The sequence below is a fragment of the Alosa alosa genome, chromosome 12 (assembly GCF_017589495.1).
Source record: "Alosa alosa isolate M-15738 ecotype Scorff River chromosome 12, AALO_Geno_1.1, whole genome shotgun sequence".
Lineage (NCBI taxonomy): Eukaryota > Metazoa > Chordata > Actinopteri > Clupeiformes > Clupeidae > Alosa > Alosa alosa.
The window spans coordinates 22,287,926-22,431,804 of record NC_063200.1 but is presented as its reverse complement, the minus strand read 5'-3'; the positions used below and the strand labels follow the sequence as shown (position 1 = coordinate 22,431,804).

The following is a 143,879-nucleotide window of genomic DNA, read 5'->3' as shown; positions in this document are numbered from 1 at the left end:
AGTTGAAATATCATGATGATTTTAATCTTGACATTTCGTCTTAATTCTCAACATTCAAAACTGGTTAGTATAGACTAGTTGTTGTTGTATACCCAGTTCTGAAGTAGGCCGATGTCACCAAATCATCTAGGCTAGCCTACACAAGGCATTTTGTTGAGTCGTCGGTAAATTGATTGAGACTGACTGTCCGGATTCAGTGGCAGCTGGCTTATGGAGCGGTCGCTCTCTCTCCAAACTAGTTTTGATGGACATGTAGCAATGAGAGCTCTATTTTGCGAGTGGCACTGACTTGTCTATCTAAAGTGGATTTTACAGCACAAAGACAAAAAACTGGAATTTTATGGAAGTGTTAACCCACGCATCCTTTCATTTTACATGATTTGTAGATTCACAAACTGTGTATGTATGTATGTTTTTATAGCCTATTTTATGTGTTGGCATTGTAGCCTTGTCAGGCTACTTGGCCTTTTGCATAAGAGTGCTTGCTGTGCTTTGCATTCCTAGTGATTTTAATTTGAATTGATTTGTTTTTGTTTCAATATAGGCTCACAATTGTCACAATTATCATTAGGCTCACAATTACATGACACTATTCAATTTTGTTTTTCATTAACACAATCATATTATCTAGCCTATAGAGTCATACACATACGAGTGCCCGGGTGGCATTGGGCAAACCACTAGTGGTTCATTATGAGTGATTCCTGCTCTCCAGAGGTAGCGTAATGACTGGAGGAACATAGTCCCTCGGAGCTCAGGGGTACCCTGCATCCACAATATGTAATTAAGGAAGTACTGCTGAGTAAAAATTAGCTATTCTCAGCCGTACACTAAATTCCTTCGGGAGATACACTGTGTTCTTTCTCTGTGTGGAATCACATGATAAACAAGATGTAGGTTCCTAGACATTAGAAATGACAAGTGGGAGGTGCTATGTTCACATTGACCTGCTGCTGTTCATAATAAGGGCATCAACTGTAAAAAAATGATTACAAAAAAATAAAACATTATGCTCTCAGTTGGTAATAAATTACAAAAAAAAAAAAAATCAGCATTTCTGATTCCACATATGGCGGTCTACGTATGCTATAGTAGCCTAGGCTAAAAGCTTATTTTCAAGTGACCCTAAATTCATCCCTTAGCCTAAAAAGTGCTGTAGTTTTGTCCAAATAACCTTTTAACACATTGTTTCATGATGCATGACTTATCTGCCATTTAGTTAGACTAGGCCTATATAACAGAGGTGGACGAAGTACACAATTCCTTTACTTAAGTGAAAGTATAAATACACCTTGTCAAATATTACTCCAATACCAGTGAAAGTTGCTAAGTCAGATTTTTACTTAAGTTAAAGTACAGAAGTACTTGCTTTTAAAAATACTTGAGTATTCAGAAGTATTTTTTCCTTTTTAACTTACTGAAATGTAATGTTTATTTATTTGGTCGGTCATAGGACTTGAAGAGACCTTTAGTTCCTTACATCCAACAAAAACATTTACCTTTTATAACTTTGCAACTATTCAAATGGATGCAATAATATAATTTAAATCATTTTTCATTCTCTCACAAATCTAAAACATTTTCACTGCCGAATATAAAACCAGATAACTCAATTATGAGTAGATTATTATATGTTTAATAATGTAGCCTAAAGATCTAGCTATGTGGTGAATGTCAGGTGATTGTCTAATTTCATTCCAATTTCGCAATGATCATGGAGGATAGCCTGGTTAACACCAGACCACTTCTCAAATCTCAACTGCTAAGTTTGTCTGGGTTCTCCCAGGCTACATGAAGGATGTTCTGATGAAGAATTTTTTGTCACCATCAATACCACAACCAAATCAGCCAACTTCAAGATGGTCTATCACATTACTGCATTTAATAATCAAATGTGTCAAAAGTACAGTATTTGTCTTTCAAATGTAGTGGAGTAAAAGTCACAAGTTTCCAAAAATATTAATACTCAAGTAAAGTTCAGATACTCAAAAATCATACTTAAGTACATTAATCAAGTAATGTAGCCTAGGCTACTTAGTTAGCCTACGGTCCACCTCTGACAGTATAGAGTCTATGATTTAGATAGATAGAATAGAACAGAACACAATAACAGGGGACAGCCAGCCACTCAGTGCCATGGGCTAGGCCTACACAACTTTTAGCCTACATAAAGAATAGGCCTACATTTGAAGTAAAATGGCACAACTGTTAGTGTAACCTAACCATAATATAATAGATTGTTACATAACAGTTGGGGCATTTGCAAAGGAGGAAGAGAGGAAGAGTAGCCTAGCTATCAAGGAAAATGCAGGATTTATGTATAAACGCCGCAGACCAATTTATCTGGATTAGGCTACTGCTCCTGATGTTTTCAGTTTTACGCGAATGCTTAGGGAATTTAAAATAATCCCTAAATGTCCGATACTAATGTAAACCAAGTCGTTCCCACCCAAACTTCACAATAACCAGTAAGAAAAGTGTGGAGGCAATGTTTCGCAAAGATTGACACAAGGTTTATCCAAATATGTTGAGGAATTCACGAACAGCTTTGAATGATGTGGAATCTACCCAATAGTTTTCCAAGACAAAGGACCGCCCTCGCGTTGGTTCCACCAATAACAAAATAAAGTAACTTGGTAGTCAAATAAGCATCAGAATCAAGAGTGAATGCGCACATCTTTACGACATATTTGGAGTGGCGGACGGGGGCGGTTACAGGTTTGTAACACATTTTGGTGTTATTTTAAGCAATCTCACTGAGAAATAAACACACACAGTGTAATTTGGGAATGCTAGTTATAGTTGGGCATACAAGTTGGCTTCCAGCACTGCAAATGTATGATTTAACAACATATTCCGAGGGCGACATTGTCGCTGTAAAAGGTGTGTAATGTTAATAAGCTAACCGTAGGTAGCAGTCGAAGCTAGGTAGCAAGCGATTGCTAGTTAGCTTTCAAGCTAACCAGCTACCGAACTAGCAAGGTGAGTAAATAGGTTTGCTAATTTACAAGCTTGCTTGCTAACTAACCATTGCATATAGCAAATGTTGGAACACTTAGTGCCGACGCAGTGCCAAGTACCGTTAAATACATTATACTACCGCAAACGTGTGGAATGTAGTTCATTCCTCGTCTGGAGATGAATACTATCTTGCTAGCGAACTTTGCCCGGCCTTTTGCAAAAGCAAGGCAGCAGAATAACCGGAAAACCAAGATCAAGCATGCTAGTAAGCTAGCTAGTCGTATTTTGGCAGTCGATGTTGTCAATGAGTATCGCTAAACCACTAACTAACAAGTATCTATTTGTGGTTAGATTCTATCTATGAGGACATCATATCGATTGTTATTGTTAATTGGATGGCAACGAATTAATATCAGGTTTAGCAAAGGAGTATGTGGGATTTCATATGTCGGTCATTGAGCTGTTGTAGACGGTGTTTTACCAAGCATCAGAGCTAAATTTGGACATTGGCTGATGTTAGATGCGCGTTTCTCTGATAGAGAGACTGAGCTAGTTTGTGCAGCTTAGTTAAACAAATATTGATCAAATGTACTTAGATGTCTACATTAGGCGTAGTCGTAGACATCGTTATGTTTAACGTTAGCTGCGACTGCACTGCTGTTTGCAAGAACAAGCTTTCTGTTGCAACGTTATTCATTAATTGAATGACATTATCTCGTTTTGCATTAACTGAATTTTCTAGCATATTCTTCCGTCAGCGACGATCAGTTGTCTGGTTGTCAGAGAGTTCCCCGTTATTTTTACTTTTCCTGAAAATGGTTAATTTATTTGACCAAAAATTATGAATTAATGTAACGTACTGGGAATCTTTAAGGCCCTTGTTAGTTTAGCTTTGTGTCAGTTATACGATAGCTTAATTAGACAATTGAAGGCTGAAGCGGGGTGCTGTTTGTCATTATTTGGATGCTCTCTGGAGCAGATTCCCGGAGTGAGGAGCCCGTTCGCATTTCACCGGTGGTAGAAAACAATGGAGACAGAAATTGAACAGCAGGAGGGAGAGACTACGTTCAGCAACACTGACACTAACGGTAAGGGCATACACACTTCGTAATGTAGCAGTCCAAACATATGCTCACATGCATAAGCGGGCGAATATCGTAAAACCCAGAGAATTCGTGTTTATCTGCTAGACAAACGCGTCTGCCAAATCCCATAACCATAAGATTGGGGCTGATCAGTTGTCAGATGCTGTTTGCGCTAGCTGTCTGTTATCCTTGCGAATGGTTTTGTATAGTAGATAAGAATGGGCAAGTAGTCCTCACTACTATGTGGGATTCTACAATGTTGGGTGAGTTACTTGTTGCAGCTTTTTGATGGCTCAGTGTAGAGGGATTTTAGTCCGAGAGAAGAGATTTGCATGGTTGTTTTTTGTATGAAATTAATACTGAAGTGTCACTACATTGCCACTGCTAGGAAAACGCCCTGCTGAGGACATGGATGAGGAACAGGCCTTCAAGCGGTCTCGCAACACAGATGAAATGGTGGAGCTTCGTGTGCTACTGCAAAGCAAGGTTAGCATTCACATCTCTGACCAAATGATGAGGATGTACCTGCTTCCAGTCTCATCTTACTTGGTCCACCAAATCAAACAAAATGGCAACAATATCAATAAGTTTTGGGTGTAGGACCACATGTGTACACAATTCTACGTACTTACCCAGATAACTCCTCAGCCGTCATCACCTCTCAGTTTGGCTGAAGTCAATCTTAAACAATTTATCTTGACAGTTTTTTTTAAAATTTTCCAGTATGATTTAACAAGTTTTCCTCCTACTTCTCACCAGAATGCAGGAGCTGTAATCGGCAAAGGTGGCAAGAACATTAAAGCCTTGCGTACAGACGTGAGTATTCCCAGCTGGGGCCAGTGACAGGGTTTTTATTATTATTATTATTGTTATTGTTATTATTATTATTATTATTATTTGATTCTTATTTTTTTGGTTGTTTTTGATGTGGGATGTAGGAAGGAGTTCTTATTGTGAGCAATAACATTACATTACATTACATTACATTACATTTAGCAGACACTTCTTGACCAAAGTGACTTACATATGTCAGCTATATTACAAGGGATCACATTGTCCCCGGAGCAACTTGGGGTTAAGTGCCTTGCTCAAGGGCACAACGGTGGAAGCTGGGAATTGAACCGACAACTTTCAGGCTACTGCACGCTAGCCCAGCTCCTTAACCACTACACTACCACCGCCCCAATAACAGTAGCACTCTAGTGGGCTTGAACTGTTTTGGTCCCTGACAAGTCTCTGTATCCTCTTGTTTGTCCAACTATTTAACTGTAATGATTATAACACTGCCTCATGCTAATGAAACCTCCCATTGACTGCTGTTGTTGGAAAAAAAAAAACAACAACTACAAGTCCAAACCTGACATAGATCAAGTCTTTTAAAAAGTCCCTTAAATAAATAAATAGATAGTCAGTTTCACTTGGAGAAAGAAAGAAGAAAAGAAAGAAACTTGCTGCATGCCCGTCGAACTGTTGCCTGATAATTTGACCCAGAGTTTTGTTCGCTGTCTTGCTGAAACTCTGCACCTATGGGTTGGCTCATGAAGACAGACACAGTGGGTCCAGATTTTGGGGGGTGGGTGGGATGGGAGAGACACAGGTGTGTCCATGTGACAGCATCTTTTGGAAAGGGGGTGTAGAGGGGTAATCCACCTCAGGCCTCCAGTTGTTCTGAAGAAGGTCTTCATGCGCCAGCTGTTGCCCTGGTTAACAACCAAAACCCAAAAAGCAAACAAAACAAAACAACCCTTTTGACAGTTGTCTCGACTCTTGAGCTGACCCAATAGTTTCTGGGAGTAAGTAAAGAGACACAAGCACTTCTGTACCCTAGTAGTCATTTTGAAATGTTACCTTTTGCTTTGAGCTGGATGAGATCACTCGCTGTGTTCTTGTGCACTCACTTGCCAGACTTGCCAGTCTCATCTTTTTTTTTTTTTTTTTTTTTTACTTTAAATTTTTTCTTTTTGGTTTTATATTTTTCTTTTTAAGGACAGTAGAGTGATGAGTATAGCCTGTATTCAATTAAAAATGTATTCCTTCTCCCCCTTTTCCCTCTCCTTTTACTTTTTTATTTTTGGCCACCTTCCTCCGTTGCCCATGTTCTGGATCGACATGCCCCTCCTGCGTTGCCCACCTTGACGTTGGCCCAACCTCCGCCCTGAACGCCCGCCCGCCCGCCCATCTGACACCCCGGTTGGCCCCGCCCATAAACGTGCCCCTTCTGCCATAAACGGGCACCTTACTTGCCAACTTGTGATTGAATGCCCCTGCCCAATGCCAACCTCCACGGCCAATGCAGTACAATGCCAGTGTATCAGTCCCTGACAGCAGTGGCCCAGAGCGGTATGTCCCACCAAGTTGTTGCCTCACTGCCTGATTAGATCAGAGAACACATGTCTTTTGATAACCTGCCTTCTGTTTCATTTTAACATTTTTACACATGAAGTATACCCCCCTCCCCACCCCACCCTTTTAAGAAACGTGTATTGTTCCATTTATTTATTTAATTTTATGTCTTACTCCCCCTCCCCACCCCACCCCCTCCCCCATTCAGTATTTCATTTTAATATGGACCTTTTTCTTTGTCACTCCAGTGTTCTACACATACACACACACACACACACTCACACGTGAACCTGTTTATAGAGTTGTCCCACACATAGGAAGTGATTCCATTCTCTTTAGTTTATTTCAAATGGAAGGAGCACAGCTTCAAGATTTGGAACCTTTTTTTCTGTAATTTTCTTAAAGTTGTTCCCCTGCTTTAGAATGAGAGATTACCAATTATCTTTCATTTTTAAACTGTGAATTATGGAAATCCAAAAAGAAACTTTCTCGCTCTGTCCTTGTGGCCCACCTTGCTCCCCCCTTACCCCCTGCCCCCCCCCCCAAACCCCCACCTCACTGTTCTCAACATTGCTGTTCATGATTTGAGCGAGTGCTGTGCCTTCCAGAAAATTCACTCTGTCACTTCCATCACTGTTGTCTAGTTTTTAATTTCCTCCTGGTGCTGCATCTCTGTCCCCCCCCCCCGTTTTTTTTTTGTTTGTCTCTTTCTCTCTCTCTCTCTTTCTTTCTCTGTCTTTTTTTTCTCTCCGTTTCTGGCCCCTTACTCCCCTCCCATCAGTTCAGACTGTTAAGCTGCCAAACTTCTCATCTGCCCCCCCCTCGCTCCTGTTCGCCACCTACTGGCCACCACTCCCCATCTGCCCCCTTCCTTTGGTTTTGTTTGGTTTTGCTTGTAGTTCTCCCCCCCTCCTCAACCCCTCTCCCCCCGCCCCCCTCTCCTCCAATTCCTCTTTTGTCACTGTGAGAAGGTGTGCCAATGGCACGGTTTTGCGATGGCGAATCTTGCACTATAGCTGCTATAATATAAATATATAGAGAAATATTTGTTTTGACATGTTTCTTTAGAATCAAATTCCTTCCTCCAGATTTGTTTCGCTGGTGGTGGGTTTGAAAACCAAAAAAAAAAAACCTAAGCAACCATTTTCTCTCTGTGTCTGTGTCCCTCTCTGATTCTCATGCATTACTTTGTGGCCATTTTGTGCCCACCCTAATCTGAGCCCTTCCAAGAAAGTTGCCCATTCCTCCAGGTCTTGTCTCTTCTTCTTTGTTGAATGTTTGCGATCAGCGAGTGCATGTCAGCTGGCCGTTAATTCAGTCGAGTATTGGGGAAACTTGAAACATGTGTTCAGCAGTCCTGTTTTTGTTTGATTTTTTTTTTTTTTTTTTTTTTTTCCTTTTTTCTTTCTTTTCCTTTTCTTTCTCTCTTGAATCTGCACTCTCTTGTTATTCTTTTGCTCATGCTTCACCAGAATGTTTATTCTAAAAATGTTGTCCGCTTTCCTTCCCCCGTTTTTGCCGTTGTCCGCCATTATGCTTGATTACCCCTTTGGCTCTCCAGCATCTTGAGCGTTAGTGCAGATATCGAAACCATCGGTGAAATTCTCCTCAAGATCATCCCTACTTTGGAGGAGGTGAGTGCAGTCCTAGTACTCTTTAAAAAACCTGCATGCACCCTCAACATTCAGGAAGTGAAATATGACTTGAAGCTAACTCAGTGTGGACTAGAATGATCCTACTGTACCAGTGAATGCAAACAACTAGAAGGATTGTCAGATAATTAGAAGTGACAAGAGTTATTTTGAATCATTCGGCAGAAAATTGCCACGTAGTTCATCGATGGGAGAAGCCAGTCTGCGACCTCATATGGAAAAAATGAGCCTGCTAGCCGTCGCTAAACCACAACCTGTGGGATTTGTTCAGTGGCAGGAAGGCTGTGATATCATTACACTGAACTCTCTGTTCTTTTCCAGTACCAGCATTACAATGGCATCGACTTTGACTGTGAGCTTCGCCTACTTATCCACCAGAGTCTGGCGGGAGGTATCATTGGGGTCAAAGGTGCCAAAATTAAGGAGCTTAGGGAGGTAAGAACCCCTGTGAAGAAAAGAACAAAAAAACCTCCTTATTAGCTCACATCAGTGTTGGTATTAGGGACCAATCTGTCAGATACATCCTTCCCAGATTCATATTCCCAGATTTGTATGTGGTGCTATGTATATCGTTGTCGGGGATGATCCAGTTCTTAGACTTCTGTTATATTTACTTCTAGAACACCCAGACCACAATCAAGCTCTTTCAGGAATGTTGTCCTCATTCCACCGATCGTGTGGTTCTGGTGGGGGGGAAACCGGAGCGAGTGGTGGAGTGCATCAAAGTCATCCTGGAGCTGACTTCTGAGGTGAGAACCTTTTGAAAATACCTGGTATCCCTCGTTTCATCTCACGATATGCAGCAAGAACCTTTGACACTGGGCATTTTCTTTGAGTGGTCTTACGAGACACACAAAAAATATCAGACCTGTTTCTGTCAGACATTTGTAAATGAGTTGAGGAGGAAGACTTGTTGACACGTTTGTCTGTAAGGCTAAATTCTTCAGTCATTTTATTCTGGATACAAACATGGATACAAACTTGTTCCCCTTATGATCCTCTTGTGTTAAACCTAACCCATCACCTCTCTGCTGTTAGGCCCCGATTAAGGGTCGTGCCCAGCCCTACGACCCCAACTTCTATGACGAGACCTATGACTATGGTGGCTTCACTATGATGTTCGAGGAGCGTGGGCGCAGGCCCATGGGCGGGTTCCCCATGCGCGGCCGCGGAGGTTTCGAGCGGATGCCGCCAGGCGGCCGTGGAGGTCGCCCCATGCCCCCCTCCAGGAGGGACTATGACGACATGAGCCCCCGCCGCGGTCCACCACCTCCACCACCTGGCAGGGGAGGACGCGGGGGCAGCAGGGCACGCAACTTGCCCCTTCCCCCACCGCCGCCACCTAGAGGGGGGTAAGAGAACTACACACACCACTAGTGTTGCACGGTGTATCGATACTAAAAAGGTATCACGATGCCTTCACGCAAAAAACGATATACGATTTCCGACGTTTTTAGAATCGAGACTTTATTAAAATTAACGTTCTGTGTCTACGTGAACTGCTGCTCTCACTGCTCCTTGCACGCATCTAGGCAAGTGGGCGTGTCAAGCAGGCAGCTCTGAGTGAGTGAGTGCGCAGCCAACGTCAACATACAGTAGTTCTTTGCCGACCGTCCTCGGCCTTGTGGATAAAACAAAAGGTGAAGTGAAAGCTGCAACTATTTCGGATACATCGCGAATAGTGAAGGCAAGCCATCAGGTACACAGAGGCCCGTTTGTGAAATGTTTCAAAGTCATTTAAAAGCAGTAGGCTACGCATGGAACTTGGCTAAACACCTCGCAGACATATCCCAAAATTTTTGTTCAAAGAACGACAGGTTAACGAATATGCTATAGAAAACACGACTACATGGTTAGTGCCAAGTTCTTCTCTTCTGTTTTAGTCTAGCCTAAGTGAAACGAGTGGTTCGCTGGGATAAAGCGAACCTTCCTTCATCAATGAATTTTGACGAGCTGTAATCATTTTGACGAGACATAAGCAGATGGGCTCCCCCTATTAAGTCAGGTTCTGCTCAAGGTTTCTTCCTGGAATATGGGAGTTTTTCCTTGCCACAGTTGCCATATGGCGTGCTTGTGGGGGTAAGAGGGTTAAGGCTGCCAGTCTTATGGCGTCATTTTCTATATTTTTGATATGTTGCTGAGTAGATCATAAACAGCAAAGAAAAGTGATTGATAATGACTGACTGACTATTATTGTGTTACATGCTTCAAATGAAAAGCACTTTGAGCTGCTTTCTGTGTATGAAAGGTGCTATACAAATAAAGCTTTATTATTATTATTATTATTATTATTATTATTATTATTATTATAACGAGCTGTTATCATAGGGTGCTAATGTGATGAAAGCGCAATGTTCACGCCAGAATAACATTACCATAACTTCTAAACAATCTATTTCATGTTCGGTCAGTACTACTGGTAATATTTGTCATGGCATGTAGACTGCAATTTGTTCAATAAGTATTGCCCAGATGTAGGATAGGCTACCCGAAATGCGCTAATTAAAGCCCACAGCATATAATACCACCAAAGTGTGTTGTCCTAATAATAATGGCGGGTTATTGTTACGTGGTAGCAAATCATGTTATCAAAGAAATAGACGTAGGCTAATGTAGGAATGCACACAGACATATTGCAACAGGTAATGGTGTAGGCCTATCTGGCCGAAGACCTGAGTGGTTGGAACGTCGTGCTTGTACACTGGGCAAAGAAGACTATCCTCACATTTTTCCCTTTGCAACTGTCAAAGAAATCCCATGAACACGGAAGGCCCTAGGGAAGCCTTTACTGTACATCAGATGGCCTAAAGATTAGGCCCCTCTGCATAGCATTCAATGATTTGCATGCAGTAATTTCAACACTGACCTTGATCTAGCCTAGTTTGGCTATTTAAAGCTACTTTATTGGCAAAACACAACACAATGTAATGAACTATAACAAAAAATAAAGGACTTAATCACACAAAGTAGGCCTACTATTTTACTGACTATAAAAATAATAATTATGTAGGAAGTTTAGAACCCAGAATTGACCTGCACACTACAAAAGTGCACGAATTCAACACAAATGACTCAATACACTTGGAGGGAGGTATGAGTCCTTTCTTTTCCGGATATCTTAGGATTTCGCCGTAGTATCGTTTCAGTATCGAGCATCGTGATATTTATGGCAGGTATCGTATCGAAGTCATAATTTTGGTATCGTGACAACACTACACACCACCAATCCTAGCACCAGGGACCACTTCGATCAGTTTTCAAGAAAACACCATAAGGGTTTCAGTGGCAATTGCAACTCTTCTTGCCACTTTAAGAGATTTTATGCCTAATCTGTGTCTGCTGGAGTGCTTCACCTTTTGTAGTGTAGTCCTGGCTGCTGTCTTGAACTCTTGACCTTGGTAGCAGCACACATTTGCCCTAACAGGATTTTCCTTGTTCTTTAGAGGTGACCGGTTTTCACACCAGAGCTATCACGGCAATATGGATGACAGACCAAAGTGAGTACAGTCGTTTAGAGTGACTTCTCCGCCTCTCCTTTTTAAAAAGCTCCAACAGAATCCCTCCTATGCAAATTAAACGTACAGCCTGAGAATTAGATGTCCTGTGTCATTTCTAATTTCTACATGTGCCCATTATATTTATTGATTGGCCCTCAGCAATAAACTCAATTGCCTGTTGAGCAGCCATTTTGAAAGCCTATCTCCTGTGACGAGAACCAGACTTGGGTCTAGCTCAGGTTAAACGAGTTTAACAGCCCTGCGCTGAGGTGGAGCAGGTTATTAAGAGCCATTTTGGCGCTTTCCTCACCCACGGTCACCGCAGAAGCAAGGCCAAATATGTCAGCTGGTTTTGTTTTACAAGAAAAGTATCTTTGGTGTGGCTTTTTCACATTTCAAAACTGACAAAAAGAATCAAAATTACATAGCATGTTGCAAGTTTTGATATCCAAAATGTTATATGTAATATGTTCTGGTGATTCATTTTGACCTTGCTTGACTGGAGTGGCATTGTGCATGAGTACATTTGTTGAGATGAACAGGAAGGCTGAGGCTTTCAGATAGTAAACCACAGGAGTGAATTATTACTCGATTAAAAAAAAAAATTTTATCTAGCTTCCTGTTACATTTGTTGCACATCATATGCATTTACACAATCTATTTAGATTGTTGCATTAGTCCATTTGTTATGGTAAATGTTGCCATTTGTGGAGTCAAATAATGTTACATTTTCAGGTGTTACATTTCTCCCATTTCTAATCTTTTAATTTCTGCATGCAGCGACAGAAGAGGGCGGCCTGGAGATCGCTATGACAGCATGGTGAGCAAAAATAAAAAAAATCCCCAAATCTCTGGCTTCATCAAGAACTATTCTGTGCAAAATGGCAAATTATAGGTAGTCAATATTGCATTTAATTCGACAAAGAAAACCCCAATGGAAGAGCTAGTACTTGCTGGAAGACAGGAAAAGGAACTGCCTGTTCAGTGTGGATGAAATGGCAGTGTTATGGATGCATATGTGGAGCACTCATCCTGTGTGCACCGGTTTGGCCTGCTGTTGCTAAGCAACAGATTTTTGAATTACTTGTTGCCTAGGTTACCAAGGAGCAGTTAAATACGTAGGTGAAAGCCACCGCACTTGCCAGCGAACTCTCCAGGCAAATGCAGAGCGAGTGTCTGGATGGATCCAGAAGGCTTGTTGGCATCTGCCATTTAGGGCTACGGCGAATGCCGTCTTCCACTTCCCTTTCATACGAATGATGCTTCCAAACGTAATTGGTTGCTTAAGTCTAACTTCTTTTTTTGGGTGAATGTTTTTCTTGAAGCACTTTTACCAACCTGATGACTCTTTTTTTTTTTTTTTTTTTTCTCTCCCTCCTTCCTCTTTCTTTCATTTATTCCTCGCCTATAGAGTGGAGGCTATGGTAAGTAGTCATGCATGCCATTTCTGTTCGACTCCAACTCAGCCTTGTATGTGCTCGTTTGCCTTCATATCAGACACAAGCACTTCCTATTGTTAGTGCCACTCCTTCCTGCCTTTCCGAAGGCCCCAACTGCTGTTGAAACCTTCATGAATGTCCCCGCTCCCCCCCACTTACATTTCTCTTTCTCCGCTCTTTTAATTTGAAGACAATAATTCTTCTTGGGAGCCCTTCCAGTCAGGTGAGATTTCATGGTTTTTTTTTTTTTTTTTTTTTTTACTTAACCACGCCTGAAGGCAATATCTGTAGCTGTTTGTCTCAATGAAATGAAAGTAGTTTTGAATACATTGGAGTGAATCTAATGCGTTCTAGGTGGACGAGGATCATACAGTGACATTGGGGGACCAGTCATCACAACACAAGTCACCATCCCTAAAGATGTGAGTGGGACTCTGGTGACCACACCACCCACATGCATCGACACGCATCCAGTCAAACACATGGAACCATTCTTGCTAGATTATTCACTCAGGCATAAAATCCACATTGTTTCTTAGACACACGCATGCACGCACACACATATGCACACGCACACTAGTATCCAACCAAGTGTGTAACCAAACACAGGACCTCCCAGAAGAAAAGTTAACTCGATGGCATATACAGACATGCAACCAAAATCCTAACCTCACTCGTCACATAGACACAATTTTTGTCTTGCATATGATTTCTTCATTTCTCTGAAAGTAAAATCTGTGTGTGTGTGTAGTTGGCTGGCTCCATCATTGGCAAAGGTGGGCAGAGGATCAAGCAGATCCGCCATGAGTCTGGAGCCTCCATCAAGATTGACGAGCCTCTGGAGGGATCTGAGGACCGCATCATCACAATCACGGGCACACAGGATCAGATCCAGAATGCACAGTACCTGCTGCAGAACAGGTGAGTTTATTTATTTATTTGTGTGTGTGTGTGTGTGTGTGTGTGCGCGTGTGTGTGCGCGTGCGCATTCTCCTCCTACACACCCTCACCATCGCCGTGTTACTGTTTCCACTGTCTCCTTCCATTGGGTCTTTGGTTTTCTGTCTGTCTGGGCCTTTGTTTTTGTCTCTGTCTTCTGTTCTCTCTTCCTCTAGTGTTTCACATAGTAGTGCTGTACACTGCCCTACAAAGCCAAAGTGCAGTAACGTGAAATTCACTTTTTTACACCAATATAAAATGCCATATCCTCCGAACAATCTATAAAAATCTCATTAATCTACTGAAACATTTTCTGAAGATATAGGGATTTTCATTTTACAGTATCTGCTAAAATACAGTGTGAAAGACCAACACCAATGCTGTTTTTCTCCGTTTGGAATTTTCGTAGGTAATGCACTTTGGCTTTGCAGGGCAGTACAGCTCCATCTAGTTTGCAGTCCTAAGGGTTGTCTGTTTTGATTACACAATTACAGTATTTTGTAGATTGTTGCAAAAAGCACACAGAATAATTTTAGCAATCATTACAATTTTGTGTTGAAGTATTTTTTGTAACATAAATAATTATACTTCACTTTGTATAATGTGTATACTGAAAATGTCTTGCTTGTATTTGACATTTTTGAAGTGACCAACCCACTCTGAAATGTGTGACCCACATGACTCTTTCCCGTCTCCAGCCCTGCCCCCTTCTGACTAATCTCTAATCCCTTCCTAACATACTGTCCTGTGAAATTGCTGTTACGGCGAAATTGCTGCCATTTGACGGGAAGCTTGGCGGGAGAGAAAGAGGGAGAAAAAAGAAATCGATTGTGGGATGCCATTTTTTCTTTTTTGGTGACTTGGGGAAACGGGTGGACTGTTGTGTTTTTCTTTCTTTTTTTACTAAACAAAAAAAAACAAAACAACAAGCTGGCTTGCTTCTGTGTGGAAGACTTGTGATTTTGTTGTTTTTAGTTAGATGAAGTGACAACAAATCGCAGTCTACCCTACAGCACAGGCTCGGCCTCGTCTGGCTCCGCGCATGCTCTCAGCATTTCACATGCCTGTCCTCCTTGTCCTCCCTCTCTCCCTTACCCACTCACACTTGCACACAACCTCTGCTGCACAGTCCAGACATGTTACCCAAGCTCAACATGTGACTGTGCGCCGCACTCCTACTCGCTACACCCGCCCCCCCCCCCTTCCACCCTCCTATCCCTCCCCTCCCTTTCCTCTCCTCCTGGGTTCTCTTGATGAGGAGGCAACCGAACCCTGCTAACGTGACGCTCAGTCCTGATTGTGCCAAGCGGGAGTGATCTGCACAGGGCTAATTGACAAGCATGTGTTCTAATCTTTCTGCCTGATCGTAATTGTTTTGACCTGCTCCGTCCTCGGGTTTTTCACCCTATAAGGCTTGGTGTAACACGCACACAGACATACACCTACCTTGAATATGTTAACCTTGCATGCCTGTTTAAAACCAGATCTCTTCCTCACACATGCAACTTAACCCTTACCTATCCACATGTCCACACCACCCTACACATATACAAATCCTATACACACTCACATTCCTCCCTCTCCAACAAGGAGTGTGTCCTTATCAGGTCTTTTTGTCCAGAATCTTTTTTTCTCTCTCTCTCTCCGGGAGACGTTACCGGTCCTGTGACTGGCTCGCGTCTCTTTTTCCTGACATCATCTCATTCTGGTTCCTTCGTTTCCTATTTACAGCGTGAAGCAGTACTCCGGCCGCTTCTTCTAGACGACAACAGAAACCCCCAAGCCAAACTGCCATGAGCCCCCACACCCAAATCCCACCCCCACTCCGGTTTCAGACCCGCTTCTTTTCAAAGCCGACATTCCTCTCAGCCTCTCTGGGTAGATGTGCCCCCCCTCTTCATTTATTTACTCATTCAGTCATCTTATCGTTTTTATTAAACAAAAGAAGCGAAAAAGTAAAAAAAAAAAAAAATACTGCTATGTGTAAAATGTCTGGATATCTTTTAAAAGGCAGCAGAATGAGTTATTTTCTCTCTTTCTAGTATGACTATTTTGTTTTGGTTCCTCTTTGTCTTTCTGCTTGTAATGTTGGAGGGAGCTCACCAGTTTGTCCAAGTTTGTTTTGGCCTTACCTGAGCTGCATGCAGTGTTGGTTGCAACCATGCAGAATGTAATCTTGTTTTGTAACATTTTTATTTAAAAAGAAAAAAATAAATGAAATAGAAATTTCTTTTTGCCATTTTTTTTCCCCTTTCTTTTGGTTTTGAGTTGAAACAAAAGCGTTTCTTTTTTTTTTTTTTTTTTAAATGTAAATATACATGGATTGTTTTGGTAAGAGTTTAAATATCAGTACAGTTTTTTTATTTTGAAAAATTTCCATCTATTATTAATTGGCTAAAGAGGGTGCGAGGGTATAATGGGGTGTATTTTTCTGTCCTTTATCGTTTTTCTAAAAACAAAAAAGAAAACCCCACCTGATTCTCTATGCTGTGTGAAGCCACTCTGACGACAAGAGTATGTGGGGTGGGACAGACTGACCATTTCTACTTCACATCAATGTTTGGGATCCCTCTAGCTTTGATGACGCTTGTGTTTTTGTACGTCTTGTTCGTAAGCATTTTTAACATTTTAGATGGGGATCTTACCAGGCACTAGTCAAGATTGGGGGCGGAAACAAAAAGACGAAGCTTTTCTATGTAGCTGCGTAGCATGTCCCCCCCCACACCCCTCGTCCTCTTACTCATGTCCGTCTCGGTCTCTTAATCGCTCTCTTTGCCCCTCTGGTCTCTGTAGAATGTGCTGCAAGTGTTGAGTAATAAAGTCTGTGCCACCTTTTACTAATACTTGAAGTGTGTCTGTGTTTTTATACTAGTGTGTGTGTGTGCCCTGATGCAACCGTGTTTGGCATACTGAGAAATGCAATTGGTCTCAGAATTGATTGCATTTCACCAGGTCATGAGAGATTTTGGACGTCAAGCAGTCTTGGCTTACTATTAAAGACAGAAAGCCTGCTCACCTCAAGATCTTCCTGTGCTCTTATCACAGCTGTTGTTAGAAGGCCAGGGGGACCTAGATATGTTACAGTTTATGATGCATTTTAAAGAAGAATCCACTGTGCCTTGGCTGCAGACATCAACCTAGTCGTATAAATGTACATTGTGTATACCAATAATCTGTGTGTTCAAAGCATTGCATCAAAGCATCAAATTCATTGCAAAGGGAAAAAAAAAAGAACTGTTTGGGGTTAATTATGTAGCACTAAATTATTTGCCATTTGTTTTATTAATCGATTTAACTGCTATATTGTAAACCACAATCAGATAACTGTTTTTACAGATGAATTACTTGGTATCCTATTTTAGTTATCTGGTATCACATTCTGATTAAAATGACCGAATAGTTTTTACTAGCATGTGTATTTTCACTGCTGTCATTATTTCACAATGCTTCCTGAAACGGCTTGCTCTCCCGGATGTACGTTTTCCTGAATGAACAGTGCTGTTTGCAGCCTTCTCTAACTAAAGACAACAGATGGCAGCATTGTCACAGGAGTGGGTGTTGCTTGGATGGGCCTCAGTAGGTGGTCACAAAAACCTTTCTTCTATTATACAATCTAAGATTTAAATACACACAATGTAAATGGCCTATCTGAAAATGTACACAACATAGCATATAGCATTTGGTTTTATGGACCTCATTTTTGTTTCAGTTCAGTTCTCAGAGGCGCTGTGATTGGTCCCTGTCTAGCCTACCTGTAATGCGTTTAAATTCAAAGTGTTTTTGGAGTTTGACACTAAGTGGAAAGTTACTAGTCACATTGATCTTTATTGCCAAGGGATTTATGGCACATTACCCGGAGAGATGTCTCGTCTCTGTGGGCTGGTGCCCGTCAGCAGGGAGTTCCAGCGCCAACTGGACCATTAAATATGCAATGTGGCCTTAAGTCGGCGTATATGGTTTATCTAGAGTCTTGACCCAAGTATTTTCTCAAAATATCGAACTGTTTTACAATGCCTTTGACGATGGCCAGTTACTTCCTCCATTACACGGATAAATAGGTAAATGGAACAACCCAGGGTCAATCCGGTGCATGCCTAACCGATATAGTGTTAAGACATGCCGAGGACATTACAGTATGCTAGTCTGCTCTGCTCCATGGGCGTAGGAAGGCCCCTCCAAGCGTACACAATTTCAGTGCTTGAAACCTAAGTGGCTTGTACAAGGTGTGGAATGGTTGTCGATTACAACCAGGCTGTCATTACGCAGTCCATGCCAAATGCCAGTAGGTTAAAAATTACCTAAAACAACACCCTAAACATTAATGTCCGACCCGAAACGATACTTTGTTGCAGCCCCTCAGCAGCAACATTCCATTCATCAGTGTATCCATAGCCTCAGTTTATGCATTTGTTTTGTTTAGGGGGGCTACTAACCTACTGCTCGACAGAAAACGATTACAAAAAACATGCTGAACACATTAGGCTACCTTACCAATGTCTATAGTCAACATTTATATTATTAACATGGACCTCGGACATGCTGTTGGGTCGCATCGCTATATGTGAATGTTTGGGAAGTTGTTGATGTGTCGTATTTCCCACACATTGGGTCAAACTGCTTCCTCACAGAGCGTCGTCCTCCCAGCCAAACACACCCCTCAGTTCAAAACGTCACATGGCTGGGAGTGGATGGTGCCTTTAATGAAATTACATATGGAATAGCCAAAAGTGGGAATCGAAGGTACTTCAACAGGAATTAACCGGGTGCAAAATGCCACAGCATATTTTTCAGGTATGCGATCAAACTAACGTACAGTATGCTCAAAACTGTTAGGTTTCTAAAGCTTTAGTATTTTTTCCATTGGATTTTCCAGTAGATAACTGTACTCCAGTCTAGTGGTTCGAAGGGAATTGGAGTGAAAGTCCGCCATATTCAGCTTTACCACGCCCGGAGTCGAGCTATTGGGGAGAAAGACTTGAGTATAACAGATTATTTCGTGCGATTGTTTCTATCTTGACGAATTTCCAAACGCAAGATAAAGGATCGTCTCCTTTTTTCGTTAGAGAAAACAATCGATGAGGAAGAAAGACCTGACAAGATTGAAAGACCACAGCTAATAAGAACGGATGACTATGGGGACAGTATTCCAAAAGGATCTGTTGCTCAAGTAAGAATTAAAAGCAAATCAGACTGACTTGGATTGCACTCTTTGGTTGGGTGAGACTCTGGGCAGAAGAACCTGAAACAGTCGGGATGACCCACACTGAAACAATTGTAGGTTTTCTGTGATTTTCGTGGACAATTTCATGAATCGAATTTTTAAATCCATTTTCTTCAGGCTATAAAAACAATCTTACTGCGTGGCAATACACCCATGCACTGTTTTATTTTTCCTCAATGGATTTTTTGAAAAAGTCTTAAACAAGTAAAATAGTCACCCATAGCGTTTTCTTTCGGAGAATCATGACTCTGGACTCCATAATGGCGTGTTGCCTCAGCGAGGAGGCGAAAGAAGCCAGGCGGATCAACGACGAAATCGAGAGGCAGCTCCGCCGGGACAAGAAAGACGCCCGTCGAGAGCTAAAGCTACTGCTACTCGGTATGGAATGGTGAAACACCCCACATTTCTTTCCTCTTGTAAGACATGTTGTTTGCAGTGATTGCCGTAATTTATGCAAAACTTTTGTGCATGTAAATAAGGTGGTTAAAGGTCCTGCTAGATAAATGTAATTATGGCTATGGCTGTTGTGGTTTAAACAGCACGTTTCCGAGATGGACATGAATTTACAGCTGGGCCCGATAATCTTTTATCTTTTAACTTGGTGGGCTATTACATGAGTATTCACTCAGCTATTTGTAAACGTGTGGGTGTTCACAAACCTTTGGTGCTTTGCTGGATCCAGGTTTAGCCACACGCACAAGACAACGTTAATCACTGACATGGGCTACTGATATGTCGCGTGCACGGTTGGGTAGAATACATGTCGAATGTGTTTTTAAAAAAGGAGCCTGTTTACTACTTAACATCCATCAGGATAAGATGCTCACTGCTGCTTCCTCAAAACAAGCTATTCCCTTGAAGTAATGGGCGTAGTGCAATTAAACCCTATGCACGTACACGCACTTACCTACTCAACCTTCACCAACTTTTGTTTTTTTGTCACCAACGAAAACCTCTTATCTTATGTTATGTGATGTGACTGGCTGTAACCCATGTCATACCACATGTATATCCTGATCAGTATATGGTGCAGTAAACCAGGGGAGCGGGGCTACTGTAATTATTGACATGTGGGTATTTGTAGCCAATGGCACCTATATTGAAATTCTAAGAAACTATCGACTCTTCTCATAGATGCCATCAGTTTACAGCCAAACAGGAAAACACCAAAAGTGCTCTGGTATTCATAAATAATATACCTAAAGGCAGGTGGGACTTGTTTAGCAGTATGGCAAATATAGTGAAGGTCCTTCTTTGCCACTTCCCGACTAGCATGCTGCTGCTGTTGTTTTAGGGGGGATTGTGTGAAGTACATTTCATCATTTATGGTCTACAGTTTGTGCATTTCCTCTGACCTTTGCACTCTGCTCTAAGGGACTGGTGAGAGTGGGAAAAGCACCTTTATCAAGCAGATGAGGATCATCCACGGGTCGGGCTACTCCGAGGAGGACAAGAAAGGCTTCATCAAGCTGGTGTACCAGAACATCTTCACCTCTGTACAGTCCATGATCCGTGCCATGGAGACCCTGATGATCCCCTACAAGTATGAGCACAACAAGGTACATGATGCCTTCCTGGCTTTTAAGTACATGACATTCGGAAACCCTACACATACACGCACGCATGGCCTCGTGAGGGTAACCAGAGGTTGTGAGCGAGTGCTCTGAAGCATAAGGTCTGTGGTTTGAGAGAGAGAGAGAGAAAGAGAGAGTGTGTGTCTCACACACAGACACACTCACACCCTATGGAGATTCCACTTTAGACTAGAGACATTAGGCAGGCAGGACCAAGAGCTACAGGAGAGGCTGGTTCAGTGGGGCATATGGAGTCTGTAGCGACATGGGCCCGGCCTTTAACATTAGGGAGGGTGCGACGCGAGCTAGTTCTGACTCTGATTATGTTCTATGGATCCACCCAGTTTAATGGCCAGTCTATGTGCTATACACATTTTAATACTTGGGCAGTTGAGGTTTTACCTTTGCTGTCATTGCACACTATATGTCTCTTAAAAGTATTTGTTTTTGTTTATTGGATGTTTTATGTCTTTGGGGGTATTTTATTATTAAGTATTTGTTTAATTTTACTTGGAGTCATTTTATATTTTTAAAACTTTTTTCATTTTTGTTATTCTGATCCTGAATTGATTCTTAAAGCAACACCAAAGCACTTTTCTTCTGTCACACGCACGCTATTTTTCCTCTGTCGCACGCACGCTATATCCAGCACCAGCTTTGCAAATAACGATGTCCACAGACAAGGTAGAGTATGTTGTATGATTTTATAAAAGTATGATGTATTGCGACATCAGAAGCATGTCAAATTTGTAGTTTCTTATGTCTCATTCCATCGAACTAGAGATCCACTACCCGATCTGGCAAACTTGCATAGTAAAGGGCAGCGAAGCGAATGCAGAAGTGCAGTTCACCCTGTTACGAGTTGATGAACCACTGAAACGATTTTGGAAACATTATTTTAAGGTACAAAAAAACTCTTTGGTGTTGCTTTAAAGTAAATCTTTCTTTGTTTAATTCTTTCCTCATTTCACGGCATAGACTATATTTTTTTTATCACATTATGTCTGTATTTGGAGTCTTCATCTGGTTTTACTTCACTTCAGAGTCTGGAAAGCACCTTGGGCTCTCACCAGAGAGGCTATACAAATACAGTTATTACATGTCATTGTTGTTATGTAGGAGAGCTGCAGTCGCATAGGCACATAGTGCGATGTGCACAGCTGTGTCTCCGAACTGACATCCATATTGCCAGAAAACTCCCAGTGACTTCACCCTTGCCACGAAGTAGGCCAACTCATGAGACAAATGCCACGAGAGGGGGGGGCAGAATCACTTTGGTTAATCACGGCGCTCGTCTTAATGAGATTATCCCCCCCAAGCTATGAAATTAATTATACAAATTTACTGCCTTACAGAAATGTGCTGCCACCTCTTTTCCATTTCCAGATAGAGGGCGAAGGCAAGCCTATTTCTCCTTTTTTGTGTGTGTGTGCGTATGTCTGACGGAAGAAAGTGTTACGGTGTGTCGCAAAACTCTTGTCTGAAGTTTGTCGGTAGTGGGTCACCGCTAAGCAGTAGTGAGCGTGGGCTTTGGAGAACTGAAACAGAAACCTGGTTTCGTCTCAACTGCAAGACGTAACATAGCTTTTTGTAGTAAGACATTTTGCAGTAGGCCTTGTAGTAGATGATGGCTGTCAGCTTGGAAAGTGTTTTCATTAGGTGGATGTGAGCACAATGTTTTTTTTTTTTTCAATACGACTTAAAATGGCTGTCGTTTTTCCTGTGGGCCTTAACAGCAGTTTTCTGATGTCATGATTCCCACTGTGTTTAGCATGGAGTTAACACCCCCAACCCCCCTTCACTGTCCTTTCTTGTATAGGGCAACGCTAATGTTGTACGTGAAGTGGATGTAGAGAAGGTCTCATCATTTGTAAACCCTTATGTGGATGCCATTAAAAGTCTATGGAACGACCCAGGAATCCAGGAGTGCTATGACCGGCGAAGGGAATACCAGCTCTCCGACTCGACCAAATAGTGAGTGCTTCTCGTCCTCTTCCTGCACGGTGATTTAATTAAGTCATTTAGCTGGCCAATGCCTTTGAGTACTAATGGAATTTGGCAGCAAAAACTGCTTTATTAAATTTTAGTTCTTGTCTTGGGGTTGAACTCAAATGGAGGAATTACCTGTTAAGTAACATGTAAACTGGCCATTCAGAGCACAAGAAGAGTCTGAGATTTAATCTCAAGAAAAGTAGGGAAATTGAATGTTGGTTGTTTGTGTTTGTCTGATTTTTGTTTTTCAGTCATATGTAAATGTCCAAGTCCACATGTGTCTTTTTTTTTTTGGCTTAGTCTGCACCCTGTCAAAGGATATAATTAGGGGTCAAGAGGACTGTAAACTGTAAAAGGATCCCTGTATCACTTTGGACAAGAGTCTGCTGAGAACCATAAACTATAAACATAAATCATTTAGTCTAAACCTGGGATACTTTCAATTCAAAATCTGAAATGTTTTTATAGATATTTTAGTCTAAGACGTAGTCTAATTTTCACATGCCGTTGAAACACATTTGGTGTAAAGGACATTCTGGGATTCATTGTTAATGTCTTCACCCCCGACCTCTCTTCAGTTACCTGAATGCAGTGGATCGCATTGCTGAACTTGGCTACGTACCCACCCAACAAGATGTCCTCAGAGTGCGAGTACCCACCACAGGCATCATCGAGTATCCATTTGACCTTCAGAGTGTCATCTTTAGGTAACCCTTCACCACGTCGCTGCTCGAATGGGGTGGTGGATCTCTGCCTGTAATGTGGGGTGAAATGTTTCCTCCTCATACTCTCTCCATAGCCTACTGAAGTTCGCCTACAAAAAGGAACCAAAGCTGCCATCTTTGCCCTTTATAAGGAGATCCGAATGTTAATTGAAGCTAACTACCTATGGCAAGTTGCATTGCAAGTTAGCTCTAGGGTAGCAAAAAATCTAAGTGTGCCGCCTTCACGTACCGGAGATCACAGTATCCACTTGAAGGCAGAGGACAAAAGTGTGTTCAGGAAAACGTCTGCATTTCAGACTTTTTCATCCCCACTAGAGTTTAACAGGTGCGATAATTCAAAATCCCCGTTATTTTCCCATAGGACAAACTCAGAGGTCTATTCTTGGTCTTTCCCGTGAGGAAAGTGGAACCTCCATGTTACTCTGAGTTTAAAAAAAGGTTTATCTGCCAATTCTCTTATGGTTCTAAAGCCCTCTGCTCTAGTGAAACGTCATAAACGGCTACTTCCGACTGACCTTTGACCTGCTCGCTCTTTGCCGCCTTGCAGGATGGTGGACGTGGGTGGCCAGCGGTCAGAGAGACGGAAGTGGATCCACTGCTTCGAGAACGTCACCTCCATAATGTTTCTGGTGGCGCTAAGCGAGTACGACCAGGTCCTGGTCGAATCCGACAACGAGGTGAGGGCATTACCTGTTAGTGGCCAGCAGGGGGGAGATTAGAGGCCTGACACAGGACTCTCTCTTTCTCTCTCTTTCTCTCTCTCTCCAAATGAATTTGGGCACTGTAAGGCCAGATGGCTATGCTTTTGTCAGTGTAGTATTATGAACCAGATGGGAGCTCTTTTTAATTTTTGTTTATTTAGTTTTTTTGTCACATTTTCCCTTGGTATACAATCAACATTAACAGTGGAAGGAAATGGTGCTCCACATTTTCTTGTCTCTCTCTCTCTGTCTTTCACTATATCTCTCACTTTTTTTTCTCACTCACGCCCTCTCATTCTCTCTCAGTCTTTATCTGTATCTCTCTCTTTCTCGCGCATGCTCTGTTAGCTGCAAAACAGATTGTCTTGGGAGTGCTGCCCATGCCAGTGGGCGTTGCTTGCATTGTATTTTCTCTTTCTCAAGGATCAACAGGTGTTCCTGTTAAAGTCATTGTGTTTCCTTTTTCCTTTTATGACATTAGTCATCATGTGTTATTCTACAGCTGTAGTTGTGGAAGCTCCTGTTGGTATTGATACCATCTCTGTCAGGACTGTTTTTAATGTTGTTTCTCAGCAGTGTGACTGTAAAATAATTCATTTATCTAATCTGAAAACCAATTTATGCTTAAATAATTTAAATTCCAATAATGTCCATATAGGCTGTAAGATAAAGATCAGAATTTCTGTGCATAAATTGAGACTGAGCAGAATTGTAGGGGGTAAAATCTGCAATACAGATGGTAGCGGTGTATGTAGTGCTTGGGTTTTTTTAGGAGCTGTATCACTGAAATCGCGTCAGCCTACAAAACCATCGGTGACCAGTAGAGGGCAATGTGTGATCAGGACTTTTTGAACATATGAGGAGCAGGGTTTAAGCCATTATTTCAGCAGTTGCCTTCACAATTGCATAAACAGCTAATCTGTCAGAGCTACTGTTTGAAAGCCAGGTATTACCAGGCCAGGTCCACAGAGGCAGTGAAGCGCCCTCATGTGTCGTAGAGCAATACCTATAAAAGCATTTATCAGGTTGGACTTTACTTTTAACTTGAAGTACTAAAATGTCATACTTTTGTTTTGTTATTCCTGACAGAACCGGATGGAGGAGAGCAAAGCATTATTTAGGACGATAATAACGTATCCCTGGTTCCAGAACTCCTCTGTCATACTATTTCTGAATAAGAAAGATCTGCTGGAGGAGAAGATCAATTACTCTCATCTGGTGGATTACTTCCCAGAATATGATGGTTGGTCATTTGTCACCTGTATTTTACTATTCTTGGGATTACATCATCTATTAAATGCATAGATGTAAATTAAGATGCATCTTCAGAGCTATGTTGTAGGGTTTATGATGTCCTTACTAACTATTAGCTGAGGTGTATACATTGATTTTGCAAAATTTCTTCAGCTATGAAATTAATACATGAGGCAGTGAATATGGTATTAATATGGTTTTGTTTTTTAACTTGCATAAAACACTGTCCTGCGGTTTATACACAATGCAAAATTACTGTAGTTCGTTCTACATTTTTGTACATTTTGTTTATAAATCTTAATATGCAACGTTTTTAGTTAATTATTAAGGGATGCCTATGTCTACATACATATCTTTACCAATATCTTCATCTATTTCTTTCATAATTAATGGTAAAATGTAAAAGTCAAAGTAAACTTATCAGTTAACCAGTTCCAATCCCCATTTAGCCATCTGTAGGTCTTAGTGTTCCAGTTGTAATGAACCAGTTGCAATTCATATTTAGTTTTAATTCTTATCTAACGGTATGGATTTTGTCATTCAGACCAATTAATAATTAAGTAATAATAATTCTTAACTGGTTGCTTACAGGGCCCCAGCGAGATGCTCAGGCAGGTAGAGAGTTCATCCTGAAGATGTTCGTGGACCTCAACCCCGACAGTGATAAGATCATCTACTCGCACTTCACCTGCGCCACCGACACCGAGAACATCCGCTTTGTCTTTGCAGCCGTCAAAGACACCATCCTGCAGCTCAACCTCAAAGAGTATAATCTCGTGTAGACCCTACACACCCAACTTCACCCCTGAGAAGACACACACACACAAAGTCGTATTATATCCATATTCAAGGAATTAAAAAGAAGCTGGTCGCTGTATGAATTGGTTGGATGGATGCACACCCCCACCCCCAGCCTCACCCCCACCCTACCTTCGTCAGCTACAGCTAGATCACATCAGACCCCACCCCTGCTGGGGAAACGGCTCGCGCAACGTGAAGACATCCCACTTTTCTTGCATTTGGTTGCGTCACAGGTGTCATTGATTTGAAAAGCGAGAATCTATTGAATCGGGGCTGAGATATCAATAATTACAAAACACTACTGCGTCCTTATTTATTTGCACCTTGGAGCTTGTTCACAAGGTCCACCTTGAATTATTCTAATTATTATTATTATTGTTGTTATTATTATTATTATTATTATTCAATTTTAAAGAGAATCAATTTTCAGTGGACGTTTACTGTACGAAACGCTTGGAGAGATGCTTCTGAGGCGGTGCGCCAAGTTCCCTAATCTTCCGATTTTCTTTTCTGAGGAACCTGTGGTGTGTTCCATAAAGTTATCTTTCCTCCCTTAAATTATGCTCTCCTCTCCGGGCTGAAATTTGAAGAGTGTACATGTTCGACACAAACTGCAATTGATCCGTGCTTTGTTTCTGCACACAAATGTACAATTATTTTCCCGAAGGACAAACAAATGTGTGTTTGAAAACCAATTGTCTGTATACTTAAATACTGCGACTAATATGGCATTCCGTCCCAGGCTTGAAGCAGTTGAGAATGATCGATTGTATGCGAGAGGCAGGTCTTAGCACCGCATCCGTTGGTCTGTCTCTCTCTCTCTCTCTCTCTCTCTCTTTATTTTTCTTTTTGACATGGGAGTGAGTGTACATTGTATGGTTGACTGCGTTATTGTTTTGGTGTGAAGTTGAATTGAACTATGTGCCACATTTTTGCTTTTGATTGTTTTAATATATGTTTGTTTATATTTGCCAAATGCATATAGCAACACCACCTCCACCACTCTCTCTCACACACACACACACACACACACACACACACACACACACATACATACATACAAAAAAAATCACAATCACATTAAAGTTGTACCACATCCTAACTTCCACAGCATCACAAAAAACGTCTTCAGCACAGTATCAGACTTCTGGCTTCTTAGTCACGTGAGCCCATCCTAAAACCAGACGTGTCAGCCTTTCAGTATGTCTGTGTGTGAGCACTGCTTTTGCACAGGTATTTGCTCACCACTGCATTGGCTTAAGATATTAGATGTACAAATTCATAGTACCCTCATAGTCTGCAACACTTAATGCAATGCTTCTGTGATAACATGATACTCTGAACCATTCCGACTTTTTTATTTTGCCAAATGAATTTGGGCACTGTAAGGCCAGATGGCTATGCTTTTGTCAGTGTAGTATTATGAACCAGATGGGAGCTCTCTTTTTATTTTTGTTTATTTTGTTTTTTTGTCACATTTTCACTTGGTATACAATCAACATTAACAGTGGAAGGAAATGGTGTTCCTCATTTTCTTGTCTCTCTCTCTCGCACTCTCTTTCTTTTTCTCGCAAACTCTCTCTCTCAAATGATTTGTGATGAATGTTTGCCTCTGTCAATTAAAATGGGCGAAGACCACCGACCTGGTCGTTTGCTCAAACCCTTTTTTTTGCAGAGGTGAGGTTGTGGGACCTCGACAGTGCAAGCCCTTTGCCATGCTGACTGTTTCGTGTTCAGTTTGATTTGTCACATTTGAGCAAGTTGCTTTTATTTTCTAAAAAAAGAAAAGAAAAATTATTCCTTTTAAAAGGGCTTTTTTCCTCAAAAGTTGTTTTTTCTGGTATAGTTACTGTATGGTGTTTGCATTAAGACTATCTTGAAATATTAGTGGAAATTGTACCATTCTAAAAGGGCTTGTAGTACATGTATTGAGATCCTACATAAGCGATTACAAAACGAAAGAGATTGGGGAGAAAAATGTTCCTTTAGTCTCCCCAGTACTCTCACTCTTCAAGACCTCAGCCAAATCGTGCTTTCTGATTTGCTTTTGGAGACAAAAGAGTGTCCTTTGAAGTTTTGTATTGTTGAACTGTGTGCTAGGTTTTGTGTTGTTGAATCACGTGGGGTGAGACATTGAGGGATGGGGTGTATTGTAAGACAAACAAAGCTAGTTTTTAGAAAGACCAGATAATTAGATCGTCAAGTCAACCCAAGGTACTAGTGATATTGAATAGGGGAAGCTTGACCTGAAGTGTGGAAGCTTACTGACAGTCTAAGCTTTCTCTTCACACTTAATCAAAGCAGTGCATTGTGCATGTATGCAGCAAGGCAAGATACTTAAATTTCCACCTTACATTCCCAACCCAGTTGGTCTCTGTTCTGCTCCTGTCGGGGGACCCAAAATGCACCAATGTGCAATGGTTCAACTTGCTGAAACATTGGCCTTTGTTTAACGTTTACGGACCAGATGGAATGGCCTCGGTGGAAATGCCACTTTTTGAGTTCTGGAACACGAGTTTAACCTTTGTATTATCTGAATGTAAAGAAAATTTCTGCCCTGTACAGTTGTCTCTTGCTGGTCAGCAGTCACATCTGCTGTTCTCACTCCTCCTTCTCTCCCTCCCTTTCTCTCTCTTTCTCTCTACATCACGACCCCCTTCCCTTTCCCTCCCATACTCTGGACTACTGAAGAAGCAAGCATGTGACATTTCTGTGTTCGTTAATTCTGAAGCCTTTTTTTCTGTCGGGACTCCTGTGTACCTGTGAGATAACTGTTGGCCAGCTATGTCCATTGGGACCGTATTGGGACCACCCACGTCATGGCTCCCTCTTTATTTTGCGGTTGGTCACTGTGGACGAAATGGACTGCAACTTAACCTTTTTGGCACACACAAAGGCCAGAATGCGCATTTGCTGAGCAGTGGACTAGTGTATTTGTTCGTCGAGTAGGAGGAGGCTTGGCACATCTGGATTGCTCCGCCGCAGTGCGCTCAGTACTTTCCGTGGCATAGAACAACCTGCAGGGTTTTCAGAAGAGTTTAAAAAGAAGTGAATTTTGGATGCTAATTATTTGCGCTACCATTTCGTATACAGAAGAAATGGCACCCTAAACATCTCTTCTTCACAGCACAAGGCTTCACGGTCATAATGTGCTGCTTTTCACTCTCAAATGTCTTTGTATTCCTTAGATCTCTCTTTTTTTCTCAAAGCATTGTCATTAGAACAGTCTTCTAAAATGCTTTCTAATTAAATGTTATGGAATAAATTATTCCAGTTTATAAAAGCCAAGCCCCATTCTCCTTGTCTTATTTGTATGTCGGTGTGTCCAAGGTGTTTTCTAAAAATGTAAGCATAGATGGTAAAACAGTCATGCTTTACTGTATGTTGCCTACAGTATGTTGATACCCATAAATAATTTGTCTATAATAGGTAATAAATGTACACAGTTTAAACATTATTTACAAACAGGACACAATATTGTATAGCTGAATCTCTTGCACCATGTATGGATTGTGTTCTGTTGTACTGCCTTTCCCTACTTACACACACACGTTACATGCTCATATACTCACACATACACCTGTGTCAAAGAATTTAAATCAATATGAGGGCGAATATCATTGAGCAATGCCCTTAGCTGTCCTGGGGGATATCCCAAGTATGTTAGTGACAAACCTGGGTAAGTTAACTCAGAGTAAGTGGTAAACCTTCTACAACAAGAGCCCAATGGCATTGTTTTGTTAGGAGAATGAAGCCATACAGCATTTCTATTAGGAGGTTTACCACTTACCCAGGTTTGTCACTAAACCACGTACTTGGAATACCCCCCTGGACATGAATAACTCATTTGCCATGTCAATATAAATGACTATAAAAGAGTTTGTCACACACCTATTTAAATCTCTTCTGGCATATTTTGTCCCAAAAGGGTGGACATGCAAAGAAAGCAAGTAAGCATACTTAGGCCTATACAAAGAACATAAAGTAAGAAGGTCAATGGGGTCTTTTTTTGAAGGTCAATTTTTGCAGTTTTATATAAGAGTGCATGCTATTTTTCCATGTCCCCAGCACTATGCATTAACATTCAAAGTGAGTAAAATATAGTTGAATCCTAAAAATATGCTAAACAAGATATTACTCCACTTGAGCGCATTGATAATTTGGTGATAAGATATTTGCTTTTATTTACTAAAGGAGGTGTTTTTGTGAGGTGTTTACAGTCCACCCTGTCATATTGGGAAATTTGCCCCAAAAGGCCATCCTCTCAATAATATCAGAAAGTTTCTTTTCTCTCTTCAGTAGTGGAAAATTCACCTGCCGAAGTTAGTTGACCTTCAGACTGACAAATGTTCTTTATATAAGTATGCTTGCTTTGCCCAACATGTCCATCCTGTTGGGACAAAATATGCCAGAAGTGATTTGAATATTTGGTTACACTTTACTTGACAGTATAGACATAAGAGTGACATGACACTGTCATGAATGTGTCATAAATGTTTATGACATAACGCTTCTGTCATTAAAGCAACACCAAAGAGTTTTTTATCCCTTAAAATAATGTTTCCAAAATCATTTCAGTGGTTCATCAACTCGTAACAGGGTGAACGGCAATTCTGCATTCGCTTCGCGGCCCTCTATCGGCTATAACCGCACTATGTAAGTTTGCCAGATCGGCTAGCGGATGAGACATAAGAAACTACAAATTTGACTTGCATCTGATGTCGCAATACATCGTACTTTTATAAGTCGTGCAAAATATTATACCTTGTCTGTGGACATTGTTATTTGCAAAGCCGGTGCTGGATAAACAAATAGCGTGTGTGCGACAGAGGGAATGTTCTTTGGTGTTGCTTTAAGTGTCATTCGGTTTTTGCCATAACAAGTTAGGGTTAGGTTTAGGTTTAGGGTTAGGATTAGGGTAGGGTTAGAGGTTAGGATTAGGATTAGGGTTGATGTGTCATGACAGTGTCATGTCACTCTAATGTCGATACTGTCAAGTAAAGTGTTACCCAATATTTTCATAATATGCATACAGTTATGTGCAGAATAATAGCAGTGTGTTTTTAAATATTGAATAAAGCTCAAAATCCTTAGAATAGCTGTTAATTCCATAATATCAAAGCATTGGGAACACTGCACATTCAATTTCAAATCAAAACATGACCAAAATTGATCAAGTTTGTGTTATACCTTTACAAAAAGTGAAGAAAAAGTAATGTTAGGCTGTTCAAAAAAATAGCAGTTTTTGCATTTTTCTTTACTAACTCAAACATTTACTGTATAAACTGAAAAATGTCTCAAGATTGATTTTGCTTTACTTTGAATCACTGCACTAATATCTAGTTGCATTACCATTATTTCTGAGAATTGCTTCACATCTTTGTTGCATGGAGTCGACCAACTACTGGCACCTGTGAACAGGTATTCCAGCTCAGGACGATTGAATTACATTCCACAATTCCTCTGCATTTCTGGGTTTTGCCTCAGAAACAGCATTTTTTATGTCACCCCACAAGTTTTCTATAGCAGGGGTCCCCAACCTTTTATGTACCATGGACCGGTTTGATTCCCTTTTTTTTCACGGACCGGTGGGGGGTTTGGGGGTTCCATGTTCCGTGTTGTGCATGCATTATTTGAAAAGAACTAGCTCTAGTTATGTATGAACAGTGAAGGTAACGAACTCTTAAAAATGGGAAAAACGTGAACTTGAAGAAGTGAAAATTGAACAATATGAACTATGAAAATTGAAAATTGAAGCTACTATCATGTGTGAACATGCTTAACAAAATGTGGTAACAAAACAACGAAACGTGTATTACGAATATGATCAGTGGGAGCCCTGTGCTTGTTTCCCTGCAACAAGAAGGTTCCATCTGGGGGTGATGGAAGACAGTGACACCCTCAGTGTGTTTGAAATGTCCAGTCGATTGCGCAATTTGGTCTTAGTTGCAGGCATTGCCGAAAACCTGGCCTCGCATAGATACGTGGTGTGAAATGGTAGCAACGTTTTCGGCGCTTTTACGGCTATCTCGGGATATTCTGCTTTGGTTTTCATCCAAAAACCCACCAGAGAGGTTTCCTCATAGCCTACACACTCTTAAGACCACCGTCATTTGCAATTTCGATCAACTGCTCTTCCTCCTGCGCTGACAAGTTAGGACTATTCGGGATATTGACAAATGGGTTGCGGACCCACTCATTGGTTTGCCGTGGATCTTTGGAGGATAGGAAGTAACGCTCAAACTCATTTGAAAGCGCAACAAGGTGATCGCGCACCAGCTGCGAGAGAAAGAGTCCTGCCTCAGTCTCTCCCAAAACCCCCACTACTGTTTGGAACATATCAAATACACCCCGATCCACTCGTCGTATCCACAAACCAAGCTTAGCTTTAAATGCAGCGACTTGATCTGCCAGTTTAAAGACAGTCGTCATTCTCCCCTGCAGTGACAGGTTAAGGTCATTAAGCAACCCGAATATGTCACACAGGTAAGCGAGTTTTGACACCCAGCCCTCATCACTAAAATATGCAGCTAACGGTGACTTTTTTTCTGTAAGAGAAATCTCTGCAGCGGCTCTCGCAACTCAAACACTCTGGCCAGTGACCTGCAACCAACCAACTTGGATAGCACGGTGACCCATTCACCCAACAACTGTGCCTCAATATCCTCTGACATATCATCAATTCGCCTATGGACAGTGCTTGCAGAAAGCGGTAGGCCTACCTGAGCTATTTTTTTAGCTGCAGCCTCCCCAATGAGTTCATTGCACATGCTTTTACCAGCAGGCAGAATTAACTCTTCCCCAATAGTATAGGGCTTCTTAGATTTAGCATCCGACTAGCCAATATGAGTCTTTTAGCGCAGCCACGTTCACCGATGTGAAACTCAAAGAACTCAAGGGTTTTGTCTTTAAGTGTAGGATGCTTGGACTCTAGATGTCGAATTAGCTTTGATGGTTTCATTGCTTCGTTTGACAACTTCTCGCCAAATACCACACATAAAGGACTTGGTGCATGCGAGTCACCGGTCTCTGCGAAACCATATTTTAAATATGACTCGTCATATTTCGTATTGAATGACCCCTTCTTTTTCTTTGAGGTATCTGGCTCACCATCGTTAGTGGGTATTATTGCGAATGTGATATTTTTGCGAATTAAATTGAGTTTATTTAGTTTGCATGCATTTTTTTTCAACTCTTGGGGTTGGTTGGGGACTGCTGTTCTATAGGATTGAGGTCTTGGGATTGGGCTGGCAACTCCATAACATCAATCTTGTTAGTCTGGAACCAAGACTGGTGTGTTTTGGGTCATTGTCTTGTTGAAATACCCATTTCAAAGGCATTTCCTCTTCAGCATAAGACAACTTGACCTCAATAAATATTTTGAAGTATTGTCCATGATCTCTGGTGTGCGATGAATAGGTCCGATACTAGGGCTGGGCGATATATCGGTATGACTACGACCGATATATTTTTGAAAATGATATGTAGTTGAGACAATATCGTAATACCGGTATTATGTCAAATAATGGGCCATTTTATCAAAGCCACTTGCTCTTCTGTGTTTAGACCATTCAGATAGCTGCAGCTCTGCTAAACTGCGCCCCTTGCATGTGCACGTTCTCCCTCGCAGCACTACAAACTTTCAAACATGAAGGACACCGAGTCAGATTTTGTTTACCTTGATCAGAGGTTGGCACTGATGCCTATTCCATCGGCACATCAACGGCTAGACCAAGAATTGTCGTTGTAAAAAATCAAAATTCCACTGAAGCTCCAAGCGGTTTTGTACACGCAGATTTCAGTTACAACACTGTTTACAGCTCTTTGACTCACGGTAAAATGTCATTTTTGGTACATAGCCTAGCTAATTTAAATACACTGATGAATTGCGTTTAGCGATATACAGTAGCAGATCTAAAGTCCTCAGGGAGACAACCTACAAGCTGATTTTATTCAAATGATATGCACACGACTCGCGAGCAGTTAGGGCATCATTTTTTATGATTCCTGAAACCCCATTCAATCGTGCATAGGGATTTTTCTTACGAACTGGAACATGCAAAAATGAACGCATACAAAACGACGGTAGCGTCTATCACACTCTTGATGAGTGACTCAGTTACGTTGTTTAAGTAGCCTAATTGTTTAAAACTATTTTTGTTGTTGATAGCAACATGTCTAGGCCATCATAGTCTACATTTGCTTGTCATCTAGGCCCTATCAAACCCTTACAGGTAAAAAAACTGCATTGTGTGACAAAACTGCAGGTTTTTTCAATATTGTTGTGCCCAAAATAGCCTATTGCATTGTGCCTGCGTTGTCAGTCAGGGTCAACTTTTGGTCTTTTGTTATTTGCACAGCTTTATCAGAGCAACTGTAGCCTATGCATATTGTAGGCCTATGTTATTGTTTACACTTTTTTGCACAGCTCTGTTAGAGCAGTCTGAAATGAATATAATTAAAACTGCCTGTGTTGTCATAATTGTTGTGTTGAGTGAATATATGAAGCACTTCGCTCTTTCTGTTTGAAATATCGATATCGTATATCGCCAATCAGCCCCAAAATATCGGGATATCAGTTTTGGTCCATATCGCCCAGCCCTATCCGATACCACAGTATGAGAAACATCCCCATAACAGGAATTGTGCACCACCATGCTTTACTGTCTTCAGTGTGTGGCTTGAATTCGGTGCATGTGGGTCGTTGGACAAACTGTCTGCGGCCCCCATGCACTGAATTCAAGCCACAGTACACTGTGAAGACACGAAGGATCACGATAGTCGACATGAACGTCACAGTTAGTAGAACACCCAAAATGCAACCCACCCTGAAATTCCAGCCTTTCTCACCTAAGGACATAGAGCAATAGAACTCTGCAACTCGTGGAAACATTCTTCTACACTTTGTACATGTTTTTCATACTTCCATATTATAAGTAAGTATAAGTATAAGTATATATACTTTTTTGATCCCGTGAGGGAAATTTGGTCTCTGCATTTAACCCAATCGGTGAATTAGTGAAACACAAACAGCACACAGTGAACACACAGTGAGGTGAAGCACACACTAATCCCGGCGCAGTGAGCTGCCTGCTTTAACGGCGGCGCTCGGGGAGCAGTGAGGGGTTAGGTGCCTTGCTCAAGGGCACTTCAGCCACGGCCCACTGGTCGGGGCTCGAACTGGCAACCCGGTTACAAGTCCAGAGTGCTAACCAGTGGGCCACGGCCATGTTACTAGTTGGTGAGTCTTTGCTAACTTTGAGGTCAATTTTGTTTCTAGCTTTTCCTTTTACCATTAAAAGTTTACTTTAAACTTTAGAATTGTGAACAAACACTAGGGAAATATGCTCAAAATGGATGAGTGTTGTGTATTATCAGAGACCTGTTTGGAGACTGCTCGTTCAATGCCTTTGGATAGGAAAGGCAGTAGTGAGACAGGGCGGTAGTTCTCGACTTGAGCAGGGTTGAGAGAAGCTTTCTTAACGGTGTTACCGGGCCATTTTGAACGCTGTTGGAAATGTGCGGAGATTAGCAGGCATTGATCACATGTGTGATAGCTGGAGCGATGGTCGGGCTGATGGACTGAAGTAGGCTCAGAGGGTAGGGTCCAGCAAGCATGTGGTAGGGACGGCTGCATGTCAGGAGTCTGGACACTTCATTCGGAGAGAGGCGGAATGCTGAAAAAGATGTTCCAGCAGTCCCTAGAGGTTGTAGGGAGTCATTATCTGAGCCAGATCGTTGAGTGGGCATGTAGAGAATTTACTGCTGATTGCCGCCACTTTGTTTGTAAAAAAATGAGGCGAGGGTATCTGCAGTAAGGCTGGATGGAGGAGGAGGCAGCTGAGGGTTGAGTGCGATTTGAAGGTTGAGAAAGAGTGTCTGTAAGCTGTTGATTTTGTCATTGTAGAAAGCAGTCTTAGCAGCAGTGATGCTGGCTGAGAAGGAGGTCAGAAGTGTCTGGTAGTTTTTTGAGGTCGTCCAGCTAGTTTGGATTTATGCCATTTCCTCTCTCCGGCTCTGAGTTTGGTGCGCCAAGATCGGAGGGTATCATTTAGCCATGGATGAGAATGTTTGGATCGAGCTGGCCTTGTGGTAAGAGGGCACAGCCTCGCCTGAACCACGAAGGTCAGTGTGGAGCAGAAGCGCAGTCAGTGGCTTCATTAACCTCCAGAGAGGAGAAGGTGTTGAGTGGAGGTAGACCGGAGGCAACCACAGAGGAGAAGTGCGTTGGAGACAGGTTCCGGATGTTGCGGCCGAACGTGACCATCGGCTGAGGAGCCGAGGCTGTTCTGTCAGGCTGACGTTGAACTGGATGAAGAAGTGGTCAGAAAGATGGAAGCGTCACCATGATAATGGCCAAAATGGCCCGGTAACACCGTTATTTAAGAAAAGCTTCTCTCAACCCTGCTCAAGTCGAGAACTACCGCCCTGTCTCACTACTGCCTTTCCTATCCAAAGGCATTGAACGAAAGCAGTCTCCAAACAGGTCTCTGACTTCCTTTCACAGAACAACCTTCTGGATCCAAATCAGTCTGGGTTCAAAAAGCGGCCACTACCACCTTGGCTCTGCTGTCTGTAACAGAAGCCTTAAAGAAGCCAGGGCGACCTTTCGGTCATCAGTACTCATTCTGCTTGACTTATCGGCTGCCTTTGACACGGTTAATCACCGTATCCTTCTCTCTATACTAGCTGACATGGGAATCTCGGTTCTGCTCTCTCCTGGTTTGAATCCTACCTCACAGGGCGCTTTCGTTTAACGTATCATGGCTTGGTCAGCTATCCGCACCTCACCATCTAACCACAGGGGTCCCCAGGATCAGTGCTGGGCCCCTCCTCTTGCTATCTACACCCACCTCCTTGGGACAGATTATCCGTTCGACGCGGCTTCTCATACCACTGCTATGCAGGCGACACACAGCTCTATCTGTCCTTTCCACCTGGCGACCCCTGGTTTCAGCACGGATCTCGGATTGCCTTTCAGACATAGCTACATGGATGAAGGCACACCACCTCCAGCTGAACCTCTCAAAGACTGAACTGCTGGTCATCCCAGCTAAACCTACCATACACCACGACATCAACATCAATTTGACTCCCTGTCTGTTTCACCGACCAGGACTGCAAGAAATCTAGGAGTTGTTCTTGACAACCAACTAAACTTCTCGGATCATGTTGCCTCAGTCGCCGGGCATGCCGTTTTGCACTCTACAACATAATGGAAAATCAGGACTTACTTGACTCAAGATGCTACCCAACTTCTGGTTCAGGCAATTGTCATCTCACGACTTCGACTACTGCAATGCCCTCCTGACAGGTCTCCCAGCCTGCGCCAGTGAAACCACTTCAGATGATCCAGAGCGGCGGTCTGGTCTACAACCAACCCAAAAGGGCACATGTTACCCCGCTGCTCATCCAGCTACACTGGCTACCTATGGCGGCCGCATCAAATTCAAGTCTCTAGCGCTTGCCTACAAAGTAGTCTCGGTTCTGCTCCCACCTACTTGAATGCCCCTCATACAGACTTACACTACCTCCAGACGCTCGCGCTCCTCTGGACTACGGCCCTAGCTCTACCACCCAGTGCGCTCAAGCCAATCCAAACTTTTCTCATCTGTTGTTCCTCGTTGGTGGAACACACTGCCAGTTCCTACAAGGGGCAGGGACATCCTTTTCCACTTTCAAAAACTCCTGAAGACCCAGCTCTTTAGAGAACACCTACTCTCATAGCAACACTTAAAACAAGTCTTACTGATCCTAGCACTCACCAGCCGTTTTAAACTGACAAGTAACTGTTAAAAAACAGCACTCACCCGGCCTTATTCTTACTGTACTCTAATGTTTTTTGTTTTTTAAACTGTCCTAAAATTGTGAGAATTGTTCTAAAAACGTACTGTTTACCATGTTGTTAGTCGCTTTGGTTAAAAAGCGTCAGCCAAATGTAATGTAATGTAATGTGTATTATGCGACAATGAGAGTAGAGAAAGCCTCAGAATTCACAAAGAGATTGAGAGTCAACTGGAGCTCGACAAGAGTCTCCCGAAGGGAGATAAAAGTGTTGTTCCTTGGTGAGTATATTATGGCTAGTTTAACAATAATTGTTTATTTAATAATCTAATTTCAAGAAACAGGTAACAGAGTGTTATGTTTAGTGTTATGTTTACATTATCGCAGAGGGTACCTCAGCTCTTTACACATACAGTAATTGTTTGGTGTTTATATCATTGTGTAGTTTTGATTTATGAATAATTTGAAATGATACTTTGAATTCTAGCAGAGCTCTTTGACAATTACTTGTATACTTGAATATGGAGATTATGCACTACACGGCCACTGTATGTGTCTGCTTGCAGTGCCATGTTCACATTACCACTCCAAATCGGATTTGTAGCATATCCAGATTGTATCTAGCTTGGTTTTGTGGTAGTGAGGACAGTGAAAACCTAACCTGACCCTAGCCAGATGAATGTCGTTCCTCTTAGCTCCGCCTAGCTTCACTCACATCCATCTGGGACCTCTTCCATTGAGAGTGATTTCTCCAACCAACTTTATGGTTTAGCCAATCAGGACGCAGGGCGGGAGTTTCATAGATGTGACATAGCGTAGAAGCCGACTGTGAGTCTGTTATTAGCGCCACGGGTTGGCTTCGATGTGAGTGGTTGACGTAGCACGTCAATAGATGACGGACAAGTGGCTTATTCAATCATATGCAAGCATTTTTTGATTAGGCCCAGCCTTCTGAAGCAACACTTCAATGGATCGGTTCCAGATGGATGAGTGGAGCTAGGCGGAGCGAAATTCATCTGGCTATTGCCAGGTTAGTGAAAACCCACATGAGATCCGATTTTTCCAAATCTGATTCAAACCACATATGGAGGTGGTGGGCCAAAAATGCCAGGCTGATTTTGTTTTGTCCCTGTCCAGCTCTGAGTATATCTGATTTTCTCATCATCATAATCCTCAGTGTGGTTAACCTGATTCTTTGACACACAGTCAGACTCATTCAGGGATCACTGCATCTGATAGTACAGCACATATAGGCTACAGGTTGCAGAGGGGGATAAAACTTAATGAAGAATATGGGCCATTATCATCTTTAGCATAGTTGCACCAGTGTGGAAGGTAGTACATTTGCTGTCTTTAGCCGGTTTTTGTTTAGCCTTGCCTGGCCCGCCTGTATCTCTATGATTGCCCTGTTCATAAGAAACATATCACCAAACAACAATCGGATAGCCTACCCATGCAGAAAAAGGATGAGAATGACCATGACCAATGACCATGACAAAGGCTAACATTTGAAATTGAAAATACATAATATTCAATCAATCATCCAACCTCATCATTTTTTTTTAACCAGGAATGCCAATAAATGTGGAGGGCGCAAGTATTTTCCCTTTCTATGTCTCTTTCTGATTTTTTTTTTCTGTAGGAAAACAAGAAAGTGGGAAGAGAATTTTCATAAAACAGATGAAGATTCTCTATGGCGGTGGCTACTCTGACGATGAGAAGAAAAGCTTCACCAAGCTGATTTACCAGAACATCTTCCGGAACATTAAGGTCCTGATTCAGGCCATGGAGACCCTTAAAATCTCATTTGCAGATGAGCACAACATGGTTGGTTTTCCTGTGGCTTCTACCGTGCATGTTTTGCAACCCATTACTAGGAACTGCTTTGGTCCAAAGTTGCTTTCACTTCTTTGAAAAGTGAAGGGGCTGTGTTGGCATGACATGTTTTATCACTTGGCTGGTCACAAACATAAGAGCAGTAAGCCCCTAGAAACATTATAGTGTAAGTATAATATATATATATAAATATATATAACATATAAGTTTTTGATATCTATTGGGTTACACTTTACTTGACAGTATCGACATAAGAGTGACATGACACTGTCATGAACGTGACATAAACAAGTCATAAACGTTTATGACATAACGCTTCTGTCATTAAGTGTCATTCGGTGTTTGTCATAACAAGTTAGGGTTAGGATTAGGTTTAGGGTTAGAGTTAGGGTTAGGATTAGGGTTAGAGTTCATATCGACATAACAGTGACATGACACTGTCATGAACACATGACACTGTTATGTCACTGTTATGTCGATACTGTCGAGTAAAGTGTTACAGTCTATTGTTTATTGTTTTACTATTTACTAATTTATTGTACTATTAATACATAGATATATCTATCTATCTAATAATTATAGTAACATCCCAGAGTGTACATTTAGTTATTTATTTATCATACAGTGTGTCTTCAATTCTTGATCACTTCACACCATTAGTCATGGAATTCAAGAGATGTGTTTCTTTGCAGCAATTTGCTCAGATGATCAGTGGTGTTCAGGCTGAGTTGGTGACCAGTCTGGAGCCTCGGTATGCAGATACCATCAAGCGGGGGTGGGCAGATGACGGACTACAGGAGTGCTACGCCCGCCGTAGGGAATTCCAGCTCTCAGACTCGAACTGAATAGTGAGCTCTCTATGCTCATTTCTTATTTCTGTCTTTGGTGAAATGCAAAAAGGCACACTCAGACTACAAGTTGGAGAGTGTTTTTTCTTTGAACCTTGTAACTTCCCATCTTTCTCTCTGTTTCTCTCTCTCTTTTCTTCTTTCTCTCTCTCTGTGTGTGTGTGTGTGTGTGTGTGTGTGTGTGTGTGTGTGTGTGTGTGTGTGTGTGTGTGTGTGTGTGTGTGTGTGAATGTGTCTGTTAGTTACCTGAGTGCCATGGACAGGATATCTCCTATTAATTACTTTCCCATGCTACAGGACATTCTTAGGGTCAGGGTGCTAACCACTGGCATTATTGAGTACCCTGTTGATATCTATGGGAGCAGCTTCAGGTGAGGAACTCTAGTATGTAGTCTAAATCTATACAGGGAAATGTATATTAGAGTTGTATGAGTCTGAAGTCACTCCTGCAACTTATTTGGCGTAGTAAGTAGCTACCAACTTTATGGGAAAAGATTTGAGACCCATACAGTAGATCATTCTGATGGGGATGTTGATCTGTACTGTAAGTTGCTTGGGATAAAATTGCCGTTGTGATGTTGTGCGGAGTCTGAGAGGAAGCATCTGATTAGTCATCTATGACAGGATGTTGGATGTTGGTGGTCAGAGGTCAGAAAGGAGGAAGTGGATCCACTGCTTTGAGAATGTGACCTCCTTCTTCCTCCTTGTGGCACTGAGTGAATATGACCAGGTGTTATACGAAAGTGACCAAGAGATGAGGCACACACGCGCACACACACACACGCACGCACGCACGCACGCACGCACGCATGCACACACACACACACACACACACACACACACACACACACACACACACACACACACACACTATGCATGTAAATGCATACATTCATTGTAATGTGGTATAGAATTTGAATTTATGTCAAAACAGTCTTTGCAGAGTAATATTACATAATACACTTACACAAAATGTATACTGTTCATCATGTGGTCTTTATGCATTTTGTCAACATGATCTTAAAATTGACTACCATCATGTCATAACATTGATATTCCTCCTTTTTGCAAGAACTACATGGTGGAGAGCAAAGCACTATTCAAGACCATCATTTCCTCCAACTGGTTCACAGAATCTTACATTGTCCTTTTTCTCAACAAAATAGACATTTTAAAGGAGACCATTTTAAAGTCAAACTTGGCTGACTACTTCCCTGCATATACTGGTGAGTAGAACCTTTTTTTACAAGTTATGGCAATATTACTTTGAAAGTGAAGTTTTCTCTAGTTTGTTTCAGGTATTTTAATTTTCCATAATGTAATTCCCTGAAAGTGTAGGGAATAGGGATCAAGAGATACAGTGTAATGTTACAATGTCACATAATGTTTTGTTGTACAATTGTTAAAGGCATCCTATGCATTTTTTTTACATTAATGTAACAGCTTTGAAGCTACTTTCATGAAATTAACATGTAACAGGAAGAAGCATGCACGTAGCATAGCAGACAGGCCCCGCTGGTGGCAAACCAGCCTTGCAATTTGGCTGTCGGTACCTCCGTGACATCACACGAGAATCGTGAAACATTATCTTGTCAGTAGATAATATGGACCTTTGGAGATTGTCTTTGCTTGTTACTAGTCCTTTGGCATGTATGTGTCCAAGGGAAAGGGCTCAAGCCGTGGGAAGTATTTGCAATGCCAAGGTAAAATATAAATACTCTAGTCTAGAGGGAGCCATAGAATCCCGAAACTGCATTGGATGCCTTTAAGCATGATAAAGTATGAAGGCATATCACTGCTCCTATTATGTTAAGTTTCATATCTATAAATAGATGCTATTGCTTCATTGTAAAGAGAAAGGGAGACTATGAAAATGTTTGTGATCTCAACTACAGGCCATACTCAAATAGGATATTGATCTTACATTATTAATAACATGTGCAGGTCTTCTTCAATCTTGAACACTATGCACTGATATACTCCCGCCATGTAATTGTACATGTCCCAAGCATGATGCTGACAGTGCTCAGAAGTTAAATTTTGAAAATGTATGAGCAGCAGGACCCAGACCGTCAGAAGCCCCAGAAGCCCTTCTACTTCCATTTCACGTGTGCCACTGACACGGAAAGCATCCACTTTACCTTCAGAGCTGTCCAATACATGTCAAGCCTACAATAGAACAATCTGACATTCAACCTGCTATAGCCAACACCAAAAGAGCAGCCACTGATTTATGGACAGGGTGACATGCATCTCTTTCTGTGTGAGTGTGTTTGTGTGTGTGTCTGCGCAAGTGTGTTTGTGTGCTTGTGACTTGTGTAAGGGAGAATGTATGACATGGGTTCTTTACTGTACTCCTTCAGTCACAATAGCCAGACTGCACTGGGTCAAATGTCACTATGAAATGCGATTAATCAGCATTAAAGTTTTTAACGTGTTATTATTTCTGTAATTAATTATTCAAAAAATAACACATTATCAGCCCTACTTTTAACATAATTCTTTGCCTTTTTACCACTTTTAGTAAATTTTAAATGGTTTGTTTTAGTTTTTATTGTTTCTTAGTATTAACTTATTTTCAATGATGTTTTATCAGTTTTAATTCTAGTTATATTGCTTTAAACCTGAATTTAATTACACTCTTTCTTTTACCATTCTTTAATTTTGTTGTTTTACATTTTTTAATTGTATTGTAACTCTATTTTATTGTTTTAAAGCTGTTTTATTCCATTCTTGTTTACTTTTAACTTATTTTGTAAAAATCTTTGGTTACACTTTACTTGATAGTGTCGACATAAGAGTGACACAAGACGTTTATGACATAAAGCTTCTGCTTTTGTTCGGTTTTTGTGACAGTGTCATGTCACTCTTATGTCGATACTGTCAAGTAAAGTGTTACCAAATCTTTTAATTTTATACTGTAAAGCACATTGAGCTGCCCTGTGTATGAACTACGCTTTAGAAATAAAACTGCCTTGCCTTGCCTTGCCTTGTCTTGCCTTGCCTTACCATCAACAGTGATGATTTGCTGGGAGGTTGAAAACTTTGGCATTCCTTATATTTGGGCCTGTGTAGTTTCTTGACAAGAAAAAAGATAAAATCAAAACCCAAGATGGAGGAGCCGTTGACCGAAAGATCCGTTCCAGTCGGGAGAATTGCGTTCAGTGCTTGACAATATCGCCAAGTACTAAACGCATCTGAATTAAAGACCGTGGAAAATAAGAATGTATGTCGTGTGCAAGTTGTGTAAAAAGTAATCCTAATGTAATCAGATTATGTTGCATGTTTTGGGTAATCCTATTGATTATGTTACTGATTACAAAATTGCCATGTAATCTGTAGTCATAATGGATTACATTTCAAAGTATTCTGACCCAACCCTGCTCCTGTGTATGAAATGCGCTATATAAATAAACTTGACTTGACTTGACCATCAAAAACAGCATCCTGCATCCTACAACTCAACTTCAGAGTAGGCCTATAACTTTTACTGGACCAGTGGTTCTCAAAGTGTGGGGCGGGCCCCACTAGTGGGGAATAGGGACATGACAGGTGGGGCACGAGAAACAGGAGGGAATTTGTTTTTTGTGTCTATTTTTAATAATGCCTTTCTTTTTTGACATAAATTCAAAACAAAACAGCCACACCCAAACATAAGTGTCATAAACAGACCAACACATGAATTAAAATAACATCTTGATCCAGCGGACCGAGATGGGAAATGTAACGTGGAACCAAAATACGAAATCAGGTGGGGCTTGAAAATTCCCCACCTCCAAAGTGGGGAATGACAGAAAAAGTTTGAGAACCACTGGTCTAGACCCATCCACGTCCCTGAGGAGAAAAACATGATGGAAGACACGATCCATCCACCGCACCTGACGCTTGTCAGGTACAGCTAGAACACTTCAGCCCCTACCTTTTAGCCAATTAAAATGGGCAACCCCAACCAAGCTGTGGGTTTGGTCACACCCCATCTTGCTGAGCTGAGGTGGTGGGATCATGTTCAGTTTGATTTCTCACATTTAAAAAAGTTACTTTTTCTTTAAAAGAAAGAAACAAGTTGTTGGGAAATTAACAATCAAAAGTGTTTGTGGTAGCCTACATGCATTACAATCCTATATTGACCGATTACAGAAATAGAGATGGGGATGGAAATGTTCCTTTAGTCTTCCCAACAGTCTCACTCTTCAACACCTCAGCCAAAACTTGCTTTCTGATATTCTTTTGGAGACAATATAGTGTCCTTTGAATTTTTGTATTGGTAAATGTTCATGTGTTATTGAATAACGTAGGTTGAAGGGTGGGGGTGCACTGGAAGAGAAAGTAAGCTTGTTTTTATGAAGACCAGATGTTGAAACTGTCCTGTCAATCTCATGGTACTAGTTTACTCACTTAAAGAGTTTTTTTATGTTGCATTATTGAATGGGGAAGCCTGACCTGAAGTGTGGAGGTTTACTGCCACAGTCCAGCTTTCTCTTCACACTTCCTTGTACGGTTTCATAAAGCAGTGCATTGTGCATGTATGCAGCAAGGCAAGATACTCAAATTTCCACCTTACATTCCCAACTCATGTTTGTCTCTGTTCTGCTCCTCTGAGGGTAATCCAAGAAGCAACAGTGTGCAATGGTTCATCTTGCTGAAACATTGGCCTTTGTTTAAGTGTCTGTCAAGTTTGGAATGTCAGTTACTTTGCAGTACTTTAAGGTTTACAGACCAGATTACTGAATTTAAAATAAATGAAGATGGAATGGCATCATTGGAAATACCACTTTAAATTTCCAAAACATTGGATTAACCGTTTTATTATCTGAATGTAGGACAACATTCCTGTCCCTGTACAGTTGTATGGTGGTCAACAGTCACACCCATATTGTGTGGTGTCAAAATGAGCTGCAACTTCACAAATACGCACAACCTCTTCACAAATACGCACACACTCACACACACCAATAGGCCAGAATACGCTGAGCAATGAACCATGTATTTTGTCCGCAGGCAATTGGCACATCTGGATATCTCCTGGCCACCGCTGCAGGAGACTACTCTCAATACGTCCAATGGCACAGAACGCTCTGCAGTGGTTTCAAACAAGTCTAAAACAAGTGATTTTTTTGGTTAGGCTATAGCTTCAAATGGCATTGTCATTATAGCCTGGAAGCCAGCCCGAGAATTGAGGATGACTCAGGCTACTGTCCAAACCCTATCTCCATCTTTAGGCTATCTGTAGCTTATTGTAATTTCTTTCCAAATAAATTATACTCTTAAATGTTTATTGGGTTTTCCCTAGCAAACTTGATGGTTTTAAATTGTAGTGTGGTGTAAAAGCTCACGTAGCCTAGGCTATGAACACCTAACGCTTCATAGGCTACCTCAACACCTGAAAAGCAACCCGCCCAGAAATTCCGAATCATTCCACGTAGGAAGCGGAAGAATGGGGTATTTTCCCTGAGCGCAGCGCAGCTCTCGCTCGGGAAACATCGACCTGTGGAATTCTCGGCATCTCGTGAAATTAAACTTCATAGCCTATAGGCTACTTTAATATAACTAGGTTGATGACTCTTCGCTTTTATACCATCCTTTTACTCTTTAATTTTTTACCTACTGTTTAAATTACTTTTGACAACTTTGACATTGTGCTTATATGAGAAAACAGGTGTAATTTGCTCAAAATGTTTGAGTGTTGTCTGTCGGACGAAGACAGAGAACGCGTCAGAATTCACAAAGCGATTGAGAGACAACTTAACCGTGACAAAAGAGACGCGACAAAGGAGTTAAAACTTCTGCTTCTTGGTAAGTAGCCTATTGTGTGTGTGTGTGTGTGTGTGTGTGTGTGTGTGTGTGTGTGTGTGTGTGTGTGTGTGTGTGCTTGCATGCTGATGGTAGTTTAACATTCTTTCATAGGCTAATCATTGGTTATTTTAACGTCATCAAACCTCTTTGGTTTGGTTAGGTAATTTTAGTGTTTATATGAGTTTGAGTGTTTATAGTTTGAGTGTTTATGCCGGCATGTGTAGCCTACACTAGGCTACACATACCGGCAAGGATTTCACTTCCACTAACAGGTTGAAACTTTATCTCTTAGGTAGGCCTAGTATGAGTGTCGGAATAGCCTACACTAGCCTTCTTTCAAATAGGATCTCTTACAGTTTGTTGAGTCCTAACCCATTCACAGAAGACACATACAAATGTATGCAAAGCAATTATGCTGTTATGAAAACCACAAAAGACTGTTTATCCTGTCAGAGTTTTATACGTTTTATAGGCCTACTGAAATAGCCTAAGCCTTTTTAATTGTTATTGTGAAGAAAGCAACTAATCATCTTTTGAATGATTTCAGAATAATTATTGCAGTCCACAATTATTTATGTTAGTACATAAGCTCAGAGAGAGAGAAAGAAGATCTGAGTCAAGACAAGTTGACCTGATGAAGCTTTCCTCATTCTTTGACATACAGTCAAACTGATCAAGTGGTCACTATATCTCTGATTATACTATCCTCATTTTGCCGAACCTGTTGAGCATGTAGGCAGGTTCCAGAGACAAAAACCCTTAGTGGAGGAATAGGGGCCATATTTCCCGCATATTTAGCATAGTTGTGCTGGTTAACTGAGATACAGTGTGTGAGTTCGCGCATTAGCTGTCCTCCGCAGATCTGTCATCAATGGAAGGCCCTTGACTCATTATTGTTGGCAGGTAGGCCTATGCTAGTGCATAACATAACATATAACCACAGCACAGGTGGTTATAACAGTCTCGGTCTGTTTTATTACGATGTTGACTTCAAAGAGAAATCACTGTCGTGAAATATTCAAGATTATTACTCTTGGTGAAAAGCCTCTTTAACGGCCTGGCTTGGCACGTATTGTAGCGAAAGAATGTGGAGGCACAGTGAGCGATGCGACTGTGAGACACCAGGGGGCGTTCTAACCCTCATCCTCTTCGTAGGTCTACCAGTAAGCCTGTACATAGTGGCTTGCAAAGGCATACATCCTCCTTGAAAGTCATCACCGTTCCCTAGTTTACAAAAGATACTTACACATATTCTTCCAATCAGTATTTCCATTATGAGCATGCTATAGTATACGTTAAAAAGCTAAATAAGTTGCTAGTTTAATAATAGTTTTTTATTCAGTGAACAATATTCACTTGATATCATTAAGTCACCTTAAATATAAATACTTGAGTTACTGTTACTCAAATATTATAGCTTAAATTGATTGAGTAAATGAATGAAACATTGTAAGGTAATCCGTTTCCTCAAATATGTTTTGTTAGTTTGTCTGTTTGGGTTCACAGTGATATGTAAGTCATTCCACCAACTAGGAACCACAGACAAAAAGAGTCTTGATTATGATCTCTCGCAGAGAGGCTACACTAAGCACATAACTGAAGCATTCCGTAAAACTGGTCTAATTTCCAGATCCAGTAGTTGTCCTTTAGGTCAGAGTGAGGAATATTTATTTAACATAACACACAGTACATGTTCAATGTGAACACACACACACACACACACACACTTTCCTCTTTCTACTTTTTGCACCAATTTTATTTTTTATTTATACTTTTTCTCTAGGAACAGGAGAAAGTGGAAAGAGTACTTTCATCAAACAAATGAGGATCATTCATGGAGCTGGCTACTCCAACGATGACCGAAGAGGCTTCACCATGCTGATCTACCAGAACATCTTCCAGAATATCAAGGGTCTGATCCAGGCCATGGAGACCCTCAAAATCTCATTTGTGGATGACAACAATATAGTAGGTTTTCTTGTAGCTTCCACCACACATCCATTACTTACATCCATTATTTTGAAATGTCAAGGTACTGTGCTTAAAGTGTGTGTGTAGTACCACAGTACAAATGATCTGCAAGCAGACTACTATGCAATGTGTCTTTACATAATGTAATCACTTCACACCACTAGTGATAGAACTCAAGAAAGGTGTTTCTTTGCAGCAATATGCTCAGATGCTCAGTGGTGTTCAGGCTGAGTCACTGACCAGTCTGGAGCCTCAGATGGCTGCCGCCATCAAGCGGGTGTGGGCAGATCAGGGACTGCAGCAGTGCTACGAGCGACGAAGGGAGTTCCAGCTCTCAGACTCGGCCAAATAGTAAGCTTTCACTTCTCATTTCTCTCACACTCAGATGGCAAAAGTAGGAGTGTTTTTTTTCTTTGCACCTTGTAACTTCCTTCTTTCCACGCATTTTCTGTGTGTGTGTATGTGTGTGTGTGTGTGTGTGTGTGTGTGTGTGTGTGTGTGTGTGTGTGTGTGTGTGTGTGTGTTTTAGTTACCTGAGTGACCTGGATAGGATATCTGCCGCTGCTTACTTGCCCACGGAACAGGACATTCTTAGGGTCAGGGTGCCAACCACGGGCATTATCGAGTACCCTTTTGATCTCCAACAGGTCATCTTCAGGTGAGCTACTTTAGTATGCCGAATCTATCCAGGGAAATCTGTTGACTGAAGTCACTCCTGTAACTTAGTTGGCATAATAAAGTGAAAGATTTAAGACCCGTAGATCAAATATTCTGATGAGGATGTTGATCTGCACTGTAAGTCGCTTTGGATAAAAGTGTCCAGTGATGTGGTGTGGAATCTGAGAGGCATTGTCTGATTGGTCATCTCTGATAGGATGGTGGATGTGGGGGGTCAGAGGTCAGAGAGGAGGAAGTGGATCCACTGCTTTGAGAATGTGACCTCCCTCATCTTCCTGGTGGCACTGAGTGAATATGACCAGGTGTTATACGAGAGTGACCAAGAGGTGAGGCACACACACACACACACACACACACACACACACACACACACACACACACACACACACACACACACACACATTACAAATGTAACTGCATACGTGTATTACAATATATGTTGTTTAGAATTTGAATAGCTGTGTGAACTGTGATTTGTTGCAGTGTAATATTACTTAATACACTTACACAAAATGTATACAGTTCATTCATAATGTGGTCTTTATGCCTGTATGTCAACATGATGTTAGATCTGACTAATATCATGTCATAACATTTGATAACATGTTCCTCTTTTTTTTACAAGAACCGCATGGTGGAGAGCAAAGCACTATTCAAGACCATCATCTCCTCCAACTGGTTCACAGACTCTTCCATCATCCTCTTCCTCAACAAAAAAGACATTTTACAGGAGAAAATTTTAAAGTCACACCTGGCTGACTACTTCCCTGCATACACTGGTGAGTAGAGCCTCTGCTCTTTTGACAAGTTAAGGCAATGCTACAGTGAACTGTACTTTGAAACTGAGGTTGTCCAGTTTTTTTTCTAGGTCTTTTAATTTTCCGTAATTCAATTTCCCGAAAGTGTAAGGATCAATATTAAAAACAAATCGGATTGAGGAATGTTATGTAGTATTACGATGTCACAAAATTGTAGCAGAGGTAACACTTTACTTGACAGTATCGACATAAGAGTGACATGACACTGTCATGACACATTAACCCTAACCCTAACTTGTTATGACAAAAACCGATTGTCACTTAATAACGTAGGCATTATGTCATAAACGTTTCTGACTTGTTTATGACACGTTAATGACAGTGTCATTTCACTCTTATGTCGAAACTGTCAAGTAAAGTGTAACTGTAGCGGATATCGCCATGGCTGTGACTGTGACTGCTACCAATGCTACTCTCACTGGTGCCATATTGCATAAACATGATCACTACCATGTAGTGGTCTTCTTGTAGCAGGTCTTCTTCAGTCTTGGACACTATGCACTGATATACTTCCACCATGTGATTGGACAGGTCCTAAGCATAATGCTGACAGTGCTCAGAGGTTCATTTTGAAGATGTATGAGCAGCAGGACCCAGACCGTCTGAAGTCCCTCTACTCCCATTTCACGTGTGCCACTGACACGGAAAACATTCGCTTTGTCTTCAGTGCCGTCAAGCATACAATTTTACAGAACAACCTGGAGATGTTCAACCTTCGCTAGCCAACAAACTCCAACAGAGTGGCTACTGATTTTAGGACAGGGTGACGCACGCACGTGTGTGTGTGTGTGTGTGTGTGGTGTGTGTGTGTGTGTGTGTGTGTGTGGTGTGTGTGTGGGTGTGTGTGTGTGTGTGTGTGTGTGTGTGTGTGTGTGTGTGTGTTTGTGTGTGTGTGTGTGTGTGTGCGTGCATGCATGTGTGTGTGTGCATGCGTGTGTGTGTGTGTGTGCATGCGTGCCTACGTTCGTGCATGTGTGCATGACTGTGTGCCTGCATGCGTGCGTGCGTGCGTGCGTGCGTGCGTGTGTGTATGTGTGTGTGTGCAGATGTGAACACGTGTTTGTGTGTTTATGTGCTTGTGGCTTGTGTAAGGGAGAATGTATGACATGGGTTCTTTATTGTATTGTATTTATGAAAACATTTGTCTCATTGTTGCTATAACTGCAGACTGGTGCCAAGAGTGGCTTAAAGTGGAAACTGGGTTTCCGTCATGCTGGTTTGCACATTGACATCTGCTAATAATGTCTGGCCGGCTGATGAGGGTCTATAGCTTCAATCGGTGCAGTGTGCACAATTCCGCCAACACCGACGGACCTGTATCGACTGATGTACAGTGTCTGAGCTGTTGGGAGATAGGTTGCTCTACTGTTGCCAAGAAGCACAGTGTAATAATCAGATATTTCCATAAGGAGATGCAATCCTGGGAGTTAGGGTTTAGCCTCTAGATGACTGGATCTAATAACACAGTTTCACCTTCTTTCTCCTTACACAACGGCAACCTAAAGACCTAGGACTGACAATGCCAGTGTCATTTGCAACTCATTATCAAGCATTTTCTTAAGTAGAAGTTGATAAATTTTGCACACTGTCTAAGTGAGCAAGAGTAGTGTGTAAATGGTTTGTGTAGTAGCCTAGTGCAATTTGTTCAAACCTGGGATGTTCAATAAGAAACATACGGTCCTGACCACTCATAACTGCTGCCCAGAGAAGACACACTAGACTCCTGCCTGTCTGCCTCTTATCACTTCTACTGTATTTGCTGAGATTCTAAGGACTGATTTGACCTTATCTGAAAAACAGATGTTCTCCACTATTATGTACAATTCTCAAGTTTATGTGGCCTCTCTCTGTAACCCAACTTAATCTTTTAAGTGTTTGAATGGGACTGTATGTCTGTAACTCATGCACATTGTTGCAGTTATTACAAATCCCTCTGAAAACATTGTGTTAAAATATGTGTTTGCATTCTGGTTGTGAGTAGCTGCAAAGCCTTGAAATGTCTAGCATTCCTTTCATGTGTCAAAATGAGGAAGTGAGCAAGGAAATTTTCACAATGATTGAGAATGTTTGAGAATGTTTGCAAAGAGAAGGATTGTGAAGCTATGATTGGTAGTTTATTTTACTCCCTTTTTTATTGTATGTTTTTCTTTTCTTCATATGCTTTGTGAAATAAATTATTACCTGTGAGTACTGAAAAGTTTTTGTTTTCTTGAGCTGTTCTGTCTCTTTCTCTGTGAGTGAAGCGTACACCTCCCATAGATTAGCAATATGAATCACCTATCCTTTGCTGCTCATTGCCCATCAACAATCAATTCAGTAAAGGTTGTCTTGCTCTATTTACTTAATATCTATTATCTAATATATTTTATATGTATTTTGCATCATCTTAGCTTTTGTGATATGTATGTTGCTTTTTGAATATATTCTCTGCTTTACTTCCAATAGAGCCTGGAAGTGACAGGGACAACTTGCGGACGGTTTCCTTCTCTTCAGCTCATATACTTTAGCCTCGTTTGTTGAGGTGTTGGCCCTGTCATCATGGAGATGACCTTTGGACCAAGAAACAATTGTGTGCATCAGGTTGGAACACTCCTTCGCTTCCGGTTCTAGAATATCCAGATCGGGTATCAAGAGGTGAGTTGATTGAACCCAAATGAAAAACTGCTGTGCTTGACCCTGTTGTAATCTTGCGCTTTTGATTGTGACTGACTGTTGAAGACAAATTTCATGAAGGGAAAATCTAACAGCAAGGCAAAGGCTGACGATATAGAAAATCAGCGTTCCTCAACAGAGAGACAACTTTGCTGATAAGCTGCTTGTGTATAATGCTGAGGTGTTGTTGATTGCGTCTTGTGTTCTCTGTGCTATTTGTGTGCCTAACATTTGCTGACTAAACACTGCAGAGCTGCTAGAGCCCATGGTTACACATTATTTGCATAATGCCAACAGACAATGCTATAGCTGGTCAACTGATCGCCAGCTAGTTAAATATTATCCACCATGGCTGAAAATTTGTGTGTTAACATGCCAGATTTACTGAATGAAAACACAGAGCAAACATTCAGCATTTGGAAGCCATTTCAGGTCGTCATTATAATGATCTCATGTCAAACTAATGCGGGCTCACACAGGTGACTTAGGGGAGAGGATATTATCAGTGAAATGATGCATTTACTTTCTCCAGTCTTTTCTAGTTCACCTGTTCCCTTAAAGCTGTCAGGCCCCTACCGCCCCCTCCCTTCCCACCACCTCTTGACTCTCATCCTCTCTGTCAGAGTGGCTCAGCATCAAGGTAGCCGTGTGTGTGTGTGTGTGTGTGTGTGTGTGTGTGTGTGTGTGTGTGTGTGTGTGTGTGTGTGAGAGAGAGAGAGAGAGAGAGAGAGAGAAAGAGAGAGCTGTTCCATGGGACTCGCCTATCCGTAACCATCCCTAGTCTACACACAGGAGCTCTCTCCCCACTTCTAGTCAATTGCTGGAGATCCACCCAGCTGTGCGGTGAGGCTTAGTCAACCTTATTCAGCTGCACTGCACAACCCACCCCACACCCACCCCCTACCCCACTCTAACCCCCACCCACCCCACTCCAACCCCCACCCACCCCACTCTAACCCCCACCCAATCCCTACTCTATCCTCCATCCTTTCTTTCTTCCTTTCTCTCAGCAGCTGCGCTCCAGAGCCTGTGCCTTTCTCTGCCCCATGCAGAGAAGAGAGAGCGAGAGAGAGTAAGGGAAAGAGGAACTGAGAGAGAGAGAGAAAGAGAGAGAGAGAGAGAGAGAGAGAGAGAGGGATAGAGCTGTTAGCCCAGCCTCCCTTATTTGGTTCCTGCCTTGGTCATGTGATCTCAAAATGGTGGAAGCTGAGGGCTGTTTGTGAGCCGAGCATCTCTCCGTCGACGGGAGCTCGGGAGAGGGGCCAGGCAAGACGGCCGCGCTGCCAAGCTCGCGCACACCTCCATGTTTCCGTGACCGTGACACAAGAGAGGAAGGCTGTTAACTGAGACCTGAGCTGTCAGGAGTGAGTGCCATTTTATATCCTCCTCTTCCTGTGCAGAACTGATGTGAGCCTGTGTTGTTTTGCCTTACCAGTCTGGCAGAGGCTGAAAGATGCTGTATTTCTCTTCCTGATGGAGGATGAGAGTTGGAGTGAAGGAGAGAGAATGAGAGAGAGAGAGATAGAGGGAGGGGGGGCAGGGGTTTTACAGTGTGGTGGAGTGTGTTCATTTGGGTGTTTATCGGGGGATGGGTGAAGGGCGGTAGTGCTAGGAGCAGAATGAATGTAAGGGCGGGTGATGGTGTTTGTGAGAGGGAGCTCTCATCCACTACGACATGTGCCATGGGTCATAACTGGAGCACCTGAACAGCAGAATTTGAATGGGCTTGTTATGTTTTATTTGCATGTGTCTGGAGTGTTTGTCTTGTCTGTGACACAGCGAGTGAGTGAGTGAGGGTGGGAGTGTGTGGACGTTAGAGTCGGCAGGATGAAACCCAAGGGGGAGGGGGGGGGGGTGGCTGAGAAAGGCAGATGACATAACTCCTCCCTCCCTCCCCCTCCCTTTCATCCCCCGTTTCTGTCACTGCCCCTCCCCTACGACAACATCACTGGTTTGACTGTAGGGATGGATGGATGGATTGATGGTTGGATGGATGGATGGATTATTGACTGAGAAAGATGCAGAGATCATTCCCTTGTGTCTCTCTCCATCCCGCTAGCATTTCCACCAACACACATCCTCATCCTCTTTCTCTCCCTCTAAATCCCTCTCTCTCTCTCTCTCTCTCTCTCTCTTTTTCTCCCGGCTCTACTCTGGTTCATTGTTGAGATCCATCTGGCAGGCTGTTGTGTGGATGGAAATCCGATCCTGCCAGGCAGGCAGGCAATGCTGCGTTTCCGGCGCTCACGTGCATGTGTCTATTTGCTTGGGCGTCTGCAGGGGCGTGTTGTTGTTGCGTGCACTACTGGTCTGCTTTGGTGCTGTAATATTTATGGATTGTAAATTAAAATAGTTATTTATTTTGTATCCTGGACAGAGATTTCATCAACGTCTGTGTGTGTGGATTACGACAAATATTTGGAGGTAGTACAGGTCTGAATATTTATTGGGTATTTCAACATGCATCATTTGTCTTTAGATATTTATGTACAGAGAATGTAATCATGTATAGAGAATATCATGGTAGCTGTGTGGTCTATATCATGTATACATAATACTAATACTGAAATGCTAGTTAACCCTTAAAGGAGTGGGTTTTTGAACATTCTAACATAAGATTCCGTTCTGCAACAATTCAAGGTTCTAAAATTCTATGTTGAATTCAATGAACTCAGATATTCCGTAGAACGTTCATTTTCCAACATTCCCGTACGCCTTTAAAGCCATGCAAAGATAAAAGTTTCATTTACAGATACATATATCTTTGTTCTCTCAGATCATGTCGATTTTAACATTTTACATGAAACATTAAAATAATGCCTTGTCAGCTGAGATAAGCATCACAGAGTTCTTCTGCAGATGACAAACCATCCCTAGACTAGACTAGACTAGATCAGCAACTGATCATGAACCAGAATGATTGCATGTCATGCTTTGGAAATGGTATATATTCTATACAGGCCCTTAGCAAAGTGACAGGTATAAATGAGTTTTGATGCTTTTTTTAGTTGACCTGATTGTGCAGATTGTGGTGCAAGCATGGTGACAACTTGCAACTTACCCTTTACGTTAGTTTGGCAATTCCACACAATCTTGGATGGTGAATGAGTAGTATTCTCACGCCGTGTGTGTACTGACTGACTGACAAATCATAAGCACATCTGTAGAGGAGTGCCACTGCCAGACCTACAGCGTGTTCTCATCAGGTAGTTATGTTTGATGGTCAGTTAGCCGTAAGACACAGAGAGCAGCTGTATAGGAGCTTTGAAAAAGACAGAAGAGTTTATAAAGGTTAACACGCTGTTTTGAAGAAACCGCTAAAGGGGCTCTGTCTTGTTGCTATTACAGTATTTCTATGTTTGTTGTCTTCTGAGGAATTGCATTTTATTTATTGAAGCCTTTGAGGGAAGGAGATGCCCTATCTTTTCACCTCCTGGCGAGCAGTGTTTTATGCCTAATAATAACAAGACAAACCTTGCCTTTCTATACTCATTCTTGCACTCTTTGTAATAGCCCAAAGATAAAACGTAAACCATTTTATATATCCCCAAACAATTTGAGTAGCTGCAGCACTTTGAAGTATGAAGTTGAAAGGAAGATATCTGTGACTTCTTAAACCTGTCTGTGGCACTGGCACCCACTGTGTAAAGCAGGAGACACATTTGTCCTCTCAAACCTTTGATGTTTTCCTGAGTCCTCTGTCCCATTGTGTTAAGTGCTGTGTTTGACCGTGTGTGTGTGTGTGTGTGTGTGTGTGTGTGTGTGTGTGTGTGTGTGTGTGTGTGTGTGTGTGTGTGTGTGTGTGTGTGTGTGTGTGTGTGTGTGTGTGGTGTGTGTGTGTGTGTGTGTGTGTGTGTGTGTGTGTGTGTGTGGTGTCTGTCCACAGGTCCCCCTAGGTGCTGGGGTATGGACCAGCCCTCTGAACGCAAGATGAGCTCCGAAGGGGCAGAAGGCAGACCAGGTAAGAAACCTACTTGTACTTACACACAGAGACACAGTGATATACACTGTAAATATAACAATGTTAACATCTAATTTCTGGAATTGTAGCGTGTTGTTTCTACGCTAACCTGGAAGTTTAGTATAGAATGATCATGATTGGTGATGAAGTCAGCATCTTCACTTTCCAATGATCATTGTTTTTTCCATGTCCAGCACCGCCCACCTCCTTGCCCCTGCAGGGTGGGGTTGCCACGTCCCAGAGGAAGAAGCTGTCTGCCCCCCGAATCAGTCTGTCTCTGGACCAGAGTGAGGATGATGTCTTTGATACGCCTGATGACCTAGACATCAACGTGGATGATCTGGACACTCCTGATGAGGCGGATATCCTGGATTACACCGACCATGAGATGGACTGGGATGGTGAGGGATGCAAATGTGCACACACACACACACACACACACACACACACACACACACACACACACACACACACACAAACACACACACACACACACACACACACACACACACACACACACACACACACACACACATGCACATGCACACATAGAAACCCATGGGGAGTGTTCCTGCTGAGGTCATATGCCATATTTGCCTTCACTGTACATAGCATAGTTTGTACAGTGTGAACACACACACACACACACACACACACACACACACACACACACACACACACACACACACACACACAAATGACTAGCACAAGCAAATGTATGTAATCCTTCTCCACACTGTCCATTATTATGCCATGATGACATTTTGCACTACACACTTCACACAATGCGCCTTTAAGGTTAACAAAAAACAAACAAACAAAACAAAACAAAACAAAACCCCTAAAACCCCAAACCTGTCTCTTTCCCCCCCATCAGAGCCCATGGCGAGCAGCCGAGGTGCGGGCCGCGAGTCCATCCAGCCCATCCCCACCACCAGCGCTGAGGAGGAGCAGCAGGATGCCAAGCTGTGGAGGACGGTGATCATCGGCGAACAGGAGCACCGCATCAACATGAAGAGCATCGATCCCTACAAGAGGGTCATCTCCCACGGAGGTACGCATGGACATACACACACACACACACACACACACACACACACACACACACACACAATTTGAATTTTATTTGAATCCACCAATCACATTTCGGTTACACTTTACTTGACAGTATTAACATAAGAGTGACATGACACTGTCATGAACATGTCATAATCAAGTCATAAACGTTTATGACAACACTTCTGTCACAAGTGTCATTCGGTTTTTGACATAACAAGTTAGGGTTAGGATTAGGGTTAGGTTAAGGGTCAGGGTTAGGGTTAGAGGTTAGGGTTAGGGTTAGAGTTCATGTGTCATGACAGGGTCACGTGTTCATGACAGTGTCATGCCACTCTTATGTCGACACTGTCAAGTAAAGTGTTACCAAAATGTCTTTACATAAAGGATTAAAATATTCATATATAAAGCATTGCCTACGCCACACAGCAATCACAGCTGATATGCGGCAGAATTTTGCCAGCTGTTTAGACCTTTCTTTTGATAGGCCTGCCAGTCTTACTGACAGTCAGTTTGCGGACATGTCCCAAGCTGCCAAATATTAATGCCACAGCATAGCCTAGGTCAGGGGTTCCCAAACTTTTCCATGACAAGGCCCCCCAAATACCACTAGGTTCTGGCCAAGGACCCCCTTGACGTGTTATTAAACCCATCGACAATACTACGGCAAATGTAAAAATACATTAAGCTAATCCTAATAATTATTTTAGCCACAAGCACTTCGCGATGGAGCATACAGTGTGTAAAAATTGCATTTGGGGCTTTCTGCTATATGAGAGTTATCACTCTACTATTATTCCCAGTTATTATTATAATGAGAAATATAATGTTCAGATATGTGACAAATTATTATAATGGCATTGTATAGCAACCATTTTTCTTTCCAACTTGCTGAGGCCCCCCTGGCACCCCCTCGCGGACCTCACTTTGAAAACCACTGGCCTAGGTCACTGATCTTTGCAAGGAGGGCTGGTATTTAGTCATTGTTTCATATAAGGCTATGTCCAAATGCAGATCAGACAACCTATTTCAAGGACTAGCATCTCCTTTCTTTCTCTATCCAAGAGCACAACATCAGGGGTGTTAGGGATGTTACAGCACACTTCATCAGAGCTGTTGAACCAGTCTGGTATGTGACTGAGTGTTTGTACATAGGCATATTTCAAGATGTTTAAGATTTTAAATTGACCTGGTTTGGATACGTGGGCAGCGATACTCACGCACGGTAGGCTACTGCACACACACACACACACACACACACACACACACACACACACACACACACACACACACACACACACACACACACACACACACACACACACACACACATGGCCAAGCCCGTGCAGCACAGTGCATAAATCTCACACCTTGGCCACAGGTGATTTTTGAATAAGCAAAGTGGTTCATCCAAAAATGTGCCCACTCAGAAGAACAAAAGGCTTGTGTACACACTCACAGTAGCACAAACAGGAAATGTTTACTCATCATTCCCCATTTTTCAAGTTTGACTATAAGTGTTTTGCATAACATACTTACAGACTGTGTGTCTGTACACAGCTATAAAAATGAATTGGCCTGCCATCTTTAAAATACATTCACTGATCCCTAACAAATGCACAAACGAAACTACATCTGCTCTTCTTCCCCATAGGCTACTATGCCAATGGCGTCAATGCCATCATCGTATTCGCTGCCTGCTTTCTGCCCGACAGCGACAGAGAGGACTACCATGAGGTCATGGAGAACCTTTTCTTGTGAGTGAGAACCGCACCCTTTAGACACTCCCTGTCTCTGTTACGCAGAAGCTTTTGTCCTCATCAACGCTCCCGGTTCTGCTCCTGTTCTCCTCCCTTCCACTCCTCTCTACCCTCTGGAACTTTGATCTAATGTCACGTGTGTGTGTGTGTGTGGGTGTGTGGGTGTGTGTGTGTTGTAACGTGGGTCCCTCTCTAGCTGAAGGAGGTGTGGTGTGATTGTGAGCTCTTTGAGATGTGTTTGGGAATTTCGGAGATATAGGGCCCTTGCATGTTCACTCAGAGTTTTTAAAGCAACGGTTCTCACAAAACTGGATCACCCCTGAAGAAAAGGTCACAGAAGTATTCTTAACAGTAAGTGAGCAAGGGAAATGTGGAATGCTGCAGCCGGTCTTGTTTCATAGTGCTGTGCACTGTGTAGTTAAAAAAAGATCGAAAAAGAAACATTGATTACGAAAGAGCTCTAGTTCTGATAATTTCAGGATTGAGATAAACTTTATTAGAGTGGAATTCTATATTCTATATTCTATGCACTATATCAGATGTGCTATGCAACACAAGTACAACTCTAATTTTCACAGCTAGGAAGACACTATTCAGTATTCAGCAGTATTGGATGACTCAGACTGTGCTTCTGGGGTTAATTCATAGTCATTGTTAACTCTTTCATTGCTATCTGCACTTGAGAAATGCCCTTAGGACTCTGCAAGTACATATTTTTAGCCACAGGAAATTGGTGTCTGAATTGCACAGTTACTTCTATTGTGTGTTACAGTTACTTCTATTGTGTTGTGCAGTGGCGGGGTATAAGAGAGGAAGGATTTTGGATATGGGGCAGTCTGCTGCAACAGCGATAACAGCTTTAAAAAAAAACTGAAAACTGTCTCTGGCCTGTCTGGTAGCTCTCAGCTCACATCTCACCTAATGTCATTCCTGGGCGGCTGCTTTTGGTGTCTCTCTGGTTTCTCTGCAGGAATCTTTTTCTTCTAGCTTACACGCACACACAGACACACACACACACACACACACACACACACACACACACACACACACACACACACACACACACACACACACACACACACACACACACACACGTGACTCACTCTGGCTGGGTAGATATGGAGCTGTGTGAATCTAACCCCTGCCTGTACCTGAGCTGAATTCAGAGCACAATAGTAATACTATACTATATATAAACAGAATAAATACAGACTGTTGGAATACAATGCTGTTGGAAGATTCTCCTGTGATACTTCTGCATGCAAAGCTATCCTGATAAGCTAAATAGGGAACTTACATTACATAAGTAGTAGAGAGGAAGTGCCTGTGGCCTCTGGGTTTAGATTACTGTAGTTTTATTTTCCTTGACAAGAAAAGTTGTCACATTGGTTTTTAAGCTGCCGTAACCACCCACAAAACCACACACAAGTCTTTGATGTTTCCCATTGCTGAATTGTCCAAATATATTCCAGTATTCTTCTCATTTCCACTCACAATAGCTTTATTTTTTGAATATAGTGAGGGTTGCAGAGGGATTTGTGTAAAAAGAATCACAATTTACTATGAGGCAGAGTGTCGTTGCCATTATTTTATGAGCTCTTGTTTCAACACACACACACACACACACACACACACACACACACACACACACACACACACGCACACACACACACACAGGCATGCAAACACCTTCAATGCAGGCACGTGTTTGACTTAAAGTAAGTGTGATGTTGCTTTAGTGCTTGCTCTCGGGGGTTCAGGGTCTGGACTCTGTGAAGCGCTTTGAGACAATTTCAATTGTTTTGGCACAATGTAAATAACACTGCACTGTACTGATGTCTCAGGAGGGAATGACCTGTGCTGACCTGTGCTGTGCTGTGTATACGTCACTTGTGCAGGTATGTGATCAGCACGTTGGAGCTGATGGTGGCTGAGGACTACATGATCGTCTACCTGAACGGGGCCACTCCACACAGGAGGATGCCTGGACTGGGCTGGCTCAAGAGATGCTACCAGATGATTGACAGGAGGTACAGGAAGCCAGTTATGAAGGGGAAGATATATACATTTATATGCTCTAGATCAATAGAGCAGTTTATAGCTGCTAGATGTTAGAAATACATATTTGTGTTGATTGGTATGTTTATTTGTATATTTGTGCACTTGTTTGTTTGTTTGTCTCAGACTGAGGAAGAATTTGAAGTCCTTCATCATTGTTCACCCATCCTGGTTCATCAGGACTATTCTAGCAGTCACAAGGCCATTTATCAGGTATGGCTGCTAGCTGCTGATTTAATTTCATCTCTATGCATGCCAACTATGTTTGCTTTGAAAGTTTAATATGTTTTTTGTATATTAGTATTTACAGAATATATCAGTTAAAAGCTGAGAAAGTAAGGATGTGAACAGAATGTGTACAGTACAGTAAACTGTGGCATTCTAGTGAGAACCAGTACTGCAATATCCCTGTCTCAGAGAGTCACTTGAATTGAAGCTGGCTACCATAGTTACTCAGGTTTCTGGTTAGCTTGCATGGATTGAGATGGATTTTTCAGCTTGGAAGTGCTAGCACAGCGCAAACAACACTCATAGAAAGCACTCATGGGATTCAGATGCTTCTGTAGTAGGCTAATCGATGTGTGTGTGTGCGTGAGTGTGTGTGTGTGCGCTCACGCATGTTTTTACGCATGTGTTTATGTGTGCATTCATTGATTCTCCACAGCACCAAATTCAGCAACAAGATTAAGTATGTCTACAGCCTGGCGGAGCTAGAAGAGCTAATCCCCATGGAGCATGTGCAGATCCCAGAGAGCATCATCAGGTGAGGGCGCTAACGCTAACTCGGGCTCCTGCCCCTGCTATGGCCCAGAACGCTCCTGGGCATGTGTCGCCTCACATATACAGTAAGAGCTACACGAGATCCCTGGGAAAGGTCAACAAATGATCTCAAGGCACCTGAATATTATTTTCTTCTAAGTCAGATACAGTTAGGTATGTAAGAAAAATATAAAGTATGTGCTTGTTCACTGAAAATGCTTGTTTCAACATACACATCATGTTGTTGGTAGGTATGAGTTAAATGTAAGTCTGACTATAGGTCAGATATGACAGATTTGGATCATGATGGTCTACCCTGAAGCCATGTTTGGCATTCGAGTTTGTATGGCTGCTTGCAGTTGCTTACAGAATGGCACTATTGTGAGGCAACAATGAGAACCGTCAATTAGGGGTTACCCTAGATGCCTCTGGTGGTGGCAGTGGAGTTGAGTTGCACTTAAAAGGCTGAGACACCTGACCTGTGTGTGTCTCACTAACTCACACACATGCATGACATGCATTACACGTATACTTTATCATAAAGATTCAATAGGTAGGCTATCAAATTTTCTGAATAATCCACTAGAGTAAAACGGTTCAGCAATCTATTATGAATTTGACACGTTCAAGGGTACAAATAACATTGTCTTTTCCAAATGAACATAAACTGCTGATATGGAACAACACTTTGCCAACTGTTTGGCTTTTGTTTTACAATGCAAATTCCACTGACCGACAACCTATATGACCTAGGCTACCTAACACTAACAGCCTGGCATTTGTATCCAAGGTTCTCAATGGCAGACATCAAAGGCTGGTGTTTTAGAGATTTTGTGCAGTAAGAGGCTTCCATAGATAGACCAAAAGCGCATAATACTTCAAACAAGGTGTGATTGCATACCAGAGAAGGTGTTTGCAGGTTAATTAAACCATTCAGAGCAGACAGTAGTGTGTTTATAGATCTTCTTATCCTCGGGGATCTGAGCCGCTGTGAGGTCGTAGTCCCGTGCTCACACACATACAAAGTACAGACACACAATCTCTCTCTCTCTCTCTCAAACACACACACACACACACACACACACACACACACAAAAACACACACATTCCTATCAGCTTTTAGGTACTTCCTGTCAATCCTGTTTGAAAACAGTAAGTGATCCATCTGGCACTTCACTGATATCTGTGGTGCTTAAACACACATTTATGCCATATTTTTCTGTGAAGGTTTCAAGTATTCTCTTTCGTAGAAGAGAATAAAGATGGGGTAGAATGTGAAGTTTCAGCCAGCACTTGTGTTTTTTTCTTGAAGAAATCACTTTAGGTGTGAATGTGTCAGTCACACATGTGGTTCTGCGGATAGTTACCATAGAAACCGCTCTAAATGTGACTACAGATTGGACGTGTTAACTAGAAACACTGTTGGGTTTCGTCTCTGAATAATACCTCTTGCTGCTCTAGATGTTTCGCTTTATTTCCAGTCATCATTGCCTGGTTAATACTCTGGGTTAAGGCATAAAGCAGTAACCTTGCATGGCGTGTTTATTAATTTGTTGTGCATGTGATTGATTTGGTGTGCATGTGAGTTGGGTTGTCCACTGGTGTCCTTACTCCCTGTCCTTTCCTTTGCTTTTCTCTGTCCTCTCTAAGACTCGATGAAGAGCTAAAGGAATCTGCAGAAAGTTCCAAGTAAGTATTACTGGGGGGGTCTCGGTTCTTTGGTTTTTTCTTCTCTTTTCTGGCATGATCTGATGTATCGTAGATCTTAGTAATAAAATAGAACAGTAATGTGGGCACTGCACTGTTGCATGGTAAAATCTTGACCCTATGCTTGTGGTGTTAGTTGCTTTATATGCTGAAGACGTTCTTCTCACTGATCAGCCTTGTTGTGGAGCTATAGACTTCCCTGCTGCATGATGGTGAATCTGCCCTCACCAAACAACACCTTGCCACCCTTCACCTCTTTGTTTTAGATTCAATAGCTTCCTCCAAGGATCTGAAGGACCGCCAGCAGAACCCGAGTAAGATTTCCTGCACCCCTCTCCTCCAAATCACAGCCTCCCAGCTCGCTTTCCGGGACCTTCCAGGCTTCCGGTTTCTGTAGCTCGCCCTTGAAGGCAACACCCAATTCACCCCAACTTTATTGCATCTCCAATCTCTAAATCATTCACTCTGGCTTGCCTTTCTGGAAGTTCAGGCTAGTTCTAGTAACATATCTTGCACCCTAACCCCACCCTTGATGCACTGCACCCTGACAGGCTAAACAAAAATAAATCAAGTTGAATTGAATTACATTGACAGAAAGGCTTAAAAGGGCTGCTAAGTATTCCTTATGTATGATTTCTCTTCCTGTGTGCAGAAGTGAAGTATCCAGCATGAGCAGCTCTTGAAGGAGGAGGCCTTCTCGCCTTGACTGGGTCTCCAGAAGGAGCAGAGGTTATGTCTTTAGCCCCAGATTGTTGCTCACTGAAGTGGATGCACAAATCACAACACACACACACACACACACACATTCTCTCACACACGACAAGTCCTCTTATGTTGGCTGGTGTCACACACTGGCTGAGATCAAAACTAGTAGAACACTTCCACTTTGTTAGCGAACAGCATGTAGCATCAGAGGCTAACCCATAAAACATCTTGCTCTCATCCATCGTAAATGGCACTTCAAAGAATCTAGAGGCTACACCAACACCTTGCTTGACAAGGTCACTTTTCAATGCTAAAAAATCAGACCAAACTTTTTTCGGTCAAACAGTAAATGGGTCGTTTTAAATCTTCTCTGGATAGGTTTGTCAATTGTCGTTGTTCTTTGAAATGTGCATGAAAAGTAATCAAAGCAATAATTTTCTTGTAGCATTTCACCCACAGACCTTTGTTTCTTGGTCTATGATTTCACCCTTTAATGCAGTTTCAAATATACAAATTGTTGCCCATACTTTATATCTTTATGTCAAGCCAAAACTAATGTTTGTCATAGATTACTGGACCTACACACAAATACTCAACCCTTTCCTATGAAGCAACTCAATAAGCTCAGTCTCAAACATTGCATCATATGAAGAAATTGTGACAGTGAATTCCTTGGTGCAGCTGCCAATTTAGCTGGTAAACAAAGCTGGATTAATCCTCCCTCTCCTCACTGGAGTTGTCACTGACTGTTGTGGTGTGGTCACAAAACCTGTATGTATGTATGTGTATGTGTGTATGTGTATGTATGGTCAGCAAGAAAGGTCCATGACTTTGATCCTACCAGCTTACATGTCAATCACCATCAGCGCAAGGACCATAAATACACATTTCAGTATCAATTGTTTACTTAGCAGAACCATTTGGTCCCAGTAACAGTGTATACCATGTGTAGTGATACGACTAGAACCAGTTGTCCATATACATACTAAGAGCATGCCTTTTTTGAGGTCTGACTTCCGTAAACGTGGTTCCTTTGTCATAGTCCAAAATGTGTGTGTGTGTGTGTGTGTTTGTGTGTGCGCGTGTTTATGTTTGTTTGGAGCATTATCTTGTCTCTCACGCTCCTCCCACAAACAGGAAATGACCTCAAAGGGGGACAGGAAAAAAAAACAGCTGTTAAGCACAATCTTCAGAGTGTGTGTTTGTTTGGAGGTGTGTGTGTGTGTGTGTGTCTGTGTATGTTTCTGTGTGTGAATGCCACTGCATGTCCCCTTGTAGACGATGTCAGATGTTTTGGTCCTTTAGTTTAACAGAGAAATGATGAGCAACGACGAGTACTTGGGACCCAGTGGCCTTCTCCAGCTGTGTGTATACAGGCGTGTTGTAAAATAATGGAAAGATATATCAATAAATACTGTTCTAATCTAAACATCCAGCATTGATTATTTGTGTTTTATTTCAATGTAGCCTATATCAAGTGTCCTAATCACTAATCATTAATCCCACAAATGATGAACTCTGAACAGTGGTATTCATTTTTTATTACAATAAACAAACAAAAGGATATGCTCTCACAAAACAAAAAAAAACTTTTGACAGCAAACAAAAGAAACAGCAATTCTGCCACACCAGATCATATGAAAACGTTCGAAACTTTACAGAGGAGCTGTCAATGTTGCAGCAAGTACATGTATGCTCACACACAGGAAAAGTACATGAAAACAATCCCAAAGCCAAAGAAAGCTAAAATGAGTTTCTGCAGTCCATGTTTGGTGGACTATCGTGTTAAATAAGGCTGTGCGAAATGCCGTGTTTTGGACGGGCACATTCCTGAGAGCCTCTCCTCACACCATCTGTGGAGCGGTCGCCTGAGCCTGCTGATTATCAGCGAAAGGATCCGCCCTGCAAAGAGAAGATGTGCAAGTCTGGGGTTATGACAACAAGAGGCTTTCAACAAGAGAGTATTTCAGCCTCAGCCTCTTGAAAGGTTAGACACGTTAACAGAGGATAGGTCATAACGTAACGGTAACGGTGATAAGGTTAATTATTTCAGTATACAGTACATTGAATAAAAACATGCTATAAAAATGCCAAGTGAAATATTACAACCCCAAAACAGAAAAAGTTGGGACGTTGTGCAAAATGTAAATAAAAACAGAATGTCATAATATAGAAGTCTTGTAAACCCATATTTAGCAGCAAAATGGACATAGACAACATATCAAATGTTGAAAATGAAAATTTGGACTATTTCATGGAAAGTATATGTTCATATTGAATTTGATGCCAGCAACATGTTCCAAAAAAGTTGGGACGGGAGCATGTTTACCACTGTGCTGCTTCACCTCTTCATTTAACACAATTTTGTAAATGTTTAGGAACTGAGGAGACCATTTGCTACAGTTTTGAGTATAAAATTTTGTCCCATTACTCCCCGATAGGATTTCAGTTGCTCAACAGTATGGGGTATTCTTAGTCATGCTTTTCATTCCATTATGCACCTAATTTGACAATTCTGGACTGCAGACATGCCATCTTAGCACATGGACTCTTCCTCTATGGAGAAACACTATTTAAATATGTGCAGAATTCATTTTGGCATTGTTTTCCTGAAATATTCAAGGTCGCCCCTGAAAAAGACATTGCCTGGATGGCAGTATATGTTGCTCAAAACCTGTATACATCATTCAGAATTGATTGTGCTTTGCCAAATGTGCTTTCCCATGCTGTTGGCACTAATGCTCCTCCACACCGTCATAGATGTTGGGTTTCGAACTGAGCACTAAAACAAGTTGGATAGGTTGGATACGTGGATAGGCCCCCTCCTCTTTAGCCCAGATGAGTCCATGATTTCCAAAACGAATGGCAAACTTTGATTGGTCTAACTACAGGACCTTTTTCCACGTTACCACCTTATGCATTGTCTCAGTGCCTTATTCATTTAGGGTATACAATGTGGATGATGTGGTCTTATAGATAGGGATAGGGATAGAGAGAAACGCACTTTCGATTCCTCTGCATGTCTAGTATATGTGAAGAAATTGACAATAGACCCTTTCAACAATAAAAACAAAAACAGTGCTTGAACATTCTATTTGTTTCCCAATCTACTTCCTCTGCATTAAGATAACATATGGAATGTTAAAACGGAAGCTTTATGGGGCCAACTATGATGCTGATAATGGAACTCTCTTGAAAGGGTCCATAAAGCTGACTTGACTTGACTTGACTTCATCTGTTTACCTGAATGTGTAGCTCTCATCATCATACTCCAGCTCGTCCTCATTGTCATCACCCAGCTGCCCGTAGCGAAACTTCCGGTACACCGTCCCGTCTTGCCCCATGTACACAATATCCTCATCTTCATCCTCGTCATCATCGTCATCCTCTGCACGACCTTTCGACCTGTCACTCAGGTCCACCAGCTGCTCCTCCCGGAAGCGACCCCCAGATGACCCTCCCTGGAACCCCCCTCCTCCTCCTCCTCCCGCGCTGTAGGACTCGGAGGAGAAGGAGGTGGCGCCTATACCGCCGCCTCCGTAGCGGCTGCTGTTGGACAGCTTCTCGTAGCCGCGTCCAGGGGTCGCGTCGGGCTTTCTGGGCCCCTTGGCAAGGGAGCGGCGGACGAGGACGACCACGGCGCCCAGGCCCAACAGCAGCAAGACGCAGGTGGTGATGAAGAGCGCCAGGTTGCCACGCTCTTCGTCGTCGTCATCATCCTCGGGCTCATTACGGAAGGCGAAATTGGTGCTGAGGATGCACTCACCTGCAGGAGGAGAGGCAGTGGGCGAAGAAGAAGAGGATGCTGATGGTAACCATGGTGATGATCATGTAAATGGTACAGATGTTACTATGGGATGGCCCTATGAAGATGACTGAATGTCATGCCCTAATCAGACTCTCGCTATTATCTCCCCCACACATAAGGTGCACTCAACAACATTTAAACAAACGTAAGACTGTAATACAGTCCAAATATTAGGGGTGGGAATTGTCACAGTCACTGAGGCAACTATCATGATATTTGGGCCACAATATGATATTGTGATTCTTTACATTTTACGATACAGCATAGTTTTGCGGCTCTCCCTCAATTGTACCTTTGGTCTCGGTGCAGTTGCAGCACTCCTGCTGCCGTGAGGCTCCGTCTCCGTCTCCCCGCCGTCCGCCTGCTCCCGGGTGCAGCAGGGCAGGCAGCGGCCCTCCACCGTCAGGATGGACTGGCCCGGGCACAGCGTGCAGTTATGGGGGCCCGGCCCCCGGCACTCCAGACACGAGTCGTGGCAACGCTCACACCTGTCACCTGAATGCTTCTGCATCAGGCATCAGAGGTCAAAGGTCAAACGGAGACGGGGATTGGAAACTTGGCGTAGTGATTACAATCATTCAAAGTTGTTAATAACATAGTTGTAACAATATTTACGATAGCTGTTGCATTAGAGATGCTTTATAAAACCTTAACCATCAAACTTGTGGCTGCAAACAACAACAATACAGTATGTTTTAAAAGAGGTATTGCGAGTGCATGTTATGTTTCACTGTATGTGTTGTGCAGTGGCCATCCATCAGAAAGGGAGACTATGAAAACAAAAACAATCTTTACCTCCACGACTGGATATTCTCCCATCATGCACTGTGACACACATGCTCCCTCCACAAGAGAGTATCCTATATGACACGAGCCACATGACTGAGCTCCTTTACCTGTCAAGGAATAATAAAAACACCATAAACATGAAAACACAACAGATGCCCAATACTAACACCAAAACCCATCGTCTATCATATTAGTTCAAAATGTCATCCTAAGTACAACATCCAGTTTCAACGTTAGATTATTCCTGAGCCATCTAATCTCAATTAGTTGTAGGCCCTGGTTCAGGAATTACAACATCTACTGTAGATCAGATTTAGATACTGAACTAAAGCAACACTGTGCAGTTTTTTAACCTTAAAATAACAGCCTCAAACTGATTTCGATGATACACTGCATTGTAATACGGGGAATAGTGTCAATGCATATTGTCAATGCATGTCTGGAAATAGTATTGCAATACGTCATTTTGTTGTACCATAGGAACATGACCCTTTTTATCAGTTATTAACACACTGTATACTACATTGGCACAAATAAGGTACGTCCAGCACGATGAAAAGGGCTTAAATACCTATACTTACGTAATGTAATATAATGTTGAATTTGACATTAACAAGTTGACAAATTTGCACCTCTAGTCTATGCTGTGATATCTGTTTAAAGAAGAGCAGCCGTACCGTAGCAGGTTTGGCAAGAGGGGTGGCAGGGTTCGCACGTCCTGTGGTGCGAGTCCTCGTAGTGGCCCGCGGGGCAGGTGTGCACACACTGGCCCCGCCTCCGCAGGTACACCTGGCCCTCTCGGCAGCTCAGGCAACTGTCAGGCCCCGCCCCCAAGCACTCTGCGCAGCTCGCATCGCAGGGCTCGCACGAGCGTGTTGACATGTCGCCATAACGACTGAGAGAGGGTGGGAGGAAAGAAAAGGAGAGAGCATTGTGCATGACAGAAATACCTGTGCTGCCGCAGATCAACTTGGATGGTTGGAAATCTTGTTTTTTGAGTCAGCACAACATAATAAAGGAGTAGTAGAGGCTGTGAAGTTTAGGACATTTTGTTTAGCCAATGCTGCAATTATCTTACGTGGTGTATGGGCAAACTTTTCTTAAGAACCAGCACTAAGATGCAATGAACAGCAAAGTCCCTTAATATGTGTATTAGCATGCCTTGCTTCAAAAATGGAAAGAGTATATTTCTGAACACAATCTTTTTCTGTTGTGTAACCATAGGGTCAGTTCTATAGTAGTACAACTGGGTTCATCAAAATGACTCTGCTGCCCTCTACTTCTTCTGGTCCCTCACTCCTCTCCCCTTTACTTGCCTCCTGCTTCTCCTCTCCTTCTTTCCCCTCCCCCCTCTTCCTCTCCTGTCCTCCTCTGTCCCCCTCTCCTTCTCTCTCCTTCACTCTTCTCTCCTCCTCTCCTCTCCCTGTGTTCTCTCCCATCTGCTGGTTGTGGTACCTGGAGTGGCAAGTCTCCACGCACTCCTTGCCGTCCCTGAAGAGCTCTGGTTTGCAGGCCAGGCACTCGTGGCTGTGCCTCCCCACACAGGACAGGCAGGACGGGTGGCACGCCTCACATGTCTGCCGGACCTGGTCCCTGAAGGACCCCACGGGACAGGCGTCCACACAACTGCCATCTGAAAAAAACAACAACGTCACACACCTGCCATATACCTTAAAGGAGAAATCTGCCGATTTTTTCCCATAGATCTGCATTTCTCGAGGTCACCGAGTACTTTCGATACGAAAGAAAAAAAACGTTTTTACATAGCTTGGAGTTGCTAGTTCCAACAGCTAAAGCAACCAGGCAGCTACAGCGCTACACTCTGGGGGCATGAACATGGGGGCTCACTGACACGCCCCCTGAGTTTAGCGCTATAGCTGCCTGGCTGCTTTCGTTGCTGGAACTAGACATAAAGACAGATACTACATTGTGTCTTTGACACCATGTCAGTTAGTATAAAATTATAATGTGGTGTTATACCAACATGATAAGTGCTTGTAAATTCAAATTCTAAACATACCAACAGCTCGTATCCAATATGTTATATGGTTGAGCTTAATGCTCAGTCAATCTTGCCTGAATAAACAATGGTTGATGATGATGCTGACATCCTACGCCATTGTTTCCCAACCTTGGGGTGGGGGACCCCATGTGGAGTTGCCTAAAATTCAAATGGCGTCGCCTGAGATACTGGGTATTTAAAAAATTGACCAGTACAATACATTAAAATATACATTACATTAAATAAAAATATTTAAAACCCCATGATATCCAAGTTATGTAACGGAGCCTTCATTATAATCTAGCTAAGTAGAAATAAACAGACCAACAATCGGAAAGCAGCATTGCCGTTTTTCTCTCCAGTCTTTGTAAATATTTCATGAATATCTTATGAAGTCTACATCGAATGTCACTTTACTATACAAGTTGTGAAGTATAAATAATCACTGAGTTTAACACTGGGAGGTAAACTAGCCTACATTCAGCTGACCCGTATTTGTGTAACCTGGAACGGTTGGACATTCCCAGTAGCAAAAGATGAGAAATCATCTGCAAAGGTATCATAAAACAAATACATTTTTATGAAACAAAAATTATTTGCTTGACCATGTTCTATCTTTTTGGCACTGGAGTAGCCCATTGACTCAGATGTGACGTGATCAGGTAAGAGGTTTGGAACAAAAACGGCAATGCTGCTTTGCAATTGTTGGACTTTTATTTTGACACATTTTTGTCGTTCTGTCTTCCACATTCATGAAAGGTTTGGTATGAATGTTGAGTCATGTCTCATGAAAAAGTCATGAATGCTTTATGTGCAGTTTATGACAGCTGCTATGAATGTGTTATAAACTCACCCGTCAAGTAAAGTGTTACCAGTTGTGCTCTCTCTCTATCTCTCTCGTAACATGTGAATGATTGGGGTCGCCAATGTTTTGTGACATCAAACTAGGGTCACCTGCCAAAAAAGGTTGGGAACCCCTGTCCTATCCCGTCTCCTGTCCTTTTCAGATGTGTGTGATGTGTAGCGGACCGACTCATGATACTCTAATGATACTGCACTTTACTATTTTAGAATCTAGAAATACTTGGTGTTGTATATTGTTGTTGTGTGGGGGTGTGGGAAAGTTTAGTGATCCTGTTGTTGTCTGTTGTCTGTGGTCTGTTGTCTGTCTATCTGACGAGCTGTACGGTGCAAGAAGAATTTCCGAAAGGATCAACAAAAGTCTATCTGTATCTTACTGAGCAGGTAGTGGTTGGCGCTGCAGCTCAGGCACTGGCTCCTGTCCGGCCCGGCGCACTGCTGGCAGTACTTGTGGCACTGGTGGCACTCGCCGTCCTGGTCTGCGTAGTGGCGGGGCGGGCAGCTGGTGAGGGTGGTGCACTGACCGTGGGCGTCCGGTCTGAGGCCCTCGGCGCAGGTGGTGCAGGAGGTGGCATGAGGGCCAGAGCAGCTGTGGCAGGAGGGGTCGCAGGCTGTGGGACGCCACATGGCATGCCAGGCAGAGGGAAGGGGGGTAGAAAGAGGTCAGTAGAGATAGAAGGGTTTCCAATAGCAACAAACTGAGGAGGAGTGAAGCTAACAATGTCAATACTCATGGTATGCTTGTTTGTTTAAAAAAATTGGGTTACACTTTACTTGACAGTATTGACATAAGAGTGACATGACACTGTCATGAATGTGTCATAAACAAGTTATGTTAACATTATGACATAACGCTTCTGTTTAATTAAGTGACATTCATTTTTTGTTATAACAAGTTAGGGTTAGGATTATGGTTAGGGTTAGGGTTCATGTGCCATGACAGTGTCATGTGTTCATGACTGTGTCATGTCACTCTTATGTCGATACTATCAAGTAAAGTGTTACAAAAATGTGTTTGTTAGTTGGTTTGTTAGTTGAAAATGTTTTTTTATTCATTAGATAATTGTTAATTCACTTTAAGAATTGTAAAGAAATATATTTGTAGTTTTAAGGATGAGAAAATCTATGGAAGAGTCATTGAGATGAACATACAATTATGTTACAAGTACTGTATGGACATTTGAGTTGGGCTGAAAAGAGATGGCAAACCGGACTGGACTCGATTTAGCTCAAAGCCATGGGGTGTGTGTATGTGTGAGTGGAGTATTTGCCGATGGGAATGATTTGTCAAACTTCCATTAATAAAGAATAAAGACTCGGGTGTTATGAATAAAACATAGAAGGGAACAACTAAATGAAGGCTCAAGATGGGAAATTAAAGTCTTTAGGCCCAGTCATAAATATGAATGAGGTGTTTGAACGAGTTATGGGTTTCAGTATTTCTAGTATTACTCAGACCAGTGTGTGAGGTGCCTTTATTCACCCATGCACTCTTTCATGTGGGTGTCTATCTCTCTCTGTGTGTGCGTGTGTGTGTGTGTGTGTGTGTGTGCATGTGCATGTTCATCCCTTACCGTACCAGTCCATTTCATGGTTGGCGTATCAGGAATGTGTGTGTGTGTGTGTCTTCATTCATCCATGCACCCTGTGTGAGTGATTGTGTGTGTGTGTGTGTGTATGTCTGCATATGTGTGTGTGTGTGTGTGTGTATGTCTGCATATGTGTGTGTGTATGTCTTTACTCACCCATGCACTCTAGTGTGTGGGCGTCTCTGTATGTGTGTTCGGGACACAGGGACACACACGCCCCGTTCTGCAGGCTGGCATCTGGGTCGGCACACGTGTTACACTCCTCTGAGCCCGGTCCATCACAAAGCTCACAGTCTGGGTGGCAGCGCCCACATACCCTGCCCTCCGCGTCGTCATAGAAACCATCAGGGCACTCCGCCACACAGCGGCCCTCATGGAGGAAGTGGGACTCTTCGCACTCTTCAGAAACACAATGAAGAATTTCAGGTTTTGACTCCAATAGGTTATACTATAGTATAAAGTATAAGTATATATCCTCTGATTGATCCCGTGAGGGAAATTTGGTCTCTGCATTTATCCCAATCCGTGAATTAGTGAAACACACTCAGCACACAGTGAACACACAGTGAGGTGAAGCACACACTAATCCCGGCGCAGTGAGCTGCCTGCAACAACAGCGGCGCTCGGGGAGCAGTGAGGGGTTAGGTGCCTTGCTCAAGGGCACTTCAGCACTTCATGCCTACTGGTCTGGGTTTGAACCGGCAACCCTCCGGTTACAAGTCCGAAGAGCTAACCAGTAGGCCACGGCTGCCCCTACTAGTAGATCCTGGTAGGCTTAATTCACCGAATGACTGCCTCACTGATGTTAAAAGCTGGATGTCAAAGAACTTTCTCCAACTAAATTCTGACAAAACAGAGATCCTTGTCATTGGGTTCCAGCACATAGCGAATCAAATTTTGACATTTTTAGGTCCCTTACAGGATAGAGTCAAGCCTGCTGCAAATAATCTTGGCATCTGGTTTAATTGATTGAGAATTGATTGTAAAATGTTACTCACGAGATTTAAAGCTCCTCATGGCCTTTCCCCTGGTTACATTTCTGATATGCTAGTGTCCTATAGTCCTACAAGCACATTAAGGTCTGCAGGCAAAGGTTTATTAACTATTCCTGAGTCCCGGCTTGCTACTAAAGGGGACCGATATTTTTCTGTGTTAGCCCCAAAGCTTTGGAATGTACTGCCTGAGCAAATAAGGTTAGCTGATTCTGTGACATCCTTTAAATCTCTTCTTAAAACTCACTTGCACCGCAAAGCCTTTAAAGAGTTTATCGAAGTTACATTTTTGTTTTGTCTTGTTCTGGTTTTGTTTTTCCTTGTACACTGTCTAATTCCTGTAGTTTTTTGTTATTTTTTTTACAAAAAGGTACATTTCCATTTTTCTTGCCAATGTTGATATGGTCTTATTTGTATTGTTTTTAGACATTTTATTTTATTGTGTTTATTTTTGTATACGTGTAAAGCACTTTGTAACTTTGTTTGGAAAAGCACTCTATAAATAAATATTATTATTATTATTATATATTTTTGTATTATATTATAATTTTCAACAACAACACTCACAAAAAGCCATCATCATAGTGTGTGTCTATTCATCTATGCAAATCCCTGGGGTTAGGAAACCTGGGCCTGAGCAAGTGAGGGGAATCCCTCTATTTACATAGTATAATCTTACAGTATTTCCTGGCTTAATCTAAACCCCATGAACATCTTTTTTGCATGAGAACATATGCTACTTTCTTCCCCTAGTCGTCCGCCTATCCTTCATCTGTTTATCCTTATCAGTTCATTTCTCTTTCTCTCTCTCTGCTTTGTCTCCCGTAGAGGCTGATTAAGAGGTAGAACTTGTGACCTGTTTGCCCAGTGTCACTGCTTCCAGAACATAGAGCTTAATCCTTATCATGATTTCTTGCTCTCTCTGTCAGTCAATCTGTCAGCAGCATACAGCTCAATACACTCCCTTCTTCCTTCCTCCTTCTTCTCTCTCTCTCTCTCTCTCTAACACTCCTTACCAAACCTCCAGTCTTGTTCTTTCAGCTTTATTTCTCTCTCTCTCTTTCTCTCAGTGTTAAATGTTTTTCTCTCTATCTTTCTCTATCTTTCTCTCTCTCTTTCTCCAATGAGTGTTACATGTTTCTCTCTGTCTCCCTCTCTTTAATGAATGTTAAATGTCTCTCTCTCGCTCTCTCTCGCTCCCAATTCAATTCAATTCAATAACATTCAAATATTATTGGCATGACAATAATATTGTATTTAGCTTATATTTGGTATAATTATACAGATAAAGACAATAAAGAAAGAAAAGAAACTTAGAAGTGGAAATAAAGTAATAAGTAAGTAAAAATGTAAGAATAATAGAAAAGTTAGAGAGGAAAAGGAAGACTCACTTTCTCAGTTTATGACAGTGCCAGGAATTGTGCTAACTACTATGTCCTCCCAATAAATAAGGCAGTTTGTTTTCATTAGCTAGCATGGGGAATTGGGGAACCATTTGCTAAATTTGGTCAAATAATTTTGTCCTAACTGAGGCGTAGTTCTTGCATTCAGTGAGGAAGTGTACCACGTCTTCTACCACTCCCTCTTGTCATTGTAGACATAGCCTGTCCCCTCTCGGTTTCCAAGTTTGTCTGTGCCTACCCCTCTCAACTTCCAGCGAGTATTCGCTAAATCTGTAGGAGGTTAGATGTTTCCATTTTTATAATCTTTGATATTTGTTAAATATGTTCCAATTCATAATTTGTTTTCATTTTTTGATAATAGTTCAATTTGCTGGAATTTCTAATTTTATTTAATTTTGTTTAGCCAGTATTTGTAATATTCATCTTTAGTTGATTTTTCTATTTGTTTTGCTTGAGACATGTTGAGTGGATTCAAATTATATTTTGTTTTCAGGTAATCAAAAGGATCTCTCTCTGGGTTGGTTCTCCTCTGCAGGAAGGCACTATGCTTACAGTCCTATAGATGGTAGTAAAATGTGCATGCCCTTTTCTCTATCTCAAATAATAACGGATATCTTTCCAGTTCTGCCTGGCATGCAAAATGTGGGGCATTCCTGTGCACACCTAAGATGTTTTTTCAGAATTCCAGGTCCATTATTTCTGCTGGGTTTTTGTCCCATAGATCATAATTATTTTGGTGTTTAAAGTGTAATTCCAGCAAAAATTGACCCAAGTATGTTTTTCTGCATTAAAACACATAAAATAAGCTGTGGAGACCATATTTTTCGTTGAACAACCACTACAGAGCTTGCTCCAGTATACGCTATAGCCCCAAATAGATGAGCAAAATGCTTCCCAAATAAATTTTTAACCAGTAATATTGTTCAAAACAGCATCAAACCTTAAGTATAAGTATATATACTCTTTTGATCCCGTGAGGGAAATTTGGTCTCTGCATTTATCCCAATCCGTGAATTAGTGAAACACACTAGGGGGTAGCCGTGGCCTACTGGTTAGCACTTCGGACCTGTAACCGGAGGGCTGCTGGTTCGAACCCCGACCAGTAGGCACGGCTGAAGTGCCCTTGAGCAAGGCCCCGAGCGCCGCTGTTGATGCAGGCAGCTCACTGCGCTGGGATTAGTGTGTGCTTCACCTCACTGTGTGTGTGCTGTGTGTGTTTCACTAATTCACGGATTGGGATAAATGCAGAGACCAAATTTCCCTCACGGGATCAAAAGAGTATATATACTTATATACTTACTTATACTCAGCACACAGTGAACACACAGTGAGGTGAAGCACTGTGGCTGAAGCACCCACTAATCCCGGCGCAGTGAGCTACAGCGAGTGAGCAACAGAGCAACAGCGGCGCTCGGGGAGCAGTGAGGGTTACAGTAGGTTAGGTTAGGTGCCTTGCTCAAGGGCACTTCAGCTTCCTACTGGTCGGAACCTTGTCAATTTATTACACTCAGAGTTTATTACAGAAGACTAAAACTTACCAACTGGCCCCCACCAGCTCCTCTCGAAGGAAAGTCCGTATAAGGCATTACATTCGTTTTATGTGTAGGGACCTTGAGCAAGCTACTGACGAGGTTTAATGCTGTTTTGAACAATATTACTGGTTAAAATAAATGTTATTTGGGAAGCGTTTTGCTCATGGCCCTTAGCTAATCCACTGTTTGCGATTTGGGGCTATAGCGTATACCGGAGTAAGCTCTGTAGTGGTTGATCAACAAAAAATACTGTCTCCACGGCCAATTTGATGTGTTTTACTGCAGAAAAACACCCTTGGGGAAATTTTCGCTGGAATCACTTTAATGCCCCAAATTTCACTCCCATATAAGAGAATTGGCTTGATTACCGCATTAAAAATTTTCAGCCACAGTCTGATAGGGGGGTTGAATTAGTATAGTGATTTTCTAATTGTATAGTATGCTCTCTCTCTCTCTCACACACACACTCTCTCTCTCTCTCTCTCTCTCTCTCTCTAATGAGTGTTAAATGTCTCTATCTCTCTCTCACACACTCTCTCTCTCTAATGAGTGTTCCATGTCTCTCTCTTGCTCACCTGCACACAGGACAGCGCCAGTGCAGCGGTGGCAGCCCACAGGGCAGTGTTGGCACTCTCCCTCGCGGAGGGTGTGTTCTGGGGGGCAGGCGTCCAGGCATTGGTGCTTGTGGAGGACCAGCGGCTCACGGCAGCTCAGGCAGTGAGTGGTGTTCCGCTCGCATGTCAGGCAGCCCTCTGCACAGCTTGTACACACCTGACCCAGCGGGAAGCCACTGAGGACAGACACACACACACACACACACACACACACACACACACACACACACACACATACACAACACAACACACATACACACACACACACAACACAACACACACACACACACACACCCACAGACACCCACAGTTTGGACATGGTCACAGAGTTACGGGACTTCCCATGGCCATGAATTTTTCCTATCCTTTTCATCTTTCCTATCTTCTGCTAATGCTTTATCCCTATTTATCCCATATAACCCTGCACTTGGAAACTTCATTTGCATTTCTCTCTCTCTCTCACACACACACACACACACACACACACACACACACACACACACACACACAGGGACGCCGCTAGGGTTGTATTCCATAGTACGCACCATGCGTGGCCCAGGCCGCTAATTACCCCCAAAAAAAAAAAAAAAGATAGCCTAACATGCAGGGTAGGCCTCTCCATATTGAGCCTAAGAAAAACCTTTACATAAACAGGAACAGAAAGCCCCTACTATTCTCCTAATCACGTCAACCTACCCATGTCATCCCTTATCAAATAGCCTACCGCACGAACACAAAGCGTCACTGACTTTACAACACTGACTGTAAGCTACGTGGGCTACACATAGGGGTGTTTCAAGCTTTTTAAAAGTTCTAGGATGATGGAGATTTCTCCCCCAGGAATTTTTTGAAATTCTGGCTGCTAAACACTCTATTTTAACACAGTTTGGGAGAGACAGAAATACTTTTACAGAGCAAGCGGCTCTGGCTCAAATTAGGTGAACATACCAACCCGCGAAAAAGGGAAAGAAAAGAAAATATAAACCAATGAGCTTATGTCGCAATTTGTGATAGAGAAAAACACAGTTATGGTAATCAGCTAACAATAAGGATTTGCTCACAACACTCTAAATACATTGCACTGTTGTTTTGGTTGTACCAAACTTTTAGATGATCCATCCTCTACGCATTAACTGAATCTTATCAATCTTGAAACCCAAACGGCGAAATGTTCCAAACAGAGTGACTGTAGAGGATGCAATGCCTAATCTCACAGCTGTCAGCATCACTGCTAAAAACAGTGCGCCTTTTACTGTTAAACACCTGAAAATATTAAGCTAATGTTTTCTTTTCATGATGAGCACTACGCTTGAATGATATGTCTGAATGGAACGTTGTTGTCATGTCATGACAAAGTTTAAACCATCTTTTAATGTATTCTTATTCTGAGATGTCCACTCTTTTTGCCCCACACATAGGCTATCGTTTGTGCGCGAAGCATGTTTCAATCAGACATTACAAAAGCTATTTTTTAGGCCTAATACTGAATGATTGAATGATAAAGCGGTGAAAAAATTGTACCCACAGTGCGTACAGGATTACGGCTGGCGGCGCCACTGCACACACACACACACGGTTTGGACATGGCACACATTATTTACAGATTTCATGTTTTCAATTAACACACATGGACACATAACACACGAGAAGTGGATATTTAGCTTTAAAATAAAATTAACAGCCAATTTGTAAAGCAATCAGACATGCTCACACTCTCTCACACACACACACACACACACACACACACACACACATACACACACACACACACACACACACACACATACACACATACACACACACACACACACACACACACACACACACACACACACACACACATGCACACACACACACACGCACACACACACACACCAATACGCACGCACGCACACACACACACAGGTGTCCCTCTCTGACCTGGTGCACTGCTGAACACACTGTCCATTCTGCAAGTAGAGCTGCTTGCGGCGGGTGGACTGGCAGCGCTGGCACTGTTGCAGACTCACGCACTGGGCACAGCCCGCCGAGCACACCTCACACAGGCCGCTCGCACGACTGCCGAAGTGACCCACCAGACAACGCAACACACACGTCTGATCAGGGGTCAGATATCGGCCTGGTGGAGGGGACAGACAGGGAAAGAGAGAGAAAGAGAGAGAGAGAGAGAGATAGTAAGAGAAACGTGAGAGTGAGACAGGAGTTTGAGAGTAAGGAGAGACATGAGAGTGGTGAGAGTGAGACACGAGTGTGAGGGTAAGAAGATATGTGAGAGTGAGACAGGAGTTTGAGAGTAAGGAGAGACATGAGAGTGGTGAGAGTGAGACAGGAGTTTGAGAGTAAGGAGAGACATGAGAGTGGTGAGAGTGAGACAGGAGTGTGAGGGTGAGAGAGATGTGGGAGTGAGGCAGGAGTGTGAGGGTAAGTAGAGATGTGAGAGTGAGACAGGAGTGTGAGGGTAAGTAGAGATGTGAGAGTGAGACAGGAGTGTGAGGGTGAGAGAGGCGTAATAGTGAGACACGAGTGTGAGGGTAAGTAGATATGTGAGAGTGAGACAGGAGTGTGAGGGTAAGTAGAGGTGTGAGAGTGAGACAGGAGTGTGAGGGTAAGGAGATATGTGAGAGTGAGACAGGAGTGTGAGGGTGAGAGAGACGTGAGAGTGAGACAGGAGTGTGAGAGCAAGGAGATATGTGAGAGTGAGACAGGAGTGTGAGGGTAAGTAGAGGTGTGAGAGTGAGACAGGAGTGTGAGGGTAAGGAGATATGTGAGAGTGAGACAGGAGTGTGAGGGTAAGGAGATATGTGAGAGTGAGACAAGAGTGTGAGAGTGTGAGAGATGTGAGGATGAGACTATGGGCACTAATTTGAATCCGCAACATTCCCTACGTATAAGGCTACCATGCTGCGAAAACCATGCAATGACAAAATGTGCTAATACCTTTATTTGCTAATTTATTGACACATCAAAGAAAGAAATTAATCAGAAATCAGTTGAGTGATTTGTAGCATCTTTGTAACATCTAGAGTAACAAGACAAGAGTCTGACTTTTGTCATCTATGATTTTTAGAGGTTTCATGGAAATAGTGTGGTGCGACTTTAAAGGAATTAAAGCACTCATGCACTGAGAACTTCCTCGTTTGTGTGCTGCAGCACTGGTGCTTGCACATAGCGTGGTGTTATGTGGCATTAAATTAGCAAGATGTTTTTGGCCAGGGATTAAAATTACCATTCATTTGTTCTGGATGCATTGTATTTCACATTGCCTGTCATATGAGAGCTGAAAGACTATAAAAACAGGCTGATATCCACATGTGGATGCATGCATGTATGAATGAGAGAGTGACAAATAAGGGTGGTTGAATTGATATAGTGATTTTCTGATAGTATAGTATGCTCTCTCTCTCTCTCTCTCTCTCTCTCTCTCTCTCTCTCTCTGAGTCTCTCTCACTCTCTCTCTCTCTATCTCTCTCTCTAATGAGTGTTCAATGTCTCTCTATCGCTCACCTGCACACAGGCCAGCGCCAGTGTGCAGTGGTGGCAGCTGGCAGGGCAGTGTTGGCATATGAGAGCTGAAAGACTATACGCACGTATGGATGCATGCATGTATGAATGAGGGCTGTATTTTGGGGCACCAGCATGGCGTACAGTTCGTTTTTCACCCGCGCAAAGTTGAATTCGGTATTTTGCACGTTTATTTTTTTAAGCATTGTACCAGGGGTGTGGCAATTAACAACCTAGGGAGGGGCCTAGCGATTGTCTAAAAAAATCGCTATCATACACCACCTAAACCTGGTCAGAAGTCAATGGCGAGTTGTTCATATGCTATTTTAAGAGCGCATGTCAACAGTCATATTGGCAGGTGCAATTTTACCATCCATCATTCATGAGCGCGCCCAGCCAGCGCCGTCCATGCAAAAGCATTACAAATTGACGATTACAATGGGAAACATAATTAGAATAAAGATATTACGAAATACTGTACATCTCATGATGAGTAGTTATTCACCATCATTTGTAAATTGGTAATCACGGTTAAAAGTGATTAGGGGAGAGGCGAGAGACACGTAGCACAGCTGAAGACGCACTGTCACGAGATATAAGCAACTCCTCTGCAGGATAAATGTTGTTTTATTCAGTCATTTGAGCAACATTAGGGTAAGTGTTGCTTTTTCCAGCCTATGTTTTTGATGGTAACCCATTGTCAGTCAATAGTGAAAGTAACTGCATATAACTGTCTTGTCGTTGACTGACTCCTTGGTGAAGTTAGTTTCACTTTGCCAATGAGTTCAAATAATAGACGAGTGCAAATGTGTGAAGGTTATGCTAGGTTTTAGTAAAGCATGGTTTAAGAATGACTATTCCATCAATGTCTCTCCAAGCAGCCTCCTTCAAATCGCCCGTTGAATGCCAAAATACCGATGCATTTATTTGACATATCGCGCGTTGCGCCGTTAAAGGAATGACAGATGTCATTCTCATTGGTTTAAAAATGATGTTTACACCCCAAACACACCCACATGACTGATTAAAAGACCTAGGAACACCTTGTTGCCATGCATCCACTTTTGATAACGGAACCCCTCCCAATGTGAACTGGACATCCTACTAAATTTGAATAGACTTTTGATGAGTGACTATGCATTTTAGAATGTCATGATAGGGCCCTGAGAGTGTGAATTATGCGTGCTGCAGGACATAGGAGATTTTTTTTAACTTTAGCTTTTGAATGTGTAACTTTTCTAAATGTGCTGAGGAGAGAGGCAGACGATTCCAACCTTTGACACAGGAGACGCAGTCACTCTTCAGGGATCCGGCACAGGAGTCACAGCTGGAGTGGCAGCTCTCACATTCACCCTCATCTACAGCATGGCACAGCACAGCACAGCACACAAGACAGAATCAGCACATTCCAACTGTGAGTACATTAAAGGGCAGCGCCCACTAGCAGCGACATTAGTGTCTATGGATTTGATGTTCAAGAGATAGATCAATTTTCTAAACTTTGGCGTCGACATGTGTCAGACTCCGGCAGTGGGCTTTGCTCCAATAAAAGTAATGGAGTTCTAAACTTTGACGTCACTTGACGGGCGTCAGATGCTGCCAGTGGGTGTTGGCCTTAACACATTCAGTGGGTTAATTACATTCAGGTATGTGTGTGTAGACAAGGAACCAATCCTTAATCTACATTCCAGTAATTCTTACATCAGGTGAGGTATGTGTTTGTAGAGTAGTTCTTTATCTGTGTCGTGTCTGTAATCTCAGCGGTGAAGTATGTCTTTGAAAGGTACTACAACTGCACAGTTGTAATTGTAATCTCACCGGTGAGATAGATGTTTGGGTTGCAGATACAGCACAGAGCTCCATGTCTGTTGTTAATCTCACCGTTCAGGTAGGTCTTGGATGGACAGGAGTCCTGCTCAGGGACGCACTCGCCGTCCTGCAGCTCGTCCCCCTCCTGGCAGCTCTCGCACTCGTCGTCCTCGGGACCGCTGCACGTTCGGCACGCCTCGTCGCACTCCTCACATTCCTGCGAGTCCTCGTTGCCATAGAAACCATCCGGACACTCCTGCACACACTTCCCGTCTGAACACAGATCACACACACACACACACACACAGACCCCCCCCCCCACACACACACACACACACACACACACACACACACACACACACACACACACACACACACACACACACACACACACACACACACACACACATATACATAGTGAGCCTCAGCATACAGTTGGTAGGAAAACAGAGGCAGACACTCCATAGAGGAAGTGATGAATGTGATAGAATGTGCACAAACACGATGGGACTCATTCACAGCAGCTTTTGCCACGGGAGAGGACTTGCCACTTCTCACTTCATTCCAGCCATTCAACCAAGTTAATCGAGGCCAGGACAGAACATAACTAAAGGCGAGCTGTGCTTGTTGTACACATATTCAGACACAGGCGCTCACACACACACACACACACACACACACACACACACACACACACACACACACATATCTCACATTCACACTCACACACACACACATTCATATTCACGTGCACACACAAACACACACACACACACACACACACACACACACACACACACAGAATGGATTGGAACCTAGACTCACCTAAGAGGAAGAGATCTGACTCACACCAGTAGCACTCGTGTTCGTCACAGCTGACACAGTTAGAGTCACAGGCCACACAGGTCATCTCCTCCTCCAGCGGGTACGTCTTCGCCGGACAGTGCTTATAGCAGCCCTCCTCAAACCTCAACACAGGGACAGAGGGAACACAGGGGGACACAGGGAGAGGGGCTGACCTTTACTACAGTCACACAGACTCACAGATATGAAACACATAAAACACACCACAAAAATACATATAAACACACCACAAAATACATATAAACACAAAACAAAAATACATAAACACACCACAAAACACATAAAACACACCACAACAATACATAAACACCCTCATATGCACAAAGTTACAAACTCCAGCACATTTGAAAATGTAAAGCATTTTTAACCCACAATTATACATTTTACACAATCATTTAAGAAAAGCTGTCGAGGGACATTCCGAAATGTATAGTAAAACACTCTGTTTTACGGCTCTGCTGGCCTTGGGGAATTTTGACCAGTGCAGTGCACGGATACTTTGATAAGAATGCTATTGATCCGTGACTCCTAAGTCACCTATGCTGACACAATGGAACATTTAATTGACGCCTTTGTCTTCCACTCCAACAACACAACAATACTCTTGACTCTTCTGTGTGTGTGTGTGTGTGCGTGTGTGCATGCTCGAGTGAATTCTGCTTCAAAATGATAGAAAGAGCCGACGACGAAGGATCAAAAAGTGACGTCACTATGAACGCTTGGCCGTCACAAGCCTGCTATCTCTGTGGTAACTTTTCTGACACCTCCTGCTTAAAACCCAAAAAGCCAGATGGATCATGAGGCCCCGCTTTCACGGTCCGTATTCATCCTGAAAATCAAGATCAAGCCAGCTTTTGCCCTTTCTGTCCCTGTTGCCTCTCCCCAGCCTCTGCTGAGAACCAAGCCTGCTCTGCTGGCCAGCTGCACTCCACACCAGCCTGAGCCATGGCGTAGAAGCAAGCATCACAAGCACGGCAGACGGTCCGGACGGCACTCAGGCCCAGCCCAACCTATACGACTGGAAAATCGCTTCACGCCATTCTGACCGAGGATGAGGAGCCCCTCCTGCCCCAAAACAACCATCCTGGTCCCTCCCTCAAAAGTCGGCGCCCCCTCGACCCCCCTCCTCCCCGGACCTCATCAACCTCCACCCTGGTCATCGGCAGTTCCATGGTTAGAGACCTCTGCATTCCCCCATCATGTAGCGGTCCCTCCAAGGTCTACTGCTTCCCTGGTGCCAAGGTCCTTGACATCCAGCAGAAACTCCCAAGCATCCACACCAAGGTCAACAACATCATCGTACACGTGGGCACAAACGACATCAGAGATAAGCAGTTAGTAGCACTGCAGGAAAACTACAAAACTCTCATCACCACCCTGATGGGCACAGAAAAACGCTTTGTCATCTCTGGGCCTCTCCCTACCTACAGAAAAGGTGCTGAGAGATGGTCCAGACTGTTCGATCTCCACACCTGGCTCAAACACTACTGCACTTCCCTAAGCATCCCCTATGTCAACAACTGGGGCTTGTTCTGGGAGAGGCCCAGTATGCTGAAGCGTGATGGTCTCCACCCAAACCAACATGGAGCCAGGCTACTCTCTGACAACATAGCGTCCACACTGAGGCATTGACATTCTGTAGAAAATATTACAGATTCACGCCCCCCAGGTATTGATTCGAATGGCATTATACATGTGGATGGTTCTGAGAATGAAGATGATGGTTCTTTAGCTTTAGAGCTAAAGCAGCATGTTACAGGACCCACCCACAACCTTGGCAACACCCTCAATCTAGTCATTTCTAAAGGAATAGAAGTCACAGACTTATCAGTAAATGATATAAATATGTCTGATCATTATTGTGTATCTTTTAATATAGTACTACATACTCCAAAAATTCATCCCGAAATTGCAATCAAATCGCGACTCTTGGACATTAGAGCAGAAAAGCAGTTCATAGCTCTTATAGACTCCATAAATTTAGATATTTTACATCATCCCATTGATCAAATGGTAGAGGCACTCAATCGTGAATTAGGCGCTCTGCTTGACAGAGTGGCACCCTTAAAGACTAAAAAAAGGCCCTGTAGCAAACTGACACCTTGGATGAATGAAAATATCCATGATCTAAAAAGATCATGTAGAAAAGCTGAGAGAACATGGAGAAAAAATAGCAAATTATAATAATAATAATAATAAAATTCCAATCAGGTTTTAGATCAAATCACAGCACAGAAACGACTCTAGTAAAAATAGTCAATGATCTGAGACTGGCTACTGACTCAAACAAAGTCTCAATCCTTATTCTTCTGGATTTGAGTGTGGCATTTTACACCATTGATCATAGCATCCTAATTCACCACCTTGCGAAGAGGGTGGGTCTCTCTGATAATGCTCTAAACTGGTTTCAAACCTACATTACTGGCAGAGATTTTTATATCCGTCTAGATCATGTATCTGAAAAACATGACTTGCCTTTTGGTGTGGCCCAGGGGAGCTGCCTTGGTCCCCTGCTATTTTCCCTATATATGCTTCCGTTGGGAAATAATGTAAACTTCCACAGCTACGCAGATGATACCCAATTGTATATTTCTGTGGAGCCAACTAACCCAGATGGCCTTTGCTCCCTCACTGCATGCCTAACCTCCATTAATCAGTGGATGAGCAAAATTTTTTTGAAACTAAATGATGACAAAACAGAGGTACTTTTGGTTGGACCAAAACTAAAGCGAGATATTGTTCTTAGTAATCTGGGGAACTTGGCGCACCAGGTCAAACCAAAAGTAACAAGCCTCGGTGTCATCTTAGATGCAGAGTTAAGTTTTAAGCCCCATATCAGTAAAGTTACTCAGGCAGCCTATTTCCATCTGAGAAACATTGCCAAAGTGCGGCCCTTTTTAACTCAACAAGATGCAGAAAAACTAATTCACGCCTTTATCACTAGCAGGTTAGACTACTGCAATGCACTTTTCACTGGTCTTCCCAAAAACATCTAAAGAAATTGGCACTCATACAGAACTCTGCGGCTAGACTTTTAACTAAGACCAAGAAGAGAGAACACATCACCCCTGTGTTGGCTGAACTGCACTGGCTCCCTATTTCCTATAGAATTGATTTTAAGGTTATGTTAATTACTTACAAAGCTCTGAATGGCATAGCACCTTCATATATCTCTGAGCTTTTAATATCTTATCAACCACAAAGGAAACTTTGATCATCCAATTCTAATCTTTTAATCGTACCCAAAGTGCTCCACAAACAAAGTGGAGAAGCTGCTTTTATCCATTATGCCCCCAAACTATGGAAAACCCTGCCTCTGTACATCAAGCAGGCGAGTTCAGTAAATATTTTTTTAAAAAGATCTGAAAACATACCTGTACAGGAAAGCTTTTAGTTAACTCATCTTATCCTGTAGACTACTTTTTCAGATTATTCTACATCTGCTGCTATTGGAGGGCGCAGCCAGCCAGAAGCAGATGGGCTCCCCCTATTAAGTCAGGTTCTGCTCAAGGTTTCTTCCTGGAATATGGGAGTTTTTCCTTGCCACAGTTGCCATATGGTGTGCTTGTGGAGGGTAAAGGGTTAAGGCTGCCAGTCTTATGACATGTTATTTTCTATATTTTTGATATGTTGCTGAGTGGATCATAAACGGCCCCAGCAATGAAGAAAAGTGATTGATAATGACTGACTGACTATTATTCTGTTACATGCTTCAAATGTAAAGCACTTTGAGCTGCATTCTGTGTATGAAAGGTGCTATACAAATAAAACTTATTATTACTATACAAATAAAGCTTATTGCCTGTGTGTATGTGTGCATGACTTATTTTGGTCTGCCACTGTACATTCAAACCACAGTGTCAGTATACACCAGCCTAAATCCCAATGACTGAGGGCTGCTCCTTACTTGTAGTAGCCATCGATGCAGGACATGCAATGCTTGGGGTTGTCTGTGTGAGAGAGAGAAAATGCAGGCAAGCTCACAGGCACAGTTTGGGTGGCAATATGGTGTGTGTGTGTGTGTGTGTGTGTGTGTGTGTGTGTGTGTGTGTGTGTGTGTATGTGTGTGTCTCTTTTTGTGTGTGTTTGTTTGTATGTGTTTGAGTGTGTGTGTGTGTGTGTGTGTGTGTGTGTGTGTGTGTGTGTGTGTGTGTGTGTGTGTGTGTGTGTGTGTGTGTGTGTGTGAGTGTGTGTGTGTGTGTGTGTGTGTGTGTTTGTTTATGTGTATGTGTTTGTGTGTGTGTGTGTGTGTGTGTGTGTGTGAGAGAGAGAGAGAGATGTGTGTGTGTGTGTATGAGAGAGGAGAGATAGAGAGAGAGAGAAAGAAAGAGAGAGAGGAACTTACATAACACACACTTCTTGCAGCCCTCTTCGCAGGGCATGCAGTCATCGTAGTCGGGGTCCTCAACTTCTCCTGAGCACACACACAGGAAGATAGAAAAGGAGAAAGAGGCAGCGAGTGGGTGACAGAGGAAGAGAGAGAAAGACAGAAAGGTCGTATTTGATTAACATGAAAACATTCATGTTGCTGTCATGTCATGTCCTACTGTAATAATGCGATATCACTTGAAAACTTTTTTTTTTATATTTAGCACTTGTAAAAAGACAGAATCAGAGAAGAAACAAAGAAAATAAATCAGTGCAGGAAGAGGCAGTAAGCCCAGGCGGGCTTATATGAGGCCTCCACCTAAAAAAGTAACATAACAACAAGAGCCACAAAAAGTATCTAAACAATATAAATTAAAAGGATTAAAAAAAAAAAGAAAAAGAAAGAAAAAGTATGAACAAACAGTGTAAGCACTACAGTAGAAGAAACTACAATGACAGAAGTCTTCAGGAGAACCAGCAATAGACCAGCAATTAAATTGATTAGTAGTAAAACATTTCAAGGCCAGATGTGAACATTTTTTCCATATTTTAGCACCCCTATAACGTCTGGAAAATTGAGCTTGACATGTTTTAAGTTGAGGAGGGTGAAAATCATTAGCTTGCCTGGTTCCATATGAGTGAATCTGTCAACTAGTTTTAAAATAGCACTTAAAGTGCTCAGGAATCTTTCCATTACAATTATATATTTCATAAATAAAAACACAGGTTTGAAGTACATTAATATCATTCACAGTAAGGATTTTCAATTCTTTAAATAACGGAGTGGAAGGAAAAGTACTTGACCACACTAAATTACAATATGAAAGGTATGGGTAAATTAAACTATAATAAAGAGTGAGGAGGCAATTTCTAGAGACAAGATGACTAACCCTCCTAATTATCCCAATTGATTTATTTACTTTTTTGCTAACACAGTTTCTCAATTTCTTACTGAATAGTTTTCGAACGTTCCCTTCAGATTCAGATGCTTTTTCCTTTTCAGATTCCTCAATGCCATCAACTATAATATTATGCCGTTTTGAATGGCCTTCTAAATGATCTATCTTATCAGGGATTAAGTTCAGATTATTTTTTATTTCATCCAACTCTGTCCTGGTTTTAATACAGTTCTTTGACCAAGTTTGACATGAGTCTTTAAAATGATCAAATTCGTTCTGAGTCATTTCGAGACTCACCCTGAAGTCATAGATTTGTTTTGTCAGGTCGTCAATCCTCTTGTTTGATGAATCAACAATGATCTGCACACATGTTTTGAAACTTTTTTCCTGTTGCTCCAGCAAAGTTCTATAAGAGTCCTTTTGCTGATCCAACAATTCACGCATTTGTGCCATGGTGACATATTCCTCAGTGATGTTGTTTGAGTTTTTAGGTGGCATGGGGGTTCTTTAGCAATACAGGCCTACTGGGCCGCAAACACCAAGAGATTGGGACAAGGAACAAATAATGTCCAAAATGAAGAAGTATATCAATGACAAATCTTATCTTGAGTTCATTACCAACTGAAATGTTGATTCCAAATGCAGGATTCTTCAGATTGATTAAGAATTCCTTAAAATTAGTTTCCTCAGTTTCAGAAGACAGCTCTCAGCACCGATACAGGTGTTGAGTTAAATTAAGTTAAGTTAAGTTAAGTTAAGTTAAGTTAAGTTAAGTTAAGTTAAGTTAAGTTGAGTTGAGTTGAGTTGAGTTGTGTTGAGTTAAATTATAGCTAAGTTAATTGTAATTCTACCCTGTCACATGTGAGAGACTGCACACTGCATAACAATACAGTCTGAAACCTGCTGTATAATTATGTTTTTTTTTTTTTCAAAGATACATTAAGGCTGGCACAACAACTTTCTTCCAATTGCCATCTTGTGAAAGTGTTCTGAGTGTGTCTAGTTTCTGGGTGTATACTTTCTAGGTGTGTTCTCTCCCCATGTCATTGCATCACCGCCCAACGCTTCTAAAGTCCACTGCCTATTGTGCTATTACAGTCCAATACATTATTTTCAAATTCAACAAATGCTTCTCTAACTGCCCTTTTATATTTGCTCTATCTTATGATGATTAGCTGTTAAGCTGAAATATCAACAACGTTCACCAGGATCATGGACTGCACCTTTAAAGCACCGGTATGGCCAGCAGCATGACACACGTCTTTAGATTACCATAACTGACATCTTTAAAGCACCAGTATGGGCAGCAGCATGACACACGTCTTTAGATTACCATAGCTGACATCTTGTGAAAATAGATCTGACATCTAAATTGTAGAAATTGTCTGTGTGGGCTGTGTTCTCTCTCTCTCTCTCTCTCTCTCTCTCTTTTTTCTCTCTGTCTCTCTCTCCATCCTTGTGTTCTCTTTCTCTCTCTATCACTCCCTCCATCCCTTTCCCGCTTCACCCGAAGCACGCTGCCTATTGCACCATAAACACACACTTGGGCAGCAGTTAGGCCTACTGACTAAACAGCTGAGAGCTGAGAGGGGGGCCTGCTGACCTTCGCCACACTCCAGACGCGTGCAGACGCCCTGGCTGAGGTAGTAGGACGGGCTGCACTTGAGACAGCGGCTGGCAGAGGTGCAGAGCTGGCACTGCTCTGGACATGCCTCGCACGTCTTCTGCTGCGTGTGGAAGTGAGCCTCCGGGCACGAGTCCAGACACTGACCACGGAATAGGTAGCGGTCGATCCCGAACTTGTCTGTGACGGTGAAGCAGTAGAGTTTAGAGGGATATATCTCGTCCAGAATATAAACATAAAGATAGAATTGAAGTGCAAATCACAGAATGTCTGCTGTCCTTTCTGTGACAGCTGACATTCTGTGTTTTGCACTTCAATTCTAAACCAAAAACACAAAAATCATAAAGTTTGCAGAAATACATACTCAGTCTTTTCCATATTTATAAGCTGATTTAGTGAAAAACAGTAAATATTGTAAGTACAAATCACACTAACAGGTTGATTATATGACTTAAATCATTTGAGCGGTTCAGCCAAGAGCTACAGTATAGTTGAAAAATTGACATGGAATGTTTTTAAAAAAAAAAAAAATATTTCTATTGTTTCTCCAAACTTGTTACTCCACAAAGTTTATGAATCATACCCATTCAACAGGCTACATTATGCTAATTGGCAGCTATGGAACAATGGCTAAAATGAGGGATGATGAGTCACAATGTGCTATGCTATCTTATGGTAGATCATTGATGACTTCATTAGAATGCAGTTGACTTGCAGGTCAGCTCACCAGTGTCACAGCTGGAGCAGTTGGCAGGCCCACGGTCGACACACACGGCGCAGGTGTGGTCACAGAGGTGGCACTGCCCGCCGGCCTGGTACCTCCCAGCTGGGCACCCAGCCACACACTGGCCCTCGTCCAGAAACCTGGCCAAGTTAAAGAGCTGTTTGTAAACAAGTCGCCACACTGTTGGATTTTCATGGCCACAGGCAGTGGTGTAGTCTACGTGATACGCAGGACTGCGCAGTATACCCACCTAAAAAGCATCAGGTTGATCACAGTATACCCACTATAGCTAACTACTACATCACAGTATATCCACTACAGCTAACTAGACTACTAAGTGTGTGTGTGTGTGTGTGTGTGTGTGTGTGTGTGTGTGTGTGTGTGTGTGTGTGTGTGTGTTTGTGTGTAACTGTCTATGTTTCTGTGTTCTCACAAAGATGGAGAGCAGTTGATGCAGTCGCTGCCGCTGGGCCCTCTACACTTGTGGCAGGTGGCGGCGCAGGCATGACAGCTTCCCTTCTCATCCTGGTACTCTCCTGTCCCCCCCACACACAAAGGACACAACAGAGACACAGCACACCACAGTCATGTTGAAATAAAGGCAGACACCAGATTGGCACAAGTGATTAGTCTAGTAATTAGTCATGATGGGACATCACACTGATCACTTTATATGTTATTCAAAGCAGGTTCAAATCACACTGCCTTGCAGGACACTGATCACTTTAAAACTGGGGCTGTAAATACGTGTATAACAACGTGTGTGATACCTACTGCTTACTGTGAAATAATCTGTCACATTGCACTGATTATGAAGTTATTTTTAACTTTTTTTAAAACGTATTAGTTATGTGTTTAATTAATTTATTTTTTTCACTGATGCTGGTGTCTGAGAGCAATGTGTGAGAGCAACTACAATGACAATAAAGTGTTATACTATTACTAGAATTATACACACTATCAATTTATGTAGCTTCAATTATTTCTTCAGACACATGCTGGACGACTACAGTTAGCTGCTGGATGACCTCTGCTGGTCATTCACATTATTACACTAACAAATACGGGTCTTTCCTCATCTGCTTGGCACAGTGAGGTTAACAATGACATCACCGTCTAGTCCGTCTAGTAAAATAATAGGCGTATCTCACCAACGCATAACATCTGCAAAAGATATTCGATATATCAAGTCAGACACATTATATTCACAGACGAACCATCTTCACAGAAACACATTATATTCAGACGTACCTTCTTTACACTCGGTTACACAGACTCCATTCTGTAAGGTGTGTCCTTCCATACAGCCAGTGCAGTTCCCTCTGCCACCTCCAACACATGACAGACAGCTGGCATCACACCTTGCATGACACACACACGCACACACACACACACACACAAGCACAGACACACACACACGCACACACACACACACACACATGCGCGCGCACACACACACACACACACACACACACACACAAACATGAAAAGTACAATCAGCTGGGCTGTGTGTGTTATATAACCACTCCTCTCTTTCTCTCTCTCTCTCTCTCTCTCACACACACACACACACACGCACATACTGTACATACCTCCGGCATATTTTGCTGTCAAAACCTTGTTGGGTTGCATAGAAGCCTTGGCTGCAGGAGGACACACACTTCCATTCCTCTACCAGGTAACCCTCTGCACAGCTCTTACAAGCCTCTACACCTGCACCTGGACACACACACACACACACACACACACACACACACACACACACACACACACACACAGGAGAAACATGCAGGCACATACCACAGACGACCAAACACAAACACACACAAACCATACCTGTAAACTACTCCCCAATATAAACATGGGTAAACATATTTGGCAAATTCAAGCACCTACAGTATTCACTATCACTTTCAAAATACTATGAAGTCAGACAGAGTTGCAATAAATCACACACACACACAAGAAGAAACATGCAGGCACATACCACAGACAACCAAATACAAACACACACACATACCACACCTGTAAACTAAACCCCAATGAATCTGCAGACACACACATACACACTGACACACTGTCTCAGAGTTGCTGTTGTTGCTGTTGCCCGTGACTCTGTGTGCAGTACAGTACCTGCACAGGAGGCACAGGCCAGGTGGCAGGGCTCACAGGTGCCCTGCTCTTCACTGAGGTAGGTGCCCATCGCACAGCTCTTCTGACACTTATTACCCACCAGACTGAGAGAGACAGAGAGAGAGACAGAGAGAGACAGAGAGAGAGAACAAAAGAACAAGAGTGAGGAATGAGAGATGGAGGGAAAAATATATTTAAATACTTTTATCCTTTTGTTTTCAAAGCTAAGATATAGTATGATGGTAATTTTGATACCACAGTGGATGAAGACCTAGTCAGACCAATGGTAGGAAAAATCAGGAACAGAGTTTTATTTACAATGATTCACATCAAGGGAGAGACAGCATGACTTCACCTAAAGATCCATCAGCAGCTCTAACTAGACAAGGAAATAGTTAGGGTTTAAGTACACAACAGCAAAGGATAGATAATCATACAGTAACAGTGGCCTGTGTCAGGAGCCATCCAGTCTACCCTAATCAATGACGCAAATGGTTTTTGATGTAAAAGAAAAAACAAGAAGTGATATCAACCCTGACGCCTTACATTATCCATGTTTAGGAACAGTACAGATATCATACAGGGTCACAACGTAAGAACATACTTTTAGTGTCAAAGTGACCTACTAGTGAGAAAAGCAAAACATTAAACCACATATTGGAATATTGGACATAATGCTCCGCTTATTCCACTTTCTCTCAGTATATTGTGTCAATGTTGGTTATATGTTGGTTACATCACTTATAAAAAGGAGCAAACATTGTGTTCTGTATTTGTTGTAGTTCTGAGGTGTTATTGTATTTACAATGGCATCATGGTATTAGTTGGAGTTAGTTACTTGTGTCATATTTCAGATCCTTCTTTGATCCTAGCTCAGTAGTCTACTACCTAATTTCAGGTCTTTCCATTTTTGGAGGAGAAACTTGATGCCTCCTACCTGTGTCCCTCCATACACTCTGTGCAGATGGTGGCAGATGTGCATCTCATGCAGTTCTCACTGCATTTCCTGCACACGTTCCCAACTGTCAACAAATAAATAAAAATGCTCAATAGAACTGTTTTTTAAAAAAAGAAGTCTGACTTGTGTGGCTTGGGAATAAAATACAACACCAAATAGCAGCATATAACACTTACTGTAAAACTAAAGTTAATAAACATCAATTTGTCAAAAGTCAATAGTGGTTTCAAAAGTGTCATCCTGAACATTAGAAATGGTAACGATAACGATATTATATTGAGTAAATAGAGTACATGTATACTGATTCAATTTACCACTCCTGCAGTAAATACCACTCAATAACACTACTAACTAAATAATACTACCAATGATCTAACTTCCTATGCAGACTTGCCATGCTCCACGTAGTAGCCGTCACCACAGCTGGTCACGCAAGAGCTGGTGTTCTCGTTGAAGTGGTGCGAGGGCTTACAGGAAGTGCACTGATTGCTGCGGCTGCCTTCACATGTCTTACAGGAGGAATAGCACTTCTTACATCGCTTCCTGTCTCCCCAGAAACCCTCGGGGCAGTCGGCCACACAAGTCCTGGATGGGGGGAGCATGGGAAGGTTTTTTGGTCTATGATTCACACTTCCTGAGTTTTAAAGTCGTGAAGGAACCACTCTGATTGAGTTTCGTTGATAGGCCTGTATTACTCTGATTGTGCAAAATCACATACAGTATTTTGAAGTCATTGGGTTGGCAAATGTTTAATGGGTGAGAGGCTTTTTTTGGATTTTAAATATCAATCTAGCATCAGATGCATCTTTTGTGTTACGACAATTAGTCACAATACATTTCTTTATGGTAGTATGTTGGTATGCATTTTCAATAGCTCCTTTCTGCTTTCTAACCTTGTGTTGTTCTTGAACTTGAGGAAGTAATGGAGACAGGCAACACACTGGTGAGCCCTGGGTCCTTCACAGCCATCCTCACTGCACTCAGGATCACAGGGGCCTTAAAATGGACAAAGAATTCAATTCTAATCAATTTTATGCACAGTATACAGTGCAAATAACAATTGAAATGGTTTCACGGTACATTGCAGAGCTCAGAGCCTAAACCCATCAATAACTAGATGTACCGCAAAGCGGTACAAAATATGACCGCCGCTCAGTCCTGCACAATTTCTCTGCAAAATCTGTCTCCATCCCCCACTTCCATCCCCCGCTGCCCGGCGGTCATAATAATAGCACTAACAATACAACAGTAGCACGGAAAACTCTCCCGGTCTCAGGAAAAAACTTTGAGCAGGACCCAGCTCAGAAGGTAGGGAAACGTATCTGCTTGGGATTGTCTAGGCAAGGAGATGACAAAACAGGGGCATGGAGGACCTGTGGTGCAAGTGGCTGCAGCGTCCCTCCCACATTCAGGTCCAAGTGCCCACGGGGACCAGCGTTCAAAATCAGCCCGCGGTCATTTCGCCTATCCCACCCAATCTCTCTCCAACTTGCTCTCTGTTGCTCTTTCCTATTTGCCTAGTCAAGCAAAAAAAAAAAAAAAAATACGGTGCAAAAAAAGAAAAAAGAAAAAGAGGGGCAGGGAGAGGAGGAGAAAGAACCAGATAAATTATACTAGACTGATAGTGGATATAAATGGAGAGAGCTGGAGAACATGCAGGAACATGACATGAGCCACAGACACACGCACCACCTCCCACTGATACACTATTTTCCAGGCAGATTAGGACAAGCCTGTGTTAATCTTTGAAGTGTTTACAGAAAATCAAACGCATCAGATATGACACTTGGTTTCATTTCGAAGCAGGGCTCTCTTATGTCTTATCTGGATCAAGACTCATCAGTCATCAGACCTGCAGGTTGATCTGCAACTAAATGGTGAGTACAGTGAGGCTCAGATGTGACCACAAAAACTCAGCTAGAACGTTTAAGACCAAAACACAGGGATAAACCCTAGATAAAACAAAAACAGCTGCTGTCTTTGGCAAGAGCATTATCCTAATCTGGCATAGATCTGATGGACCACATCAGGAACAAATCCAATTCTGGAGTCTAGAGACTACATTCTATGACAGGCCTGTCAAAACAAGATACCAAAACCAGGCCAACTCTGTAATCTGCACAAATTAATAGGTGAAGACACGATGCGGTAAATGCAGTAAAGAAACCCAGGTCTGGTTTTTGTTATTTGGAGCTTACCGTTGTATTCCTCAGTGATGTCATCATCAATGGCCGTATCCACCGAGCGAGCCTGTGCATGCCGTGGTGGTGAGGATGGGTGCACGGTGGTGCCATAAAGCACCAGATACCAATCTATCAGTTTGGCTGCAAATTACACAAGAAAACAAAACAAAAACAGAATAAAAAGACAACACATTTAATTCAGTCAATTTTGATTCAATTTTTTTCTACATGGCAGCTTGTGTTTTAAATTGCACAGTTCTAGCCTGGGAACCAGATTAGAATCTTAGAGCGCATTAGAATTTGCTCTACATAGACAATCGGTTTGGTGTGAGCCAAGCTAGCACACTTCATGACTGGGCTTGTCTTTGTTTCTTAGAGTTCAAACAGTCCAGCCTCCCTGACCTGATTGTCTGTATGGCCTCCTCCTGCTCGGCGAGTCCCGAATCTCCAGGGTCCACTCTCCGGATGTGGTCTCCCCCCAGCAGTGCGTGGTCATGAACTTCCAGCGTCTGAAGCCCTCGGCGGAGAAGTCATTCTCCCTGGAACAGGACACAGACAGGTCAGCACAGATGCTGCCCCCGCTAAGCCTCGAGGCTGGAAAGGCTCCCTCAGACACACAGGCCATAACTCTTTCCTTTCCCTCCCATTAGTCAATGAGAGAGGATGTGAGATGACTCAACCAACAACTGCTGACATTACAGTACATTAGAGTTTTGTTAGTCACAATATTACCAAACTACAGTAGAGCTCATACTTCCAAACTCTTCTAAGGAAAGTAAACAATTTGCTCTAAATATAGGCTATAATGCATTTGTTTGAAATCACACATTCACAGTGTAATTGTGGTTGCAGGTTTGGTGAACTTGAAGCAAGAAGCTTTGTTGGGGCAAACTATATGTGAAAACCACAGTATCTGCCACAGTATCTGCACAAATGATTTGTATTCTGGCCTTACAGCAATACACTTTCTAAAAGACAGAGTAGCTAAATATAAAGATAGATAAAAAAAAAAAAAAAAACGATGAGAACACAACAGTGACTGTGGCCGCCTGACCTTGTTGTGAGGAGCTGTGACTTGGTCCCTGATGGGGAGGTGAGGGTTATGGAGAGGTCGCCACGGCGCGGGTGCAGCAGGGTCACACTCACGGCCACGTGCTCCAGGTACACCACATGTTTGTTGCAGCCTGATGACGTGTACGTCGTCCTGAGTATTCGGTCAGCCCGAATCTCCCTGTAGGTGTGGGGACAGAATGGACAGTCATATAACAACATAGTCATGTAGAGAAATCCCATCTCACTGTGCTCAGACAGGAAGTTTATGTGAGTGTGTGTGTGTGTGTGTGTGTGTGTGTGTGTGTGTGTGTGTGTGTGTGTGTGTGTGTGTGTGTGTGTGTGTGTGTGTGTGTATTATGTCCAATATTCCAATATGTGGTTTAATGTTCTGCATTATGCCCAATATTCAAATATGTGGTTTAATTTTCTGCATTTCTCATACTTTTAGTATCAAAGTGACCTACTAATGAGAAATGCAGAACATTAAACCACATATTGGAATATTGGACATAATGTTCTATTCCACTTTCTCTCAGATGGCGTTACCTGTTGCTATAAACAATGCTATCCACACACACTCGATGAGGGGGCACAGGACTCCATCTTTCGGCCTCTGTCACCATGGCCTCAGCATCCATCAGACCAAACCCATATAGGTGACTGACTGCACATGAATGAATGAATGAATGAATGAACGAATGAATGAATGAATGAATGCTTGAATGGATGGATAGATGGATGGATGAAACTACCATATCAGTCAGTAAAATACAAACTTATAAATTAAGCTAATTTTGCAACCAAATGGATTTGGCTGTTCAGGAAACCCAGAGCTATTTGCCTCAGTGCTTCAGTATTTTGTGTTCTTCACATGAATCAGTCAAATGACTGGGTATGAGCAGTGACCACACTCTTCAGAAATCAGAAGATCAGAGCAAAACTTCTATACTAGTTAATCTCAGTACTCAGTAATCTCATAGATTAGGAGAAGTGAAAAAGATTGGTCTGCTGGATTCTACCGTCATGTCCAGCTCCATTGGTCTGCCAATCAGGAGCACTTAGGTGACCTCGCCGTGATGTCTTCACAATGATGTGCTGCACGTCCCTCCAGCTTAGCAATGGGCTGAGAGGAAAGGTCATACAGATAAGAGATTCAGGGCCAGATGTACGTACATTTGAGAATGTAGCGTTATCAGTGCCATGGACAAACCGCAGATTGCGAACGCTGTCAAACCCAAGGTTACAGTACTCGTATTTATCAAACAGGTAAGAGAAAGAGAGTCACGATACATGCCATTTATATCTGAGATGTAACAAGTATACACTATACTACGCTTAAATCTTCATAGCATTCCTCAGATGCATATTACTCACATATTGTGATATCAAAACATGTTTGAGACATTCACACCCACGGCCAAATTACAGCCATGGAAATATTTGCTGTCAACACTACTCTCACTTGAGCCATATTGCTGAAATAGACTACTAATATTGCCACCTCAGCATTTTGCTGTCACTTGACAACATCTCTGTAATATTCAATATCATCATGTAGTTTGAAACTAATTATTAGTCAAGCTTTTAAACATTAACTAAGCAGGCTCATAAGTAAAGTGTGTTACTTGGCTTCTAGGGTAAGAGCAATGATTCCGGCAGCCATGGGTGCAGAGGCGGACGTTCCGGAATGTTCTTCAGTGCAACGCTGTCTCAGGTCAGTGGTCACCTACCACAACACACACACACACACACACACACACACACACACGCACACACACACGCACACACACACACACACACACACACAGCATAAGACACATGAATAAGCCCAGGTGAATGAATAGCAATATGTGCTTGTCTAAGGTCAGCTGATCATTGAACTGAGGTATGTGAGGAAAGGGTGATGTTGGTACTCTATATGGTTGTGTCTTATGTCTGTGTGTGTGTGTGAGAGAGATAGAGAGAGAGAGAGAGAGATTTTGAGAGGTTGCTTTGGCAATGCATCATATGATTTGTCGTGCCAATAAAGCATTTGAATTGAATTGAGTTGAGAAAGCAAGTGACCGAGAGGAGAAGAGTAAAGAGTGCCATGGAGGGCCTCACTATGCCGATGCCGTTGCTCTCTCCGCTGCTGTAGGTGGTGGCCAGCGTGGAGGCGCACTCCTCCAGGTACCAGGGCTTGCGGCCGCTCTGGGTGGTGCTGCTGACCGAGATGGTGTAGATGCTGTTGGTGTAGCCGTCACATGAGCAGTGGTCCTTGTTCCGCCCGCCGTTCCCAGAGGCCCACACAAAGATGGAACCCCTCCCCTTTCTGCCCTGCACTCAAACCACAGCGAGGGGGAGATGTTCAGTCAGAGGGGGGTCTGTCTTCCATAAACACAGGAGAATCTGCCATCCTCCCGAAGTGAATTATCTGGTCTTCATAGGGAATGGAACAATCTGTAACTTGTTCCCATGGAAAATGGTTCTTTGGTACTACAGTCATTTGGGATTTCTCAAAGGAAACTCACATAGTGTTGAATTGCATCACACACAGAGTAAACTAGATTTCCTGAAGGAAATACCAGTGCATGCAAAGCAAACTTTAATTGAAAGAGAGAGAGAAAGAGCTCCAGTGTCCTATTCAAGACACACTTGACACAATTTGAGTCAGGTTTCTACATTAAGCGGTTCAAGTTGCATTAAACACAACAAATCCTGGAAGAAGAATAATTAAAAGCAAAAGCCACCACATTACTTTGCATGCACTGCAATAAGAGAAAAACTTCTACCTCTACTTATTTAAATAGGGCACATGTACACACCGTACTGTAATTTTACCACTAAGCTATTTGAAGCTACTCAAACAAATCCACAGCACATCTCCATCACCACAGGTTTTACATGCGCAGGCCAAAGGCAAACAATGCAAAACAGTCTCACTTTGCGGATCCCATTCTCCAGGGCTAGTCGGGCCAGGCTGCCAGGCCCGTCCACTGTCCTGCCATCATCATCGGGCCCCCAGCTGGAGCTGTAGATGTCGATGTACTGCGGACGGAAGCTCAGAGACTGGGCTTCAAGCATGTCTGACATGTCGCCATCCAGCATGCGTATACCTGTGGACACATATGGGAAACATCTAGTATACTCTTTTCAGTTCACGTTGAATGTTCATATTGTGTTTTTTCTGGACAATCTTTGTGCATCAGTATGAAAGGAAAAGTGAAAGTTCAGTTGTTCATTGAGCTGTCGATTATTAGTTGAGCTGAATAGGGTCTAATTGAAGATGAGGTGGGACAGAGTGATTTCAACAGAGGTGAGGTGAGGATGATGACAGGAACTTACCTCCAATTTTGGCATTGTAAGCAATTCCGACCATACAGAGAGAATTGTTTGCAGTTGCTGCAACTACTCCGGCACATCTTGTCCCATGTCTTGAAGCAAGAAACACTTTGGTTGAGGAACTGCTGAAATATTTTGACATTGTCCTGCCACAACTATCCTGGTTGAGCCAGACCACTGTTACCATTATAAATTGATTATAGCAGGAAATGATGTGCATCATGTTTACACAATGAATACAGGGGAAAAAGGCGGGTGTTTGGTTGTTACTAGCCTAGCCAAAAAAAGTATGGGTTAGAGAATGTAAACCAGCTGTGGATTAAGGACGACACTAACTTGTTTTCATCAGTGACGTCATATCGTGGACTCGGGTCCGGATCATCCCGATTGAAGTCCCAGCTGGCTCGAGGGTCCTTAGGGACACACAAAAACTCCATATTACCACACTTTTTATATTGAGCCTAAAGGAAAACTCTAGCACTTTTTCACATAGATATCTGTTTCTCAAAGTCACTGTCAGAGTACTGTCGGTATGAAAAAAAAGAAAACAATCGGTGCTACCTAGCTTGAGTTGCTGTAACCAACAGCTAGAGCAGCCAGGCATGATTTTAAAGATGCCCCCAGAGTGTTAGCACTGTAGCAGCCTGGCTTCTCTAGCTGTTGGCTGCAGCAACTTGAGTTAGGTAGCACCGATTGTTTTCTTTTTTTCCCCATAACGACAGTACTCTGACAGTGACAGTTTGAAAACTAAGGGACAGTGCTGTGTTTAGGTCATAGTTTGTTGAATGGACCAAGAGGTTCATGGATAGGTTTACAACTGAACATATCTGGAGTCCCAGAGAAGATGGGAAGAGTAGGTCAGAAACAGAGAATGGGGGAAAGTCTGCTCTCAAATTATGAACTCTCTCAGATCTGTTAATTATGAATTGAAGTCTTCAAAACCTTTTTTTTCAAAGTGGTGCTGATTGTCTTTATAGCTGCACTCACATAATTGTGCTTGAGATCTGGGTGAATTCTTTCTATGCCATCATCCAGGATGGAAACCACAACACCTTTCCCCGTGTAGCCTTTGCTCCAGGCACTCTTAATGTTCATGTCTGTCAGGCAGTTCTGATCACAGTGCTGTGAAGACAGACACAAAAACACACAGTCTTTCAAAACAATGACTACTACTACCATTCTTTACCACCACCACCATCCATCCATAACACTCTCACTTTCATTTTCTCAGAGACCCATAAAACAAACAAACAAATCCGATAGCACGTCAGATGAAGATGCAGTCTCAACACACGGAACTCCAGCTCATACAGAATATTAAAATGGCAGAGGTGTGTGTTCAACGTCATTATCATCACTGCATGCTCATGGTGTGGCTCTGATGTCAACGGGGCACTTACTATGTACCACATTTTGTCCCATTTAGGGTCATTGAAGCTGGTGGTGTCGTCTCGTTTTGTCCTGTGATGGACAACCTGCTGCTGGACCCACTCCACCTGCACAAGGACAAACAGGAAGTGTCACCACATACACAGGAACGTATGTCGCCATGCCTGTTATGCAGCTGGCATCCACGGCCATATGGGTCCATTAGACCCATTCAATGGATGTGCCCTTTTCCAGCAGCTCTTTTATTAAATGAACCACACTTGATAAATAATTTACATGAGATGATGTGTTTGTGTTGACTTTTTACACACTTCTATGGCTATTTGGTCCAGTGGTCCAAATGTCTGTATACGCCCATGCTTATCTGTGTATGTGTGTGTTTGTGAATAGTGTCGGATGACTCATTAAGTATACAAGAAGGGTCTCAGTGATGGGGCCAATGAGATCCTCTTACATTGCTCTCCATGGCGATGAGGCTGTGGTTGCCGTGGCTGGAGGCTGTGGAGCGCCTCATGATCCTAGGGTGGAGGAAGTGGTAGTGGTCCTGCAGGTCTCCGATCTACAGTGGCACAAGAGAGGCACACTGTTTTACCACAGGAAGATGCACGCTATGGACCACTGCACCCGTCCCATCTGTGTGCAACTGGCTGGCCACTGTGTAAATTATGCACCTGTCATTGACGTCAGCCAACGAGATCCGGCGTGCGAGGAGGGTTACCTTACACCCCTGATAGATTTACCTGGAAACATGAGCCAAACCTACTGACCAGACAGCAGCTGATCCCGGGATGGGTCTGGCCTGGGTCTGGCCAGACTCAGCTGGGGCCTGGGTGGTGCTTTAGGCTTAATCCCCTCTGGCTGATCCTTACTCCCTGACACCCATATGCCATGAAGTTAGGCTCTTAACCCAAATCAAGAGAGCAAACCTCCCGTTAAAAAGCACAGTGGAAACAGCACGGTTTGCCAGAGCGCAACCTATAATCAAATGTGGACATAAAACCACACAATAGGTTTTTGCTAACTGACCGAAATTATGCAACACAGTTTTTGTAATAGCTTTCTGGCCCGTACAATAGGAGTCTTTAACTTTCATCTCGTTGCCCACAGTTCTTGCCAGTGCATCAGCAGAACATTTTCCTGGAACAAAGCATGACATCACTTTTCAACCATAGAACTGGAACTGTTTTAAGTTTGAAAAAATGAAGAGAGAAGGGGGAAAAAACGTGTGTTTTTATTTGGAGAGGGGGGAAATAAACCATGCATTAGACAGACTGTTCCACTGAACTGGGGCATTGGCAGAGCTCAGCCAAGCTTCTTCAAGGCTCAGCTTCCACCTTTACAGACATGCATTATGCACGAGAGAGCGACATAGCAGAACAGCCGGTGCCCTGTTGCCATGTGCTAACTGGTTTGGTTTGGGCCAAGTAACCAAGAATCCTCTTTGAATCCTCCAGTGGAATTTTGCCAAAAAGTCGTCCGACTTTGCACTTTTTTTTGCAGTATTGCATTGCTTAGTCTGTTCTGACTGGGTGTCAACCACACAGCAATTGAGATGGCTTTCACAATTAAAATGTGGTGCTGCACCAAGTCAAACCACTTTAAGCCTTGAGGTTACCTACCACAAATAATTGAAGTTGATCAGCCTTGTAAAAAACAATAATAGCTTTTGCAAGGTTGCAATTTACTTTATCAGCTTTCAGTTAAGTGTGCACCTCTCAGAGAGACCAAGTGAAGTGCCATGGGTGGCCTCTAAATAAGAGGCTGCCGTTAAAACATTGTTAACGCCTGTGTTTAGGTTTAAAAACCTACAAATTATAAACCTACTTTTTTCTGTTTTGAATTGGGCGACTTCATAGAGTTTTATCAATAGCAGATACACAGAAGTGACACTGCATTGTAAGGAAATGAACAAAAGTGTTTAAACTGGCAATCAAACGCATACTGTGGATAGACAATTTGGACATCTGACAAAAGTGTGTCAACTCTGAGATCATTTGTGTGCTCTATTACTTACGTATTACATCAGCCCTCGCCGTCACTGGGACTTTCTGTTAGACAAAATCGTCTCTTTAAGTCCATACTGGAATGGTATGGGGTGCAGAGATGTTTTCATACAAAATTTAATCTGCTCTAGAGGTGGCCCCAGGCTGCTTAATCCTGTCTGGGTTGGACCACACTACTTCCTGGAATTTCACATTCGAGACCATCAGTGATTTAGAGCTAAAAAGCATCTCCCATAAAGGGGCACCAGCCCATGACTGGCCAGCACATTCCATGACTCCAATTCTTGCTACATAGATTTTATTGCTATCTTTAGAAATAAAACAGCTGGAACTGTCACAAAGTTAAAGGCAAAACAATCCAGACAGACTTAATCATTGCATATCTTCAGGGTATGCTTTGGCAGCATTTTTCTGCCATGGCAAAGCTGTCTGGCAGTGAGTCTAATTATAGCTTATAAAAGCAAATGTTTTAGATCACGAACATAGCATGAACTATAGGAGACAGATATATGAGACTTTTTTTGTCAGCCCAAACTGCTTCATATAAGTTTTCATAATTTAGCTTCACATCTGGCAACATATGGCCTTGGCTGTACGGAATAGAAAAATGCCTTTAAAAATATAGGTTATATATCTTGCATTGAATTATCTTGAACCATCACGTTCTGTTAATAAATTATTCAAGAACAAGAAAATGTAATCATTTAATTAATATGCAAAGTTACTTATTCATTACTGATTCAAGTCCAAATGAAGGCAAACATAGGGTCTCTCAAACAAAGCAAACAATCTGAAACAGTAGGCTACACAGCTATACTCAAGACAAACCTCACATTTAGATAGCCTATTAAATCAATTTTACATACCTGACCCATATTAAGGAATCCATATTTCTCTGCTATGAAGTCTGCAGCTCCGGGACCCCCTGTTATTTTCACTGCCCAGCGATTTGTAAATACTCGTGTTTGACCTGGTGTCAGTAAGAATCCCAACATTAGAGCAAAAAATTGCAGAAGTCCATTGAACCTGCATCTCGACATCTTGCTCGAACACGACTTGATAACGTTAACGATAACTCAGCTAAAAGACGGACTGCTGTACATGTCAAAAGAGACCTGCAAACAACTTTATTCTTAAAAGAAACGTGTTTGCGCCTTAAATGGAAGTAAAAAGAAACTATTAAGTAATATTCTTCATAATTTCCATGGACCACAAGCTCGTCGTCGCGGCAGCTTCCCTGTTAAGTGTCGACTCTCACCAGGTATCAAATGACAATTTCGTTAAGATTAGAGGTTCTGTTTACAACCTATAAGGTGATAGAGATGCACAGGTAGGCTAGTTCCAGTCTCGTAGCTGCGGTGGCATTTAACGGGTTTCAAGACAGTCGAGTGAATTTGATTATCACACAAACTTCTTCAAACATTGAGAAACAAGAGCCTGACAGTGAAGGCGCCCCAAATTTCTTTTCCTTTTCTTTTTTTGAATAGGACTTACACCAATGGAAGGGAGGGGTGGGAGTGAGACCATCCCATATGAAAATAGAAGATAGTCATCATAGTTAGGCTACAGCTAAAATCCAAGTTTGGTAAGAAAAAAAAACATTTAAACAAAACAATCTCTTTGTACTGGCGTAAATGTTTTTGAGAGAAGGTGACCAGGTATAAAATGAACCAAGTTCAATGGGTTATTCATATTTGCAGACACCCTACAAGTTTGTTAACTACCACAGTCACGAGTTGGGTCGCGGTCATTTTTAAAAAGTGGGTCCCCAGAAAAAAAGTTTGAGAAACACTGCCCTACATTATCTATTGCGATTTTGGTTTTGACGCTGCCTAGAGCTTGGTATTACCTTCCAAGCAAGTGTTTATATAAGGGTTATTATGGTGTGTTGGAGAGTCCAACACCCCCAACCATAACATAACCGTAACTGTGTGTACCTATTTCATGTCTGTGAGGCTTGTGTGGTATGTGAAAACAAATTTCCTATGTAAGGACAAATAAACTAACTAAGTAACATAAACACTTGCTTTCTTCATGTTAACGCTTTGGATTAAAACTTACTGGCATTAAAAGTTAAATAAGTAGAACGCTAGGCCTACTGAAGCTTTATATTTTAGGCATCATCTCCCACTTTGGCTGTAATGCTTGTTTGGATTCCTCAGCTTAGCTATCCATTGCATGATGAGCAGATAGCCTGCTTTGAAGAAACCAGTCTCTGTGCCAGCCATGGTGCCAATACGGCAAGCTAGTACAGCATGCTGTTAAAAAAAAAGAAAAAGAAAAAAGAAAACAATCCTGGCAATTTCTTGGGTAGCCCAGTGGCTGATCCTTTTATAGAGTACCATGGTGCTGGACATGCTGGTGAAATGTGCCAGCTGCACTGTCATGGTCTGTCAATGATGGAATTCACAGGGAAGGGTGTGTGTAAGCAAGTTTAAGAAAAAAAAAAACATTTTAAAAGTTTTCATCACAATGATAGTTTGCAATTAATTGAATTTGAAACGAGAAGAAAAACATGCCATGACAAGTGGGATTTTGGAATAACTATCACAGAAAAGCAATGGTATAGAATGTGAGCCTGACTTTAAGCATGATAATGAAATAAGTGGTAGCTATACATGAAGAAAAGTGTATGCCACCAGTCTCAAAATGTGTGCAAACTACTGGTAGTTTTTCATATGCACTTACAGTAAATCATGACATGACTTAAAGGAGAATTTCGGTGTGATATTGACCTAAAGTGTATTGAAACATGATACCGAGTGTGAGCAACGATAGCCCATCTCGGCTTGTCCCCTGCACTCCCAAAATCTGGCGCTAGTTGGCGATGCTACCAACAGCTTTTTTTCAATAGTGGTGCCCCGACATCGGGCTAGCCATGCAAATAAATCACTGTTTTACACCCATTTCACGAGGCTCAATGTATCTCCACACTTCATTGGTAGACTTCCGGGGCCCTGACATTTAAAACGCGAGACATTGAGAACTTTGAAAAAGCACTGGTAGTTTACTTACAAGGCGATTTATACAGACAGTATCTTCCGCGAAGTTTAAGCTTTGCAGCCATCTTGAATTTAGTCACGATAAGTCGAGCAACGAGTAAGAATGAACAGGTATGATAAGGATCAGATTCCAAAAATAATTTAGGGGAAATGCATGGATTCCAGTTGCTGCTACTGGAGCAGTTACTCGACTTATCGTGACTAAATTCAAGATGGCTGCAAACGCTAAACTTCGTGAAGATACTGTCTGTATAAATCGTCTTGTAAGTAAACTACCAGTGCTTTTTTCAAAGTTCTCAATGTCTCGCTTTAAATGTCAGGGCCCTCGAAGTCTACCAATGAAGTGTGGAGATACATTGAGCCTCGTAAATGGGTGTAAAACAGTGATTTATTTGCATGGCTAGCCGATGCGAAGCACCACTATTGAAAAAGCTGTTGGTAGCATCGGCTAACTAGCGCCAGATTTTGGAGTGCAGGGGACAAGCCGAGATGGGCTATGAGACATACGTTCACACTTAGTATCATGTTTCAATACACTTTAGGTCAATATCACACCGGAATTCTCCTTTAACTGTCCTAATAGCTGCAAGATATTTGGACAGTCTGTAGATGCAACAGCTCGCTCTTTGCCATCCTCTACTGGACAATTTAATTTCTACTGCATGCAGACAACACATTACCCTTTTTGTTAGAGGGATTAAACTTTTCACTATTTGACACTTTCTAAACACTTTGTCAGAGCACAGTCAGACATCAATTTATGAATGGGTGCTTTGTGTTAGAGATATGCTATTTATTTTGGCTTTCCATGAGGTTCAAGGAACTGACTGTATTATATATTTTTTAGTATTTTTAATAGTTTTCAGTTATTATTAAACACAGTATTTGGTTTATTTAAATTGCACTGACTCCTTTATAAATTTTATACACAAAAGTGATGACAAATACAGTTAGTTTAACAGAAATCTACTACATAGAAAACGCTACATTCTACTACATAGAAAACACTGTAATGAATAAATAATTTATTTTATATTATTAGCTGTTAATTCTATAAATTGTTACACAGCTCTCTCCATGATGCATCCCCAAACTGATATCTCAAAATATGACTTGGATATGGACAGTAACATGAACAACCTAGAGGATGGACTCTTCTGACAGACTGGAGGGCAGACTTAGTAGATAGTAGGCCCATACTTTGACATCCTGTGGACAGAGTGGAGGGTTGGGAGCTCAGTTGTCTCCACACAGTGCCAGGAGAATCTTCTCAAAGTCCCCTTTAGTCTCAGCCTGTGAAAGCAAGTCATTGACAAGCACTTAGGTTAGGAAAACATAGTCTGCCTTTATCATTAGGAAAGATGAGAAAAAAGCATGTTTTTTTCTCTCCCATCAGCGGACCACTAGAGCAGAACAAAGTTTTGATAACTGCAACATCTGGAATGATTAAATTCCAATATGCATTATGCTGTAAAACAATACAGCATTCTTCCACTCAGGGGCTTACATAGCCAAACTACAACCTTTTCCTTTTATGGCCTTTTCACATCACATTTCAGACTAGAACAGTTCATTCCAGTCAGTGTATTAGATATTATAACAATGATATCATAATTGATGCTCCTCAAAGAAATAAGAAATAAATATGCATCAGATGCATACAGACATACACTATTAAATTATATGCAGAACTTTGCCTCAAACAGAAACCCTTTGTTGACTCTTTGGGGCTGAATAATAATAATAATAATAATAATAATAATAATAATAATAATAATAATAATAATAATAAGCTTTATTTGTATAGCACCTTTTATACAAAGAATGCAGCTCAAAGTGCTTAAAAGTGCAACGAAGAGGTGTTCATTCCTCTGTTGCTGTAGCCATTTATGATTCAATCAGCAACATATCAGAAATACTTAGTAGTATATACAGTATAGGCTTGGCTAACAAATGCCTAGGCCCCGTTGATGTGGACTTTAAGCGGTTAGCCTTAGTATGTTGTTAGTATTTATTGTGATTATATGAATTTATATACAGACATTTAAGGAACACAACGATCGGAAGACTGGCAGCCCTATCCCTTAACCCCCTACAAGCACGCCATATGGCAACAGTGGCAAGGAAAAACTCCCATATTCCAGAAAGAAACATTGAGCAGAATCCGACTTCAGAAACCTGAATAGGTTTAAAAAACCAAACTTGCTCAAATCTTGCTCATCAATGAACTATCAAAACATTCAACAAAGAATACAGAACTTCACGTAGAAACGGGAAAGATTCCATTGAATATAAGACTGCTTCGCTTTCTGGACTGCAATAGTAATAGCATACTCACCTGAATAGTCTGTGTTAGTATGTGCTGTTTGAGTGATGGCATCTATACAGTAATATGTCTGTGTTAGTGTGTGCTGTTTGAATGATGGCATCTATACAGTAATATGTCTGTGTTAGTGTGTGCTGTTTGAATGATGGCATATATACAGTAATATGTCTGTGTTAGTATGTGTTGTTTGAGTGATGGCATATATAATATGTCTGTGTTAGTGTGTGCTGTTTGAATGATGGCATATATAATGTGTCTGTGTTAGTGTGTGTTGTTTGAGTCATGGCATATATAATAACGTCTGTGTTAGTGTGTGTTGTTTGAATGATGGCATATATAATATGTCTGTGTGTCTGTGTTATTGTGTTGTTTGAGTAATATATACCCACCAGAATGTCCTCTTGTAGGGTCCTCTGATGCAGCCTCTTGTACTCCTTTAGGATATTCTTCAGGTCCACCTCTGAACGACTCACAATGATTCTAGTAATGGTGTCACTGTCATTCCCAAAGCCCTGCAGGATTGGTGAGATAACTTTGGTTGTGAAATGTACACTTTACACAAGGGAGGCAGTATTCTACAAAATGTGTGTGTGTGTGTGTGTGTCTATGTGTGTGTGTGTATGTTCTGTCATAGCAATAGAGGAGTCAGTATACTAGTTACCTTCATTGCCAAGTGAAGCTTTTCAGCAAAGTAGGTAGCTGGGTTCCAGGCACACTTCACTGAAGAGGACAAAGGCATTTGTTAGATTAGTCATTGTGTCCCAGGCATTCCTAAGGCTAGTGTGGTGGTCAACAAGCTCAGGTACTGAGACTACAGGTTTGTCAGGATCCTGATGACACACACACACAGAGTAATTTTTAGAATGTTTGAAGACTGAGCTGTTTGGCTGCACACACACACACACACACACACACACACACACACACACACACACACACTTGGATATGGATGGGAATTCATAGTTTACCCCTTGTTGACCATTATGTTGATTTTCACATTTCTCATTTCTCAATATCTCTCTCTATGCCTTTCTCCTGAATACTGCACTTGTTGATATAAGTGAGCAAAGTCAAACTCACCGTGCGTTAACATCACACCTTGAACACACATATTCTCTCCCTCTCGTTGCTCTTTCTCTCACACACACTCACATACATATACACATGTTAAAAAAGCCTAATATAAAGAAAGACAGACATTGCCACTGTTACCTAATGCCATGAAACAGTCCTCTGTATCTCCCTTCAGCTCATTCATGACTGCATCAGCCAAACCCTCCTCACTGTACTGGGAATACAGCTTCATCACTGTGGAGTGGCAATAACACACACACACACACACACACACTCACTCACTCACACATGAAGTGGGCTATGCAGATCAAATACTTTTAGTTGAATCAATAGTTTACAGATTAATGTTTGCAGAAACAACAGTCTAAGCAAAAATTGTATCATCTTTTCAGTACCCTTGCAGAGCTGAGGTCCGCTCCTGGAGGTGAAGATGTCGATGAAGACAGCGATGTCCGTTCCTTTCCGCTTCTCTCCTGCCGCATACAGAGCCTGAAATCATAGAATAATCCAGCCATAAATCAGACTAATTTGAGTGACACATAATATTTTGTTTTGTGGTCATTTATTTTGTAAAGGTATGTGGTATTTATTTTGTAAAGGTTGTGGTATTTATTTTGTAAAGATTTGTACAAACCATACCTTTGCATCTTTGTTGGCAAGGCTGTCATCAATATAATGCTGTTCATTACGATCTGCCTGCAGTGAACATGGGTAAATCTCTCTCTCACTCTCAATTCAAGTATGAAATGACTGTGATGAATTCATGGGACAAATATATTTGCATGCAAAGTGATTCACAAATGAACAAAATAACTTTTAAAAAGTTTTGATCCTGACGACTAACCTTACAGAGGGCAAGTAGAGTTGTCATAAAATCTCCACTGGTGTCATTTCTAATGTCTTCCTCCAGATCCTCATCATAAACTTTGAAAGACGATAAAACAATTCTGTCTTACAAACTACAGTATTACGACATGGTGGGTCAATTGGAGTTCTTGTTTGATAATTAATTCTTGATAATTAATTCTTATGTATCAGAACACAAGGTCAGAACACAAGTGAGAGGAGGATACTCAATGAACAAGATAATACTGTATGTCGCCTGCTCTCTCTGCAGACGCATTCATACTTAAAATGGCAGGACCCATACCTTCCTTGAAGACCTTTTTAATTTCATTGATTTGTCTGTTTGATCTGGAGATCAGAATCTCACTCAAGACATGCTCTTTAGTCCCCAAACCCTGTTGAATAACATTATGATGATATTATATCTTCACCTCATAAAGTCACCAAATAGATATTGTGGGATAAAAACAAATGACTGTAGATAGCTTTTCCATTTACACTATACCTTCATGGCCTCTTTGAGTTCGTGGGCATCATGGTGGGCGGGGCTCATGAGCAGTGACAGAACTACATTCTCAAAGTCTGACTTCAAGGCCGATTTCAAAACACCCTCCAGAGGCTGAAACATAAAGAAGACATACTTCCTTAACAAAACACAGCTGTCTATTCTCTACAAACCATGGCATCTGATGAAAAGCCATTTGTCCTGACATAGAGGAATATTTAGTGTCAGCACACGTCTGCTCCTCTAGAAGAGAAGTACAGTAAAAACTGGGACTTTTGATCTGGGAGTTTTGACTGTGGCAGAAATGCCCTCCTGTCGGAACACACCTTTCCAGTGTCCAGCTGATAGGCAGCTTTGATTTGCTGTCTTTGGTCATTGCTCCTCTTCACCAGCAGGTCTATGATGGCGGCCTCATCTACACCTGATCAAGGGAAAGATCATTAACAAAACTTTACTACTATAAGAAAGAGAAATGACTATCACTCACAGAAAATTACATTGTCTTCATGCACACTTATTTTTTTAGTGGTGCAGGTGCCCCAGCCAGTTGCACCACGGACAGGGTCAGGCATTGTCAATTATGTTGCTAAAATACACCAATTAGTATGCTTGCAAGCTTTTATTATTGGCTTGCTAGTTTTAGAAGGGGAAGAAAATCCTAAAAGGCTGCTTTCAGAATTTTCACATCATCAGAATTACCAAAAGTAACACTATTGTTCCTGTTGAAGGGGATTTGTTTTTTTTTTTGGTTGAGGCAACGGAAAACATTTCATATACAGTATTTGTGAGAAATGATGAAATATTGAGACAGGAAACAGGACAAGGTGGACAGTCTTTTTCTCTCCCTGTCTCTCTCATGTCTCAAACCAGTCTAGGGCGCTGTCTATAATTATGGCGGTCATATAGGGATTGTCAAAGTTTTTTTTTTTTTTTTCTTCCCCGTCATCTACTTCCTGAATTTTTTGGTCAACGATACCGGGACACGAACCACGGGGGCACATGAAATTTGGTGGGTATGTAGCCCCACTAGACTTTTACGGAAAAATTTCGTTTTAGGTCCCGGGTCCACTCCCCGTGCTGGGCCCCCCGAACCGCAAAAAAAGCAGTTTTTCCTAAATAACTACCAGACTACTGTTACTTAATTTGTGCATTGACAATAAAGTATTACATGAACTAAAGATGACTAAAATCTTATGTAGAAGAAGAAACATTCACAAAAAATCCATCCATCCAAAATTACCTTTGTTTTGATAGCTGTTGAAAACGGCACGGAACTGACAGAGATGTTTTTGTTTATAAATAAATAAATAAATAAATAAATAACATTATGCTGATACCTTTTGCTTTTCCCAAATACAATGTAGCCTACAGGTGTAAGTGACCTTTCATCAATCCAGTTGCAATGGATGAACTGTGATGAACTGCCCTACTTGTGATTGTTTAGAGATTTTAAAGGTTTTATAACAATGCTACAACTTCTTTGGCTATTCTACAATCTATTCACCTTTTCAGCGCCAGTAGGCTACTTTCTGTGCAGCCGCACACACACACTCAGGCATGCCAAACAAGCATACACAAATGTTTCAAGAGTGGGGATGGAGTAAAATATGGAGACAAATTGAAGTGTGATTTATTTTCGCGGAACGGATGTACAGGACTGAGCGGCGGTCATATTTTGTACCGCTATGCGGTACATCTAGTTATATGAATCATAGGATGGGGCAGCCCTTCGTCACAGTGTCAATTCCTCTCATAGTTTTATATTGCCAAATTCAGCTTGACTGTTTGCATAATCTCCATCTTACCTTTGGCCTTGATGGCTTTCTGTAGTGCCGCTGCATCTCTGATGGCACTGAAGTGGGGTTCTGGGGTGACTGTTCCATAGTATGGAGGCTTCACAGGGGTTTTAACAAACAAGTCCTTGAACAACACAGCAGATGTTTTTACGATGAGAGGAGCACTACAATTGTGTGTATGATGTAAACACATACTACACATCCCATGAGTACCAAACATGTCATCAAAATTCCTGTGACATCAAATAATTTTGAAGGGAGCAAATGGTATGATACTGTGCAGGTAAATGCCCCATCCAGTCCTCTCAGTTCTCTTAAAGTCTTACCAAATCCTGGTCTGATTCATCATCTGTGACCTTCTTAAAGATTTTCTTGAAGAATGCCATTGATATAGCTGAGAATAAATCTATGACTTATAACCAGAATCTAGAAAGAAAAAAAATAACACGTTATAGCCAGCATATCAAGCACATAAAGCCCTCGTTTGCTTTGAAATAATTAATGGTAATTAAACAGGCAAATACTATACATGTTATTCTAGAAATATTTGGTTCAGTGACACAAAATAGACTATAAAGTCACAACACTTAACATTTGTTAAGCCTTTTGTTTCTGGAGTTATCTGAATAAGAGACATAATAGCACAGCAAATCCATTGAACTTAAATTCATCTTCATCTTCAACCGTGTTAAGAATGGATACCAAATTACTGTCAATCATGAGGCGCAGAAGCTTGAAAAGGCTAACTCAGATAAACTCAACTCATGTGAAGGTGAATAGAGATGACTTACCAGTCACCAGGGATTATCTGCAGAGAAATGCAGTGTGACACAGATATGAATATCGCAGGATGAACCCGTAAAACGGATTGTGCCGCTGCAGGTTGTAGGTGTGGTGAAAGAGGGTGGACCCGCAACAGACTTCCAGTTGTACCTGTCTTCTAACCCAACAGAAGGAGGAACAATGCTAGTCATGCATGTGTGTGTGTGTGAGAGAGAGAAAGAGAGATAAAGAAAGAGAGTATAGCCTTTTTATGTGTTGAAGGTGTGATGTTGACGAATGCTATCAACTTCACAAGTACCAAACCAAGACTGAAAAGAATAAATCATTTTAGGTTACATAGTACAGGAGTTCAATTTAATCCAAATAAAAGAAAACATGAATCTATCTGATACATGTATCAACATTTATCCATTTTTCCTTAAAGGATGACATTTACCTTCACGGCGTGTTTCAGTTCATTGGCATCATATTGGACTGGAGTCATAAGTAAACCCAAGACGACATCCTCAAAGTTTGACCTCAATGCTTGATAGCTTCATCCAGAGGCAATACAATTAATAATACAATTAATCACAGAAATAAATAGTGACTATGTACAGTACCCTCCAGAATTATTGCCACCTCTGCTATTGGCACCAAGGAGTTGGTGATTTATTATAATCTCACAATGAAAACAATGAGGAAAAATCCAACCTTGAAGGGAAGCAAATGTAGCAATGAAGCAAATCACATTTGCCCCCCCCCCCCTGCTTGTAATACCTTCTTTTATAGCCTCCCTTTGCCAATAAATAATATTCTCCTGTGACACCCCACTATGTTGGAGAATAGAAAGCAAGGGATTTAAAGGTATTCTAAGCAATGTTACACGGTTTCTAAGCTAAAACATGTTTTCTCATACAGCAAACATCTCCTCACCATCCGCTAGCTGCCTGTCCCCTGAATACACTCTAAAAAACGTGGTCTCTGTAGACAGCCCAGGGTCTAAAAACGGCAAGAAAAACAGCCTGGTGCTGCCTGGACCATGAAACATAACAAACTTTTCCAGCCATTCACAGATGAGATGCGGGTTCAGGAGAGTTTAAATTGCACGGGAGGGAGAGGGGAGGGAGGTAGCTCGCTAGCTCTCATGTTTTGTTTGAACGTCAACAGAAGTGATGTTACCCAACATCGATTAGAGTACCTTTAAGACCAGTCATCTTTACAAAATCTCCCCAGATTGTCCAGATTCCTAGGTCCATAATTGTGCATTCTCCTCTTTGACTCACCCCATTGTTTTTCAATGAAATTTAGATCAGGGGACTGAGATGGCAATGGCAGAAGCTTGATTTTGTGCTGAGTAAATTATTTTCGTTTACATTATTACCTATCAACTGCGGTGCAACCACAGACCCAGACCCCACTTTGTAGTTACAAACGCCTGTCTAGCCTAGTTGCTCTGTAGGCTAGGCCCGTTTCACACCTGGTGCGTTGCGTGAGCGTGTCAGCTGCGTGCCGTTTCCGTTTTTATTTCAGCTCCCATGTTAACAGGTTAGACCTTGCACACCGCCTGCGGGACATGCACATCTCAGGCGCAGCTCGAGCCGTGCCGAAAACGTGTGCAAACTATAGTTCGAATTACAGGGGGTACTGGGGGGTACTATACTCACTACGGTCTAAAAAAGGGAATGATCACCTTCGTTCTGCCTATCACTGAGACCATATGTCAACAAAGTCATGCCATGACCTCAGGCGACGACTCGACTTATCGTCGCGGAATTATACAGTTCCGTCTTCAGGATGGTCCGAGCAAGGATGCGTGGCGGTCATCCCTCAGTGCAGATCCCATGCATGTTGGCGGCACGATCTTCAGGCCTACTCTGGTAATCCTCTGATTCAAGGATAACACCATACCAAAAGTGAAATCTAAGCTATCATTAAAGCCGCTCGGTCCGGGCATGAGGCTGGCGTGCCAAGCAGGGGCTGGGCCAGCGTCACCCTGTAAAACCTGGCTAAAAGTGCTGACGTCGCCCATGAGCCGCTGCCTGTTTTGCCAGAATGGCCCAGGCGTAACCGCCTCCTGGTGGTGGTGCCTGTGCCAGAAGGTTAGCATTCCAGAGCCCCGTGAGCCAACCTCTCAGCCAATGTGACAGTCATGCAGGCGTCTCTTGGCAGACAAAGTTGGTGTGTTTCCTCCTGCGGCTAAATGCAGGCCTACAGTCGCTCTCAAAGCCCTGACCCAGGCTGGGTGAGCAAGCAGCTGGCGCTCTGCCCCTGTGAAGACCATGACTGGGGTGGGTCAGCTCAGAACCTCTGGTTGATAGACTGGCTTGAACCAGGAGGCTGGATTAAGAGGTGAGAGGTGACCATCGGTGCCCCTACCTCCTGGGAGTCTGCTGGCACAGGCTCCCGGCCAGCCTGGCCAAACAAAACCAGGAAAGCTAGTTTTTCAGAGACCAGGTGCCAGATCTACATCTAAATGGGCTCATCACAGGCCTTTAGTAAGTGACATTAAACAGTGGGCGATACAGTTTGGTGCAGTACCTTGTTGTAACTTGGCGGGCCTTTCTGTGACCAAATAATTGGGATGCCTGCAAGGGCCTGTTATCCGCCACCCTGGTGGCTGGAAATGGCGAGGCATAAAGCCTTCCAGTGCCGGCCATGCCCAGTCAAATGGTTTGCGCAAGGCACTTTGTGGCCTGGGGCAAACTGTGACAATTTAAACTGTACACACCAATCAGTCCTCCTGGGTGCATGAAACTCTAGTAGAAGAGGTTGGATGCCAGATCTGCCCGTCTGCTGAGCCCGTCCGCCCGGCAGGGCTCTTCCATAGCTGACCTGCAGGAGCGGAGAAAGTCTAGGGAACCAAAATTTCATGCAGTGGTGCTCAGCAGGAGACTGATCCTCCATGGGACTACGGTACAAGAGGGATGGAGGCAGTATCGGCCTATCAGCCAGTCTGCGGCAAGAGCATCAGAAACCCAAACTGCGCCCTGTCCCCACGAGAGGTACCACTCTGGGCAGTGAGTGGGTTTCCCGCCGGCATAAACCAGGTCACTTGTGCAGTATACTGAGCCCAGACCTGGCTGACCACTGGACTTAATCTCCATTCCCCGGGAGTGGCGGTCCTGGAAGGCTCGGCCGCTGTTGTTCTCCACATGGGCGATGTACTGCCCTCACTGAAGCCAAGGCAGCGAAGCCATGCCTGACAACAACTCCTCCGCCACCTGTTTCGCCAGAGACCTCGTGCCTTGGTGATTGACATGATACACCCGCGGTGCTGTCTGACCTTACCAGAACATGTTGGCCGCCCTGGCAGGAACACTCTGCGAGATGGATGGCCTTCACCGAGGACATTGATGTGCTCTGGCCGTCAAGGAGGAGGCCTGCGCCCCTAAGCTGACAGCCCTTCCCAGACAGCTGCACCCAGCCTGTCAGAGAAGCGTCTGTCGAGATGACTTGCCTCTTGTGAGGAAGGCCCCCCCCAGTGGAACACCCTGGAGTAAGGAGCCTCCTGTCCCTCCAGGGCGCCCAGGGGGCTGGGATGCAAGCAGGGGAGCACCCACGTCTCTCGGGTGGAGCTGAAGGCGTGAACCAGCACTGCAGGCGTGCTAGCTGGCAGGCCCAATGGCAGTGCCGCAGCTGCGGGGCCATTAAGCCAACAGCCTCCTGGACTTTGTGGGTGGTGACCAGTCTGCCCAGCCGAGCCTGTCAGAGCCTCGGTCAAGCTGTCTGCCCTCTAAGGTGGAGTGGGAGGCGCCGTCATCATGCTGACAGTGAGGAGGGACACCAAGGACATCCGCCTGCTGGCCGAGGCTGCAAGTTGCTCTTTTCCAGTTGACGTGAAGCCAGGGCCTGGATATGGGTTCAGAAACATGTCGATTATTAGGTGCACCACCCTCCACCTGAGATGGGGCTAAATTAGCCAGTCGTCCAGATGCGGTGGATCTTTAGGCCCTGGACCTGCAGGGGGCTAGTGCGGCTGCCACCACCGCGGTAAAAATTCTGGGGGGGGGTCAGTGAAAGGCCAAATGGAGGACCTGAAACTGGAACACCCTGCCTTGGAAGGCAAGCGGAGAGGGACCCTGTGTGCTGGGCAGATAGGGGCGTGGAATGCAGCGTCTTTGATCAAGGCGTAAACCCTCCCTTCCTGGATGGGAGCAATCACTATTCCAGCGTGGACCATTTTGAATGGCAGCACAGCAGTACTGGTTCAAGACTGGAGTCGAGGACACGGTATTGGCTCCGTCTTTTTGGGCACAATAAAATATTTGGAGACAAAAACCCAGTGTTACATTAATGCAGTGGTGACACTTCTGAGAAGGCCCCTTTCAGAAGCAACTCCTGGACCTCCTCCCGGCAAGCAAAGTTTAAAGGGGTGCTGCGGTATCATCTTGACCCCTGAAAACGTAGGAGGCGGAGAAACTGTAGGCGGTAACCGTGAGTCCCGTAGCCACAACCCAGGTACGGCACAATCCCTTCCCAGGAGGTTGGACAGCACCTCAATCGGCTGCCCCGGATCCCCTAGAGCAGGACTATTTTCGGCCTGCACCTCTGCCAGGCCCGGAGTTGAGGCTGAGCTTGGGGCTGAGCTCTGGTCTGGTGCACGCCCGGTCCGTGGGGGCAGCATAGTTGATACTTACCTGTGGTGTTGGTGGGCTGCCACCCGCTCTACCCACCTGATGCTGCCACTGGGGAACGGGCCCCTGGCCAGCACCTGCGTGACCAGTTTCTCTAGAAGCGCCAGCCTGTTCCGCTCTGTCCAGCACCCCTAGGAGTCTGGATGGAAACACATGCCCAGGCACCACGGAGACCCTAACAGGTCTGTCCTGATGGCATCAGGGAGAGTTTTGGGCAGCCACCTGTCTCTCTGGCTGGCACCGCCAGAGGCCATAGCACTCCCCCACATCCCGTCAGCGGGAGTGGAGCTGACAGTCACGGCATCCACCAGGGGCCCCGCTTCATCAGTCTCACTCCAGACTCATCGTTTTTAGCAGAGGCAGAAGATAGCCAGGGGCCGATGCCCATACGGGCTGCCGTGCTGATCGCGTCAACGGTAGCTGATGAGCGGTAAAGTCTTGGCACACTCCTTCACGCCCAGGCGGCGTGGATTGGGATGCATTGGCAGGCCCAGGGAATCCAGGCGGCGATGGACTGCTCGACGGTGGGATATCCCCTAGCCCCGAGTTGGATAGGCAGCCTTTGCCAGCTGGCGGCAACCTGGATTGAATTGGGGCTGTAGCGACTTACCCCATGCCGTCACCCAGCACCTTAGTGTAATCTGCTGCCGGGGTATACAGGGTGGTGGGCTGCTGTCGCGAGGCGCCTTCCCAGAGCGCCCCCCAAGGGGAAGCCATGTCTGGCGCCAGGGGCCTGTAGACCCAGGATCTTGGAGGCACTCAACACCCGTGACATCAAGGCAGGCGGCAGGACCTCCCTGGCACCGTGGATTCATCAGTTGGCTCCCACCATGTCTGAATGTAGCTCATCCAGGAGGCGTCCGCTCACGTCATCGATCTCGTAGAAGCGAGGGGCATGGGCGACAGCACATCACATCACCCAGATCAACATCCGGCTCTCAGGCCTGGATGAGAGGCCTTCTGGATGGGGCAGAGAAGCCCTGGCGTGCCTGGAGACCCTCCAGCCTGTCCATCCTCCTAGCCAGAGCCTGGAGAGCTGAGAGAATCTGAAGCGACTCGTGCCATTACCCTCGGTCCCGCGGCAGCTGGGCGAGTGCCCAGCAGGTCCGGGACCTCCACCCCTGATCATGTACCTGGAAGGGGACTCATGTTGCGTTCACGGCAATGCATTAATGCTGCGGCCTGCCTGTGAGGGTGGGATGGTCGGTCGGGTTGCGCCGCCTGTCCCGTCCGCGCATTGGCCACATGCCTGGTCAGCCCGGCCGAACCGTTCCTCCCTAGGAAGGTCACAGGCTGCGCTGCAGGGGCTGTCGACGCATCCTCAGGAGGTGGGGCCCCAAAGGCAAGCGAGACCTCTCTATGCCCATCATTGAGGGCCATCATGGCCCTAGACTCTGCAGTAGTGCGCCATAGCCTACCACAGAAAAACACAATGCAATACAACACAATACAATACAATAAGGCCTTACCTTGGCGTACAAGCTACTGGGTCTGCAAGCAGCAGCCGTGGGAAGATATACAACAGTGGTGTAATACAGTACCGCGGGGTGGCCTGAAACAGCTTGGGGACTGCAGCAGCAGGCTCACACTAGCCCAGCTAGCTGCGGACAGCAGCGACCGGGGGGTACAACATACACAAAAAAAGCGACCACCAGTCTTGTGACGCGCAGCGCCGATGTACACCAGTGGACAACTGGAGAAAAGACAGCAGCCGCACCTCGTGCAAGACTGCATAGCGAACCTAAACAAGCTAAACTTACCTTTTGCCAGAGTAGCCCTAGCACACAACAACAAAGCTAACAAAACACACAGTAACGATAAGCCCTAAGCGGCCCGGTACATCACACGCTCTGGCTGATCCAGGCCCACCACAGGTTCGACTGCCAGAACAGTAAAAGAAAAATAATAGCGGTTATTATTTACGCCGGGATCTGTGAGCGCGCAACAGGCTCACAAGCCCAACTAGCCGCGGGCAGCCAGATAAAGTACACAGTAGTTAACAAACAACAAGCGAGAACCTGGCACCACACAAAAAAAAATAACACTGAAGCGTGTGACCCCAGTCAACCGAGAGCATGAGCAGCAGGCTCACACTAGCCCCTCCATACGTGCGGTATAAGGGTGAACTCAGGAAAAGCGTCAACAAGTTAAACAAAGTTAAACAAAGTTAAGCGAAGTTTCCTGAAAAAAAACACAGGTTACTGCCACATGCAGATTAACAAACACCGTCAAGCAAAGAAAGCAGTGAAAGTAAGTGCTCACGTATCACAGGTCTCCAGATGGGCGTCAAGGTGAGAGACTGAGCGGGGAGCAATCTCCGCTATTTACAAACTCGGTCGTTCTGCTTCGGAGGGTCATGGGCATGACTTTGTTGACATATGGTCTGTTGATAGGCAGAGCGAGGTGATCATTCACTTTTTAGACCGTAGTGACGGTCAGGTGAGGATGAAACAGATCGTCTTTTTCTCATCATTTTTTTTAGGTTTTAAATGGCTCGAGCCTGCATTCTGGGGCGTCGTGTCCGCACTTGGCCGGTGTGCAGAGTCTAACACTCTTAACATGGGAGCGAAATAAAACAGACCACGGTATGCAGCGATACCGCTCACCCCATAAATAAGATATGCACATTTAAAAAGCTCTCGAGGTCAGAGTCCATCTACTCCCACTGTAGGCCGACCAGTGTTGTATAAAGTACTAAGCAATACTTGAGTAAAAGTACAAGTATCGTACTAGAAAAAGGCTGTAGAAAAGTGAAAGTTACCTTTTAGAATATTACTTAAGTAAAAGTCTTAAAGTATCTGATATATACTGTACTTAAAGGAGAATTCCGGTGTGATATTGAAGCCTAAAGTGTATTGAAACATGATGCCGAGTGTGAGCGTATGTCTATAGCCATCCTCTCTCGCTTGTCCCCTGCACTCCAAAAAACTGGCTAGTTAGCTTTTTTCCAAAAATAATTCAGTAAAATGCATGGATTCCAGTTGCTGCTACTGGAAGAAACTGGAATCCATGCATTTCCCTAAATTATTTTGGAATCTGATCCCCTTATCATACCTGTTCATTCTTACTTGTTGCTCGACTTATCGTGACTAAATTCAAGATGGCTGCAAAACGCTAAACCCCGTGAAGATACTGTCTGTATAAATCGTCTTGTAAGTAAACTACCAGTGCTTTTTCAAAGTTCTCAATGTCTCGTTTTAAAATGTCAGGGCCCTCGGAAGTCTACCAATGAAGTGTGGAGATACATTGAGCCTCGTAAATGGGTGTAAAACAGTGATTTATTTGCATGGCTAGCCCGATGCGAAGCACCACTATTGAAAAAGCTGTTGGTAGCATCGACTAACTAGCCAGATTTTGGAGTGCAGGGGACAAGCCGAGATGAGCTATGAGACATACGTTCACACTCGGTATCATGTTTCAATACACAATCATGTTACAATATCACACCGGAATTCTCCTTTAAGTATTGTAAGGCCTGTCTTTTGCCCAAACCTTATGCATTTCTAAAGAATGCCTTTTTGCATTCAATTTACATGTGTGGATGCCTGTGTTTGATCTGTACTGTCTTAGCTGGCCATGGCCAAAGATCCCCAACACCCGCTCATGCATAAAGTGACCATTTGCTCCTTGTTCTGGCCCCTCTACTGAGAGAGAACTCAGTCCTGGGCCTACTTGATGTCTTGTGGTGAGATAGGCCAACCTCATTATCATACAGTATTGCTCTGTAAATATGTGTTGTGAATAATACATTCATGTTTGGTCTTGAATTAATACTTGTAATGTGGGCAACAGTCTGATTATGGTTTTGTTACAATTGAATGTATCTGTGCATAGTTGTAGATTAAGAATTAAACTGTAGCATAAAGTTATGATATCCACCTGGGCCACACCCATCCACCTCAGACAACAAAGGCTCTGATGAGTCAGGGGTGGCCCAAGTGAATGATAAAAGTGGAGGCTCTGGTCCTCCAGGGCTCTTCTGTCTTCTTTCCCATCTTGGGGTTCTCTTCTCTTCTTCTGTCTTCTTTCCATCTTGGGGCTTCTTTTCCCTTCTTCTCTTCCCTCTTCTTTCCCCTTTTCCATCTCCACTATACTCTTGAGCTAGGCCCTTGTGGCTTGGTCTGCCTCTCTCTCCCTCTTCCTCTCTCTTCCCCTCTTCCCCTCTCTCTCTCTCCCCCTTTCTCTATCTCTGGGTTTGTATTGTTTTATCTGGTGTATCTGTTATCTCTAACTTGTCAAGTTTATCTCTGTGAATTGGTTAAGTTTCCTTTGTTACCATTTGCTACTTTGTTACAGTAGACCATGTGAGTTTACTTGGACATTCAACTGAAGTGATATTGGTTACATTTACCTTTAAGACTGAATGCCTATTAAATTGTTCATTTGTCTACCAATCGGATAACTTCAATTCTCGTAGTGTGCCATGCCATTCTCCTCCATAGCTGATAAACTAGTTACTTGGTAATTGATTGGTGATACAAATGATTAATCAAATGGAGTCAGATTAACGAGTATGTCATAACATCATTGCCATTTAACCATTGCCATTCACCCTATTTGTCCAAACAAGCTCCTTCAAGTGAGGATATAGCTCGACGTCTCTATGTTTCCGAGGCTATTTATATCATTTCTGAGAGTCTTACAGTATCAAAAGTAATTTTCTGATATTTAATGTACTTATTTGAAGTAAAAGTAAAAAGTAAGCGGTTTTATTTTGAACTTTTATTGTGAACTTTATTTTGGCTTTCTTATAATAAAGCATATTCAGGGTTCCCATATCTTCTTGATCTCACTCATCAAATCAAAATCACATTATTTTCTAGGACTTTTAGGCACAATTCTCTTGTTCAAAGAACAAACAGCATATTTTTAGAGCTGACATCAAAGAAAAAAACAGAAACAGAAATGTCACTTTTGTATGAACTTCAGGTAAAAATGGAAAATAAATAACTTATTTCTTTAAAAAAAAATGACCTGCTTGGAGGGAGAACATTTTGGTCATGTGGTATGAGCATTTCTAGGGCTTACTCCCCAGGTCACCATCTCACTCTCACACACACACACAAGTCACCTAAGTCCAGCAGCTACTAATATGCCAGTCATTAGTTGAAACTGAAAAGGTGTGTGTTCATCTTCAAAAGAAGCTGGTTTTCAAAGTTGCCAGAATTCAGTGCCCGGGAGTTTCAGGCCCAAGACCGGTCCACGTTTTCCATAGTGGTGGAAATTGGATAAATTAAGTAACATTTCAGCTCTTACTATCCTGTAGTTTTTATTAGTAGGCCTACCATGGTTCAACAAATGTGTAAATTATATAATAATTCACTTCAACTGAGAAGTTAACAAAAATATTCCACTATTCCACAAGTTAACAAAAACCGAAAGAAAGAAAGAAAGAAAGAAAGAAAGAAAAAAAAGCCTTTGAAATGTAGCTTATCCCACACTTCCACAAAGAGGCATATTAAACTAATGTTTATGCTACATGTTTTTTGCATGGGTAGGCTATGTTGTTTGGTGATTTAGCCTACTCCTTTACTAAACCCTCTTCTGAGCAAACAAGACATATAAGTTTATCATGTCGGGTAATTGCTCCTTCTTACATTAATTAACTTTAATTTATCCTCTCTACTTGTCCCTGTAGTCATGGCCTCCTCATCACTAATTTCGGGCTCATCATTTTCAGTGGTCGACTGGTTGATCTGCTGCTCAGTCTCTCCTGGCCTCTTTCTACCATCAATCCTTCCTGATGCTTGTGTCTACTGTAGGGCCGGCTCGGCTATCCGTATCTGAGAAAACTTTTTGGAAAAGATGGGCTATATGGACCCAACCAACTCTTTTTGGGAGGGGAGAACTCCCTCACGTAGGCTACAACCCATACAGAGGCATTGCATTGGTGTCCTGCACAGAATGCAGAACGTGTCCTACTTTAAGAAAAGATGACTAACGTGACAAATATTTTTGCAATGTTTTTCCTCGACCGGCCCAAAGTGAAGCGGCCCACCGGGAATTCTCCCGATTACCCACCCGGGCCTGAATCAGTCTTACTCTTCTTGGACTGAAGACAAGTCCTGCAATGCTAAATAGCCTTTCACAGGCCGCTGAGGCAGGTAGCGGAGTGTTCAGCTTCACAGAAAGCTGCCAATGTACAGAAACATAGTCCAGTATTTCTTTCGAAATTTAAATGAAGTTGTATGGACTGGACTATGTTTTTTTTTTTTTTTTAAAAACGGCGACGGAATTGTGAATTTCCAGAGGGTGTTACTCCACACTCAGCAATCGACTCCTACAGACTTTCCCCTGAAGATGGCAGCAAAGATGGCAACATTTCCGGAAAGGTACTGGCTTGATGAAATTCATTCTGGACTCTCTATCCGACCACATAAAGACCTCGGGATACTTCGGTTTGGCTTTAGGGACCCTCTACTCACTACCACGTAAGTGTAATGTTGTTTGGAACTGTAGAAGAGGTATACAAATAGCGTTTTGTAGCGGCAAAATGACATGCCCGCGTAACTTCCAGGCTAACGAGTTTTGACTAAAAACGGTAACATCGAACTTTCTCAAAACACATCCGAATGACATGATTTGGATGTCAACTCAACGTATGTACTCCCAATCATCCGTAAATTGATCTAAAGTGCATTTTACTCCGGATAATTCCTTAGGTATTTGGATTTTATTGCATAACATTCTTTGTAAAGTATTGATTGCTTATGAATCACCCGAGTGTGACACTTGCTTGACAGTTGTAATGTAGTTAAATATACCAACTATAAGATACCCTATATTTTACTAGTAGCCTAAATACTGTAGTGTTTTTGAACCTTACTATAGTTATTTTACTGTAGTATACTATAGGAAAAGTCTACACCCGTTATTGCTATAGTGAGAGACCAGGGGTTTGGGGGCAGTCGTGGCCTACTGGTTAGGGCTTCGGATTTGTAACCTGAGGGTTGCCGGTTCGAACCCCGACCAGTAGGAACGGCTGAAGTGCTCTTGAGCAAGACACCTGACCCCTCACTGCTCCCCAAGCGCTGCTGTAGTAGGCAGCTCACTGCATAAATACAAATGTAATTGCCTTTTCTACAAAAACAATAAAGGTGTTTTGGCTGTGAACATTTCTTGTGTTTGTAAACAAATACATCAATTTAGGAGGGAGATGAATGAAGAATGGGCATACACATTGCACACACATTTCTGTGGTTATATTGAGTACGTAGCCTACACCAACTGTAACCTGCGTTGTGTGGAAATGGCGCGATTCAGTCCTGCACACGCCCGGGCTCAAACCCGCGAAACAGAAGCACCTCGGAACGGGAGTCGAGTGTGCTGACAATCGAGCTAACAGCCCTGGCTATTAGCTTTCGTGCCAGCAGCACCCTTGTCTCTGTTGACTCTCCTTCTTCAACAACCCACAACGACGAGCCCCGTGTCGTGCAACTTTAATGCTTTGAATTAAATTTTGAAGCAGTCATGTGGGTGTTTGAAACGAAGCTTCGGACGTCACTAGTCACGTGATTATCACAAAACGAATCAAGCTCCTATACAAAGCTTCACAGAAGATGCTGATGTCCTGTCCCTCTTTGCCCCCCACTCTGCTGACGATGCATACCCGTCAGAGGATGGCAATCACTGGTTGACCCCCATTCGGATACTGCAGAGGCGGACGAGGAATCCGCAGTAATTGGTGAGGCTCCTGTGAACACTCTTGTTTCTAGGGTGTTTAGCGCAGCGAAGATCGTGGGCTTGCAAGCCTCCTTGCCTGACCCAGTGCCTACTGGTGGTGTCTGGGAGGGTATCACTCAGGCTAATCCTCCACCTAGCATTCCAGTGGCAAAGGATTACACACAGATGCTGAGGACTGCTGAAGCCAACGCAGAAGTTTACAGGTTGCAGGCAGCAAAAGCACATTTGCTACCCAGTGGAAACCGGACTGGGGGATATGCCACCGGTGGAGCAGGCGATATCCTCATGGATATCGTTAAGGCCAGTTCGCTTGTCTGCTAATCCCCGCTGCCCAAAGAAAGAGTGTGCCAAAATAGATCGGCTGATCACTCGCTCATTTAATGCCACCACGGCCCAGGCAGCTATCATTCTGGTGGCTTCCCACAAGACTGTGAGGGGGGACAATCATGACTCCAGGGCCCTCATTGATTCCGCCTTGTCAGCACACTCTCAGCTGATGCGGGATTTTGGGAATTCAATATCATCCGCAGTCTTGTGCCGAAAGCAGGTATGCCTGGCACATACTTCTTTACCTGAGCCCATAACAACTGAGGTTATGGGATTACCCATGACACCAGGTCAGATCTTCCACCTAGGTTTAACAGGATGCAGTGGACAGGGCTGAGCGATCTATCGCTTCAGGAGATGCTGTCCAATGTGCTTGCCGCAAGCCGGCCCCAGCCTTTAATCTCACATCTAGAGGGCCTCAGGGCAACACCCTGTCTGGCCTAGGCATGTTGGTGGTGGCCCTGCTGGTATTCAGGGTCAAAGCTTTTGAGGCTATGGGCAGAACCCTGCTGCAGGTGGCTTCAGCCCCGAGGGAGGGGAGGACGGCAAAGGAGCTCAGGCAGGGGGACAGGACGCAGTTGTAGTCCCACATAGGGGGCATGAGCTGTTCGTCGACTGCCCCTCCCAACTTTCACAGACAAGTTGGACGGGGATTGTGTCAGACCCATAGGTGCTGTCAACAGTATCCCACCGTTACTGGCTTCAATTTTGGCGGCGGCCCCCACCATTTTCGAGACCCACTTTTACAGTCTGTGATGTTGGGGGAAGTTCCGCTGCAAAATGCATAATTTCAGAGGTGCCAGCAGACTGGGTTCTACTCCACTTATTTTATAATTCCAAAAAAAGACGGAGGCCATCGGCCTATCCTTGACCACAGCCGCCTCCGTGTATATCTGAAGGTCCTGTGGTTTCTGTAAACAAAATCTGTGCTGCAGCGTCATAGTCAACACCATGTATGTTTGCAAGACACTACAGAGAGGACGAACCGGAAGTCATCTCCGCTTATATAGTGTGAGACGTTCCACTTCCGGGGTTATAGGCATGACTTTGTTTACATATGGTCTCGAGAATAGGCAGAATGAAGGTGTTCATTCCTCCTCGGTTTATAGGCCATGACCATCTATATCTCATGGGAGGCGTCTCCATCTATATCTCATGTTTACCCAATCTGTTTTCTAGGGTCAAACCTTCCAGACGACAGCTCCAAAGCCCAAAAAGAAGAAATGGAAATGGATATGGGTCTGCCTTTGTGGTAGGCCTACTGGGTCTTGATAATCATTATAGTGGCCATCATCATGTTCAGTACCACAGGTGGAGACCCTGCAATCGCATCAACCAAAGCAATCACTCCCACAGGAACTGCATCAGGACAGAGCTGAACATAGTCCAGTTCCTTGTATTGTGTATTCCCACTGGATTTTTATATTAAAATTGATTCATTTTTTAATTGATTGGGTTTTTTTTGCTTAAGCAATATAGCACGAGTGAGAGTGGGGTTGGTCATGGATATTCCCACGGGTGTTGTTCGGCCGTAGCCACGAGGCCGGAGGCTAAGAGGCCTAACATCAAAAAATAGTTCCCTTTTCAATAGACAGCGTCTTGGTTGCTAGGTAACCAACATTCCAGACCCCTCGTTACGGGTCTTCTTGAAAGAAATGTTGAAGCTGAAATGAAAGTCGGGCTGAAATCACATTCATATCTAGGTTTGCTACATGCATGTTACAAGGACACTGGGCCATGTCATGTAAGGGTCATGGTACTGCAAAAAAACGGAAACATAGTCTACATTGCAGAACCACTCAACTTTATTAATGTATAGTGAATAAATGTTACACTACTGTGCACAGCCTGACGTGACGATGCTAGCACGTCAGCAGCGCTTAGCTAATTATGCTAACGTTAGTTATCTACAAGTCTCCTCCAAGTGACAATCATATTATACACAATGCTGGCAATGCTGAGAACAATTAGCCTCCTCGTTTATCTTACCTACATTGAGTTGACTGTGTGGCTTAATCCACAGATGTAGTGAAGCACTGTTTCGTTATGGTTTGCTAAGGAGTAACCCATTGCTTGAAATAGTGGAGAGCTGGGTGTCAAATCTTCGCCTTGTATCGCGGAGTGTATTATTATCAGCTGTGCTGAGTCTGAGTTGAAATGTTCAGGGATATTCCAACTCATGGAACGTCTCTCGGCCAATCAGAAACAAAATAAATAGTTCCATAGAACCCAATTGTTGTATAATTTAATTAATAGATATCAACAATCTACTGCAATTTTCTACCCTTTATTTTTACAACTTTGTGATGTCATAACATAGATGCCCATACATAAAAAAATATATTGAAATATATTTTTAAGTGTCACAAATATGTGTGGGCCAATTTTGAATATTAACATATATTTCAAAAATGGATTTTCCATGACATTGTCCATGTAATGAACTGTTGTGAAGTTACATTAGGTATTTAAATTAATAGTACCCACCGTAAAATATCACATACTTGGGAACGGCTTATATCCTCATGTCCGGTAAGGTTTATTCTGTTTATTTATTGCTGTTTATTCTGATATATGGTGTGCCATGTGTTGAGTGAAGCGTTCGTGAGATGTACCAAGAGTAATGGGTGGAGGTGGACGAAGCGCTGTGTGCAGAATGGAAATATGATGAAATTTCATGTTTTCCAACATTCATTTTCTCGCAGATTTCTTGTGTATCACAGTACCTAGCCACTAATATCATTGGAAAGCTACAGTTCCGCTCGTTCATGTGATATCTGTATGATTTATGTGTGATGAATTTTTCACCCTGCGCTCCACTTCCATTGAACATTACGCCCACGGGTGTGTCAATGAAAATAATAGGTGTGGTTAGGCGCTTGATCCAAAAATCTCTATCTTACACCCAGTAAAAATAATTACGCCACTGACCAAGAAAAATCTGGTCTATAGTGAAAAGGGCATGTAAAGCACAGTGGAGAAGATGCACAGTCACGATATGTAAGCAGGCAAGTCCCAGGCAACGACTCATTTTCAGGATGAATGTCCTTAGGAGTTTTATTTAGTCATTCTAACATTATTGGGTCAAGTTCAGGCTATGTTTTTGATTGTATACCTTGTCATCAATAGTTAAGTAAATAAGTGAGAGTAGAGTTTTGTCATTGCCTACTGTATGGAACCAGCGAGAGCAGATGCATGTAGGCTGTATTCTGCTAATTACACGCAAGTTTTAGTAAAGCATTAGTGGAATCATGCAAGCAGATTCATTCAGATGTGCTGACTGTCAAAATACCAATGCACTATTTGATGTTGCGCTGGCTCTTAAAGGGAATGACATGTCATTCTCATTGGTTTAAAGGATGTAATGCCCAAACACACCCATGACTGATTAAGAAACATAAGAACAACCCATTTAAACAATGCGTCTGGCGTGTGATCACAAAATAACACTGTTAAATTAGGGAATGTGGACTGGACATGCCTTAAATGTCAGTGTTTCCCATACATTGACTTATTTAAGGCGGCCTACCACAATATCGACATTGACCACCACACAATGATTTTCCTGGTTGTACTAAATTGTGCTTAAATCTGGTTAGAATCATAACCGTGCTGCACTAATTTGTTAAAAACGGTTGCATTCAAGTTAATTCCCTGGGGATCAATAAAGTATCTATTTATCTATCTATCTATCTATCATTTTGCAAACCTACCACCACAAATAGAATTCAATTCTTCAATTCAATTCTTGAATTTCCCCTTGGGGATCAATAAAGTATCTATCTATCTATCTATGGTAAATTTCAGGCAGGAAGAAAGAATATGAGTAGAAAACTAATTAATTTGAAAGTATTTATTCACTTATTTGAATAACACACAGATAATACATTGGCCACAACAGAGGCTTATCAAAATGCAGCAAATTAATTTTCTATACAACACCGTACAGAGGGAACATATTCATCTCTGTTTAGGAAAACTGGGCTAAGTTTAGTTATCTCCACATAGACCAAGAAGGATCTTCTCAAAATGGCCTTTAGTCTCCTTCTGCAAGAAAATGACACCCCATTAGACACCACGAATGACCACAACATGCACGTGCAGGGGGGTATGGGTGCCAAAAATAATTCCGTGGAAATGCATGGATTGCAGTTGCTGCTACTGGAAGATTTTTGGAATCTGATTCCTTATCATACCTGTTAATTCGTACTTGTCGCTTGACTTATCGTGACTATATTCAAGATGGCTGAAAACGGTAAACTTCCTGAAGGTACTGTCTGCTTTTTCAAAGTTCTCAATGTCTCGTTTTAAATGTCAGGGCCCTCGGAAGTCTACCAATGAAGTGTGGAGATACTTTGAGCCTCGTAAATGGTGTAAAACTGTGATTTATTTGCATGGCTAGGCCGATGCCCGAGGCACCCCCATTGAAAAAGCTGTTGGTAGCATCGACTAACTAGCGCCAGATTTCAGAGTGCAGGGGACAAGTCGAGATGAGCTATGAGACATACGTTCACACTCGGTATCATGTTTCAATACACTTAAGGTGAATATCACACCGGAATTCTCCTTTAACGCAATTGTTGCGGTTACTCCACTATTGAGATTAATCTGCTGTATCCTCTGTATTGAAAAATTCTAAGGCTTGGATGGGCAGGGTATGAAATTAAACTAAAAGTTCTCATACACATGTTAGTATCATTCCTGACATCCTAGAATGAAGTTCAGAAAAAAAAGTACTTCTCCAAAGCTCAACTCTCCTCAACATTTTATTTAAACAAGGGTACTTTCAGTATTTAAAATAAAGATGACATATATTGTTAACAATCTTGTTCCATGTGCCCTTTTTTGAATGTGAGCCCCTGCCCCTCAAAAGGTCTCTGCACGGCCCTGGACTATAAGTCTACTAGAAGAGCTGGGATCAGATTTGATTACAGGTTTTCACAAGACTTTGTAAATGTAACCTTTACTAAATCAGGATTTACATTTTGTTAATGGAGTAGACACTGTTGTCCCAAGTGACTTACAAAATTAAGCAACAAGCCCCGAGAGGCCGTAGGTTACAATGATTTTACAACAGCTAAGGGGTGTTGTTAGGCACAACGCGCAAGCAGAGCTGTTGTAAAATCAGTGTAACCTACGGACTCAAGTGGCTTATTGCTTTTCTAAAACGGTTACTACTTATCTGACAAGATTTCATAAAGTAAAGGCACAGCAACAAGAAATGTAATGCTTTATTCATAAATAATTATTCATTCGCCTATAAATATATTTCCTCTATCAGAATAGTTGTCAAGCAACATCGAGACGCAGCTACTCCCAACTTTTCTATCAAGCTGTGGTAGTGCAGTGATATAGAACGAAATGCGGTCAAGGTGTATGTTTATGCTGCATTTTGCAACGGCATTGAACGTGATTCAGCCAATCACAATCAAGGACCGGAACTATCAGTTTTAGAATGTGGGATAACATTCAAGCAAAATGCAAAGGAGACCTTAGGTAATAATTAATACTACTACCCGAAGATGAGTGCAGACATTGAAGTACTAGTCAAAGTGTGGTCGAGATAAGATAAGGGAAGAAAAAGGGGGCAGAAGGGAGTAAAAGAGAGGGAATTTACATTAAAACATTTAGCAGATACTGTTGTCCAAAGTTACTTACATATGTCAACTATATTACAAGGGATTACAATGTCCCCAGAGCAACTTGGGGTTAAGTGCCCTGCTCAAGGACACAACAGTGGAAGCCAGGAATTGAACCCACAACTTGCAAGCTACTGCACGCTATCCCAGCTCCTTAACCACTACATTACCACAGCCCCTAAGGGAAGTGCATGGTAAGTGCATGTTAAGTGTGTCGGGTTGGATCAGGGGGCTTCCTGTATCAGAATGCTCAGCTTCACCATAACTGTTTCCTTCATGAAGAAAATAAAAATACGCTTAATTCCCTTAGATTGTGTTGGTGAAATACCCACCAGAATATCCTGTTGCAGACTTCTGCCAAACATCCTCTTGTACTCTATTAGGATCTTCTTCAGGTCCACCTCAGAACGGCTCACAATGATTCTAGTCAGGGTGTCTTCATTGGTCCCAAAACCCTATAGACAGAGTCATTACATCTGTTACTGTTACTGAAGTCCTAACTCTACTATAATACGGACAGCTCAGGACTGCTACTGTTACTGAAGTCCTAACTCTACTATAATACGGACAGCTCAGGACTGCTACTGTTACTGAAGTCCTAACTCTACTATGATACGGACAGCTCAGGACTGTTACTGTTACTGAAGTCCTAACTCTACTATGATACGGACAGCTCAGGACTGTTTCTGTCCTAGATATCAATGGATGAGACACTGTGTAGACCAACAATGTATTTTAACTGCAATTACATTTATTTCCTAGTCTCATTGCTTATTTGTGAAACAATGCTACAATCCACAGGTATTTTATGATTGCACTGTTACCTTCATTGCCAGATGAAGCTTCTCAGCAAAGTAGGCCGGCATATTCCAGGCACACTTCACTGCATGGAATTGAACACACACACACACACACACACACACACACGAGTAACTATTGATTTAGGAACTGAGGAGATTTTTCCAGAGAGGGCGGAGCCTGCCCAACTAGATGGACGAGCATGGTCATGTGAATGCAGACAAACACACATGTACACACACACACACACACACACACACACCACAATGATTCTTACCCAAGGCCATGAGACAGTCATCAATGTCTCCAATGTGCTCCTCATCAACTACTTTAACCAATGTTGACTCTCCATACCGACTGTAGAACTTGAATACTAAACACACATAAAACAATTACCAACTTAATTGAAACTCTGATAATGTTAGTATATTTGTTTACTGTTGTAGTTTATTGTTATTATGTTATACGTCACTTTGGATAAGTAACCATAGCCATAACTTAACGACAATAAAGACTAAATGTTTCCCAAATTTTTAACAATATATCAGCCTGGTCCATGACATGTGACTGTTTTTCAGACATCTCACTTTTGCAGAGCTGGGGTCCACTCCTGGAGGTGAAAATATCAATGAAGACGGAGGTGTCAGTTCCTCTCTTATTCTCTCCTGCTTCATACAGAGCCTGCAAACCACAGAAAACACAAATACTTCTTACTCTACTGTCCTTTCCTATGTGGTAAACAGAAGTTACAGTGCCCCAGTCTTCGCCCCTCTACTGACGGTCAATTACCCTGGCATCACTTTTGGCAATGCTGTCCTCAATGTCGGTATCCTCACACCGGTCAGCCTACAGAAATAAACAGGTCCGTACATGGATGTTACATCCAGACATCTTGTCTGCATTGGATCTGGTATTTTGATGTGCTATCTAAGTACATGGTTATGGACACCCACCTTGCAAAGGGCTAGCAAGGCTTCCTGTAAATCTCCACCTGTGTCATTCTTAATGTCTTGCTCCAGACTTTCATCATAGACTATAACAAGACACATGTGAACACAACACACACACACACACACACATAGAAAACATGCACACTACAAGCAAACACTTTACAGGAAAACATAATCAATTTACAGATAAATTGTGATGCACATACCATCTTTAAAGATCTTCTTAATCGCTCTGACTTCTTCATTTGACCTGGACACCAAGATTTCTATCAAGATACACTCACAAGTACCAAAACCCTATGATTAAACAGAATTAACAACTTAGGTTACATGTTACATACATGTTTAATCAAATCCAAACGAAAGAAAACATGAGTTTCTCTGATAAACATATCAACGTTCATCCATGGATGACATTTACCTTCATGGCATGTTTCAGTTCATAGGCATCATATTGGACTGGAGTCATAAGTAAAGCCAAGACGACATTCTCAAAGTCTGACCGTAATGCAGACTTGATAGCTTCCTCCAGAGACTGTAATACAATTAATAATACAATTAATCACAGAAATAAAATAAAAAATAGTGACTGCGTATATATGCACTTCAGTATCCCAATTATGAGGCTTATCCCGATTTTGATCAGGATACGGTGTTTACATGAACACAGAGAAACCTGATTATTAATATCCCTGTCTACACGATGAAGAATGCCGGTTACTAACAATAAAGTTCTATGAGCACAGTATTGTGCATTTGGAAAAGAAACCAGTATAAGGTGTATGGAACAGTACCTACCGAAAGGGTTGAAGCGGAGCTGGGATAGCCTACTAAAGTGCATGTAAACACATGAATTGTGTTACAATCCTGTTCCAAACAGTTTTAGTCTGAATTTAATGCACACATGAGCAAGATCATATCTTTTTTTTTTAATGAAGGTGAAAAGCCTTCTTCTTGGCTGTCAGCATCACCTTCTCTGGAATTATTCTTGACAGTCAGCACTAACAATACTGAAATTGAAATGTTCACGATTGAGCTAAAAAGATGATATAGGTGATGCAGCATAGTGATATGAGACCACATATGCCAAGACCGAGTAAAGATGAAGACCATTGGTTTTTATTGTTTTTATTGGCTGTTGTCTGTCATAAGGCTCAAATTTCCTAGCAGCGCCCCTGCACCCCTGTCTAACTCTTCTTTTCTTCTCTACTTAACGAAAGGGAGCTAAGCTGGAGTCAAAATTTAGGATAGCATGAGACAGCAATATACAGGATTTATTTTTCAAATATTAGCATTGCAGCTTGCTCATCTTGCTGAATTGCTCTGTGATCACACCAGCAACTGATTGACTACCGTTTAGAACTTAGGGACACCAGGCAAGCTTGATGCTTTTTCTCTACGAAACTCCCCCTCGCTCGGTCTGAAGCTCTTTTCCTTTTCTTTGCGTCTATCGTCAAGGGTTTTCACTGCTTCTTCGCTGGCTCTGCCATTACACACACGTTTGCAACAATCTCTAGCGTTTTGTTAGCCTGCCTCTGTGCTGTAAACTGATCCTGCTTCGGTCGGCGGGTAGGATACACCGAACTTGCAAGTGGGATATTCTTCCTACAGGCAGTAGGGGTGGGCGAGAGCCTTTATTCGCCCCGTAATGAGTCATTTAACCATATACCGACTTACAAAGATGATTAATTAACACGAAAACGTTGCCTGGTGTCCCTTTAAAATCTTTGCATTGTAGGCCTACAAGATTCAAGTTTATGGGATGTATTTTCAAATGACACTAGTCAACATTATAATCCAAGGTAAATTGATTTGTAATTATGGATATTTTGAGGACATGATATGCACATTTTTTTTAAAATGTCAAACAAGTGTAAAAACAAGTTTGAGGTTTTGCTCTAAAATTAGGGGTCCATTTCCTCCCACTATAGCCTAATGGTAGCCTAACTTTTTTCTCTGTTCAAAACTCGGTTTACAATGAAGACGATAGCCTTTCTTAGAAGCTGTGGAATTTGACTAGAAAGGAACATGTCTTCCTTCTGAAAGCTGACACAAAAATCAAACAATATTTGATCATTTAACTTCAACTGAACAGCGACAGGTTTTGGTAGGCAGTAGACTCAGCAGACTTTAAAACGGTAGCCTAGAAGCTACTGTTATAGCCAGCGTCAGTCAGCATCATAACATTAATGGCGCAGTCATGAATCCTGTAACATATTATATCATATAACAGCGATGGTTTATTCCAAGACGATCTGCATGGATATATAACCACCCGAAAAACTCAGAATGTGAGTGATAAAGTTCATTAATTGTGTGAAACTTTTTATTAGTTATCCATTGCAGCATCGCTTATTAGGCTGTTATGCTAGCTCAGCCTTTAAATATGTTGTTATTTTGGTCATGTGGACTTGATTAAACGGGTAATTTGAAGGCTATGTGTAGCAACAGAGTCGAGATGAAGTGCTTTTGCTTTCAATTCCAAGACCGAGTAAGCAAAACATTTGTCTCGAGGCCATTGCCTCATTTCATTTTTATTTCTGGGAGCGAATGCATATTCAAAGTCCTGTGAAAGGTAAAAAGTTACTTTGATGAAAGTTGTTTGTATTAAATACGTCTACAGATTTTCATCTTTGGACCCGAGGGCTAAAAAGCAGGAAGATGGTAAGAACTTTAAAAGTGACAATGGCAGTTGCTTTATTCTTTTGTTTTTTATGTGTGGGTGTTCATTAAGCTATACTAGGCACAATTTTTACCTTAATATAATCTCTACGAAGCCAATCTGATGGTAAACAAACTTGTAAATGGATTTACAGTGTCACTGTAAACCATTCACTTTTGCACTATCACCATTCTTTGTATGTCTGGAACATGTGAAGAAATTGACAATAAAGCTGACTTTGACTTTGACCCATTGCACACGCTCTACCATTGCACCTTATCATGGTCAATGCCTTATCACATGTTCAGTCCAAACCAGACCTTTGTAATCACTTCACATGCTCTTTAATTCTTCATTTCTGTGAGTGATTTTTATGTATGCGAGATACTGTATATATGTTGTGTTATGGTTGTATCCACAGACAAACATAACATTCAAGCAAAAAAAGTAAGTGCCAAAAAAATGTCCCTTAAAATACTGATGAATAAAGATATCTGTCAATGGTATCTATCTAATAATAAAGAATCTGGGAATTGTAAATAAATGTATTTAAATTTACTATAGCAAACCCTGTATTTTACTATAGTAAATACTGTAGTGTTTTTGAGCCTTAGTTATTTTATTGTAGTATACTATAGTTATGTTAAATAAACTATAGTATACCTACTATATTTTACTGTAGTAGCTACAGTAGTGTTTTTGAATCTTACGATAGTTATTTTTCTGTTGCTACAGTTGGAAACATTTTCCAATTCACCCTATTTAGGCGGCAGCCATTGTAAACCAAAACGAGGCTACAGGGAACACAAACCATAGGATTGTTGTGTTCTATGCATTTGCCAGTAGGTGGCAAAAATGCATTAATTACAGTATATAGTCAGTGTTACCTGTAGCGTCGTTTTGGTTTATACAATGTCTGCCACCTGAATAAGATGAATGGCGAGAGACCAGACTCTGTTCACGAAGTGAAATGAAGTAGTGAGTCTGGAGACCAGGCTATCATTCCTGAGCACTGAAATAGAAAGTGAATAAAACTCTGAACAAAGCCCTACTTTATTCTTGCAGTAACGTAAGTAATATAGCCTATAAGCATAATATCTGCAGAACTTTTTTGGCAGCCCCAACAAACACATAATATTCAGGAAATGTTCCCTAAAGGTTCTCTGAAGGTATTCACTTACAGTAAAAGTTAAAGTTGACTGATATGTAGCGGACACTTTTATCCAAAGCAACACTGCGGCAATTGAACCAAAAAGAATGTAAAAAAAAGCATTAATGAATTACGTTATGGAATGTTCACAGCAAGCATTCCCACACCCTTCTGCAAACTTTCACAGAACCAAAAATGTTTTGCTGGAACTGTGTTAAACTAAGTAATACTTTACTGTGCTCTGTAGACTGATAAACTACAACAGAATGTGGAGGAGGTGAAAGAGCTGATGGTGGAGAATTGCATAAAAATTGACGAACGTGGGGACAAGTTAACAGAACTGGATGAACGCGCTGAGGAACTTTGCAAAGCTGTAAGTTCCTTCTCTTCACTTGTGTGTTATACTTTCTTTCTTTCGAGTACTTAGTTCTTAGTTACTTAATTCTCACCATGGAAGGCGTCCTCATCCATATCTTGTTTACCCAATCTGTTTTCTAGAGTAAAATCTTCCAGAAGACAGCTGAACGGATCAAAAACAAGTACGTAAAGGAGGATCAGACGTCCAAGATCGGACTCCAAGGTCGGATATCCATTGTGGTGGTAGGCCTACTGGTCTTGATAAGCATCATAGTTACCATCATCATGTACGGTACCACAGGCGGAGACCCTGCAATCGAATCAACCAAAGCAATCACTCCCGCAGGAACTGCATCAGGACAGAATTGAACATAGTCCAGTGCTTTGTATTGTGTATTCCCGCTGGATTTTTGTGTTAAAATGGATTTATGTATTTTTTTATAAAACTTGGGTAGATATCAACATTCTACATTATCTTACATTTTTTGGGGCAGCCGTGGCCTACTGGTTAGCGCTTCGGACTTGAAACTGGAGGGTTGCCGGTTCAAACCCCGACCAGTAGGCACGTCTGAAGTGCCCTTGAGCCACCTAACCCCTTACTGCTCCCCAAGCGCTGCTGTTGCAGGCAGCTCACTGCGCCGGGATTAGTGTGTGCTTCACCTCACTGTGTGTTCACTGTGTGCTGCTGAGTGTGTTTCACTAATTCACGGATTGGGATAAATGCAGAGACCAAATTTCCCTCATGGGATCAAAGAGTATATATAGGCTACTATACTTATATTTTTTACCCTCCATTCTCACAACTTTCTGATGGCATAACTTAGATGTTGCATTTCTATATCCAGACACAGACCTATTTTATTTTTAACCCTCAGGACTCCATGCTGCTGACACACCCTTCGGAAATGACTAACTTTAACATTTACCCTCGTTGTCCCCTCTCTCTGTCCGGACAGAAGTACGACGGAGTATTAGGGCCACACATGAAGGAATTTTTTTTTTTGCCATGACGAGATTAAACTTGCCATGTCCACATTAAACTCGACATTTCGAGAATAAAGTTGAAATGTAATGTCGACTTTAATCTCAATGTATCGACTTTAAAGTCGCCATGTCGACATTAAACTCGACATTTCGAGAATAAAGTTGAAATATCATGTCGACTTTAATCTCGACGTGTCGACATTAAACTCAACATTTTGAGAATAAAGTTAGTTTGGAGAGAGAACGACCGCTCGGGACTATTGAAAGGGAGGACGAATAAAACATTCCCGTTTTCTTCGACTGCAACAATGATTAGACATAGGCCTATATCATGTGAACAAAACATAAAACATTAACCTCCGTTGCTCAGCCAAATACTTTCCTGTAGGTCCTTATCACGGAGGCGATAAATGCGATGGTCAAAAGTAGCCTAAACGTCATTAGCGGTTTATTTATTTATTGTAGGCCTATTATTAAAGAGTGTTTTTCATCTAAAGGTTCAACTTCATGCTTATGCACTAGACTAGGAATACTAGGCGCTCTCCCCAATCCTAGAATTTCACATTGCTTGTTTGTAATGGTTGCAAAACAGCCTATTGCTGAATGTCTAGGGACGAATGAAGCTGTCCTCCTCCCGACCACCCCATGTACTAGTAGCCTACATGCGCACATATGCACACAGTGCATAAATAAAGTATACATGCACACATATTCCCTCACGGGATCAAAATAGTATATATGCTTAGGCTATACCTGTGTTTATAGCCTCCTATGTTTATTTCAGGTGAGACATGGAAAAGCAGTTTTAGAGAAATTAGTTAACCTATGGAGAGTGACGGCCTGTGGTTCATGAAGGGCAGTTATTGGAATGTGCGGTGGCCTTACACGTAAAACAGAGTGAAATAGCATTTTGTATAGAAACATATCATTGGATACATGTATTATTCTAGCTATATAGCCTAAACGGCATGGTATTTCCAACCGCGAGATACAGCACTTCACGATGACGGCAATGAGTAGTTAACAGACAAGACGCAATCTATCTGAATATCTGCAATCTATCTGAAATAACACCTATTTGATTTGAAGCCCATTATTCATGTAACATATTGTGTGTTAGTGTAGGCTAGCTTAAACTGTGTATGCTATGTTTAAACTGTAGGCCTATTGCGAGTTTAATGTCAGCATGTCGACTTTAAAGTCAACAGGTCGAGATTAAAGTAGATATGATATTTCAACTTTATTCTCGAAATGTCGAGTTTAATGTCGACATGGCGACTTTAAAGTCAACATGTCGAGTTTAATCTCGCCATGGCAAAAATATTGTTTTTTCTTCATGTGTGGCCCTAATACTCGTACAGAAGGCTCAAAAACCGGACTAGCAGGATAACTTGAGTTATGTAGCACGTATCATGTATTTTTTGTCTACCAACAGTGACCTCGAACAACAGGGTCCTATGTTATAAATGTCCGGAGTTTAAAAACGTTAAAAATTGGGATTCGATGTCATCCAACTGGCAGAAAGGGTGAAGATCAAAATATAATAATGGCTCCCCACCTTTCCAGTCTGCTGCTGGTACACAGCTTTGATCTGCTGCCTCTGGGAGTTGCTCCTCTTCACCATAAGCTCTATTATGGTAGCCTCATCCACATCTGCGTGATGAACAGTGTATTAGCATTATGGCAAAGTGAATGCAGCTGAAACCTCATGAGAGTGATGACACATTGATGATGACAATGGGTGACATGGGTGAATATACTGATCAGAGGAGGATATGTCCACACCAAAGTCTGTTAAACAATCGCTCTCAATCATCCACACTTGGTACGTCAGGTACAGTATGTGCACACTGAGTCCCCATACTGTAACTGTATGTGCTGAGGCAATGCAAACTGTCACACAAGACAGATCTATAACGCTTCGTAGAGTTTCCAGTTCACTCTGTGGTCATATTGCTCCTAATTCTCTCTCTGGTCATGTGTAACATATGTAACCTTACCTCTTGACTCAATAGCCTTGCACAGAGCTGCTGCGTCCACACTGGGATTAAAGTTAGGGTGTGGGGTAATTGTTCCATGATACGGCTTCACATGAGCTTTTCCTTCATGTCCGTCCTACAGAAAGACACTTACTGTTAGGGTGCTTAGCATAATCTTTTGTATTGGGATCAAGACTGGCCACAAACGAGATTCCAGGCACATCAGAAAAGGAAGTGTAACCACCATTATTGTGACCATGAGTGCAGGAACAGAACACAGACCAGATCAAATGATACCTGGCCTGAACACTCACCGAGTCATCGTCAGACTTGTTGTGGATGATTTTCTTAAAGATTTTCTTGAAGAATGACATGATCAGATCTAAGACATGAGGATAAAGATCGCAATTAAGCCCCAAACATGTATTAGCACAACAGCCAAACCCAAATGTCCTTATTATAACATACTAAATCGAAAAACATTGCAAATATGCTATGCTATATGAGATGGTCATTAACTCTGGACCTTCATTTCACATCTAAAAAGCCACAAAACCAGCTTGTTAACAATCAAGCACAACACCATTACACAACAAAAATAAATAAATCTCTTTAACCGGTGAATATTGAGAAACCTTACCTGATTGTCTGCTTTCCGAGTCTTTGCCTTGAAATGTTGCTTGGGAGGCTGGCACACCTAGACACCTGTGACAACACCCACACTGCATCTGTGGAATGGGTGGAGTGGCAACCAAGCCAGTGTGTGCAGTTTGTGTCGGCCTCCAAAACTTCCTCAATTAACTCAGCACACGCATTCATTTGTGAGTGCAGGTGCAGAGAAAATACAGAACAACTACAATGTATAAGAACTTGGAAAGTAATGAAGTATAGGTCTAGCATCTAGGTCTAGGTTTAGGTTTTTCTCTTTATTAAATTAACATTACGAACATCATGTAATTACAATAGGCAACAGTCACAGGTATCAAGGAAACAATGAGCAAAACAGTGTCAGGAGCTGGGCTAATACATAAAAAAACATACATTCTGAAAAAATTATAAGATTTATTTAATATAGTGTTTTGTAATTCTCTATAATTGATTGTCAGCACAGACGATCAGTAAAATTATAGTGGGCCCTCAAATCCGGCTCTCTGTGTCTGGAAACATTCACCTGCAGATAGAAACACATGAACTGTATGAGGATGGGTTTTGATGGGTTAAAAGGTCAAAGATGACTAAACCTGAGACTATGTAGCTCACCTACTGCACAGGACCACGGTGAAAATTGTGAAAATTACGCTGATTATTTGGCAAATAAATTTCGGTAGAGAATTCTCTGAGGGGAGAAACAGGGACACAACATGAGACAGACAGACTGGGGCTCTCACATGCCTCTTACTGGGGTCTCCTTAT

At 42.5% G+C, this 143,879-nt stretch overlaps 7 protein-coding genes and 1 pseudogene across 13 annotated transcripts; 5 read left to right on the top strand and 3 right to left on the bottom strand.

The window, feature by feature from the left end:
* Positions 1-2,660: 2,660 nt before the first annotated feature.
* hnrpkl (heterogeneous nuclear ribonucleoprotein K, like) lies at positions 2,661-16,759 on the top strand. 3 transcript variants are annotated; one of them, XM_048258770.1, is made up of 16 exons: positions 2,661-2,718; positions 3,941-4,049; positions 4,435-4,532; positions 4,806-4,862; positions 6,343-6,386; positions 7,951-8,023; positions 8,363-8,476; positions 8,662-8,790; positions 9,080-9,393; positions 11,485-11,538; positions 12,319-12,358; positions 12,950-12,962; positions 13,168-13,200; positions 13,332-13,399; positions 13,729-13,898; positions 15,648-16,759. In XM_048258770.1, the coding sequence occupies exons 2-16, from the start codon at positions 3,989-3,991 to the stop codon at positions 15,676-15,678; spliced, it is 1,299 nt and encodes a 432-aa protein (XP_048114727.1). In that variant the 5' UTR covers positions 2,661-2,718; positions 3,941-3,988; the 3' UTR covers positions 15,679-16,759. The 3 variants fall into 3 exon arrangements, with proteins under 3 accessions (XP_048114727.1, XP_048114729.1, XP_048114728.1); XM_048258771.1 differs by lacking the exon at positions 2,661-2,718 and adding an exon at positions 2,959-2,982; XM_048258772.1 differs by lacking the exon at positions 13,168-13,200.
* A 1,703-nt stretch (positions 16,760-18,462) lies between these two features.
* On the top strand, positions 18,463-27,226 carry LOC125304285 (guanine nucleotide-binding protein G(q) subunit alpha). Its single transcript, XM_048258409.1, has 7 exons — positions 18,463-19,515; positions 20,512-20,696; positions 22,531-22,685; positions 23,282-23,410; positions 23,976-24,105; positions 25,219-25,372; positions 25,975-27,226. The coding sequence occupies exons 1-7, from the start codon at positions 19,380-19,382 to the stop codon at positions 26,163-26,165; spliced, it is 1,080 nt and encodes a 359-aa protein (XP_048114366.1). The 5' UTR covers positions 18,463-19,379; the 3' UTR covers positions 26,166-27,226.
* Positions 27,227-38,130: 10,904 nt separating this feature from the next.
* Positions 38,131-42,731, top strand: LOC125304116 (annotated as a pseudogene).
* Positions 42,732-46,111: 3,380 nt separating this feature from the next.
* Positions 46,112-50,730, top strand: LOC125304114 (guanine nucleotide-binding protein subunit alpha-14-like). Of its 2 annotated transcripts, XM_048258144.1 has the most exons (8): positions 46,112-46,203; positions 46,309-46,445; positions 48,229-48,413; positions 48,613-48,767; positions 48,946-49,074; positions 49,291-49,420; positions 49,720-49,873; positions 50,444-50,730. In XM_048258144.1, the coding sequence occupies exons 2-8, from the start codon at positions 46,325-46,327 to the stop codon at positions 50,632-50,634; spliced, it is 1,065 nt and encodes a 354-aa protein (XP_048114101.1). In that variant the 5' UTR covers positions 46,112-46,203; positions 46,309-46,324; the 3' UTR covers positions 50,635-50,730. The 2 variants fall into 2 exon arrangements, with proteins under 2 accessions (XP_048114101.1, XP_048114100.1); XM_048258143.1 differs by having other exon boundaries at positions 46,112-46,445.
* A 1,761-nt stretch (positions 50,731-52,491) lies between these two features.
* On the top strand, positions 52,492-65,999 carry prune2 (prune homolog 2 with BCH domain). 4 transcript variants are annotated; one of them, XM_048258140.1, is made up of 11 exons: positions 52,492-52,546; positions 56,451-56,525; positions 56,720-56,926; positions 57,403-57,579; positions 59,236-59,338; positions 61,240-61,371; positions 61,526-61,612; positions 62,064-62,162; positions 63,809-63,847; positions 64,132-64,179; positions 64,518-65,999. In XM_048258140.1, exons 2-11 carry the CDS (start codon positions 56,471-56,473, stop codon positions 64,546-64,548), a joined length of 978 nt encoding a protein of 325 aa, XP_048114097.1. In that variant the 5' UTR covers positions 52,492-52,546; positions 56,451-56,470; the 3' UTR covers positions 64,549-65,999. The 4 variants fall into 4 exon arrangements, with proteins under 4 accessions (XP_048114097.1, XP_048114098.1, XP_048114099.1 ...); XM_048258139.1 differs by lacking the exon at positions 52,492-52,546 and adding an exon at positions 53,695-53,928; XM_048258141.1 differs by lacking the exons at positions 52,492-52,546; positions 64,132-64,179 and adding an exon at positions 53,690-53,928.
* Positions 66,000-67,809: 1,810 nt separating this feature from the next.
* Positions 67,810-106,394, bottom strand: pcsk5a (proprotein convertase subtilisin/kexin type 5a). Its single transcript, XM_048259247.1, is given in 38 exon segments — positions 67,810-68,336; positions 68,671-68,710; positions 68,713-68,883; positions 69,174-69,274; positions 69,845-70,062; positions 70,623-70,800; positions 72,408-72,641; positions 73,776-74,018; positions 78,122-78,336; positions 80,081-80,279; positions 82,936-83,019; positions 83,543-83,743; positions 84,296-84,438; positions 88,242-88,284; positions 88,680-88,748; positions 91,205-91,405; positions 91,953-92,089; positions 92,383-92,485; positions 93,201-93,310; positions 93,542-93,668; positions 94,083-94,186; positions 95,020-95,104; positions 95,435-95,625; positions 95,934-96,036; positions 97,239-97,364; positions 97,626-97,762; positions 98,278-98,454; positions 98,823-98,940; positions 99,296-99,399; positions 99,902-100,002; positions 100,380-100,592; positions 101,199-101,371; positions 101,601-101,689; positions 101,934-102,010; positions 102,585-102,719; positions 102,998-103,093; positions 103,441-103,545; positions 105,856-106,394. Coding segments are annotated over 38 exon segments (5,652 nt in total). The 5' UTR covers positions 106,030-106,394.
* A 2,434-nt stretch (positions 106,395-108,828) lies between these two features.
* LOC125304749 (annexin A1-like) lies at positions 108,829-115,414 on the bottom strand. The gene is made up of 13 exons (XM_048259248.1): positions 115,330-115,414; positions 114,865-114,964; positions 114,548-114,662; positions 113,069-113,163; positions 112,743-112,856; positions 112,542-112,632; positions 112,236-112,315; positions 112,031-112,087; positions 111,787-111,880; positions 111,530-111,625; positions 110,979-111,037; positions 110,707-110,829; positions 108,829-109,284 (listed from the first exon to the last, which is right to left on the bottom strand). The coding sequence occupies exons 2-13, from the start codon at positions 114,922-114,924 to the stop codon at positions 109,228-109,230; spliced, it is 1,041 nt and encodes a 346-aa protein (XP_048115205.1). The 5' UTR covers positions 114,925-114,964; positions 115,330-115,414; the 3' UTR covers positions 108,829-109,227.
* Positions 115,415-131,785: 16,371 nt separating this feature from the next.
* Positions 131,786-143,311, bottom strand: LOC125304095 (annexin A1-like). The gene is made up of 13 exons (XM_048258119.1): positions 143,107-143,311; positions 142,781-142,848; positions 142,488-142,602; positions 142,046-142,140; positions 135,756-135,869; positions 135,541-135,631; positions 135,338-135,417; positions 135,174-135,230; positions 134,972-135,065; positions 134,662-134,757; positions 134,411-134,469; positions 133,919-134,041; positions 131,786-131,994 (listed from the first exon to the last, which is right to left on the bottom strand). Exons 1-13 carry the CDS (start codon positions 143,192-143,194, stop codon positions 131,938-131,940), a joined length of 1,137 nt encoding a protein of 378 aa, XP_048114076.1. The 5' UTR covers positions 143,195-143,311; the 3' UTR covers positions 131,786-131,937.
* Positions 143,312-143,879: the final 568 nt, after the last annotated feature.

What these genes read in the sequence shown, in the direction of transcription:
- LOC125304749 (XM_048259248.1), bottom strand. Translation starts at nt 114,924, where the DNA reads ATGGCATTCTTCAAGAAAATCTTTAAGAAGGTCACAGATGATGAATCA. An exon ending in ATCAGCTGGACACTGGAAAG is followed by an intron (nt 112,857 to 113,068) that starts GTGTGTTCCGAC and finishes TTTATGTTTCAG; the next exon opens with CCTCTGGAGGGTGTTTTGAA. An exon ending in TTGCCAACAAAGATGCAAAG is followed by an intron (nt 111,881 to 112,030) that starts GTATGGTTTGTA and finishes CTATGATTTCAG; the next exon opens with GCTCTGTATGCGGCAGGAGA.
- LOC125304095 (XM_048258119.1), bottom strand. Translation starts at nt 143,194, where the DNA reads ATGCAGTGTGGGTGTTGTCACAGGTGTCTAGGTGTGCCAGCCTCCCAA. An exon ending in ACAAGTCTGACGATGACTCG is followed by an intron (nt 142,603 to 142,780) that starts GTGAGTGTTCAG and finishes GTCTTTCTGTAG; the next exon opens with GACGGACATGAAGGAAAAGC. An exon ending in AGCTTCATCTGGCAATGAAG is followed by an intron (nt 134,042 to 134,410) that starts GTAACAGTGCAA and finishes CTCTGTCTATAG; the next exon opens with GGTTTTGGGACCAATGAAGA.
- LOC125304285 (XM_048258409.1), top strand. Translation starts at nt 19,380, where the DNA reads ATGACTCTGGACTCCATAATGGCGTGTTGCCTCAGCGAGGAGGCGAAA. An exon ending in GCTAAAGCTACTGCTACTCG is followed by an intron (nt 19,516 to 20,511) that starts GTATGGAATGGT and finishes CTCTGCTCTAAG; the next exon opens with GGACTGGTGAGAGTGGGAAA. An exon ending in CTTCAGAGTGTCATCTTTAG is followed by an intron (nt 23,411 to 23,975) that starts GTAACCCTTCAC and finishes GCCGCCTTGCAG; the next exon opens with GATGGTGGACGTGGGTGGCC.
- LOC125304114 (XM_048258144.1), top strand. Translation starts at nt 46,325, where the DNA reads ATGTTTGAGTGTTGTCTGTCGGACGAAGACAGAGAACGCGTCAGAATT. An exon ending in CTCCAACAGGTCATCTTCAG is followed by an intron (nt 49,075 to 49,290) that starts GTGAGCTACTTT and finishes CATCTCTGATAG; the next exon opens with GATGGTGGATGTGGGGGGTC. An exon ending in CTACTTCCCTGCATACACTG is followed by an intron (nt 49,874 to 50,443) that starts GTGAGTAGAGCC and finishes GTGATTGGACAG; the next exon opens with GTCCTAAGCATAATGCTGAC.
- hnrpkl (XM_048258770.1), top strand. Translation starts at nt 3,989, where the DNA reads ATGGAGACAGAAATTGAACAGCAGGAGGGAGAGACTACGTTCAGCAAC. An exon ending in GACAGCAGTGGCCCAGAGCG is followed by an intron (nt 6,387 to 7,950) that starts GTATGTCCCACC and finishes TTGGCTCTCCAG; the next exon opens with CATCTTGAGCGTTAGTGCAG. An exon ending in TCATCCCTACTTTGGAGGAG is followed by an intron (nt 8,024 to 8,362) that starts GTGAGTGCAGTC and finishes GTTCTTTTCCAG; the next exon opens with TACCAGCATTACAATGGCAT.
- prune2 (XM_048258140.1), top strand. Translation starts at nt 56,471, where the DNA reads ATGGACCAGCCCTCTGAACGCAAGATGAGCTCCGAAGGGGCAGAAGGC. An exon ending in GAGGGTCATCTCCCACGGAG is followed by an intron (nt 57,580 to 59,235) that starts GTACGCATGGAC and finishes TCTTCCCCATAG; the next exon opens with GCTACTATGCCAATGGCGTC. An exon ending in GAATCTGCAGAAAGTTCCAA is followed by an intron (nt 63,848 to 64,131) that starts GTAAGTATTACT and finishes TCTTTGTTTTAG; the next exon opens with ATTCAATAGCTTCCTCCAAG.